At 39.8% G+C, this 107,260-nt stretch overlaps 2 protein-coding genes across 9 annotated transcripts; one reads left to right on the forward strand and one right to left on the reverse strand.

Annotated features, from left to right (window-relative positions):
* Positions 1 to 5,863: 5,863 nt before the first annotated feature.
* Positions 5,864 to 77,934, forward strand: LOC108046407 (homeobox protein cut). 4 transcript variants are annotated; one of them, XM_044461257.1, is made up of 9 exons: positions 5,864 to 6,305; positions 31,446 to 31,481; positions 44,900 to 46,072; positions 60,662 to 61,158; positions 62,282 to 62,460; positions 63,696 to 65,192; positions 73,061 to 73,502; positions 73,574 to 74,023; positions 74,074 to 77,934. In XM_044461257.1, the coding sequence occupies exons 1-9, from the start codon at positions 6,183 to 6,185 to the stop codon at positions 76,874 to 76,876; spliced, it is 7,200 nt and encodes a 2,399-aa protein (XP_044317192.1). In that variant the 5' UTR covers positions 5,864 to 6,182; the 3' UTR covers positions 76,877 to 77,934. The 4 variants fall into 4 exon arrangements, with proteins under 4 accessions (XP_044317192.1, XP_044317193.1, XP_044317194.1 ...); XM_044461258.1 differs by lacking the exon at positions 31,446 to 31,481 and having other exon boundaries at positions 64,242 to 65,192; XM_044461259.1 differs by lacking the exon at positions 31,446 to 31,481 and having other exon boundaries at positions 62,285 to 62,460; positions 64,242 to 65,192.
* A 4,817-nt stretch (positions 77,935 to 82,751) lies between these two features.
* LOC108046408 lies at positions 82,752 to 105,699 on the reverse strand. 5 transcript variants are annotated; one of them, XM_044460890.1, is made up of 6 exons: positions 105,561 to 105,699; positions 87,754 to 89,259; positions 87,168 to 87,683; positions 86,226 to 87,104; positions 85,949 to 86,164; positions 82,752 to 85,683 (listed from the first exon to the last, which is right to left on the reverse strand). In XM_044460890.1, the coding sequence occupies exons 2-6, from the start codon at positions 89,256 to 89,258 to the stop codon at positions 85,047 to 85,049; spliced, it is 3,753 nt and encodes a 1,250-aa protein (XP_044316825.1). In that variant the 5' UTR covers position 89,259; positions 105,561 to 105,699; the 3' UTR covers positions 82,752 to 85,046. The 5 variants fall into 5 exon arrangements, with proteins under 5 accessions (XP_044316825.1, XP_016981555.1, XP_016981553.1 ...); XM_017126066.2 differs by having other exon boundaries at positions 105,557 to 105,699; XM_017126064.2 differs by lacking the exon at positions 105,561 to 105,699 and adding an exon at positions 96,218 to 96,410.
* Between the last annotated feature and the right edge of the window lie 1,561 nt (positions 105,700 to 107,260).

Consider the following 107,260-nt stretch of genomic DNA (forward strand, 5'->3'; position numbering starts at 1 on the left):
TACTTAAATCAAAACAACGAAATTAAATCGGATCCAAAACTAAAGAAAAACACTTGTATAAAAATGAATTGATTTACTTGTTGCCCAATTTAATCTAAAAAATAAAAATTGAAAAATAAAAGAAAACTGCTCAAAAATGAATAGATCCATTTGTTGCCCAAGAAACCCGAAAAAAGTCAAAACAAATCAAATCAATTTGCGACGCTCACACGCACACACACTCACACACTCGCACATGTCGAATCAGCCAACCAAAAACAACGCTAATATGACACTTTAACAGTTAGGCCAACACACACACACTCACACACACGCACAACTAATAATAAAAAATCATAATTTCAATCAGCGACAACAACAATAAATGCTAGAGAGGGAGAGAGAGAGCATCGGCACCTGCATATCGCTCACCCACTTGCACTCATGCACTCGCATTGACGCAGTCGGCAGCGCAGTCGACGCAAAAAGAAATAAAATAAAAACAAAAAAAGTAAAGCAAGAACATATCACTCAAAAGTCAAGGGAAGAGAGAGCGCTTGCGCGCATCGAAAGAGAGTGAGTAAATGAGTGAGTAAGTGAGTCGAAGAGAAAGTGAGTGAGTCGCAGTGGTGGAGCGAGTGAGAGGGGGCCAAGAGTGGGACCGAGTGCGAGCGAGAGGGCAAAAAGTAAACTTGAAAGCCGAAGAAAAATCAAAGCCAAAAAAAGCTGTTCGAAAAAAGTAGCAAAAAATAAAAAGAAACATAAAGAAGAGACATTCAATGGCGTTTGGTGCGAGCGAGAGCGAGAGTGAGAGAGCTGTCTCTGTTGTTGTTTCTCTCTCCCTTTCTATCTTTACCTTCCTTCTTTACTATTACTATTATCACCTTTAAATATTGATAGTTTAACATAAAAAATTAAATATTTTTTTAATAACTACTATTGATACATTTTTATTTTAATATTTGTATATCCTGGATCTATTCATAATAAGTCGGATTTAATCCTATATTTTAGTATTTCATTTGATTATTATATCTTATTCTTATATTTGTTTATATGATTTAGCGGTGTTCCGTTTTAAATTATTTGTTTAAATAACCTTAAACTCATTTTAATTTTTCAAAATTTTGTAATTAAAAATGTTGTACAGTAGTTTTTCGGCCAAGAGTTTTACGTTTTCGTCCTTAATATTCATATAGTTTTCTTTAATTGTTTATGTCTGTTAATGTTTACTCTATATAATTATATATATTCGTTAAATATACATTCCTTACTAAAGATGTATTTAATACAAATTTAACGCAGCAGTTTATTATATAAAATACAGACTTTAGTTTATTTTTATAAAATTTTCATCGTTTACCTTTAACATTACTGAATGACACTTTTGTTTTATATTTTAGGTATTAACGTTTTTCTTATAATAAATACCAATACGCAATACAAAATGTAATGAAAGTTAAATACATAATTAAATTTTAAAATAATTTTACATTCTTCATATTTTCTTAAAAAATCGTTTCTTTATTTTCTATACTGCCTAAATTTAATTGTTGGAAATTTAGTTAGATAGGTATTATCTTAATTGGTATATTTATTTGTTACATGACATTCTTTAGCACATGGTTTCTTACCAATTTCATAACAACACCAACAAATATACATACAAGTTGATGTCTTCAAGTTTTTGTGAGAGCAACAGATATTGGATGCTCCTCTGTCGCTGCGCAGGTAGCAGCGACGTCGGCGCCTGCAGAGGCAGCACACACACACACTCACATGTGTGCTGTCCATTGACGTTCGTCGTCGTTTTTTTTTCTGCTTTGCTTTTTGCTCGCCAATCAAATGGGGCGGGGCTTAAATCGTTTGCTTCGCTTTTTTCTTCTGTTTTTTTGTCTGTCTTTTGCCCTCTGCTGCTGCCTCTGTCGACGTCGCTGCCGCTTCTGCTTCGACTTTTTATGTGACACTTGTCTGTGTGTGTGTGTGCGATTTGGTTTTGGTTTTTATTATGCGAATTATCGAAAATTGAGAGCGCCTGTCAACTGAGTGCTTTTTGAGCTTTTTGAGACCCCGCTCTCAGTGGAGGGTTAATCAAGCGATCGAGGGTTAAGCACTACTGATTTAATTCGAACTAACTTTTTCTTTCAACCAGTTATAAATAAAATATAGCCTTTTATAATTTAAATCAGTTTGAATCAATTAACACATTACATTAAACTAATATGTACCTATGTATTTGTAATGGTTTTCTAATTTGGAATAAATCTGTTCTGTTGACTAATTTTGAATTACATATTTTTGACAACTAATTAAGAAGCTTTTTGGAAATTAAAAAAATAAAAAAAAAAACCCTTTATTCTGGGAATTTTCTAAAGGCTTACCTTAACTATTATTATTTGATTGTTTTGTTGTCAAATCATATTTTTTTAGAAAATAGCTTTATTAAAAATAGTTAAGCTTATACTAAATATATGAAAACTATATTGTGACAAATCAAGAGATTCTTTAGCTATTTTTTTATATGGATTTTAATTAACAATAACAATAGACAACCAATCAATATTCAAAATTGGCTAGTTGATGCATATTTTAATTTAAATGTAAAGCAATAATATTAACGCAACGATATCAACAGACTTCTTATACATTTTTAGAACTACTGACGTTACCAAGCCATCAAAAGTATTGCTTAATAAATCCAATAAATCCAATCCAATAAATCCAATTACGGAAGTAATTACAAAATATAACGGAACTAGAAAAAAACGAACAGGTAAGGAATCAAACGCTTTCCAGCTGTTAAATAAATTGGAATTCTTCATACAAATATTATCGGCTCAACAAGTTCGAAAAACGTTTCGAAAACGAGTCCGAACCCCTTGCAACTGCGACTCAAACGAGAGAGTGAGTGAGTGAACAACTTGAGAGTTTTTAGATTGAGTGGTTTTTTTTGGACTTAGCTGATTTTAATCTAGTTGGAATTTGGCTGGTCGGCGAACACACTTGTTTTTTTAGAGGGATTTTCAGGGTCTTTAGATGAATTTGATTTTATTTATTTCTTTGATTTTAGGGAAGAAATATATGTTTTGAAATTGTAATTCATATTAAGAGAACCTACTACTTTTATATGATGATTCATTTGCGAATAGCTAAATAAAATATAATTTACCATATAACAAGGGGATTAGTTTATTTCTTTTTATTCAACTTACAATATATTTTTTTTTTTAATTATTAACTATTTGAAAAATTTAAGGTCAGTAATCTTTTTGGGACTGTTTAAATTTTGCAATAAATGTCTTTACTTAGTATGCTATTTTTATATTACTGTAAACTAAAAGTAAAGCGTTTTTTAAACCAACTAATTATTGAATTTGGTTTGTCATTAAAAATAGAAATAATATTCTATTACAATGCAAAAATCCTAAATTGTTGACCTTATTTTGGATTATATATTAAATACGATAATTTTAATTTATATATATTTTTACAAATACGTATTGGTTATCCCCATAATATGTGGCTAAAAGACCCATACCTTCGAGGAAAAAAAACAAGAGCAATAAAATAAAAGGAATAGTTTTTTTTTTATTTTTCGACGCCGACGGCGGAACCGAGCATCGTTTTTTGTCTTCGTGTAGGTGGCGCTGCCCTTTCTCTCGGCTCTCCCGTTATTTGCCAGCCGACGACAAAGTCCCCGAGCAAATCCAAGCCCCCAATACTCCCCGTACACCCCATTTCACCCCCTCTTCCTCCACCACACTCCCAGATTTCCTGCGATTTTCCTCTCAGACTGCAGCAACGCATCTGCGACTGCGACTTGGGTTCTCAGACTCAGTTTAGGTGTAAGCCATAACCCCTTGGAAATCAGCCGCCCCCACCCCCTCCCCTACATAAAACATGGGTTAAGAGGAAAAATAGGGGCGGGGAGGGTGGGGGGGCGTCTGCATTGCACTTGGCGCTTCGATACAATTTGAACTTTTCTTTATGCGAAAATCCCGCAACGGGACAGCGAAATTCCAGGGGAGTGCGGAAAAAACAAAGTAACGGGGGCTGGAAGGGGGCTACACGCCCATTTAATTTTCCATGGATTTTGAAGAGCCACCAGCGGCAGTCATGGGACTAAAGTTGGGATTACAATTTAAGGTGCATCATAGAAAACCAAACCCTTACTTTAACCAAAGGTTTTTTCAGAACCTCTTAATTAAAGTCTTCTGATCGTTATTCCTGTTAATGTAACCTTTGTCAATAATTATATTAATTTAATTTATTTATATTACGACTTAAGATTATTCTTCAAAAAATTTACCAATCTACTTTAACGAAGCTTTTATTTGATTCCTAACAAGTTTTTTTTTTATAGGGCTTACCTTTTTAAACTTAAAAATTTAATTAACGCATTTTTAATTTACAAATAAATTCTCGTCCTTTGGGCTTGCTTAACATTTTTAAACTGCATTTGGGTCTTTTGAAATTACCAACAAGTTTTGATTTAATTCTTAAGGTGTTTTCTTTGCCCTTTACTATTTGAAACACATTGAAGAAATGTTTAAAAAAATCCTTGACAATTTCCGAAATCCCAACACAGACTTAATAATAATTTGAGGTAAGACCCACGACCCCCCTCCCCACACCACAAGGAAAAAATATTATAAGTTTCGAAAAATCCCTCTGCCGGCGTCGCAGTCTCTGTTGCACTCAATCCTGCGCTCAATAAACAGCAACAACAAAAAGGCGGGAGAGAAGAGAGCACCGCCCGACTCCGACTCGTTCGTTTCCAATAAGAAAAGCCGTGTGCGAGCGGGAGAGCACGAGCCAAAAGTGTCTGTGAATGAATGAATTTCAATATATGCAACTGACATGCGGCGGCGCAGAAAAATGCTCAAAAATAAGAGTAAAAAAAAGAGGAGACCCCAGGTCCCCCCACCACAAAAAAAAGTGAGAAAATCAAAAAGCTATTGAAAGAAATCAAAAAAGCAGTGGTAGTAGGGAAAATTGAGTGAGATTCCACGGAGAGCGAGAGAGAGAGCGTGAGAGAGAGAGAACGCGCTCCTATTCGAAAGTGTGTGCGTGTGTAGCGCCTCTGCACGCAGCGACTGCACTGCCGGCGCTCGCCGCGGCAGAGGGTTGTCGGCGCTTCGTTAACGTTCGATTTGGATTTGTTCAGTCATCAACAGCATTCGTGACTGGCAACGTCGCTTCGTTCGTCCCGTCGCCGAAAGAAATCGAGAATTTCAGAAGATATTTTTTGGATTCTACTTCTGCCCCACCAAGCGGAGCTTCTTCTTCTTCGCCGCGGCGCGGGTGTGTGTGCGTGTGTGCCCCTCTCTCTCTTGTCTGTGTGCGTGTGTGTGTGTGCAGAAGAATCCCCCCACCCCCACTCCCACAGCAACAACAACAAAAAAGTTAACAAAAATTATTAAGTAAATCAAAGAATGTATATCGCTTGCCAAGAAGAAGAAACGTAAAGATCATAAACAAAAACACACACAACAACAACCAAACAAAAAAGAAGGACTAACGAACGAAAAACTGTTTATTATTTTTTTCAAGTGTATTTTTTGTTCGCCAAAAAATATGTGCGCGTGTATGAGTGTCAAGTGTAAACAACAGCAACAACAGCAACCGCAACAACAGCAACAACAACGACAGCAAACATGTGCAAAATAAGCCACAGCCAAAAAGCAACAACATCATCATAATAATAATAATAATAATGGCTTGAAAATATCACACACACAACAACAACAACAACGACAGGCAACAACAACCAAAACAACAACAACAACAAACCCTCACCATTCAACAAATACAACTACAACAATCCCCCCACACAACATCAAACAAAACCCCCCCAAAAAATTAAAATATAAAAATTCATTTTTTCGGAACTAAAGTGAAAGAAAAGAAAAATAAAAAAACATACCCATAATAATAATAACATAACACACATAAATTGGCTTATTTATGAATTTTTTTGGGCACGTAACAAAAACATAATACTTAAGGTGTAAATGTGATGACTAAAAAACAAACAAACCAATATAATTAACAACTAACTAACAAAGATATCGAAACGAAACAAAAGAGCAGAACAAATAATGCCAGGCCTTATTAGCCCCAAATTGGTAGAACCAAAAAACTGATCGAAATCGAAAAGAAACAAACTGAGAATCATTGAATTAACCCAAGAAAGCCCACGAATGCAGCCAACATTGCCACAAGCCGCTGGGACAGCCGATATGGATCTGACGGCTGTTCAATCAATCAACGATTGGTTTTTCAAAAAGGAGCAAATTTATTTATTGGCACAATTTTGGCAACAGGTAAGAAATGTTTTCAGAAATTCGCGAAATGTGTTGTAAAGTTTGGTATTTCAAAAGAAGCAGAAGCAGTCATTAGTTTATCTCCAACTCACCAAGGGAATTTCACATTAAAAAAAATAAAATAGACTTTCAACTAAAATAGGTAGCATTTCACCTGTAATAAGTGCCTATCAAAATCGGTTTGAGTTCTTAAAAATAATCAAATAGATATTTACATAAACTTAAAACAAAACAAAAGTGATGCATCTGTTATTTAAGTCAACATTATTATTGGCTCAATAATTTCATTTTAATTGCATTAAATAAATAATCCCAACAATTTAAAAAGCTAAAATTACACCTGTGTAAGTGGTTCAGGAATTGGTTCTTATAACATTATCTGTCGTCGTAATTTGTGAATTTGTTATGAATGAAATAAATTTGATTCAAAAATATGTTGACACCACACCTGATGCGAAGTTGAATATAAAATTGCTAAAGTGTAAACATTTTCAAAACAAATTCTTTGCATATTTCGACATAAATAATCTCTGGTATTTCATGAACCAAAAGGGGTTATATGAATAAAAATAAATATGATTCGATAATTTATAAAATGAAAAATGATTCACAACATATTTTGTGCAATTCAAGTGAAAAGTTTAAAGTGAAATTTTAATGAATGAAATTAATTGATTAATTTACAATTAAAATTTTAAAAGTAACATGACTTAAATGGAAGGCAGAACTTTTGGGTAGTAAAAAAAAGCATTTGTTATATTCCACCTTACATTTAGTTTATAAAACCAGAAGACTATAAATCGTATTTGTTCTCGATTGAAAAGCAAAACTCATTTGAAAATAAAACAAGGCAAATTTCATTCACAATTATTTTTGTTGATAAAATGTGAATCGTTTGCGAGTTCTATCACATTCGATGCATTGGCCTGAAACTCCCACAGCTGACAACAATAACCCTAGACCGCCCAACCGCCCACGTTAACCCCCTGATGCCCCCATACATTCGCCCCGCCAACTGCTTAACTTAACTTAAGTTAACTAATTGAGTTTGCGTGTCTAAGGCAAATGTGTTTTTATTGTTGCTGCCCCGTTATTGTTGTCTAATTTCTTGTTGTAAATTTATTTATTTTTTCTGCTATTATTGATTTCTGAAAAATTTGTTTACACAAAACAAAAAGGAAAAATGCAAAGTGCAACAAGCAAATAATAAGTGAACAATTTATTGCTTGAATAACTTATTTATTTATTTCTTAGTTTTTTGTTGCTACGGCTTTTTGTATTTTTTCCATCGCTGCTGCGATCCGGTGAACCAAAAAGTTAAAGCCAGACAAGATCGGCCAGACAGGAGATAATGCAGTCGGTTTGGGGGGCGTGGAAAATCGGGGGGCGGGGGCCAGACGACGCTGAGAATTTTCCTGGCCAAATGCCAGGCTCCGAACAAATAAGGCGGCAAAATAACATTAGAAGCGAGGGGAAGAGGAACTGCCAGACCAGACATGGAAGTATCAACTCATATATATTTTTGAATATTTCTATATATAAAAATACTCTCTATATGATTTTGGCAAGTTAATTATGTTGCGTCGACAGCCGGGGAATTTTTAATTGGAGTTTCTTCTTCGATTGATCCTGAAAAGCCAGAGAGACGGACATAAAGAAAAAAACAACAGACAGACAGACAGGCAGGCCGGAAAAGTTCCCGGAAAATCTAGTCATTTGCCGTCGGCGAATGGCGTTTTTCCACTCTACAAATATTTTCCTACAAGATGTGGCGATGCAAACTGCAATCAATAAAACTTAAATAAGCAAAACCAAAAGCTATCCTATCGACTTTTTCCCGAGAACCACAACAAAGACAAAATGCAGAGAAGCCGCAAAACTCGTTAGGATTGTCTAGATTGTCAGAGGCGTACGCAGGATTTTATCAATGGAAAGGGGTTTTGGGATCTCAAAGAGAACAGGTTTTTGGGGAAACTTAACGGAAACTTATATTATTTATTTGTATATGAAAAATATGCTTTTCTTTGTGTTCCTATTTAATATTGATATTATTTGGTAAATAAAGGTCCTAAATTACCACCAAAAACCGATTTCCATACGCCTCTGTCTGGGGTTCTTTTTTTTGCCCAGTTCTTAACGATCATTTGATGGCTTTCAAAAGCTTCGAGACTCCCAAAACTTTTTAGACCCCTTCGACCGATGATCGATTGTAATCAATGAATCAATATTTGAAAGGTTTCGTCATGCCTTTTGCAAGCGCTAAACAAAATTATAACTCGATCCATTAATACCATTTCTTTGCGGAAAAAAGAGGTTATTCAACATATTTTAATTTGTTTACCAAAAATAGAAGTTTATTAAGTAAATTAAACAAACCGCAGACAGCCGTCTACAGCTGTCCAAATGAGTTGATGAAATACTTTTATAGTATTCCTTATTTATTTATTTACATTTCAAGAACAGCACGCGAAAAAATTGACACAAATCGAAATCGAAAAGGCAACAATAAAAATGTGCTTGATTAACACAAAGTTTTGTCATTAAATATATAGAACGAACGGTGGCACCGAAAAAAAACGATCACAAAAAAATCAAAAACAAGAGCAAGAACAGAACAAGAAGCAGAACCAAAGAAGAATCAGAAGTTAAAAAGAGCAAAATTAATTTCCGTAATGCAATCTATAAACTTGACCCATTAACATCGAACAGATTTTTTTTTTGCTTTTGGTTTTTTTTTTTTTTGAGCTTCTACAATTACCGAAATCCGAAAAACCGTAAAACCGAAAACTAGACGAAAGATGAGGTTTTTTGTCATTGATTTGTGCTGATCCAAACTGGAAAAATGAAAATGGAAAGACAACAAAACCGAACTAATTGCCAAATGCATTTGCTGACTTAAAAAAAAAAATCAACAAAATTAAAATGAAAAGATGAGAGAAAATCGAGTTGGGGTTCCGTTTTAATCGAATTGAAACCGGTTTATAGGGTAGTCACCACCACCATCAGCACCATCACAGATGCAGATACGGATACGAATAATATACCGGGGACGACGAGCATTGATAGTTTATAAAGTTTAATTTTCAAAGATGGCGTCTCGATGCCTCCGGTCGAAGGCATTTGCATTTGCATATGCCGAAAATGAGCAGCCAAGGGTTGTCGTTGTCCTCTAAGCCCTTGGAAACACACCAGAGATACAAATGCCAAATTCCATATAGCAGATACAGTACACAGCTACGGATAGAGATACAGATACAGATCGGATCGATGGACCGAGCGGCGTGTGTCGTATAATTTTTAGCGTTTTAAGTGCAATTTACTCGCTCTCTGGCACAGAAGCCAGCTAATGAGTCAGAGACCACGGGAAAAAAGGGGTTATACCGAGAATCACAGACCGAATTCAACCACCCACACACAGCGCACAAACACACAGACAATCATATGTCGGAATATGGCATACGAAAATATTTCAGTCAGTTCAATCGTTCGATCGCTGGAAAGATATGTTAATATAATTAAATTAATTTGTCAGCACGGAAATTAAAACAGAAGCGGCGGCGGCAGCAGCAAAAACAGACACAGAAACCGAAATAACCATCCATTTCGTATCTATAACAACGCGACGAACGGATCGAATCGAATCGAAATGAAACGAAACGAGACGAATCGCATCGCATCGCACCGAAATGAAAATCGAACAATTAAAAGCTTGTGGGTGGAGATGGCGATCCGATCTGAACCCGAGAACTCGAACTCGATCTGAACTACCAAACTACACCACACCACGCAACTAATAATGTGAAATAAAAAATCATTTGGAAATTATTATTAAAAATTGAGTTCATGAACTATGTGTGTCTTCGTGTCTGTCTGTGTGCTTGATCAATTTTTATTATGATTATTTGCTGTTTCCCTCTCTTTCCGGTTTATGGCATTAATTATGAATAGCCATTGAAGCTAATTGAAGCCGGCCGAGTGGAGTGTCCTCAAGTAACTTGGGAACTAGCCATCAAACGCACTTCAAATTTCCCATGTGATATGTTTAGGCAGTAATTAGCTGATTTTCAATCGAATGAAGCATCCATCTATGCAGTGACCTCAAGTAACTCAGCTTGTAGTCATCTTAATCAATTAAAATTTCACATAACACTAAAGTGTGCTTTAACAAGTATGTGGGTATTGTGTGTGTGGATTTTTTAATAACTATCCACAAATTAGTCTCAAGAAACTCAGCTTGAGTTTATCAAATCAAATTGAAATTTCACTTATTGCCTTTAAATGGGGAAGTTGGAATTATAGAATGTTATTGGGGCGTTTTTAAGTCATTCGTCTGTAAAATAGCATTTATAACTCAGCAAGCAGTCTACTAATTAGCGTGAAACCTACTTGGGAACCCATGTAACCCAGCTTTCAGTCATAAAATCAATATCATTTTGGTCTTAAACAACACACAATTAATAGTAGTATGTAGTTTATAGTGACACGTCTTTCAACCACCCTCGTGTAACTTCGGTTGCAGCTATTAAATCAACCTGAAACTTCAGGAATTTGTAGTAAACACCGAAATTAGTACCCATAAATAGTGTCCAGCAATAGTGTCTCTCAACTAACCTCATGTAACTCGACTTGAGGCCATCAAATCAAACTGAAACTTCACACTTGCAACGGGGGGAAACTCTGGGGGAAAGATCCAGCCAAATCGCCACACGGCAAACAGAAAACAGCAAACAGCGACACTAATTGAGCATAAATATCATAAATGCTAAATGCGCTTTGCGTGGTGTGCATCAATTGTCATTGCATCATTAATTCCGCATCTAGACGAACCGTCTCACAAAAGCTGGCGATGCCAAAAATGAAGAAGCGGCAGCGGAAAAGAAAAGATTCGACGGCTTTTGTGTACAACTTAATAACAACTAATTGTCTTTTTATATGCATATATACACGGCAGTGGAGGGACACACATAGGAAAGCCGGCCCGAAAAGATTGTGGATCGGGGAAAGGGGTATTCGGTATATAGTATACGGTACAGGATGGCAAACCTGTCTTGGAAATCTCTTTGTTTTTTGTTTTTTAGTGTGTGCGCAGTCGCGCTGATGCGTCTTTCATCTTTCAGTTGTCAGTAATTTGTGCAGCTCAATATATCAGTCGATATCTTATGAGTTTTTAATTTCAGGTTTCTCATGCGTCGTCTCTCTGTGTTTTGTGTCTCTCCATCAATTTGATTTCCTACACTCAGAGTTTTTCTTTTTCTCGCTTGAAAAGGACAAATCGTTAAAGCGAAAGAGGCGAAAAAACATACAGTAAAATCAAAAAGAAAAAGAGCCCACTGATGTTGTAGGATATTGAATAAAATATCATTTTGTGCACGCCCCTTTTCCGAGAGGAAAACGTAGAGGAAGGAGTAGTAGTATCCAGCTCTACAGAACCAAACGAACGATCCCAACGACCGAACGAACGAACTGATGATGATGAGTTTTGAGCTTCTCCTCTCGGGATTCCCGTGGTATTGGCAACATTTTGTGTGATCGATACGCTGAATGCAAAAAAAAAAAAATAAAAAATAAGGAAAACAAGAATAAAAGTCTGGACGAGTCCCCTCAAAAGTTCGTTTCTTGAGTAATGACCAACGCCCGAGGAGTGCACATTAAAAAGGAATCATCATTATTGGCAGGGGGAATCAAGGATTTTATTGGCGCGGCTCTTCCATTAAGTCACAAACATCTCTTGATCTTTTTTGTTTTTTTTTTTTTTGTTGTTTTCTTTTATTATAATTCTTTTTTTGTACCGAATTTTTGCACACATTTTTACAGCGTTGTCCTCGTGGCGTTTTTCAGATGTTTTTACAATTTTTTATTGATGCCTTAATTAAGTTGTTGGTTTTGCGCGCCTAACACGCCCACGCCAGACCAGAACCCCCCTTCTCCCCCTCCCCCGCCCCTGCTCATTGCTCCGACGCCCCTGCAATATATGTGCATTTTGCCGTCTGCCTCGCTCTTTTTATTATTTTTGGCACGACATGAAAATTAGTTTAGAATTTAATTCGCTTTGACTTTTGAGTGCTTGTTACCATTTGCAATCCATTCCTCCAACCACCCCCCCTTTCCCCCCTTACTGCTCTTTCGCCGCCTCTGTTTTCTATGTGCACAAAGCTGTTTTATGTTTAATTTGATGTTATTGAAATATTTGATGTGGCATAACTTTGGGGCTGTTTACCTTAGGCCCCTCTGCCAGAATCAAGCCAAGTCAACATAGAGCGAATATTTCTTTTTCATCGGAATCGACAGACGCTCGATTGAGCTTTATAGTTGCACAAATAACGCCAGCTTGGCGAAATGTTTATATAATTAATTATGTGAAATTTCCCCCAAAGATTCCATATCGTTTTGCGGTCTTAGCACTGCGCCATGATTTTCGCAGTAAGTGTAAAAGTGTGTGTTGTTTGTGTGTGAGATTGCTGATTGTTTTCATAGGGAATAAGCCTTGAAATTTCCTGAAGAGATTGCCGGAATTTTCGGGTGCTCGTTGCGATAAGATTCAGGGTTGTTTCTATTTAAAGCCTACACGGAAACTAAAGGTTTACGCATGTGCTTTTTCCGTTTGTTTCTAGTTAATTTTTTATCAAGCACCGTCAAGCTGCGAAAGTCAATGACATATTTCAAAGCTGTACGATAAGGTTACAGCTAAAATAAAATAACATTTCACAGAGATTCGTAATGATTTTAAATTATTTACTTATCAATAGGGCTACTCTTAGTAAAAATTCTCTTTGGATTCCACACAAATTCTCTATGGTTAACCTAATTGAATTAGTTTCCTTGGCTGTACCACACATTCTGCTTGATCACTTGGCCTGCGTTGTTGTTCTTCCATGGAGATGGCGTGTGATTTGGGTGATACCCCTGCGATTGCCAGGACATAATCCCACGGGGAGAACTCGTTTGCAGCCCGGATCTTGTCATCGTTCGATTAATTCCCGTCGAGAAGCGTCTTGGCAGGACTTCCCCTCCACATCGTCATCTGCTGTTTGACCCTTTCACATGGGTGGTTGCTCTTTTCCTCCCGAAGAATGAAGAAGGGTTGCTCGCGGTGGTCCTGGGGTTGGATTGGCTTCGGTTTATTCCAACCGGGCCTGGGCCAGTTTGTCAATTGTCGGGCCTGTTTCGCTATAATTTATCAGTTGGTATGCAAATGAGTTTGATTTATTCAATGAGCTGAGCACAATTCCAATTTTTAAATTCGAGAGAAGCGGCACCAAAAAAAAAAATCAAACGAAATTATATATTCCTCTTGTTTTTTTTAGTCTTTTTTTTTATGGACAGCTGGGATTAAATTCTTGATTTTTTTTTTTTATATTTTTTTTTGCCTTTTTTTGCATTTTTTCTAGCTATGCTTGCAGCATGCCACAAAATGTTGCGCCTCATTGCAAGGCAACAGACGGAAAAAAAAGAGAAAAAACGAAAATATATATAAGTATCTGCGGCATATGCGGCAAGAATATATCGGGGGTTGGTTAAGAAGGGGGATCCCGCGTAAAATAAAAACACATTTATGCGTTTTATCTCAGAGCCTGCGAGTGAGTTTGTGCCCCACTCAATCATAAAGCATTGGCAGGCGTAAATCAAATCAAGTAGCAACGGTTGCAGATGTAGCTGCTGCATGTTGCACGCACACCAGCAACACACAGACAATGATTAAGTAGGCAAAATACTCACTCTTCCCTCTGCTCCGATTCTTCAGAGTCTCCGGTACTCCGATTCTCCGATTCTCCGATTCTCCGGATCTCCTCCAGTCTTCAGTCTTTAGTCTTTCACTTTTCGGGCGGTGTTACCCCTTTGCCGGGTTTATTTTGTTTCATTTTTGTTTTTATGTTTTTAATTATTGCCACCGTACGGTGGCTGACAAAAGTCTGTGGCCAAACAGTGACAAACAATGCGCACATGTTGGGGCTTCCCTATATTTAGATTCCGTTTTCCCGCTTTTGTTTGCCACCATATAACTTGATTTCCCTATTGATCACACGATTTTTTACAGCGCCTTCTTCTTGTGTGAGTGCCTGGCCAACAGAAACCATATCGTTTTCATCTTTCGCTTGAAATGCAACTTCAACGATTGATAGAACTGAAGAACTTTGGTGGCACAATGAAATAACTCAAGAGTTCGATTTACAGATCTCCGGATTTCGATATGGGTTCCCATTCTATAGGAGCATAGGGACATGGGGGTACACGAAGTGAACGCCTACATGCAAGTCGGGAAAATTCTCCCATCGAGCCAGCGATTCGCTTTTCACACAACACTACTGTCTGAAGCTTCTGCTGCCCAAGACCAAGACCCCTTGTCATCCAGATAGATTTCTGCTTCTGCTGACGAGGCTTTTTCAAGATCCCTCTCATTGTGCGATCATCTTCGGTTGTTGTGCCCAAATAATGCTTAAACATATGAATTATTATATAGATCAGCTGCAAATGTACAGCGACAATGAGGAGACAGCACTGGAAAAAACAATTCATTTAAATGGGTTTAGTGCCAAGTTATTTAATTACCACCTAACTTGCAATGTTATTTTTCATTATTCCCTTATGTTTCAAAACTATTTTATTATATTAGGTTTTTAAGTCAAACGTTTGTATCTAACTTTTTATTTCATGCCACTTCCCTTTTACATAAATCGACTTATCTTTTAATAGAGGAATGTCAAAATGATCTCCTATTTAAGTGATGTTTTTCCCAGTGTTTCTGCAGAGACAGCTACTTGAGATATTTGTTGGTGCTTGTGTTTTACTAAATACTTTGTCTGTTTAGATGTACACACACACACACACAACTGGCAGCCAACGATCAATGTGATCAATCGCGCTTCAATTTTTCTTCTTTTGAAAGAAGAAAGAGATTTGGTTTGCTGCTGCTGTTTTTTTTTTTGTCAGCGGAAATCTTTTGTGCCACTCTATATTTACTGTGTGCCGTGGCCTCAAGTGGCTGCTTGTTGTTGTATTATTAGCTAGTATGGTTTTTTATATTTCGGTTCTTTTTTTTTTTGTTTCTTCTTCATTTTTGTTTGGTGGATATAGGGGGTGTCGGTCTCCAACAAGTGGCAGTTGAACGGTTGCTAAGTAGCTCAGATAATGGCATAGCGTAATGCCCTCCATTCCCCTCCAAAAAAACAAAAAAAAAAGCATATAGACAACACAACACCCCCGCCCTCGAATAATTGAGTGTCAATTATACACACACACACACACACACACACACATCCACGGGGCTCTTGAGTTTTGGTGTTACTCGATGTCAGCTGTTGAAAATATTAGAAAAATTATGGACGTAAATATTATGCATTTCATTGATGGTTTTTTTTGTTTTTTTTTGCTCTTTGGGGAGAATATATGGGGGTGTGGAAAAACAGTTTTTTAATGTGCGGGGGAAAAAAAACATCTTCATTTATTAATTTATGGGGTCTGCAGGCCCGGGGAAAATATGTGTGGAAATTCGGGGAAAATTGAAAGAGGCGTGCAGCTTCTCCTTTTTTGTTTTTTTTTGGCAAATTGATGATCTCAGTTGATTTTTGTGCATCTGCAGCACAACTCTACGGTTCTCGAAATTCTCGCAAGAACAAGGAAACACAATTTCCATACATATAGACATGCATAAAATCAAATTGCACTTGTTGGCAGCCATCGTCACTGGGGAAGAGGCTAATAAAAAATTTTCGCTGCTGCCATATCGAACGACATAAAAACTGATCGACAACGACAAATATAACTCGGTGTGGCGGTGGCTTCGTTTTGTTTTCAGTTTTTTATACCCGCCATTATGTAGGGTATATTGTTTTTTTTGAGATCTTAAATAAAACTGCTGGATCTCAGGATCTTTTTAGGCTAGGGTATCCAAAGGTCAATACTGCATTAATGGGGTCATTATATACCTGCATACCAAAAATTGTGGTAATCTAACAAAATATATGGCTGCTATAGTATGTTTATTTGTGAGACCAAGCTAAGTTGTCGCCTTTTGGGTATGCAACATATCTAGTGAAAAGTTAGAGAGTATTTGTTAGTCGGTGCCCTAGGTTAACCTAACGTTCCTTTTGGCTTTTTTGGGAGGCATGAACAAATAATGCCCAGAGAACCGATGGCACTGGTTGCCTTTTCTGGGATCGGAATCAGAATCGGGACTGCGACTGCGACTGTGACTGGGCCTGTGACTGTGGGGCCTGGTGTTGTTGTAAATTTTAATGATCTGTCATTTCGATTTATTTTATTTTCAACCGAAAACCCCGAAAGAGACAGAAACAGATACGGCGAACGGCCAACAGAGAGACAAAAGCGAACTGACTGACTGATCGGACGGCGATCGTAGAGCGCACGTCAGCTGCATATTAAATTAAAAGGTATTATATTGTACTAAATATATATATATATATATATATATGTTTATATGTTTGTATATATCTCTCGTGCGCTCTTCCTCTTTGTTGTTCATGTGACATGACGAACTGATCTGCTCCGGTCTCGACTCGACTTCGATAAAAATATCCACACATCGATAGAATTTGAATTTGAATTTGACTTTTCTGTGTTCAGCTGAGTTTCGGTTTCAGTTCTTTTTTTTTTCAGGGCCCCCCTCGCCACCCGATTTCGTCCCTTCCCCCAATTTGGCATAGTTTTCGTGGCCCATTGTTGGGGCACTAATTCTTGCCGCCGTATATTTGATTCGATGGGAACTAGAGCGCATTGCATGCTTTGTTCTGGTGCCTCTTCTAGTTCACATGTCGCTACGTTATAATTTTGTTGTATATTTTCCTTTTAATTTATTTGTTTTTTTGATTTCACAATATTTCGATCTGGCCAGGCCAATAAATTCTCAACGAGAATATACGAATAATAAGTTTACTGGGCTTTTAGAAACAAAAAACCGAAAATTTATTGAAAATTCGAGAGGCAAGAAAAAAAAAAAAAACAAAACAAAACAAAGAAAAGCAAAGTTTGTCATAAAATTTTATAACTTTTCCCGCCGCACTACATATAGATATAGTATATCTATATGCTAAAGTCTAGGATATCAGTTGTGACAATTTATGGTGATTGCCAATACTTTTGCGTGTGTGGGCGATGGTCCATTGTTATGTTTCGGGGATTAGTTTGCCACTGTTAATTTGTTAAAATTTATTTCAAATAGTTCTGTGTCTTTCTTGTGGCGTTTTCTTTCCCAGTTTTATGGGATGGGGGCTTTATGGTGTGCGTCCATGATAGTTTTGCTCATTTGGCTGGCGATATCGGGGCATCATAAATATTTAAGAGGTCATAAAAGCGAGGGCAGGACCATGCCCCCTCCTCATAATTGGCAAGCACTGATAAGCACATATATTCCCTTTAATTATGATATAATGTTTTGGGCCAAAAGTTTTCCCTTCGCTTAATTGCCAAACATTTTTGGCATCCGAAGAGTGGGGGGGTTTGAGGGTTTTCTGGTGGATTTCTATTGAATTGCTCTAGTGTTTTGTGTGTTTTCTTTTTTTTTTCGCCGTTCGAGTAAACCGTTTATGAAGTCATAATTTCTGTCATATCATGCTCTTGGCCCAGATCGGTGGCTTATGATAAGCCCTGCTTCAATAAAACCAACGAAAACAACGAGGGTCAACTGATGAATCTTAAGTGGCCTGTGCCGAAGGGCTCGAGTGTTTAATTTGATTTCGGCCGAATCAATGTCGGCGGCTCTGTTTGCTTAGGTTTAGTTTTTGGTACTAGTTTGGCCAGTGTTGCAGCCCCTTTTGGATGCTAGTGCAGTGTGGCCAAGTGCTGCAGACTCGCTTTAATGCCAGTGTGGCCAGCCTTTAGTGTCATTAACCTCCATTCAGCTGCACACACACACTTACACACACCCAGACAACTAGTGGGTTTTAGAGAGCATTAACTGCTTTGGCTTGTGTTTCGGTGCCAGCCAAAAACTATGCCAAAAACTTTCAAGGACACATGCAATGCACGCAGCAACAACACCAGAAACAACAACAAAGCAATGGGTGGTTGGGCGGTGGTGTGGCTAGAATCATGCGTTTGCGGCATTTTCGAGACGCGCACATGCAGCCACCCATCCACCCCTCTCACTCTCACTCCCACTCACAAACTCTCTGTCTGTCTCTTTCTGTCGCCACCGCAAAACGTGCGTAATTAAAAGTGTTTCAGTGTGCGTAAGTGCCGATGTCTGTGTGTGTATGTTTACAGTTAACATTTCGCATTCACTAAAGCCTTTAAGCAAGAAGTCGCAAAATATATGCAACTTCAAATGATTTCAAGTTGGTTTACTCATCAGTGTGACCAGCTGTAAATATATGATTGTGTAGCTAAGAGTGACCAGCTGTATATGAGAATCAAGGTTTTCCTTAACTATTTTAAATAAAACAGATAAGATAAGATAAAAACCAAAAGTCTCTCTATATCTTAAATTATTTAATGTCCCACCTAGAAACTTGAATTACAGAACCAGCTCGGGCTGGCTTAAACTGTTGCTCGCTTTAAAGTTGTCTCAGCCTTTTAGACATAGGCTCAACAGCTCTCGCACACACATATATAGTCCTGGCATATTGAAGCTCAAGGACGTGGTCTAAGTTTAAGACAGCACAAAAAAAGAAGCAGCACACAAATACACACTCTTACAAACAAACAACAACACTAATACAAAGCCAAAAGTGCCTTGTCTTTCTCTGGCTTTCATTCCTCCCCCCACACACTACTATACTCCCTACTTGCTACCCCCTTTTTTAGACCACGTCTTCGTCTTTTTGCTCGGCTCTTTTTGCTACTAATTTTGCTACTTTGCCTGCCAGCTGAAGAAAGAGAAGGGGCTAGCCGGAGCGAAAGAGAGAGGGGCTAGGCGTTTAATTTACTTCAGGGCGCCTTACACTAGGCAAGGTTTTTTTCGAAGGGAATTTCAGAAGGAGTGTGGGGGGGGGAGGTGTAGTTCTAGTAGTAGGACTCCCCGGTTTTTCCTTTAAATTTAATTTCTTTTGCTAGTTTTTCGCCGGGCCAGCTGACGACGTCGTTGTCGGCTTGCTTAGAATTTTCGTTATTGTTTTGTTGTCTGAGGTTAGTTTTCACTGCCGACGTCGTCGTCGTCGCCGTCGTCGTCGTCATCATCATCATCGTTGCCTCTTGGCACATTTTCCGTCTTTTCCCGTCTGCCATTCTGGCTCTGTGTGTGTGCCAGCGAGTGTTTGTGCCTTTTACTGTTGGCTTTAATTAGAACATTTCACTCTTTTTGGGGTGGCAACAGTTGGGCGGCTTTAAGCCAAAAACTCCACTTAAGGCCCCATTTAATCGCATTGAAATTGAAGCCAAAGTCGCAGCGGGCTAACAGACTAACAGACTGACAGACATGACACACAAAAAATATACATCCACAATTGACTGGTTATATCAAATAACCGACGTTCTACCCCAATAAATCAAATTATTTTATGTTAAACAGATCTGCATATATGTCTTTTGAAATATCACTTCATTTATTTCATAAGTTTTAAGAACTGACACCATTCACAGTTTTTCTAATTGTCTTGTTTTTTCTTATTTTATTTTAAGGTATGTGTACATTGACGAGTCATCGAAGTGAACCCAAAATCCCGCATATATTTGCTTAGTTTTAAACTAACAATAAGTAAGTACGCATTTTTCATGGGAAAAACGGCAGGAAATGAATCAGTGATAAGGAAACAACTGATTACGTGTGGTTTATCCTAAGAATTGGGTTTGATTTTTTAAGTTTCATAAATTTGAAATAACTATTATCAAAAAACGGAAGCTGACTAACAGATTAAAAAATTCGGTGTTGTCAAGCATGCTTTATTTTAGATTAGTTCGTGGGTCGACAGAAGTCGACACTTTTTTATGACACCCAGGACAGGGATCTCCCCCAAGTTATTGTTTTGGTTGCACTTATCGCACATCTGTTGGACATAACACTTCCCGGCTCCTTGGTTCCCATCTTCACATCTCCATATCCCACATTCCCCTCCTTCATCCAGAGATCCCGGGCGCATCTCATTGAATTCGTCGCACATCCCGCACAGACACTATATACTATATATGATATATGGGCAGATCGGAGGAGCATGAGCACACCTTTTACGGCTAGAGGGAGACCCCGAAAATGAGGTCTGTAATTCCTTGAGGAAGCCAAAAATAGACAGCCAAGCGCAGCCTTTAATTGGGAGGAAGTCATTGAATCACATATTTCATTGTTGGAGAAACATAAGTCCGCATTTTGATTTATATGCACGCCCGCGCATTTAATGCTCATCTTATTTTCATTTTTTTTTTTTGTGTGTTTTTTTTGTGCACTACTCTTGCGAGTTAATGTTCGATCGCCACGACTTCATCTGAATAGAGGTTCTGTTCTGTTCAGTTCAGACTTATGCAAATCCCAACTCAAACCGAACCGAACTGAACTGGAGAAATCAAATTAAAGGCGGGCGAAACGCATCATTGTCAGATGCACTCCCGCTCCCTTATGGCATTCAATTTTAATTTGAATTTCCGTTGAGCATAAAAAGTCGGGAACTCTGAAACTCAGAAACTGTGGAGCTGTACGGATCCATAGAGGAAGAAGGCAAAATCAGGAGAGGGTCGGTCTGCCGGTCGGTCTGCCGCCGCCTAATAAATCTATAAAGTGGCAAACGCAAGTACACGCATTATTACTTTGATTTTTTATGATGAAGACAGGAAGCAGCCGACCCACACTCTCACGAGATGTGTGTGGATATGGAGTAGAACAATAAAATGTTGGCCCCGCTTCTGTTTCGACTTTTGTTTCACTGCTGATTGCCTTTGATTTTCGGGCTATTTATGCTTCTGAGCTCAGCTTGGCTTTGCTTTGCTTTGCTTTGCTTTCAATTTATTTCGGAGCGACTTCCGTTTGTTCTACATTGACATGCCAAAGTCGGCGGACCCGCTCAGTGCCATCGTGCCAGTAGTCAGTAGTCAGTCCATCCCATCCCATCCAGTCGTCAAATCGAATTCAATTAAGTGTCTTTCCGCCGCCAACGTCCGGCGTTGGATCTCATATCTGAGATACGGACTCGGCCGGTAGTCGAACTGATTTACCAGTTAAACGCAACACTTTTTCTGCTCGCTGTCCGGGCAATTGATCATACTAATGATTATTATCTGGCCGCCGGACGAGACAATCCCAATCCCATTCCATCATTCCATCATTCCCCATTCCCCAATCCGAAATGAAAAAAACCGAAACCGAATCCAAACCAAAACCGAACTGAGTCTGATAATTGAAGTCAACTTAGCCGAGCTTAGGCTCATTGTAAGATTGTTTAACTACCGGATGTTTTAAGCTGCGCGATCGCCATAAATGTGGCTTCGCTTCTGTTGCTTATTTCTGTTTTATTTTTTTGTGGGTTGGCATGTCTGGATTTCTTTGATTTGTATACATGTTTGGTTTTCCAATCAAAGCTTTAATCGTGCAAAGTTTGATCATTATTGCCCGAGCAGAAGTCAAGTTACTTGGGTTAGTTTGGCCTAGGGGCTTTCCTATTCCGGAAATATGTAGGTGGGTTTTGTTTTAAATGAGATAGGTTTAAAGTGAACCGATCAATGAGCTGAATAGGATTTGCTGATAATAAGCTTTTTGCATGCTGTTTTTTATTTTTTGGTATTTGTTGATTTAACTATTATTAGCTTTATTCGGACATTGTTTAATGTGTTGAGCTCTCATTAGAATGCATTTGAAAGTGGTTTGGTTTGGTTTCAACATATGTTTTTTTCAATTTAACCCAAGCTTCAATCAGTCTAAGTTTGTTATCATTAGCTCTCATAGAATCCTAGTAAAATGGTTTAGTTTTCTACCGAGTGACAATAGAGGGCTTAGCAGAGGATAAAATAACTCATAAAATCAGTTGCAATGGGAAACTTCGCATGCCTACAACTCCAAGCTGTCGGAACTCGAAAGATTCTCAGTTATTATTGATGGACCAGGCGGGGGCTTAAGCCTAAGTCAAGTCTCAGCTTCATAGCCACTCAAGTAACCGAGTTACGTGAGGTTACTCCAAACGGGCAGGGGGAATCGGGGTGTGGGGCCAGGAAGTGGGATGAAGATAGGGATAGGGAGCATAAAAATCATCAAATAGCGCTGGCAGAGGGCAATTTATTGCCATGTACACGACCAAAGCTATTCAGAAAAGTGCTCCAGCCATTCTAGATTGTATATAGCATGCACACAAATATCTATAGCCATATATATGCATGGCTATGTATGGATTGCTGGCCATGTATATATATAGAAAATGGCAAAAATCCTGCGCGCGCTCGAAAAGAAATAAATTCCCTTATTTTCTTTTTTTTTTTTATTTCTTATATGCCGCGATTGCTTCTTCTTCTCCAACTTCGTTTTTCTTTCATTTTTCCTCGTTCTTCTTTTTATTTTTTTTTTTTTGTATATATATTTTCCTCCCGATTTTCATTTCTGCTAACGCGCGCAATCAAGAACAGGAGCCACACACACACACACATAGAGTGAGAAAGAGAGCGAGTCGAACTCCTAGGACCTCCCAAAGACCCCATAGCTCCTACCCAATTTCCTCCCATTTTTCCTGTCTTTTCTTTCGCTTCGAGTTTCTCTTTATTTTATTTCATTTAATTTTTTTCCTCATTCTGCTGCCCTGCTCCAGCTCTCGTTGCTCTTCTTTTTCCACATATCGGGAAATATCCTTGAATCGGAATGTACGGCTCCTCCTCCAGTCACAACCCCCTATATCCACCACATCCAACACCTCCCCCCCCAAAAAAGCTGGCAATCATCCCTACCGAACAAAAATCTATACACGTCAGAAAGAAAGAAAGAAAACGAAACCCGAAAGTGAAGATGAAATGAAATAAAGCAGCAGCAGCAGCCAAAAGAGGGGGTGGTACATTGGGTTGGGTGATATGGGGGGTGGTTCTGTTCGGTCTGGAGGTGGAACAAAAAAAAAGTATAAAAAAAATGTAGGGAGCGCATAAAAATTGGCAGCAGTTTGGGGCAGACAGCATCGCAGACAAGTAAACTTTTTTACGCCCCCCAACCACCCACACACACACACACACAGACACACACACAGCAATCGCACTAACACACAGACAGGGAAAGAGACAGCAGCGAACTGTGGGCTAAAGCTGAAGCCATCGTCTCGGCCAAAACGACAAATGTGAAAGGACATTGTCGTCGTCGTCGTCGTAGTCGTCGTCATCATCATCGTTTGTGTAGTCCTCGGCAGGACCCTGTGCTTCCTCTTCCCTCCGTATCCTCCTTCTTCCTTTTCCCCAACTCGTTATTACGACGAGTACGAAGGACGACGCCTGCACTGGGTATCCTCTTCTCTCTTCTCCGGCCGTCCATGTCCATGTCCGTTCTGTTCAGTTCTGAGTTCTGAGTGCGTCGACACTGACTCCCCGAAAGACCCTACCCCATGGAACTCCCATCCTTTTGGGTAATCCCTCTCCCCCTCACCCCCTTCCCACCAACCTGAAGACCTTGCGGGTATCCCTCTGCAGTCTGGGGATGGGTCGCTCAGTACAACGCCTTCTTTTTGTATTGGCAGACTTCGTTTATGGCCATGGGGATAAAAGAGGGATTTGTCTCTTGTGCGTGTGTGTGGGTAAGAACACTCTTGGGCAATCGGAAACCAATCGGAATCGGTAATCGGAAATCTTGGGAGGAAACGAAAACCTTTTCAAAACTGCGACCATACAAGTTGAGTGCAAATGCATCAAATGGGAAAAAGCTTAAGCACGAGTCTCTATAACTTTGCTACCTCAGACAAAACCGAAATATTTACACGATCGGATTGTTTTATATATTTATTAACTTCAAAAGTAAACGAAATAGATAGTTAAGTTCTCAGAATTTAGGACCTTCAACCTGATACATAAAAAGCATTCTGATGGGTCCTTCAACTGAAAAAGTTGAGTGTATTTGCCCCAACTCCACACAGGGATGTCCTATAACAACAACAGCAACAAATCGACACCCAACTTACAACAACAAGTGGTGAATATATATATTTATATATATATATATGTACCTATATGTACCATATATGTAGCCAGCTATAAACGACAAACGAAGCGAGTCCCTTCTCATTTTTTACTTGTCCTTGTACGTGTGTGTGTGTGAGTGTGTGTGTGCTGGGAGGGATCTATGTACGAGGCCAGCCCCTTTAAGCCCCCCCTAACCTCCCCAAACCCCCACCACTGACTTCCCGTTTTCGTACGTTTCGTTTCGATTCGTTTTACTCGGTATTTATCGACCAATGATATTGGAAATATGTCAGAGATGCGCACAAGGAGCCGGCACTTGCTGCGCTTGGACCTCATGATTTTTGTGTGAAGTGGGGCGTTAGTGGGGGGAGGAGGTGTTAGTGGTGCAGTAAGGGCAGGCGTACACTATTTGTGGTTTTTTGGTACATATATCGCTTCGAATTGAATTTAATATGCTTATACACCTTAATCATTTTTCCAAATGGCTCTCCTTCATTCATATTTTTTCCAAGTGTGGCTGTGGCTTTAGTCTGCACTCTTCTTTTTTAATGTGACTGCAGTTTGTTTTTACCGTTATAATTCACCTGTCTGTAAGATCATCCCTCTGACAGCTCTTGTCGTTTACCGTTTTATTTTCTTTGTGTGCCATTTTGATTGGAAAATCGTACGCAATTGGAAATTTTTGCCATTGGCCAAGAGTTCAATACACACACACACACACAAGCGGGCAGCGCTGCCTCTGCCGACGTCGCTGCCTGGGGTTGGATGTTATGGAAAATCAATCAGTGAAAAAAAGAAATAAACAAAAAAACTCACGAGAGTGCGAAGAGAGCGCTCTCTCTCTCCCTCTCTGTCTCTCTGAAATGCAGTCAAGAAACTGCAGGCAACAACAATTATTTATTTAGTTTTTTGCTTGATTTTTTTCAAGAGAGTGTGAGTGAGAGAGAGCACTCAAAAAAAGGCTCAATACGCTGCGAGTCATTGAGTGAAACTGCCACAGCGCCTGCTCGTGTGAGGGAGAGGGAGGGTACACAGAGAGAGAGTGAGAGGGAGAGAGAACGAGAGCAGTTGCAGCTGATAAGACACACACACACACACACATACACGTACCGTTCAATGTGTGTTCGATAACCCAGAGCAAATGAATGAAAGAGCAAAAGCAGTGGCGTTGGCCGTGGACAAAGGGGCGGTGGGTCGGCCGGTGCATTTGAGTCCGTTTTCGAGAGGGGTCTTTCTCTCTCCCTCTCTCTCTCACTCTCGCTCTCACGTGTGTGAGTGTGCGGACATCGACTGCGTCGCCGTCATCATGAACATCATATATAGATAGATTTTTAACAAACCTGATTGGACGTTATTGACTGGCGCACACACACACAAGCGCACGCCCGATGATTCGTTCGCTCTGGCTGACTGGTTTCGAAATCCACACACATGCATGTGCTTGTTTTGTGTCAGCAATCGACAGGCGGCGAACCAAAAAAAAAGGTGGAGGGGCCAATGGTAGAGCGGTTCGAGTGGTTCGATACCACATTACCCGATTCCCACCCGATTCGTACCCGATTCCGATCGCATGCCTGCCCTCTGACTCACGATCGATATCAGGTTTATGTGCCATTTACTATATTCGCGAATCGCGATAAGCAGACCCCCCATGTGAATCATTATTTTTTTTGAATTTATTCTTGCCCTGGACCAAAGCGTTTGGGACTCTTAGCTCTTGGGGCTCCGATAATAAACAGGCTTATCACAACCTTGACTAAGGCAATTCGGTTGTATTTCCCAAATATACAAGATTAAGGAATATTTCATATCCAGCTTGCCATTTATTTGGTGTATATTGACTGTGAGTAAGTGGTGCTTTAGAAATACGTTAGTCGACTGCCAAATTTATATGCAGATTAAAGATTATTTGAGTTTTATAAATCTGACGGAAACTTGGGGTATAAATCTGAGCTTTGATAATATATTATTCAGCAGCCAAATAAATGGATTATACATTAAGTTGATTTTATAATTCCGCAAGAAGCTGGGTTACTTGTTAATGTTAAATCTAGGTAAACCTATAACTAAAAATAGGTGATTTAATATTGATAATTCGGTGTTAATATTTATGAGTGATTTGCATTTAAAATAATAGTTTCTCGAGGCTAACAAATGTTTATTACTGCATTGATGAATGCTCGACTTAAGAAATCAACTAAAACCAAAGATACTTAAAGTTTTAGCAACGAAGGTGTTTATATCTTTCCTTTGGTCCATGTACAGGGTTGTACTTATCAAATACTTAACTTGGGCGCACCACATTACGTTTAAAAGACATTTGAAAATATCAACTTAATGAGAAGAATAGTTCGTTGGGGTTTTAATAGGACTAAACCGCCCAATGGGCGCATTTCTTTGCTCTCCCGAAATTCGGCACTAAATACCCCCAGTGAGGCCCTGCCAAAGTTTCATCTGCCCGGCTCGAGCAGAAATCGAGTTACTTGGGGTCAACTGCTATGGGAATATATCAGCCCAGCTACCCATGCTACCCCATGCACCCCTGCCACCCCTATGTACTGCCTATATGTGTGCTTGTGCGGTGAAAACCAATCACAAGTGGGGCCCGAAAGGCGTTGCCGATATGTATTGAAAGCAATCCATATATATACGGTGGGTATCTCTCTCTGTGTGTGTTTATGTGCGAAAGGTTAACAGCTTTTCGTTGTCGCTGGCTGCGCTGCCAACTGCGCTGCCCTTTTTTTCCGTTCTTTCTTTCGCTCCCTACACACACACACACAAAGCCAGTCGTGCGTTTCTGGATTCGTCCAATCGAATTCAATTGACGCACAAATTTTTATGTGCGGAAAAAAAGGAAAGCGAGGGAGAAAAAAAAAGGAGAGGAAAATGTTGTGCTCCTTCTCAGTCGCCCAGTCACCCTCCCCTAGCTGCCAATACACGACATCCATCCAATCACCCAAAAACCAACCCCCCTGACAAAATTCTACACCCACTTTTCCCCCCACTACACCCCATATAACCGAACCGAACCGAAACTGAAACCAATCCAATTTGATATTGCCCGTATGGGTTCCCTTCTTTTTTTTTCGTACCCCCCTCCTTGGCGAAAGGCCCTCTCTTGCTGAGCACTCGCTCTGTCCCTTTCTATCTTGGCACCCGAACTCGAAAACCGAAGCTTTAGCGTCCAAAAAAAAAAGGAAAATAATATAACAAGAACGGAAAAATGAGTGGAAAAAAAGCAACACACAAAAAACCAATGAACGGGGGACCGGGGGACTTACTGCCAGACAGCCATAAAACAGAAGGAAGAAGCAGTATGGGTATAAAAACAAAAAAAAAATAAAAAAAAATTTACAAGGCGGCACTTTCACTCGACTCAATGCCGAACATCGTTGAATCCTTAAAGCTGCCCAAAGAAATATTGTCAACCATGGCCCACCCAAAAAAAGGAGAGAGTACCAAAGCGATAGAGAGAGAGCGAGCGAACGAGTGAAATTTCTATTTTAGGGTGGTTCGGTAAAAAAAAAACAAAATATATAAAAAAAAAAAACCGAAACGTAACCGAGAAAAAGGAGCGAAATACATACGAACATCGATTTCGATTGGGAAGCCATCAACAGCTAAGTCCCTGAAAATGGGAGGCTGCCACCCAGTATTACCACCCAGTACGCTTTTTCGAGAGGAGCTTCGTACGCTTCGTTTTTCGGTTCGTGCTCGTTTTCCTGTCGATGGCGATGTCGCTCTCTCTGAGCGCCCTTTAAGCTTCGTTTTTTTCTTTTTCTTTATTATTAGTATTTTTTTTTTATTCCAACCCCCTATCACTCCTACTACCAGAGGGGTTTTTCTTCCTTTTTTTTGTCGTGTCGTGCGTTTTGGGGCATTGAATTGGGGTGGAGATTGGGTTTGGGGGTTTGGGTTGACAAGTTCCCAAGTTCCAAAGGCGCCCAACCAGCGTTGAGGGGGGTGTACGTCAATATATATTATATACATGTGTAGGGAGCCAAAGGAAAAAAGACCAAAGGGGATAAAGACGGAAAAAAAATAGAAGAGGAGAAGAAGCAGAAATGTAATCAAGTGCACACACACAGACACAGCATGGCATAGCATGTGTGCGCTGGTGTTAGTGTTGGTGGAGGAACCCTTGTTGTGAGTGGAAAAAATAGTAGCATGCTTTTAGGTGCTAAGCAGCGCACTCAACGAGCGGTACGAAGAAAACCAGGTGTAAAAGAAAGGGGGGTTGGGAGGATGCCGTCGTCGTGTGCGTGTGTTATTTATGTCATTATTGAATATGCGTTCGAGGCGCAGCCAACCCAAATCCAGCCCGCTTAGACATGTATCTTATGGATACAACAGCATCGGCTTATGTACTCAGGACACTGTAGCACACACACACACGCTAAAACACACTCACGTGTATCCTTATGGCATGCGTTTTTATGCTTATTCGATTTTATTCGAGTGCTGGCAACTACAGATACAGCTACAGATAGAGATACACACACACACACACACGCGACAGAGACGGATACAAATACAGATACAGATACATTCGTTGGAGCATCAGGATTTGCTGGATACTGAGGCTTCCTTCCACCTCCATTTCGTCCTCCCCCCCTCCACCATTTTCTCCATTTCCATTCGCATTTCCACTGCCATTCGAGCTTCAGCTGGCTCCGATTTCTTTTCACTTGGCAGATTTTTCTTCTTTTGCTTTCCCATTTCTCGTTTCCTTCATTTCTTTTCGTTTCGATATTTTCTTTTTTTTTTTTTTTTTTTGCCACTTGTGCTCCGCCCCATTTTATTGTAGGGATTTCGCTTGATACACATAGATATATAGATGGGCAACGTACATATATCAGTATGCTCGTTTATATATTCCCCCCGATTGTGTGTATAGATAGGAGCGATATATAGCATTTTTTTTTGTTCCTTTTCTGTGGCTGTATTTCATGGTATGTCATTTCATTTCGGACTTTCATTTATTTTTTATCGTTTCAATAGTTGGACACATCGTGGTATTCTGCCCAAGATGAAAAGATATCCCATTGGTCGCATTTTAACATCTAGATTTCTCTGGAAACCCTATATGTTTTCGACCTCCAGGCGATCAGTCCGAAGAGCCTCCAGACGTCAAGAGCAAATAATCCAAGTAGCTCAAGGTTTCCAGTTTTCACACTTAACTAACCAACTGACGCCATTGCCTAATCGTATGGGACCGCCGTCACCGTCACCTCGCATATTATATATATCTGCGCGTATATCTGGCCGATTTCTTACAAATCACTATATGATGGCGTATAGCCCTACCATAAATCTTTCAACATGTTTAGCCAACAACTAAACAATTTATGACGATTGTCTCCGCCATGCGGGTGAATTTCTCTGGAAGTAAGTGTGTGTGTGTGTGGGTATATGGCCGCCGATTAACTGATATCTCGACTATATCTATGGCTATATCTCGTGCTCGTCAGCCAGATATGACTGCCACTTCTTGAATTGCCTTTGGGGGGCTTATCTAGCTGGCACCCTCGTCTCATTCCATTCTCTTCATTTTGTTGTAATTTGTTTTTATTTATACACCTATTTGTTTGTCCACTAAGCAGGCGAGGAGATATATACTATATATGCGTGGTATATATATGTGCGTGTTTTATATAGCCATATATATCAGGGGCAGATAACGTAGATCTTATCTGTATGTCGGTGTATATGGGGCGGTACAGTACCCCTGTATCTGTACCTTCGGCCAATAGACAGCGCTCCACTTGACTGACTTGATTACGTCTCTATATAAATATGGCAGCTATATGTCTGGATATCTTAACCACACATTCGACTCTAACTTTATCTGCTCCTATATATATATATATATATGTATATATATGAATCTCTGCCTCTCGGTATCTTTAGCAATACTTAAACATTGCTACACGAAATGTATGGCCTTTATAACACCTGATCCCCTGTTCCTCTGCTCGGCCACAAATAAAATTGATAAAAAAGGCAACAGGAATTTAATTTTATAATTATGATGATGATGATGTATTTGTTTAGAAATTGTTGCTCTTCTTTAGCTTTACTAATGCCACCACACACACACATTCATACAAATCCAAATACAAAGGCAGGCAGCTTCAGTAGCTGCCTTGTGATTATTTTATTTCGTTCTGCTCGTTCTTTTTTTTTTTTTTTGGGAGCTTTAGATTTGATTTTATTTCGTCGTTTATCACAAAATGCTGCGGCCATTGCGTGTGTGGATAAATACACACACAGGCACATGTGTATTTATATGGATTTGATTATATATATATATATATATATAACTGTGGGTATTTGTTTGTATGTCTCGGTGGGCTCAAGTTTTTTCGCGCTCAGAATAATTTGTCCAGTGAATTATCTACATCAGTTGTTAATTGCTATTTGACGCGTTATATCGGCTACCGACGTATTCCGACCGACTTGGCTCTGGCTCCGAAATATTCCCAACCGACTTTAGTGATCCTACCAACGGTGTTTTGATTAGTGATATTGATTGGAATTTGTGAACTTCGATTTCCGTGTTGATTTTCTATTGATTGGATTAGTGAGTATGGATTTTACAGATACGTTTCTCTGGTTTTTTCTGGCTATCTGATCTTGTGTATATGAATTTGAAGGGAGATCTAAAAAACAAATTGATCTTACATATCGATTGACTTATGGCAGTTTTTTCCGAAATTCCAAGTGATTCACTTTTTTTATACTAGCTATTTAGAAGAAGATATCTTTGTAGATATTATAAGACAATATTACCTAACCTTGATCAGAAGTTGATACAATATATATATCGTTTGCATTCTAGAGTGCAGTATTTCTGTGAGTAACATTTTAAAATGATTAATCACTAATTAAACACTTTTTATGGCAATTTAATCAACGATCATTAAGCATTTCAAAAATGATCTAAAATTTAATTACCTAAAGGAAATAAGTCATTAATTTTTGGGTTGATAAAAAATATACAAATATTCTGATGATGAGTGTTAATATCTTTTGATTTGTAAATACCCTATAAATATTAGCATTAACTTTTGATAATTATTTTTTGTACCCTACTAATAATTACTTTGTTTCTTCTCATTGCAGGTAATATTCCCACTTCATTGCTCTCATTCTGAATTCGTAAGTTTTTGGGCCAGACACTGTGCTCCACTTAAGGTGGTGAGCAACTAATGATGTTTGTCGCGACTGGCATTATAATGATAACTACACACACACATGCGATAGGGGGTCCTGTTTTCAGATTTCTCTTTCTCTGTATTTTTTTCTGAATATTTTGTTGTTGTTTTTTTTTTTTTTTTGCGCTTTTTGTTTGGCCCGAGTGTGTGTGTGTGTGTGTTTGTTGCCTTCGAGCCGCATTTCATTCATTTGCGTTTCATTCATGTCGTTGCCGTTGCTGTTTTCCGCTGTCCTCTCCATCCTCCTGCAACAAAATATGTCAAAACTTGTCTCGTCTGTCTGCCATTAGCAGCAGCAACAACGCGGCAACAACAGCAACAGCACGGCAGCAACATCGGCAGACACACCAGCAACATCTCGCCCACACAAAGTGGGCGCAACGGCAACATCATCATGCTCATTACGGGATGATCATCAATTTGCGGACCCGTTTTTGGGCTTTAGGGTTTTTTTTTCTCTTCTTTTCAAGGTAAAGTGGATGGGGGGTTACTTCACCTTAAATGTAATTTATGTTGCCAGTTCACAATAGACTGATCCTTGGGACCGAAAGAGTTAGCACACGACTTGATTGCAGCTACTGTGCATGAAATGGTTCATTCACTAAAAAGAAATAATAAGAAGAAAAAAAATGTCGAGATCCCGCAGACCCCCGAAGACCCCCTTTATTGAACGCCCCCAGTGTCGCCTTCATTATATGCAAATTTCAATTATTTGCACAAATCAGACGCTCAAGATCTGCCAGATTCAGCCACGACCAGGCATTATTATCAATCCCCCGCAAAAAAAAAGGCTAAAGCTAAAGCTAAAACCGAAAGAAGAGAGCGAAAAATATTGTTCAATTTCGTTCTTCGTTTCTTTATTTTTTTTTATCGGAGCAAACAGGAAGAGCCATAATATAATTTATTGTATTAATGCTGTCCCGCATAACGTCAGCATCATCATCATCATCATCAGAGTTCGTTCAATGGGCAGCATTTCATTGATACCCTTCTTATATTATATATGTGCCCTGCTCTCTTGTATTATTATTAATTTAAACATAAACATGGATTTCCTGTTTGCCCTTGTCGATATGCAAAAACCAAAGAGACGTATAAAAAAAAAAAAAAAAAAAAAATTGCCTCAACTTTTGAGCGATTCTTTGTTGGGCTTTTTGTTTTTTCGGCATACAAAAATGCTTTCGATCGAATTTCACATTTTGTCTGGAGGAAATTAAATTAAGCGTTCGCCCCGTTTCGTTTCGGTTTTTGTCGTATTTTTTCTTTGTTGGAAAGAAGATCATCATTAAGCATTCATCCCATTGAATGCGTGGGAGCATTCGATTTTAATTTTGATTTTGATTTCGCATTGAAGGTCATGCCACGCGGCGTCTGCTCAACCTTTGAGGAATTGATAAAATTATTGAAGAAGGGGAAAGAATTATAAGTAAAACTGCAGTTCAAAGAATGTCAGTTTCAAGGGAAATAGATAGGAATAGTAGAGAGGTCTCTTTCAGGAACGTATTACTTTATCTACTTATTTGTTGAACTGCTTAGGAAATTGGAAATAATTTGATGAGCAACAGGAGCTCATTATGTATAACCTTTTATGATCAACAGCTGGAATTCACAACCATTTAGTATTATTAATTAGCAGGTGTAAATTAACTAATAAAAAGATGATCATTAAAGGTATCTTCAGAGCCCTATAAATATTAAAAGCTTTAGTTTACTGTTCCTATGAACCTTTGCTTGACATTGAAAAGTCATAGGCCTCGTGAGTTTCCCCAAAAAGCAACGAACTCGGAATTCTCCCGCCCCCCTTTTTGCGAAAATTCGCGCAACCTGCGCATGTTGTTGACATTGTGTGTGTGTGTGTGTGTGTATGGGGATGGGGGTGTGAAAAGTGGGTGGGGGGTGACATCTCCCAGTGGCCACTGCAATTGACACAATTTCGCAGGGAGACAAGGCCGGCAGTCGGCTGGCATTGACCAAAAGGCACTCGCATTCGCAGTCCAGTACAGCACGTGGCCAGTCTGCTAGTGTATGGGTTAATATCTTTGCCTGTGTGTGTGTGTGTGATGTGCAAATGATACACTCACACACACAGTCACCGCAGCATACACATGCAATTGATTTGTACTTTGGGGTCAGAAGCATACCAAACATGCCAACGCAAAATGTCGAGCAACAGTTTGCCATCTACCCCTCTCTTTCTAGAGCCCATCTACCCCTCTCTATCGCTCACTTTGGACTCCAACCCACCAGCCCCCTCGAATGTTGTGCGTAAAAACCGCAACATTTGCAGACTCTGAAACCACCCACCTATATATCCCTTTCCCCGATTCTCCATATCGCCCGTGTTGTATGCCTTTTTCCTTTGTTTATCCGCGAATTTTTTCGAGGGCTTTTTTTTCAAGTAGCTTTAAGTCAGCTAAACAGCCTCAGAACCAGGTCAAAACTAAGTCCCATGGATTGGGAGCAAACTAAAAAGATATAGAATGATGTTTAAGAGGGGGATAAGGGATAACCTAATGAGATCTAGAGGGATTTGAATATTAATTAAATAGAAATAACATTGTTGCACTTAAGTCATAACTTTAAAATATCTCGTACGGAATCCAATTCGATGCGTTATTTTATCCTCGCTTTATTCTGCTCTGTCTGCTCTTGTTCTTCTTGTCAATTAGTGAAAATCGAATTAATATTGTAATACTTTAATGAAATAATGCATGCATCATGCCAGACAGAGCAGGCAAAGAGATAGAGAGAAGGCGACAGTTATTTATGCGGAACGACAAGATGAATCTGAATATGCGAAATGTCTCTCCATCGCTCTATCTCTATCTATCTTTATCTCTGTCCCTCACTCCCCGTCTATACCCTTCTCGTTCTCTGTCTGCCGCATAATAAGCGCAAAAAAGCCCAAAAACTAAAGTTGATAAAAATAAACGAGAGCCACACATCACAGACGTGAAAATACAGACGGTGAAGCAGGAGCATCAACGGTAGGAGAGTAGATAGGGACATTAGGGGGGCATAAAAAGGAGTGCGATGTCTCGTCTCTTTCTGCCTTTTGTCGCCCCGTCTCTTTCGGCAAGCCTTTGTGCAACTTTGTCAATTGTTAGGGCGGTGACACTTGAATTCTGCGGAGGTTGGGGGATTTTTCAAAGAGCGTGGGGGGGGGGCTAAATGGCAAGGTGTGGAATGCGTGTATGACAAGAATTGATATAAAATATGCTAATTGCTGGCTAGAGACGGAAGAACTGTCACACTGAATGAAATCTAGGTGCTAAAAGAGTTAAAGTCATTTGTTTGAGATCATAGGTAGGAAAGAAAATCTATATAACTTACTATCATTTTGATATTTAAATATAAATAGATTGGCTAATTAAGAACTGTGCCACTTTACTATGCTGAAAAAGCCACATACCATTAGGTTGATTAGAAACAAATGTTTAAATGCATAATTAGCATTCCGTTGACTTCATTAATTGGTAAACCTTCGCAATCATTATCTAACTTCAGAATACCTCAGCTCATTGAACTGCATGGCCTTGCATTAACTCATCATGTCAACTGAATGACATTTCTTTACAAATACTTGACTTCATTCCTATTTATCCAATTAAAATCGCCCATTAAAATAGCCATGTTAACTCTCTCCACTTTTTTAAGCTTGCAACAAAGTAGCATAATGTCTCTTTGTTTTTTGTTTCGTTTGCCCTCTTTTGTTTCCCCAACATAGAAAACAATTGCAATGTCTTTCTGAGATGGGGACCCATTCGCCATTTATGTGAATTATTGGCAAAAATGCATAACGGCAAACAATTGAAAATGCAATCAAGTGTTGGCCAAAATGCCTCATCAGTCTGCTGCAGCTACTGCTGTCTCTTTTCCTTTACCCCCCCCCCCATCTCTCTTACTCTTTCACTCGCTTTTTGCCAACATTTGCATGCCCCAACAACTACAGCAACAACAACAACGTTGCCAATTAATCAAGAAATTCTTAAATAATTATTTGCCTATTTTTATAGAAGAGTCGAGGGATATGAAGACACAAATGCATATAAATATATATATATGCGTGTGTATATCTCAACCGATATGAGGAATATGGAAGGGAAGGAAGGGGGGAGGGGGGTTGAAAGGGGTAGGGTGATGGCAGAGGTGGAGGGGGGGCGGTACTGCATTATAGACAGCCGCTCTGGCTGACTGAGTGACTGGCACGACGACATCGTCTGTTGGAGTGTAAATTTGTTGTTGCCCCCCGACTCTCGGATACAAAGTATATAGTATTTTGATATACATATACAGCCGCAGATATAGATGCACAGTTCAAAAATATTCCTAGTCTTAAAGATAGTTTTTACCTTTTTTTTTTAATGATAGGGAAATTGCTTTATTTTAAAATATTACTTGTATTAACAAATGCTTGTTGATCATAAATTGTTTTAAATTAATAATAAAAGAAGGAATATTAAAACTTGATCTCTTGAATATCCAGACTATGGCTTCAATTTCTTTTCAGTGTATGTATATGCATATGAATATTTGTGTCTGTTCATTTGCCTGATATTATATGGGAGAAGCATGCACTTTTCGATTTTCATTTCTGTGATTTGTGTTCTCTCGCTTGCTCACTGGTTCATTGTTGTTGTAAAAATAAGTTGCCCGCCAGCCAGACCGCACCTCCCCCCTCCCCCCACCCATACACACACACACACAGGCACACACACTTTAACCCCCCAACACCCCTTAACCCCTATAGTGCTCCCTTTTCCGATACGTTCCTCCGGCCATACAAACAAATTTCTATGAAGCATTGCAGTTAGATGAGCCGTTTAGTGACAGTCAAGTCGTTGAGGGGGGTAAAAAAGAGACAGGGGGTCGGTGGGGGGTTAAGGGGGCTTCAGCCAGTGCGAATCAGTGGCATGCATTTTTATGCAGATATATAAACATATACATATATATATATATATCGAGTGTTGGCTGGCCGAGTGCATTGCCATCGCCATTTGCGGGTCGACTAATAATAATAAATATTTTTGCAGAAATTAATTAACAGCGACAGTAGCAACAACAATGGCCAACAAAGTGTTAAAAGAAGTCTGAGATATATTGAGTGCAATATGAATGTGTGGACTGAGATTATCTTCTCAGTATTCTTCTGAGTCAGAGAGTTGCAGTTTATTTGCATACATAAAACAGTTTGAACAACTGATTTTAACTTTGAGGGAAACTAAATTAAAGGGAAGAAATCTTTAAGAATATACTGAAAATCGAACTTATAAATTACTTACCCCAAAGTAACCCAAAAAAAAACACCAAAATCGGGAAAACAAAGCTTTCCTTTTGCAAAGTAGGAGACTACTTGGGCAATTACTCAAATTCAAATTAAGTGGCATGGCCCACACACACACACACACACACACTCACACATATTATTTTCCAGCCCCAAAAAGGGAAACCTCCCTTAGAAACCCCCCTTCCCTTGGAAAATTCCGAAATGCCGCAACTTGTCTCGTTTTGTAAATAACAAATCAGGCATTTATAAATGATGTGAGCATAAAATTTTGGCGCCACTACACCACCACCCAAAAGTTCACCCTTAACCCACCCGAAAAAACGGCCCAACTCACAGAAATTTAACCCACTAAGCTCCGCTGGCAGCACTTGAAACAAAAGCAACTCTTTGGCAGCTGACACGCGCTGTTGTTTCACTTTGCCAGCAACAAAACTGTCGCCCCCTCTTGATTTTCCCCCCATATCACCCCCCATCCCCCTCCTTGTCGATTTTCCAAAGGACATCGTCTTGGTTCGTTCGTCGTCGTCTCCTTCATACGTCTCTAATAAGACATGATTGTAATTAATTAAATTAATTCGTTTCGGTTTTAATACACGAAATGTTTTTCGATTTTGCCAGGACAGCAGAAGCAACCCCATTTTCCACCCACCTCCTTAAAACCCGACTTTTCCCGCGCGCACAAAAGGATTGCCAAATGAAAGCGAAAGATTTCTGATTTACGTTCTCAAATATTTGTTTGTCACACACTCTTCAGGCTAAGCCGGCGAAAAAGGTGAGGGAGTTGGGTTGAGTTGAGGTCCTTACTTCACTCTATAGGCCACCTTCCCCCGAAAAATCCCCAAACTATAAAATGTTGTCGATTTTGATTAGGCAAACTTGACAGGCAACTTTTGGGCTTCGCTCCATCGTCGTCGACGTCGTGGCTTTTCATTAAAAATGCCAACTGAGTTTTGTCTTCGGGGTTGCTTTAGTAGCACAATTTTAACCAACCTCCGACCGGTTGCCTTGGTTTTTCGAGAGATGAAGCAACTCGGCATAATGAATTGACATTGATTGGAAATTTTGATTGAAAAAGGGTCTAGTCCTTTTTGTGGTGCGACGAGGAGCGCAAAAAGCAGATACTTGCCTACAAGCGCAAATAATAAATTGCTTCATTTTCGGTTTAATTAAGAGATTTTTCGCCAGAGCCTCTTACAGCACCCACAAAGAATTATTGATTCTCGTCGGGGGTGGGGCCTTAAACATTAATACGTTCATTTATATTAATGCTTTGGTCTGGTTAAGGCCAGAAAGGATTCACATAATATTTAATTAGGCATTCACATTCACATTCATATTCACATACTTTGCGCACAACTGTACATGTCCCCGGCAAACTGAAACCATTAATTTCGTTTAGATTTTAAAATGTCAAATTTAAGGTAATGGACAACCCTTCGGCTTTCCTTTTTTTTATCCCCACTGAAAGCATTCTGAGGCCCGCATAAAAATGTCAAAAATTACAAGGGCTTGGGGGGATTTCTAATCATTATTTGTATGGCCTGACCGAATACATCCCCCAAACCCCTTTTAACCCACACAATGCCCACATATGAGTTATATTTATTTGTATTTGTCTGGGCCCGTTTTCTGCCTTGACTTGACCATCCCCAAACCCCTCGCATTGTGCTATTTGGTCAGTGTAATGCTTAATTATTTACTTAGCAAAAAAATAAAAATACATACAGTGAAAATCCTGACCGAAAAAGGCCTACCGAAAAAATAGAATGGGTTGGGGCAGACAGAACAATGGGTTCACCCAAAAAAGGGTCATCTAACACAAACACATGTGTGTGTTTCTGTATGTCCAGCGTTCATTTTTGATGTACGATTGGTCCTGTTTTTATGGAATGGGAATTTTTGGGCCATACAAAAAAAAGGTATGCATACGTTATGTAATAATAAGGATAAGCCAAAAAATTATTATTACTTTTGGTCACTCAATGTGGGGGCAGTGGAGATTGGCGTTGGCAGATGGGAGGTGAAATTCCGAAAGGGTTGTTAGAAAACGGGGGGATTTGTAAAGCCTCTCGTTAATCACCAAATGGCAGCCGAACTTAGCCGCTTTTCTGTATGAGCAAGGGCATTAACATTTTTTGTCTAATGAAGGTAGCTCTAAGCAGGGGATTTTGGAAAATACACCTGAGCTTTGATCCCCGGAATAATGAAACTAGAATAAACGTAGCTCCAAACTAAATATGTTTAAGGTTTTCTAAAACTAGCTTGGCTTGAAAGTAAATATCCTTGACTATATAAAGTATTTTTCATCAATTGATCATCTTTAGATTCCAAACAAATTCTCCATTTGTAATTCTCCATTTGTAATTTCCCTTTTTCACTCTTCTTCGAACCCTTTTATTTTCCCATTCCTGTGAGCTTTTGGCAATTAGAAATCCTCTAATTTGATGCCCACTCACACACATTCGCAGATGTTCGGGTATTATGAATACTGTAACTGTATCCTTTGAGCGGGGCACACACACACACACGCACGCTCTTCTTTGACACTTTTTGGAATGGTGAAAAAATCGGAGGAACTTGAAGTCCTCCGAACTCTTTTCCGCTGTCATGTAACGCATTAAAAATCGAAAAACCCCCCGTAAAGTCTCGTCTTCTTCTTGCTTTGGCGCACGCATTAATCCTTTTTTCCAGCATCTTTTCACACACACACACACGCACAAAACAGACACATATGCAGGGCACGCGTGTATATAATCCTTTTTTACAGAGAGCCCCAACCCCTATATCACGCCCCATCATCCACCAGATCCCCTCCCCTCCCCTGACTTTTCTCATCTTCGTCAGCAGCTTCGCATATCAAAGCTAATTTATATTTTGTATAGCATACATTTGGGCGTGCACGCAGTTTTCAGTTACCAACAACAAAACCCCCCCTACCCTACAACAATAAACAAAAAAATGAAATAAAATAAAAACAGCAACCCCTTCTCAATGCCTTTTGCCTGATTTTTGATAAGTAAATAGAAAATGTTATAAATTTACATACGTATGTGTGCGGGGTTGCTTTCACTGTCTGTCTGTGTGTGTGTGTGTGTGTGGAGCAATAAAAAAGAAACAGAATTTTAAATTAGAAAATATTAGTTAGCCAAAAGAGAAGGCACACAAGAGCCTCAAATCTCTAACGGTATCTCAACGAATGTACAGTTATGTATTTGCATATACTGGCTCTCTCTTCTTCTTCTTGTCTTCTCCTTGTTTTGTATGTGTGTGTGTGTGTGTTTTTTATTTGTGTGCAGACAGGATCCCCATATCATCGCCCCCTCTCTTTCAGCATCAATACATCATTTTCGTCTTTTCTCTTTCACTTTGTGTGTGTGTGTGTGTATGTGTGCGAGTGGTTATTCCTCTGTGTGTGTGTGTGTTGATTTTATGCCACTCTTTTCATTTTTTTGGTTTTTTGTTGCAGTTTTATTTATTTTTTTTCGAGGTGGGGTTTGAACTCTTTCCTTCTGTGTGTGTGTTTTGGGTATTTTTTGTTTAATATTTAAATAAATAATTAGCAAAAAGGGATATATATGGACATGTGTGTGTGTGTGTGTTTCCCACACCCCCAAAAACCGCCTCTGTGTGCGTTGCTAATGATGTTTGAAATTGTAAAGCAAATGCAAAGGCATGCCCCGAATCTGAAGAATATTATGGGGGAATCCAGTTTGGGGGCATTCAGCTGGAGTTCCTCGAGTATTTAGTCGAAAAGCAGCCCGAGCAATTAATGGATAACAGTTGAGCTGCTTAAATGCAAGGATTATTAAATTGGAGCTGGGACGAAGGAGGATTTTTTTTGGGGATTCAAAGAGTTCAGATTTGTATACAGCGAAGGAATAAAAATTAGCTTGAACTAAACAACTTTTTTAAAGTCTTATATTGAGTAGTATAACATTTAAAACTACGATTATTGATGTGTATTTTTCATATTTCCACCATTTCGATTTCTCGAATCATCTGTCACACTCATTTGCCTATCATGTGTGTGCCCCATTTATGCTGTCGTATTTATACATACCCTATATTCATTTATAGATATATATCCTTATTTTAGCATTTGTGGCTGTCAAAGCGTAAGCTTAACCTCCATTTTCTATTTTTTTTCTTGACCCCCCTCCCTTTGTCAGCGCCTAATGTCAGGCTACAATAATTTTTCGCTCTCATTACACAGACACACATATGTATCTATTTTTAACCCCTTGTAGCCAGCCATCTTCTACTTTTTCTAGAGCTTTATCTTTGGCTTGTGCTGTTTAATGTGTGTGTAATTGTGAAAAACGCTTTGGGTTCGTCGTCGTCTTCTTTTTTTTTATGGGGATTGGGGGCATAGCCTTTTCCCCATGACAGCCTGTCATGTCATGTAGGCGTTTAAGTGGTAGTCATGGGTTAAGGGAGAATCTTTTGAGAGTCCTTCGACTTTCGCAGCTAACTAGAATGTTAGAAAATACAGGCTTCAAAGGAGTAACGGCGTGTGCCACCTCTAACCTCCACCCCCCCCTCTCCATCATTTGTTGTTGCATTGATTTGCTTTGATTTATTGTCCAAAAACCGCACAATGCAGCCTCGCGTGTTAACCCTTTCCCAACTCTTCTGGACAACAACAGGGGGTTGATATGTGCCCCCTCTGGAAAATCAGAAAACCAGAATAAGAACAAGATGAAGGCACTCGAGCTTAAGTTGAAGCACAATTCATAACATTGCCTTCGTACTAATTACAAAAAGTGCTCGCAACCCAGCCTCCCTTGAAAAAGTGCCGTGCGGGGAATGGTGAATGTTGAAATTCAGTAAAATCCAGTGAAATCCAGAGGTCCCGAAGTCCTGACAGCAGCTGCTACTGCTCCTTGCCAAAGAGAGTGAAGAATTCCCCGTTCGCGGGTCTTGAGGCAAGCTCACTTCAGACAAACAGCTTGAGACAATGCCGCATGCTGCAACTTCAGAGGGTGTGGAGAAAATGGGAGGCAGCGGGGGGAGTGGGGTTTTTGGCGAATGAGTTGACATGTGCCAAGCACACGACAATTGCGAGCAAACAACTCAAACACACACACGACACGGGTACGAAAGAAAAAAAATCCCAAAAGAATACAATATAAATAAAATACAGAATCAGAATCAGAAACAGAAACAGGCGCTCGAAATGGAATAAGGACTTTCAAGTTGGACTTGCCAATAGTTGATACAATTGCAGTCTGAGAACGAAACAAATGAGCCATAGAATTGGCAGTTTCATGGGGAAAAACAAAAGATATTAATTTGAAAATATATTGAATTCAATCCTATAGAATTGCCTGAAAAATCTGCAATAGCTTGTGTGATATATATTTTATTAATGCCATCCATAACCATTCCCAATTTGAATTCTAGTATGAATGGAATTTTAACAGACCTTTGGACAAGGGACTAACATTTCACTTAACATTTTTGGTTCGCGCGCAAGAGGTTTTACCCGTTTTCGTGTACGTTTTGATATATATATATACTTTTTTTTTTTGGAAAAATCTCCTTTGAAGTGGCAACCGGCAAAATATTAAATGAAACCCAAAAATAAAAGGGGAGCCGGGGCTGCGCTAAAAGGGTGCTCAATACGGAAATACGAAAAGCCTTGCCTTACCATAAGCTGACCACACACACGGGCCAAAAGGACGAGGCTGAGGACGAGGGGCCATTGAAGTGGGCAGAGCCCCCAAAAACAGAAAAAAAAAACAAAACGAAACCCTCTCCAACTTGCAAAAAAAAAAAAACAAAAAAATAAAAACCAAAAAAATGCCCGGCAAAGCCACCCGCATTTTAGTTAATTAACTCATTTGGTTGGCAACTGCTGCTAAGCCGAACTCGAAATGGGCCAGAATCGTTGGCCTGCCTGGCATTAATTGATTTGCCCAGGGATGCTGACGTTCCAAGAAACTATTTTCACGAGGTGGAAAAACTGGACACCAACAGGTGCTGGCTTTCCCACGGGGATTGCGTTTCAGTGATCGATTTTGGTCCTCTGGTCTGGTCGGTCCAGCAAAAAGTCAGCGAAAGAAATGGAAATGGAAATGGCAATGGAAGCCGGGAATCAAAATGAAAATGAAAACGGAAAAGTATCCCTCTGCCTCTTGGCCATTATGAAAACAATTTTCAAGCTTAAGCAGCTCACGGGAAACGGCAGCCGAGGTCTTAAAACAGAGCAACCACTGAACCACCGAGAGAGAGCCACCCAAACCACCCAGACCGCCCAACCACCCACTTTCCAGCTGTCTGCCTGTGTGTCTGGCATTCGAAAAGGATGTCGGACGCAAAGGACGAAGGACAAAACTGCAGCTCTCTTCCCAGGAGCGCCCAACCACTTGTCTGTTGTTTGTACTTAAGAGCTTTTAAATATCATAAATATATATCTATGAGGAGAGTGGACCCACAACAACCCCCCTCCCCCATCGTAATGAGGATGATGATGTTGACAAATATGCCTGGCAGGGCAAGAAAAATGATTTGCTTTTTGCTTTTCCCAGGCATACTGTCATTAAGCGTACTGAAAATCATCGAATGTCGAACACCGTGGGTTGAGTCACAGCTATTAGGGGAAGTTTTGCACACAGAGGAAGAGATTCTACACATATTCATACCCTTGATTCTAACAAATTGTATGATTATTGCCAGAAAACGTAGTTTTTAGATATTTTCCCAAGTGATTATGTGCCTTGGCAACTTTAATCATACTTGAATTGCTTTAATATCGAATCCACAACCTATCTAGCGCCATTTGCCCATTTCTACACTCTGTGTAACGACTTCCTGCTTAACTTTATTCGAAAATCGGAGAAGGGCCAAAGGAATCAGGGACCTTCATCGATATGAAGTAGAACTTGGCCAAGAACCGGGCAAAGGCTTAAAACTCACACCAATGGTATAGTAGTTTTTGGTTTGCCCATCGACTAATTTCCAAAGTTCTTTATTGCCTGCAACGCCCACTGAAGTCCTGCTTTTTTTGCTAGCTTCCGGTATTTATACAAATAAAATTGCACAAAAACCCGAATCCGAATCCGAACCGAACCAACAAGTACAAATCAACGGAAAATCGAAGCAAAAGTCATTGCCATTTGCTGCTTGGGCTTAGGCAAAACGGAATGGAAGCCTTAAAACTTGGGGGAAATCCTGATTCTGGTCTGGGTCCCAGACTAATTTGCCAAAAAAGTTTGCACCGCATATTTTTGTAACCTTCTTCTTCGGCAGTTCTCTGCTATATATATTTTTTTTATTTTGTTTTTAGCCCAATGGCTTCTGTTTTGTTGTTTTAATTTCTCATTTGGCATTTGAATCCGGAGAAGAGACGAACCCAAAACACCCACCCATCGAAGGTCAGGTCACTAATAGCAGGGAAAATTTTCAAGTTGGGCTTATCGATACCAACGATAAACTATAAATTTGTTGGTCCTGGCTCTAGATCCTTGCCGTTGTTGTTGTTGCTGGGTTTTTTGGTTGCTAATGCAGACGGAAATACCCCGGAATGTTTTTTAAGCCTTCCGTCTGACTCCTTTTGGCCTATTTGGTTTGTGTGTTTGCGAGTGTTTTGCTGCTCTGGTGCTTTGGCATTTTCGGGGCCGACAAAAGTTTTTGCAACGTATTAATTTGGCTAAATTTAACCCGTAATGACTTTAAAAGTAAAATTAATGAGGGTCGATAGTTGGCTGAGGCTGATGGGAAATGAGAGGAAGGCGGGGCGGTGTAAACTTTTTGCTTTTTGTTCGTGCCAAAAGCAACATATGTGCCTGACACTGCTGCTTAGCTTCTAAAGGGGTGATGGTTCTTTGAGGTCTCATGGAAAATATATCAAAATCAGTTTGTGTGATTAGATGTATAAAATAATTAAATTAAACTTATTAATTTGATGGTAAAAAGTAAATATATATGGGCAAAGCAAACATTCTCAGTGTACGTAGTGGTCTCGAAACTAAACAAATGGCAAAAAACTAATGAGAACTCTTAAATTATTTATTTTGATACAAATTTAAATCCATAATTAATAATTTTATTTGAAAAATTTCTATATATTGCAGCGCGCCACTCTGGCCGAGAAGGAAGTGAACACACTCAAAGAGCAGCTATCCACCGGCAATCCCGAGAGCAACCTCAGCAGCGACAACAGCGACACAGCAGCAGCGGCAGCAGTTGTTGCAGGTGCAACAGCAACCAACGACAGCGAGGAGGAGCAGCAGCAACAGCAGGCGGGTATCGGCGGCATATTGGAGAGCGACAGCGACAAGCTGCTGAACAGCTCCATTGTTGCAGCGGCCATAACGCTGCAGCAGCAGAACGGCAGCAATCTGCTGGCGAACACAAATACGCCGTCGCCCTCGCCGCCGTTGCTCAGCGCCGAGCAGCAGCAGCAGTTGCAGAGCGGTTTGCAACAGAGCGGCGGTGTCGGTGGTGTCGGCGCCTGCCTCAACCCGAAGCTCTTCTTCAACCACGCCCAGCAGATGATGATGATGGAGGCGGCAGCTGCGGCAGCAGCGGCGGCATTGCAACAACAGCAGCAACAGCAATCGCCGTTGCATTCGCCGGCGAACGAAGTTGCAATAGCCACAGAACAGCCAGAAGTTGCAGTTGCAGCAGCAGCAGCAGCAGCAGCAGCTCCAGTTGCCACTAGCAACATCAAGAGCGGCAGCAACAGCAGCAGCATCAATCACACCGGCAACAATAGCAGTCAGCAGGACGAGGAGGAACTGGACGAGGATGAGGAGGACGAGGAGGAGGACGAGGACGAGGACGATGAGGAGGAGAATGCCTCGATGCAATCGAACGCTGATGATATGGAGCTGGATGCACCGCAAGAAACCAGAACTGAGCCGAGTGCAACAACCCAACAGCAGCAGCAGCAGCAGCAGGATACAGATCTTGAGGAGCCCAAGGATGCGGGGGAGGCTAGTTTAAATGTTAGCAATAATCATACAACCGATAGCAATAATAGTTGTAGTCGAAAGAACAACAATGGCGGCAATGAGAGTGAGCAACATGTGGCCAATTCGGCTGAGGACGATGATTGCGCCAACAACAACACAAATACCAGCAATAACAACAACACCACCAGCAACACAGCCACCAGCAACACCAACAACAATAACAACAACAACAACAACAGCAGCAGCGGCAACAGCGAGAAGCGCAAGAAGAAGAACAATAACAACAACAATGGCCAGCCTGCTGTTTTATTAGCTGCCAAAGATAAAGAGGTAAGTTTCTGCTAACCGGAAGTTAAGAGTTACAAAGAAAATGTTAACCTAGGTTATCCTAGTAAATTTCAACTATTAGATCGACGGGATATAAGCTGTTAAGTTGCCACTTATCTAGACTGTCAAAGTTAGATGCTTTAATATCTGAAAGTATATTAAACATAGTTTAACCAGAGGTTAGGTTGTGATAGGGATTGCTTATATCATGGTGTTAAATCAAAGTCCTTCTGTTAAATAGTACTCACAAGATAGCTTGGAAATTCAAATTGATTTTAGACTTGAATAAGACTACTTCAAATGTTAATATACATTTAACTACGGATCAGCCTAAAAGTTAACCAGTTGTTTAAAGCTCTTCGCAAATAGGCTTTAAGTTAAAGTGGCGTTTTGAACCCTGTTGTTAGCCCAAGTACCATGGATTAAGCACAACCCCATGAACATCAAACTGCTACTGTCTGCCCAGGGAAAAATAAAACCAAACTTTAAGTGACTTTTTAATTTAATAAACTGTAGCGGACTAAGGTCGAATATCCTTGAAATAAGCAACCCACCCACCGACAGACAATTACCCAGCGCAATGAAATGTAAAACCGTTAAGATTAGACAAACGTCGCCACCCACACCGGAATTTCGGAATGTGCGAGTGTGTTTTGGGGCAAAAGGATGCCATCGGTTGCCAAAAGGAGTGAAAGAAGCGTAAAAAAGTAGCAGGATAGCCAAGGAGAGGAATTTCAACCGCAGACGACGACGCACGACTGACCGACCGCCGCCAACCCAAACCAGTACGCACAATTGAGAAAACACTTGCACAAATAAACAAAACCCCACCCCCCGGCCCGCTTTTCCACCCACTCTCGGCCACTTTTCTTGTAATTTTCTAGCCAAACAAAAAAAATGTTGCCCGAGTACGGCGAAACCGAGACCGGGAAAAAATAGAAAACAAAAATTCCAAAAAAAAAGAAGTAAAATACAAGGCAAACAAATGAGCTGCGGGACTTTTGACTTCTTCTTTACACGCCCAAGAACAAGAAGAAGCGGCAAAAAGGGACAAACAGGCAAAAAATAAGCGAAAAAAAACATACAGCCAGGGATTTGAGCCTTTTTCCCTGGGACAGGAAAATCAACCCAACATCAAGCCAAGGGAAAAAGTTAGAAGGAAACTTTTGCGGCAAGCAAAATGAGGGTGGGGGGGGTGGTTTGGTGTTCCAAGGACAAGGACTAAAAACAGGGGGTGTAAAGTGATATCATTAAAATATTGACAAGACAATTTTTACGCCTACAAATTTGTTGAATGCCTTTGTTTACACAGCACCAGATGAAAAGGGATGGGAAGGAAATTAGGGAGATAGTATACCATTGGATTTTAAGTGGGTTTGCAATGGAAAATATACAATATATATAGTAGATTCAAGTTCAGAAACAGTATTTTCTAAATTGAAATAACGTTTTATAAGTCCAAAGAAATCCCCCAGAAACCAGCAAGATAAAAACCTACCAATTTCCCTAATGCAAAAATAAGAAATAATCTTCCCTGGTTTGCATTCTTTCTTTACGTAACACACACCGCATTGAATGATTGCTTATCCAAAAAAAAAAAAAAAAAAAAAAAAAACAACCCGTGGAAAGCTTTGACTTGAAGTGTTTCGTTGTGGCTTTTTGTGCTGATTTGAAGATGTGCACACGGGAGTGTGGAGCATTGCATTTTAGCATCAATCATTATCATTTGCCATTAAGTGCAACGGCAGCAGCTTCTTTTCCATTAGCAACCCCTAGGTGGTACTGAAAAGAAAGGAGAGCAAAAAAAAAGTGGGAAAAGAAGCGCATTTCTTTAATGTTTTATCACTTCACTTGGCCAGACACCAAGCCACCCAACCACCCATCCACTGCCTTAGGTTGGATTTTCACAGGGGGGGTTCGGTTTTGGGAATCAGTGGGGTTTTTGGGGATAAAATAGAAGCAAGGCATTCAATTTATTTCTTGTGAATAAATGTGTTTCCAAAAACAAATGATTGCTTGCCCCCTTTCGGCACCACTGTCCTTCTCCACAACCCCCCTTTTGCGCGACTTTGGCTTTTAGCCCGCGTTTTCCCTGCGTTTTGTGCGCGTTTTCTTATTTGAAATCCATTAAAAGCTATTTTGGCCGACTGTTGGTGGGCCCAAGCTCATTAGTTTGATTACTGGCGCCCGGGCGACACCTCACCACCCCCCACCCTCTCAAAAAACCCCCCATTCGATGCAACACCCACCACCACCCCCCCCAAACCGTCGACCATGCACAGCTGTGATAAATGCACTCGACTGACAACTAAATCACTTATGAACGCTGCTGTGTGCGTAGATTCAGATTTATCTGTTACACATGTTCATAAATATGCGACAATATTTTTTTGTCCTCGAAGCGGCAGCCAAAGATGATCGACAGGAATATAAACGGAGAGGCCCTGGGATATATCTACAGTTGTGGCCAAAATATTGGTGGTGTTTTTGGAAAGGAATATTGAAATCTAGGGGAATTTTTTTAAAAACACTCGATGGAAATATCTGATTTGTTAGTTAAGTTTGTAAAAAATAAGAAATACGTATTATTCTTTTTTCACTACCACCATATTATGTTAAGCACAGCTGTCTGTGGCGCGAATTTTTGCACAGAAAACATGTTAAATGGAATTGCAACAGTTGTTTGTTGTTAGAGTCGGAGTGCAGCAGCTCCTCGTTTTGCTGTGCGTTTGTTTTGGCTATGAGGCATGTGTTTATTTTTTCGCAGAAGTGCATTTTTATAGACAAAGTGCTTTGGGCCGCGTCTCGCTTCCAAAAATAAAACGCAACAAAAAATAATCAAAAAAACAAAAAGAGGAGAAATATTAAACGCTTCTTGACAGGGCAAACAAATGAACAACAAATTAGCAGCAAGTCAGCCAGGGCAGCTTCCGCTTATATTTTGTTTTGTTACTAATACTAATCACATATTATTTTCAAACACAAACGACACGTTCGGTGGCACTTTGTTTAAAACATTTTTTTTATCACACGCGGCAAACAAAAACAAACAGCATATGCGGAAAAAACCAGCGGAATACAAGAAATGTATTTATTAAATAACAAATTCAACCGCATCTGTATGTCGCGATTTCGCTTTTTTTTATCTGCCTCTACAAAAAATGTGTACATATATATATATATATATATTTATAGAATTTCTTTATCGAAGTATTTCAGCATATTTATTTTATGCACAACAAAAACAATGACGGAAAAAAATGCCAAGCCCCAAAACGAAATCAATTTTTTATGGACTTTGTTTTGCGGCTAGATTTAGCTGTTTATCCTAACACTAGGGAGTTGAAAAAAAAATATAACAAAAATATATCTGATTAGGAGTGAAAAAAAGCCACAAAAATTTCTGGAGTGGCCCATTAATAGGAAGTCATTGATAAGTCTGTGGTTTCATTCTCCCAGCATTTGATTAGCTTTAAATAAATATTTATGAAAAATATAAAAAGTGTTTACATTATATATTATAGAAATAATTATATTTGAGTTGTAAAAACAAGCAAATAAATTATTTTAATACCAAGAAATACCTAGAACTATTTCCAAAAAATATGACTGATAAGAAAATACCGATTACCGAGCACCCAATTTTCAGTCCCGCATCTCGTCAACAGCAATCCATTGACCAGCATAAAACCGACAGCTCGGGCCAGAGATAGATAATCGGTTTAGAAATAATAGAAATAATCATAATTTTTCATGCACAAAATTCGATTTGTGCTTATCATCGCGTGACTGCGATCCCCATTTAATTCGATCCCACGATGGGCACCCAAAAATTATTATTATAACTCTCGCATTGACTGATGGCTTTCTCGCCTAATTGGCATTGGAGTAGATGTTTTGCACCCATATATGCCGATATATACCAATTTGCTTGGCCAGACCGTCTGCGTCAGAGTAAAAAACCCCGAAAGGGTTGGCCGCGAACTCATATATTGTACGTGCCACAGTTTGGCTGACAGACCCAAATATTTGGATACACGCTCCAGGCCAAAGACAATGATAGTGTTATTTTTAAATGCGAATCGAGCGGAAAATCCATCAAATGTCTAACGCAAATGGTCTAAAATTAAACCCAGCCGTCAAATTTAGCATGCCATAAAAGCAGATCAACTGTTTAAACAACTCATCGATTCGATCCCCAAAATAATATTTGTCAACTCTCGCTCATTTCTCTCCTTCTATCTCTCTTTTTCTAATCAAACAACATTTTTGAATAGCTAATCTTTGATTCAAGGCAAGAGCTCAATTATTTTAGATTTATTAATTTGATTCTCATTAGGTTTATTTGTTGTTTTTTGCACTTGTCAAATGTTCGAAATTGAAACGAAGCAAAACCAAATTATTGGCGATTATTCGAATTTAGTATGAGTTATTATGCCAATCGAAGCTAAAGTTTGACTACAATATTTTCGGTGCGCTCCACAAAATAATGAAACGGGTGAGGGTTGAAATATACTCGAATGTATATATGTATATATATACAATTTACGTATCGGATTAGTGGCTTAGTTATTGAAATGGTCTCTCCACTTGTCATTAGTCTCAATTCGAACACAAAAACGAACGAACTGAAATGTACAAAAAGACATACGGCGAATAATAAATAATAATAATGCAAATACAAATACAAGCCGCACAATTGCAATTATTCAATTCAAATCAATCAGCACACGAATACCATGGCACATGGATTTTACTGGAGACATTGAGCTTAGTTTAGGACTACTACTCTGCCTGCAATGATTGCTGCTGAATGTTGGATGTTGCTGCTGTGTGTTGCTGTTGCTGCTGCTGCTGCTGTTGCTGCTGCTGCTGCTGCTGTTGTGCTTATCGTGACTGTTGTTGCCTTTTGTATTTGCTGATTAAAGTGAAAAACAGTCATTATCGTGTACAGTGGCTTAGGCAGAAAGGGGTTCTTGACAAATCAATTTAGCATTAGTTGTAGTTTAAAAACATGTTTTTGTATTCATATCCCTAAATTAGCAATTTCTTAATTTGTAAGACATAGCTAATTACCCTATATTAAAAAAAATATTAATGATAGCTGAAGAAAACAAAGCTATCTTATCAGTAGTTGACTATATTCATAGCATCCTTCAGTTAAATTCCAAAAAAAAGAAATAGAAAATGTATATTTCACTTAAAAATCATGCATAAATCCCCTGGGGGATGCGACCTAAGACCCCCTTTTTGTGCGCCCCTGGTCCACACACTGGCACACACCCACCCTCTGGCTTTTTCGACCAATTGCGGATAAATTCAATTTATTTATCGCATATGGATTCTGATCGGCGAGTGCCTGAGCAGTCCGGCCATATAGATAGTGCCTCTCTATCTGGACCCCCCTCTCTCTCTCTCGCTCTCTCTCTCTCGCTCCCTCTCTTTCGCACATTGACTGATTGCTGTGTGTAGATGTGTGTTGATTTGTAATGTGTGTACTTAGTATAGTTTTGTGCTGGGTAAATGTGTGATTTTGATTTTTTTAAATTGATTATTTCCTTATTTTCGTTCGCCGGGCTTTTGTTGTTGCGTGAGCTAGTTCAGTTCAATTTGGAATTTAAAAAAATTATTGTTGATGTTGCTGTTGCTGTTGCATCAGCATTAGCATCATTGTTGGATTTTGAACTTTCCCGCGCCTCATTAAAGGGAAAATCGCTTTTACCCGTTTGCCACTTCATAAATATAGAAAAACATGCACACGGCTCTATCTAATTGGAGGCCATTAAAACGGTGACAAGTCGAAAATGCAATTGGCCAAAAAGAAAAACCGAACTGCCCGTAATTTATGGCCAACAAATAATCGCCGAAGAAGGTGGGTGCTATGTGTGGCTATGTGGCCAAATGAAAAATCTGCCGAGTCTTGGCCCAAAGTCTTGTAGCCATTAATTTTTTTTTTTGGGGGGGGGGGGCTGCTGGGCAAAAGTCTCTGGCAATTTCTGGCAATCTGCAAAATAGTCAATTTCGATTCCACATCGCACCTCTGGGGCCTCCAAGTCAATTACAGGCATGAACGGAAATTTAGCATTTCAATTAGCACAAGACGACACTCCTTCTCCTGTCGATAAATCAAATTCCATTTCTTTTTATTAATTTACCATTAAATTGAGTTTGCAGCAGCAACATGTTGCCGGTGTGCTTATCCCACGGCAAATGGCCAACCCGGCAATTAATTAACTTTGCATTTGAATTTATTATCTTAAAGATAGTGGCAAAAAAGCGTTTGCAATACAGAACTACAGATATATTCGCAGTCATGGCTAAAGTTGCTGTTGCTGCTGCTGTTTTCTGCCTGATGTTGCTGATGTGTTTGATTAGCCTCAAGTTGGCGTTTTTGTTTGCCAACCTTCGGCGATGTGTGTACGTGTGACAGTCCAAAACGATTATTATGATAGATAGCCAAGTACAAAAAACAAGACCAAGAATTTCTTGCAATTGCCAAGATGAAACGGTAGTAATACACTTTTTGCGCGATTGAATATCTGGCACACACAAAAAAGAACTTTAAATAATTTCAGACAAAGAAGCATTTCAAATATGTGGCACTGACAAATTATATATAAATCTTCTATTTTATGTGCTGAAAAAAAAAGCCAGCAATTAACTAGACAATTGATTTCGAATTAAAAACACCCCGATGATGAAATGCCATAAAAAAAAAACGTGAAATATGTCATTATAGCGCCTGCTGCTCTGCATTTAAGTTTCGGGGCCATCAAACGCAGGTCCATTCCCACCCAACGAAATTCGAACAATTAAAAAAGGCTAAGCATAAAAATCGTTCAATTTGGGGCGGTAAATGCCTGGGCTTTAATTAGTTTGCTATGCTGTCGCTTCAATTTTGATGCAAGTTAAGCGCGACATCGTCGCCGGGCCCAACTCCAATCCCCAATCTTCATAGCCATTGCCATCTCATCTGAACTCATCTCATCTCATCTCATCTCGTCTCCGTTTTCGTCGTCGTCATCATCCGCATCCGAGAAATCTCCAACTCAACGCAAATTAAGCGTCGTCAAAATAATTGCCGTGGCTCGGTCAAAATGCGACCGCAGACCCAGACGCACAGTGGGCGTTGTGGGGTTAATTTTAAATTAGTAACACTTGGCTTATATTTTTTCCGCCTTCCAATTATAGTATCAAGTATGCATTTTGGTTTCTGTTTCATATATTAAAGGTATTTATTATTAATTTTTTGGACTTGTTGATATTTGTTGATTGAAAAGGGATTACCATTTTGTTTCATTAATACAATAACATTAAAATAAAATATCATCAATAAGATATTGCAGTTCTTTTCATACCTGTATAATTTTGTTGAAGTATTTTCTAGATTTTCATATATGAACCCACCGTTTTCTATGCAAAAAAAAACCAACCAATTTCACTACCATTTCCTTTGCCCCACCTCGGGCAATTAAAATAAGCTGGCCATATCTATTTTTCCCGACTTCTTTTTCGGTGCTTTTTATGCATTTCCAGTGGCATCTAACCCCCATCTCTGCCGTCTAATAGGAATGAAATTGTCATCAAACGAAGATTGAGTTTAGAAGGAGACGCAGGCGAGTTAATCGATGCACAGACAGCGATGAGGGGCTGAAATTCAATTAGAAGTTGACGCTGATGTTCAAATCAAATTAGTGTCCCGTCATAGTACCGCCCCCTTTTGCCCTGCCACGCCTTGAAAAAAAAATATCCATCGCCGATTTCTTTGGATCGAAATAAATTTCGTATTTGCTTAGCGGCTTTTTTGATTTCATCGATATTTTCTTTTTATTTACCCGCACTTATTTGCCCAACTTGCAGCTGTCGGCAGAGTGACTTTAACCTTTAGGCACCCGCCCCCGCCTCCGCCTCTGCCCCTTTTAACCCCTTAAGTAGCTTTGTGTGTTGCAGTTGCAGACACCTGCTTAACCCCCTATTTTTCATATTTCACTCGAAACAAAAAGCTGGCAAAAAGGACAACTGCAAGCGGAAGGAAGTTGAAACCATTAGAAACTGACAAACCCCCCGTTTGGAATTTTGATACCCATCCGTTCATATTTTCTGATATACATATCCATTGAGGGCTAACACAAAAAAAATAACCGAAAGAGTAAAAAAAAAAATACAAATAAAAGGCACACATACGGAAAACAATGACAGGGACCAGGAGCAGCAGGATCATCAGACAGGATGGAGAGGACTTTCGGTTCGAGCCTTACGACTGTTTGCTCGAGAGATGTTGATTGGCATTCGAGGGTTAAGCGGCAGTGGGGTAATGGAGGTGGGGGGGAGGGGGTTTCCTCCATGCGGGCAGGACCAAAAACAGGACCAAAAAACCAGGACCAAGAGATGAGCAATGTGCCGTGCTCATAAATTATTGTCTAGACTATGATTTTAACGTTTTTTGATTATGAAAGACCACTCAAACACCCCACCGCCTTTCATAAAGAAAGAAAAAAAGCCATATATAAAATAAAATGTTGCTGGCATACACAATTTTTTTTTTTTTTTTGATTTTTTTTCCTTTTTTTTTTTTTTTTTGCGTGTGCAGATATCATATCAATAAGCAAAAGGATTAGACATGTGACTGGGCCCCAAATAACCCATGGACCACCACATCTCATGTCGAGTGCTTATCGACAAAAAATATATAAAAACTGATTTCCGTTTTTTTCGGCAATGTGAATAAAAGTCAAGGGGTTTTTTTTTATTTTGGCCTGTGCCAGGCAGACAATTATTAAGCAAAAGTTTAACGAATTAGAAACAAAAGTGCGAGCTGAGTGTGGGTTGAAGGTGGGCAGCTTTGATTAAAAATATACACATGTACGGGGCTGGGGGGTTAAGGCAAGCAGCTCGCCCACTCAAGGGTTAAATACAGGCAAGGGGCAAAAATCCCTTTTCCATTTCCCCACGCACAAAATGGCAGACAATAAAATCGAAACATAAATCGAAAATTGTAAAATTCTAATAAGAAAATGTGCGCGGCAAAGAAGATATTACCCCCTCCCTTCTCTTGTTTAGAATGATAAAAGGAGTGGGGGGAAGGGGGAAACAGGGGGTCCTGGGAATTGTAAAGCTGTCAAATTTTAATTACAAAACTTTATAATCCAAAAAATACAACAACATCAAGGAGGAAGAAAGGCGAAAGACGAACGAGTTGCGAATTGCGTGCCCCCAAGGGGGAGCTTCAAAACCCCCCTCCCCCGCCCACGAAAAACCCCCTTCGAATCAATTCAATAACTCTGCCGCTGTGTGCGTGTGTGCGTAAATAAGCGAATGAACGAATGACTGACTGACTGAATGAATGACTATTTGACTGACTAACTGACAGCCCCCCTCCCCCCCTTTTCAGCCACCAATCGCACGTTTTCGTGCCAACTTCAACTTGCAAAATGTTTGATTTATGCCTTTGAATTGTTGTAAATTGCCAGGGCCCCCCTCAACCCCTTCTCCCCGGTCGTAGACCCCCTTCTGAAATTTTCCAAACCCAACCCCGCCTCTTAAACGCCCCCCGGCAATTGACAAATAATGCAAAAATTCTGGGGAAATTACCTGCGATTTGAGGTCTTTAAGTTGATGAATTGTCTGTCAGTGGGAATGAATGAATAAGTGAATGAATTAGGCGATTGAGCGAGTGAATAAGGGCGTGCAATCAAAATATTCAATTGAACTGTTTGTTTGCATGTAAATATTTTTGCGAATTTCCGTATGTCACTATTGTGTGTCAATTTTTGATATTCTATTTTAGTTATTGTAAGGCCATCCTTTAAATTTCTTAATAAAGCAATAATGCTGTAATAGGATTTGAGGTGCAACCTAAGAATTTGCCATAACATTTAAGCTTGGACAAGAAGACAAAACCGAAAGTACCCTCATAAATAACATAAACTCAGAAATCTTCCAGATGAATCATTTTTCGATGGGATAAAGTTGAGGGAGGCTGGGTGGTAAAAAAAAAGGGGGAGACTTTCTGTAGGGACTTTCCCATATGTGACCTCTTTCGGGGTCTTTGTTTCTGCTTTATATTTTTGTTTGCTTTTCTCCGCTTTTATTTTTTGTTCTGTTTTCGCATCTTTTCTTTTATTATTTTTGCTTCGTTTCTGTTTGCGCTCTCGCTCGTCATATTCTTTGTTATCTTTTGTTGCAAATTGCCAACTTGGGCATTGCCAGTTGCAAAAATGCAACATCCACAGCGATACAAACGAACAAAAGCCTTGGCGTCAAAGCTCTGGGGTGCACTTGGCAGACTTTAAAGCTCCCTTCCCCCCCCGGAAAATGCCCCCTTTTTTATCACTCGAAGGCCCCGTACCGCCCCGCACCGCCCCCCATCCCACAGCCCCCCTGGAAACATCGCGAGCTACTCCTTTGCCAACACTTGAAACAATCAAAAATCAATGACAAGCTGCACGGCAAAGGACGCACACTGAGAGAAATAGTCTGAGAACACTGTAAAGGATTTAAGCAGCCAATTACGTTTTTCGTATCAGTAAAAACCATTTTTGGTTTTAGTAAAATATAGCGTTCAAGCAAATAAGTCAATTAAACATATTAACTCAATTTTTTATTGCTCATATAACTCCCAAAATTAATGATACAAATCACGGTTTTTTTTCTTTAAGTAAAAGTATATTTTTTGGAGAATATAACAATTTTCCTCAGTGCAGCACATAAAATTCAGCAAGAAGCGGCTGAAAAAAAACCAGTTGACGACATTGAGACGAAGCTTCTTCCCCGGCTGTTGCCTTTTACTCATTTGTCTTTTGGCTTTTTGGAAATTAACAACAGAGTCAACCCCCAGCCAGCCTCCCACAGCCAAACCCCCCGTACCCCCCACCCCCGGCCACCTGAATGATGTTGCTGCTGGCAAAAGTTACCCCTTTTTTATATGCGCTATCTCTATCCATCACTCCAGCCCGCTTCTGCCAGTCATATATATATTTTAAAATTTTTATGCCCGAATGAATTTTAATTCCTTTGACGGTTTTTGCCTTTGCCATTGGCAGCTGACGGCCTAAAAGTCTAAAATAAAAATAAAAAAACGCAAAACAGAAGAGAATTATTTTATAAGCAAGCCCTGAAGAGCTTTGTGTGCGTGTGTGTGTGTGTGTGTGTGTCTTTGATTGCTTATTGTTAATTTGTATTTGTAGATTGGTGTCCCTGTGTGTGTGAGATGCTGCTGCTCGCTGATTAAACCCTTTTTTTACACCCCCACCACCACCCACTCCCTGCTGAAAACCCTTGCCTCATGTGGAATATACATATTTATATATATATATAAATATATATGTGTGTATAGAGACAGACTGAGGCATAACCTTAATTCCTTTTGGCATTTTATGCTTCCTTCTTCTGCACAGAGAAAATAATTGTTGATTTGCATTGTGAGCTTACAATTGTTTTGAGATCATCAGTTACAAATCGAATTTCATTTGCTGGAATTTCTTGAAATTTAATTATATTTTTCTTAATTCCATGTTTTAAGGATTTGTTTGTTTTCCAATAAAATAATTAATGCATATTCTTACAACTTCATTAATAAGTAAATACTTAGTTTCCCTATTATTATTTTTAATACTTTAAGCTTAAATATTTTTCATTGTGTAGGCGAAACTCCTGCTGCCAATTGTGCGACGATTCTCGTCTTTTGCCTTCGAGTGTTTGTTATTGTTGTTTCAGATCCCAGCCTCCTGAAAAACCCCCACCCACCCATATATGTATATATTGACTGCTTTTGTCAATTGTTATGCAAAAGGGTAAAACGAATTGCGGGGGGGAATGGGCACTTTTCGGCTGCTTGGCAATTTTGTTAATTACAAATCGTTTGCTTTTCGCTCGCTGCTAATGTTCCACATTCCCATTCTATCATTTTTTTGGGCAAAATTATTACCCAAACTAAGGAAAAGTAATCCTGGGTAACAACTCTCCTGTCCAGTCTTTTGTCCAGCATTCAGTCGTTTTGTGAGTGGGGGCCGGGAAAAATGTAAATTTTCATAATTTCACAGTCAATACAGGAGGCAAAACCAACACAGTGCCCTGCCACGACCCCCTCCAAAGTATTTGTTATAGTTTGTTTGATTGCTGTTAGAAGCTACACATAGAATAGAACCCCCAACTTTTGCAGCCTCATCAACCACAGAAGAGTTGCAGAAAGTTTGTGTTCTGCTCAAGGGTTGAAAATGATTTCTGATGTCTGTGGGCTGCTGGAAATCCAAAAAGTTGATTTATCGTTTTAATATTTCTTTCGCCTTTTGGCTTTTTGAAAATTTTGTGTGGAAATACAAAAATCGAAATGACAGTTTCGCCCCCTTCATTTTTCGACTTTCATTTGCATACACTTGGCTGTTGCCAAACTTCATTGTCATATATGTTTGCTAATTAAGTTTTTATATATATATTATACCTTTAAATACATTTGCAAAGTACATATTGAATGTAGATCCTGCGGTACAGTTGGCACATGTGTGACTACTCATCTGCAGGACGACGAATGTAAGATGGAGAAAATCCATTCGAGTGTGTTTCCCCCGCGACTTTCGCTAATTACGTTTATTTAAGAAAGCTGAAAAATTTCATTTGCCAAAGGAAAGGGGCCATGTGTACATGATGTAGATGTAGAGCTTCGCTTGTCTGCCAAGCAGTTGGCAATTAGAAGAGCCACCCCTCAATACCGCTGGCTTACCGCACCCATAAGATTTTTATGCAATTAATTTGAGTCGTTTGTCGTCTTGTCATGTCTCTCCTTTCGAAAGGGTGGCTCTTCCAGTGGGTCCTGTATTCCGTATCCCGTATGCTAATGAAAAATCGAACACGCATGGCAACATTTTCATACTACATACTAGATACTACCCCACGATAAAACCCAAACCCTTTCACATGTCCTGGGTCCTTTGATTGATAATAGAATTAACCGGCTGGCGGCTGTTTTGCATTTTTCGGCATGCCACATGGCAATACACGCATGTTGTTGATGCTTTTTTAATGCCAATTATGTGCTACGGTTCTGGCCCATTGTTTATGGCCAATAATCATCAGCCTCGTCGTCGGCCCATCCACAAATATTGATAAAATAGACACATGAAGTGGGGACTCCGTGCTGTGGTGTTCCCATGTTGATGAAATTATTGTTTATGCCCATGTTCGACACAAATCACGCAATGACACGCAAATTCGTAGTTAGAATTATGTTGATTCCTCAACTTATTTATTTGCATATGGGCTTGGGCTTACTTGTAACCCATGAAAACCGCTCGATATTGGTAGTTTTCTTTTGGTTTTGAGTTACAATTCCCGCAAAACATCGAAGTTTATATGGAAAATTATAGGGTTTATTGGCTAGTCTATTTTAATAGGATCTTAGGGTGTTCATTTTTTTTGGCTTATTTAAATACTGTACAAACTGGGCTCTTATTATTAGTAAGTGTGTCGATATATATATAATTTTGGTATACAGGTAAAGTTTTTCGCTTTTGGCCGCTGGCAGATGCGTCAATTAAAAACCGCGCCATAAAATTAATTTTAATCACATAATAACAAATACACACACACACACACAGACACGCACTTATTGGGGGAGGGACACGCCCACCTGGCTGTCATTAAAAAATTTCGTTGCATACCACACGGCGCTGTCGAAAAACTTTATCTTGTCAACTTTCGCCAAGAAACGGGGATCAGGAAAAAGGAGAGGGGGTTTTTTACATACATAGAGGGGGGAAGGGGGGGGATGCAAGAAAATTAAGAGAAGAAAGAAGGGGTGTGTGTGTGTGTTCCCTCAACGCACTTAAGAAAAATTCCCTTGTCAAATTTGCCAATTATCATATTTTCATCAAACAAACAAAGTTCCAAACAAAGCCCACATCGGCAAAGCGGGGGTGGCAGTTCGCTGGGCTGGGGCTTCACTGTACCTGGCGGCATTTGGCGGTCGGGTGGTTTGTTTTGAGGAACGTGTCCCACCACCATCACCGCCATCACCACCTCCACCACCCACAAAACCAGCATCAGCATCAGTCGCTGGCAATCACCGCCGAGCGACATTGACGTCGTTGTTAATTTTATTAAAAATTATTTTATAACTCTCGAGAACTTTTCACACACATACTGGCACACGAACACATGTGAGGAAGTTGTGAATTTTCCCAGAAGGTAAATGGGAAAACACGAGACAACACCAATCGATGGGAAATGGCAATAACATTAGATAAGGGCTTAGATGTGTAGAGCTACAGAAATGTTCGTATAATTACAAGAAACATATAAACTGGATTTTGGAGTGCAAACAGATACACAAGGAAAACTGAGCTCAAATGTTAATATTTTAAGAGCAACATATTAAAAAAAAGAAACAAAAAATTATAAAAAGTATAAGTATACAAATTCTTGTGAGTCGTTTAACTTGACTTCTTGATGTTTAGTAACTTGATCAACCTTGACCTTTAATACTCTTGCCTGAATGGCCAAGAGACTAATAAGCTTATTTATTACTGAGCAGCTCCATTTAATTTGTATGGAATTCCAATTTGCTAACTAATTCCCCCTTTTATTTGTTTCCTTCAGATTAAAGCACTTCTGGACGAGCTGCAGCGCTTGAGGGCACTGGAGCAGACGCATTTGGTGCAAATCCAGCGATTGGAGGAGCATCTGGAGGTCAAGCGGCAGCACATAATGCGATTGGAGGCGCGTCTGGACAAGCAGCAGATCAATGAGGCACTGGCCGAGGCCACCGCCTTGGCGGCCGCTGCTGCCACCAACAACAACAACAACAGCCAGAGCAGCGACAACAACAAGAAGCTGAGCACCGCCACCGCACCGCTGGAAGCCTCCTCATCGATTGGCGATCTGGCAGAGGCCACAAAGGCCACCGTTCCGGCGGAGGACGAGGACGAGGACGAGGATCAGGCCATGCTGGTGGACTCCGAGGAGGCGGAGGAGAAGCCAGAGGAGCCGCATCACGAGGAGGACGACGAGGAGGAGGAGGAGGAGGCCGAGGATCGGGAGGCGGTCAATGCCACCACCACCGACAGCAACGAGCTCAAAATCAAAAAGGAACAGCAGTAAGTACATTGTATAAGATAATATATAATAATATATTTACATAATATAATATATTAAAAAGGATATCTAGTTCAAAGGATATCCTTCAAGATTCCCACAAAATCAATTTTGTTTTCTTGATCATATCAGTAAAAACATTTCATACAAATTTGCAAATATACTGTAACCCAACTGATTTTAAATTTAACAAGAAAGGAAAGCTAACTTCGGGCGGAGCCGAAGTTTATATACCCTTGCAGAATACTCTGTAAATTATATTCTCCAAAATTATTCATATGATGCATTCTTAATACTCATAAAAATCCCAACTTCCTAACTTTAAAAACACCAAAGTTATGGCATTTCCAATCGTTCAGTTATATGGCAGCTATAGGATATAGTCGGCCGATCCTTATGAAATTTGGTAGGTCGGATTGATTGGCCAAATATAAAACCCATAGAAAATCCCAACTTCCTAACTTTACAAACACCAAAGTTATGGCATTTCCGATCAATCAGTTATATGGCAGCTATAGGATATAGTCGGCCGATCCTTATGAAATTTGGTATGTCGGATTCATTGGCCAAATATAAAACCCATAGAAAATCCCAACTTCCTAACTTAACAAACAGCAGAGTTATGGCATTTCCGATCAATCAGTTATATGGCAGCTATAGGATATAGTCGGCCGATCCCGGCCGTTCCGACTTATATACTGCGTGCAAAGGAAAGAAGGGTGTGTGCAAAGTTTCAATTCGATATCTTTAAAACTGAGAGACTAGTTCGCGTAGAAACAGACAGACGGACAGACAGACGGACAGACGGACAGACGGACAGACGGACAGACGGACAGACGGACAGACGGACAGACGGACAGACGGACAGACGGACAGACGGACAGACGGACAGACGGACAGACGGACATGGCTATATCAACTCAGGAGGTGATCCTGATCAAGAATATATATACTTTATAGGGTCGGAGATGTCTCCTTCACTGCGTTGCACACTTTTGACCAAAATTATAATACCCTCTGCAAGGGTATAAATATATATATAGAATACTTTTTCTTCTATCTCTTAAAACTATATTCATTTAATTTATAAATGGTATTCATGTTACGTATTTATTGGCTTTTCAGCAGTCCGCTGGATCTGAATGTGCTCAGTCCGCAATCGGCCATCGCCGCAGCAGCTGCAGCCGCCGCTGCCGCCGCCTGCGCCAACGACCCCAACAAATTCCAGGCGCTGCTCATCGAGCGGACCAAAGCTCTGGCCGCCGAGGCGCTCAAGAATGGCGCCAGTGATGCCATCAGCGAAGGTGAGTCCCGAGTTCGCGTATCAGCTATCAGCAGGGATGTTTTTTTTATGTTTTAGCAGGGTGTATCGATTTGTAAAGATTTGGACAGGAATAAAATACAATAAACTATAGAAAATGCATTAGGTAGTCACTTGAAGGCAATATAAATATCTGTCTTTTTTTTGTCTAAATTTTTTTCATTTTAATTTCTTTTCTAAAATCAAAAAAAAATATGCCTAATCGTTTGATTTAGAGAATTTCTAATAGAAAAAGTAATAAAAAAAAAAACGAAGAGAAAAATTGTACAATATTGCAGAGGTATAGAAATCGATCCACCCTAGTCAGTACTGTACTTCCGGTTTGTCTTGCTGCTGTTTGCCCCTCCTCCTCCTCTCTTCTTCCTTCCTTCATCCTGCCTCCTCCGCCTATCCGATATTTCTTGGTTTTATCAATCGCTTTGATTTGGAACCGACGACGACTACGCTGTATTTCTTTTCTTTTTTTATATTTTTTTATGGTTTATTTGACCGCTTATCGCCGGCGTAGGATAAACCTTCAGAGGAGAAGAATAAGCTGAGAAATATGTGGGCGGGTAGAGGAGGGGGGAGGGGTGGTTGGACGGACGCAAGAAGGGAAGGGGATTCAATGGAGCAGACGGCGCCAGATTTTATGGGCCAAAAAGGCAAACAGCTCTCCTTTCTTTTTTTTTTTTTTTATTTTAACTGGCCTTTTATTTCCACCTCTGACAAAATATTTGCATCGGGCGAATGTGAGCGTTCGATGTTATTGTTACTGTTGTTGTTGTTTTTTTTTATACCAATATTATCGTTGTTGTTGTTGTTGATGTTGCTGTTGTGTACTGCATGTTTATCGATAGCAGAACGACACACTCCATCACTCTTTATCGCAATTTTCAATCATAAATCGTTTTTATATACCATACAATATATAATTATATATTTATATAACATATATATATATACTCCAACACACCAGAGATTCTTTGTTATTTTGTTGCACTAAATTGGCGAAAATATAAAAAATACGATCTAAAAATAAAAATATTGATATTGATTGAGAAAAAACAAAGAACCGGCTAAAGACAAGTTTTGATTCATTTTTGGCGTTTTGTTCCATGGATGTTGTTGACCAAATACAAAATATCGAAAACAAAAACAAACAAAAAAACAAAATTATGATCTTGCTTTAAAAAGCAGCAACAACAAATAGCCCAATTTGTTTGTTGTTATCCCCAGAAATCAACCGAAATGCAGATGATGATGAAGATGAAGTAGTGTCGCCAGCAGCAACTGCTGCAACACTGGCAACATCTGCAACACATGCAGTAGCAACATCAGCCACATCAAGTGATAAGCTGCCAAACGAAACGGAAGCGAAAGCTGGCACCGAAATGGCGCCCAAACAGGAAGTCGAAGATGAGGATGACGATGAGGTGATCCTGCCGGAGCAACTGGTCAACGATTATTGGCGACGAGGTTTCGAATCGGGGAATGCAAATAGCACCAGCAGCACCGCAATGCCAGGGAGCAAAACGCCAACAATTTATCAAAATCTTAGGGCCGAGCAGCAGGCAGCACAATTGCTGCCGCCACCGCCACCTCCACCACCGCCACCACTCCCGCAGCAACAACAGCAATCACAACAGCAGCAACATCTACACTTTCCACAGCAACAACAACAACAACAACAGCAGCAGCAGCAACATGGACCCTCGTCCACAGCACTGCTTAGTCAACTGGTTAACTCAACATTTTCCAACTCTTCCAACTCTTCCCGCCTAGATGCCCACCACCACCACCAACACCAACAGCAGCAGCAGCAGCACCTTCACCAGCAACACCACCAGCAACAGCAACACCACCAGCAACATCTCCATCAGCAACACCACCACCATCTGCAGCAGAACAGCGGCAGCAACAGCAGCAATCCAGCGGCCAACGACAGTTTGAACCACCACCATGGACACCATCTGCACGGGCACGGCCTGCTGCATCCTTCGGCGGCGCACCACCTGCACCACCAGGCGGCGACCGAGTCCGGTTCGAATTCGAGCACACCGACAACGGGCGTGGGTGCTGGCAACAATCCGAGCAACAATGGATCGTCGAACAGCAGCAGCAACACGGCCAACAGCACCACCGCCCAATTGGCCGCCAGTTTGGCCAGCACCCTCAACGGCGGCAAGTCGCTGCTGCAGGAGGACAGCAATGGACTGGCCGCCGCCGCCATGGCCGCTCATGCCCAGCATGCGGCGGCCTTGGGACCGGGCTTTCTGCCCGGCCTGCCGGCCTTTCAATTTGCCGCCGCCCAAGTGGCCGCCGGTGGCGATGGACGGGGTCACTATCGGTTTGCCGACTCGGAACTGCAGTTGCCGCCGGGTGCCTCGATGGCCGGGCGGCTGGGTGAATCGCTGATACCCAAGGGGGATCCCATGGAGGCCAAGCTGCAGGAGATGCTGCGCTACAACATGGACAAGTACGCCAACCAGGCACTGGACACCCTGCACATCTCGCGTCGCGTAAGGGAACTGCTGTCGGTGCACAACATTGGCCAGCGGCTGTTCGCCAAGTACATCCTGGGCCTGTCCCAGGGCACCGTCTCCGAGCTGCTGAGCAAACCCAAGCCTTGGGACAAGCTGACGGAGAAGGGACGCGACAGCTATCGCAAAATGCACGCCTGGGCCTGCGACGACAATGCCGTCATGCTCCTCAAGTCGCTGATACCCAAGAAAGGTGAGTGGACTAGCCAGTAAGCAGATGTAGTGGGGGTTAAGTGGGTTGGACAGGTTTCGCGATATTAGGCCCGTGCACCGAAGAAGTTTAGCAAGTCGAACACTACTCCAAATAGTCAGAGGATCCAATAAGTCGATAAAAGTAATGATACCCAAATTAAACAAGGTTTAATGATGACTACAACATTTTGTTGGTTTAATTGAACGATTACATTGTGTTCTTTTAAAAAAAAGACTTCTTAAAGTTTGGGAGAAAAGTAATAAGTAATTATTTATTTATCAATATTAGTTTATCCCCATTTTCTGTGTCCTCCGTTTTTAAACATTACTTTGTAGAACAACTTATCAGTTCGTTGAACTAGTTTCAAACCAAGCCAAAACCCGATGCAAGCCTTTAGGCCATAAACGATTGAAGAGAATCCTTCAACTCGAACTTCAAACGATGTCCTCGCTGTTCCCCTTTCTCTTTTTGATTTTCTCTTCGTTTTTTTTTTTTTTTTTTATTTTCTGCGGCTTTTGGCGTTTTTCATTTCGTTTGGCCGGCGGCCAAAACATTAAATTGTGAAATTTTAATTATTTTTGATTTTTGCGTATAATCAACGTGCCAACAGCAGCCACACAGCAGCAATAGCAGCGACAAACTTGACGACGCCATTTTCCGGGGGGTAGAGAGGGGGTGCGGCCGCCGGGGGGAGGGGGAGGGTGCCTCGTGGGGGGGTGGTGGGGGGTGGACCAAAGAGAGACATTTGCGGTGCAGTTGGAGCGGCCATTTGCCTGTCGCCATAAATTTCGGCAAATTCGCACATTAGGCGTGAAAATGAACAGGAATTCGTTTCATTTTGTCTCGTTTTTTTTTTTTTTTGCTTTTCAATTTTCATTTTTCGTTTTGTTTTTTTTTTTTTGCTTAGTTTAGTTTTAGTTTTTCATTCACGGTAGATCTTGAGACATGCATTTAATGGGTTCATCTATGGGTACACAATTATCCGTACACTCCTCATTTCCACCACAATCATTGGAATTTATTCAAAATTGTTAATTAGTTTTTATAGAAGGGGTCTATTTTGTAGTACTATTTAAGCCCCCCGCTGAAGTGCGCCCCTGCTCTTGTTATCTAGTTGTCTTGGTTTCCCGCTCCCTTATTGATTAGTCATCAATTTTATGGCCGGAAAACTTTCCGGCGGCGGGAAAAGCGAAAATATGTCAATGCAAAAGTATGTTTAAAGTGCCAGCACGCATTCGTAGCCCCCTTCCCCCTCTTTTTTTTTCACCGACGCCCCTGCCGCAAAGTTAATCAAATGTGTGTGAGTGTGCGTGTGTGTGTGTTGGTCTAAGTGCATGCAAATGTTGACAATTAATTTATGACGATTACTCATGGCAGCTAAACTAACTGTGACTGTTTATAGAGAGGAGTTGCTAATGGCAGGGGCGTTGGGAGTGGGGGCTAAAGTTTACTTCTGGGGGGGGGGGGAGGTGGTGTCGACCAAAGGCTAAAGTGCAACAGAGGTTATCCATCTTTTTTTGAACTACCTTTGCTAATTATAAGCAAATATGTAGTTGGGCCAGAAGATGTCAATTAGGGACTTAAACAAAAAGGATACAAATTTTCAAATGATTCCAATATTTGTATTTGGTAAATAATTTTTTCATTTCGATCAGTATGCAATTTTCCCTAGCTTTGATACCGATTTTGTTTCAAGTGCACTTGCACCCTTCTTCTAAGCACCCCCCCAACCCCCCCTACCCCCCTTGCGCTGCACGCCCCTGTCAACTCTGTTGGTTAACAATACTTTGAAGTCATTGTGGCAAAAGTTAACCCAGGATGCGCGTCAATGAATTTTGAATTGTAATTGTTTAAAGCGCGTTATGAACGAAACGGTTAAAACGGAATGGGGTGGAGTGGGTGGATGGGTGGAAAAAAAAAGGGGGCGGAGGCAGGTGGTTCGACGAGACGACTGCCGTGACAATTGGTCTGTGAAAGGCTTGAAACAAAATACAACAGAAAAAATCATAAAAAAAAAAAAATATCACAACAAAAAATAAGCATACATATAGCGAACAACGTGAAGTTGAATTAAATGTAAACAACAACCAGCGATGACGACAACAACAACAACAATAACAACAACAATAACAATAATAACAGCAACATCAGCAACAACAACAAATCGCAACTGCAACTGACTTCAACGAGGCATGCAAAACGTTGACGTGCCGAGCGTTTGAAGTCGTCTTTGTGGCTGGCCAAAAAGAGGGTGGTGCACCGGGTGGTTCTGTGGGTGGTGGGTGGTGGGTGGTAGTGGTGGTGCACCACTATGGGGTAAGGATAGCACAACACCACTGGCTTGACGCAAAAGTTTTTGCGTTTTGGGTTTGTTTTCCCTATTTCTTTGCCTGCTGCTATTTGATTTTCTTTTTCTGTTTCTTTTTTTTTTTGTAACGACAATTGTTGCTTTTTAAACTGCTGGGGGTAACGAGTTCAAAACAGGGCAATATCGATAAAAGGTTAGAGGAATAGATTAGTATTTTAGGGTTATTATGACTGGCTTATTGAACACTTAATAGTATGATTTGATTACTGCATATTCACAACTCCCTTGCAAACTTAAAAGAGTTTCAAAAATATGTTATTATATTTTGTTTAAGGTAACGTGTTCTAGATTTAGTTTCTTTTTTAAAAATAACAGCAATCTTATCTCAATAAGTTTGATTTTTTATGGGGCTCTCAAGTCCTTTCCCCTATTTTTTTTGTACTCACCCCCTCTCTCGCTTGAGCAAAGTTTGCTCAAAACACAAACGCACAAAAAACTGTTGACAGGACTTTTGCAGAATGCTGAAACGAAAAAAAATACCAGGGAAATAGGAAAGAACAGGGGGAGCTAAGTGCTCAATTGAAACTCGTTTAGCATGCTGCTCAAAGCCAAGGCAAATACAGCGCAAAAAAAAGGAAATTACGCGGCGTATACGTAATGACAAAAGCGGAGAATGGAGTTTGTGGTGTGGGGGGAGGAGTTTTGAAAAGAAGGAGGAAAACGGAGCCATTATAGCAGCTAATAATACTAGCATATTAACACATAATTTTCAGCAGACACTGCCGTGTTGTCGTCTATTTGCTTTTAGCCAGGCCAACTCGGGCCAGGCCAAAAAAAAAAGAGTGTCGCACTCGCACTCGTGCCTAAGAATAGAACCAAAAACACAACGCACACGGGATTCGACAAAACAAAAGCATTCCAAACGCCAGAAGATGCGGCTGAATAAAAACAAAAAGAAGAAAGGCAGACTGCCACACATTTATTTGCGGCCGCTTCACAAATTATTTGTCACAAGCCATAAAGCGGACTAAAAGTGTGTGTGCTGTTGTTGTGTTTGGTTGCTGCCACACGAGGAAAATAAAAGAAATACTGCGAGATATTGCTCTGACTAAGTGACCAACGGGGCGTATCAATTCCTTTGCCTCTACGCGATTTTCGGCCCCATCTCTTGATTGTATTTCATTTTATTAGATTTTATTTATACACATTAGGCACAGGTACAGTGCTAGGGATGTGCATGTATCGTTCAACAATAATATTATTGATAGTTTATTATTTAAATTAAAAATAGAAAGGATATAGCACAAGCAGATATCTGTTCCATATGATAGTTAAACGAAATCCTGATACTTAAATCTTGAACTCAAAAGTTCACTTGTGACCTAAGTATCAAAAACAAAGATATCGAAAAAATCGAAACTTATCGATCCGATATTTATGTATCGATCCTTCGGGTGACATCCCTAATACACCAACACTCAGGCGTGCAGCCATTAAAATATTGTTCATTGAGTGGCTTCGCAGAAGTGTGGCGACTTATTGCGGTAACCAAAACAGACAGATGAGGTGGTTTTCCTTTTTATTTTCTTGGGTGGTGGAGGTTTGACTGCGTGGGCCGGCCAAACAATACGCATAAATTAGCATAAAGCTCGGTCAACAATTTTCATAAATCTGACGATCGCCAGCAGCAGCTAAAATTTATTTTATTTTGAATTTCTTTGATATCTTTGTGATGAACGAAATGAGGCAATCAGGAATGAAAGAGCCCCGGCCGAAGAGTAATGGCCTCCGATCAGGGAGTGCTAATAATTTGATGAGGACTAACCGAAAAATACTGTAATAAAAACAAAAATTAAATAAAATACAAAAATAAGCAGACAAAATGGGAAACTTTTTCGAGCCACACACAAATACACACAGACACACACGGCAAATTAATGTTGCACATGTCGTGTTCGTGCTTGATTTTTGTGCTTTTTATTTTGCATATAAGGCAGCTAATTACTTTGTAATGAACTTTGACAACAGTAGCGAAGGAAGGAGACGAGCAGCAGAGTGGTCTGAAAAAGGTGGAAGAACAAAGCGAAATCATGACGAAAACAAATTAAAATGCAAGACAAAGTTGCTGCACGTTCCCCACTCCATGCAATTCCTGGCTTGGCTGCTGGTTTTGTCTCCGTCTCTGTCTCTGACGCTGTCTCTGACTCTGTCTCTTTCCCCCCCACCAACCCACCATCTCTTTCACACCCCCCATGGCCGTCTCTTTCTCTCATATTTTCTGCTTAATTGCAAGACAAACAATGAGTGCGAAGGTACGAGTGGGAATGGGTTAAATGCCAGTGAAACGTTTTTTGATAACAGGTGACGACTCTGCAGTGCAGGAACATAACCCCCCTCCCCATCCCCCTCCCCTTCTATTTCGTATACCCCCCCTTTTTCGTCCTGTCGAAACTCTTCAATTCACCATGCTACGTTTACTTCCTGCTCAGCTAGAAGAAGAAGCCTCCAATTTCGTTTCCAATTCCATTTGAAGCTACACTCCTTTTCCACCCACTTGGCCTTGTCTTCTTTTTTTTTTTTTAATTGACACTTTTGCTAATACACAGGAACAACAACAAATGGATAGCTGACAAAATGGGAGTAGAATGGGTGGTGGGAAGGGGGGTTACAAAAAAGGGGGCCCAAAGGAGTCACCGAGTCGGGGAAAAGGAAAAACAAATGACTGGCATTTTAATTAGAAAATTTTTCTTGCAATTAATGCAAATTGCGTGCGTGTGCCAATTTCAATGTGCCGTTCAATTCCCTCCTCCCATATATTTCTTTTTTATTTTTGCGCCCTCGTAGACATATGTATATATAAATATATAACCCTTTCAAATCGACGCGACATGTTGAAGTATGATTACATATTTGTGTGCTGGCAAATATTTATTGTATTAGAATAAAAAACAAACGAATCAACCCCAAGGCCCCAAGACCTTCTGGAGCTGAAGCAGCCACTGTCTGGGTTCTTCGTCCTCTGATTTGTAATAAAAGGCAAATATTCATCAAGCAAATTGCCAGAAATGGTAGGGAGGGGGTGGGGGGGGAGAGAGATGGGATAGATTGTCATATAAAAATATACGATATAGATATGCATATACATATATATTTTTTGGTATGTGCTAGACAAATATGATAGCTCATATCTGGTGCGGATATTTCCCCCTGTCCGATTGCCGGTCCGAAATCCCTTTGAATGACAATTTGGTCAACATGTTCCTCTCTAATAAATTACAAAACAAAAAAATCCAAACAGCATCTGGGTATTTGGAATGGGTGGTGTGGGTCGTTACACAACATACAACACACAACGGAAAAAATAATGTAAATCGCAGACAAAAAAGTGGCCAACGGTAACGACAAATATATATCCATATCTACCGACCCAACTACCGACCAGCCCCGCTATCTATATCTATATATATATATATAGTAAAAAGTTGAATGATGGCCATAAAGGATGGCAGCGAAAGTTGGGCCAAAAAACTGCGGGCAACTTTGGGGGGAAGAAGTCCTTTGCAAAGTAGAATGGTTGGAGGGACGACAGCTTTGTCTGCTCAGCAAATGAAATGCGCCACGTGAGACTCTTGAATTTGTTGCTGAAATATTAAAATATGGAAATTGGGTAAACAAAAAGTTTGCAGTTCATTAACAGGAATTTCCTTTGCCTAACTAAACTCTCAAATACAAAATGTCGCAGTCCCAAGACATCATGAATAGCAACCAATTTCCCAATTACTCTATCGGTTACATACGGACCACGGCTTTAAAGTGCTCTGCGCCCAGCCACTTACCCAATCCAATCCAATTCAATCCGATCCAATCCCCTCCAGCTCGCCACAATCATTCACTAAGACCGCTTAAGCTGTCTGTGTCTGACCAACTCCACACCATCCATCGCTTTGTTCGATCCCATCTCTGGTCCGCCTGGGTCATTCCAGGTGTCATCAATGTCATCTTCGACTTTATAACACAAAAACACTTTGTAATCCCCAAATGAAGCGACGACAAGGAGTCAGCATAAGGAACAAAAAAAGAGAATCATTTTTCCAATTTTTATGTCATGACAACGAGTGGTGGAGATGTGGAGGATCTATTGTAGTTGGCCATTTTATCGCCTTTATCCATCTACTCTGGGGAGTCCAACTCCACATGGGCACCCACACTATCCACCTATTTTTTGGAAATCTCTCGCTTCAATGGCTGTCGTCCAGGATGTTGGAGGAAATGGTGGGAAGGGGGAGAGAGGAAAGGGGAAAGAGGAAACGTTGCCCGGTGCTTGGACATTTGTCATTCATGTGTTGATTTCCGTTTCCGCTTGCGTCCGATTCTTGCAGTTTTATTTGCGGCCAAGTGTTTGCTCCTTTGGGCATCGATTATGCTTGGCAATTGTAAAGCGATTTTCAGTTATTTCATTTCGCTACCCATTCCCCCGCCTTTCGCCGCATTGCGTTCCATTCCGCTGAACGTGTGCGGCTGATTGATGTTTTTGCTGTGGCAGCCACAAAAACATGCCGCAGGACATCACACAGGAAATTCAATGGTCCCTGCTCGGGCGCCATGTCAAATGGGTGTGGGTGTGGCCCATGTGTGGGTGGCTCTAACCACTTGTGTGATTATTTTGCAATTTACCACTCGATTCTCTGTCACGAGAAGCAAAAAGCCAAAAAGCAAAACGCTCCTCCATTTCGTTTTCAATTGAATTTCAGCAAAACAATTTTCAGTTTTTCCATTTTTTTTTTTGCGATTTTTACGTTTCGTTCTTTTTTTTTTCTTTTTTGCATTTCCCCCGACCTCTCTCAATTGCAATTGAATTCATTCATTTATTCATTTCGTTTCGTTTCGTTTATTCAACTCCTGGACGCTCGCTTCGATGAGCATTTTCCCAGGGTTTGGGGACTGGCGCGTGCCAAATTAGCGCAACGCTTTGCCATCGAACAACTATTTGAGGTCCAGAGAGAGTTGGATGGGAAAACTCTGGGTTGGGTGGGTCAAAAAAAAAAAAAAAAAAAAAAAAAACAAAAAAAAACGAAGTAAACACGAATATTTTTTTATACACCATTCATGTCATGCCGTTTGTGTTGTTGGACTGCTTATAATTGAGCAGCCCCTGCCCTACGGGGCCATTCGAAATTTCTGTCAGTGCATTGGATGGGCGGTTAGGCGGTCTGGCGGCAAGAGGCGTGGCACTTTGGTGGACACTTGGCGGGGCCCTTTCAACTGCAGCGCCGCTTTATGGCCGCAAATTCGCTTTGGCTTTTTGAACGCTTTATGGCTTAATTGGTTTCGGTCTGGTTTGGGTTCCAGTATCCAGTATCCAGTAACCAGTAACCAGTATCCAGAATCTAGAGACCAGGTTCATGTCCATCTCCATGTCCTGCCAATGGTGCGAGCGGACGAAACGAACCCCCTATAAATGAGTTGGGTTTTGGCATAAAGTTTACAGCATTTAATGGGCTTTACGATCACCAGGCCTCCTACTAATCTGGACTACCCATCCATCGCTCTTCCCTTGCAGACTCTGGCCTGCCGCAGTACGCGGGTCGCGGAGCCGGCGGCGCTGGCGGCGATGACTCCATGTCGGAGGACCGCATTGCCCACATCCTCAGCGAGGCCTCCTCGCTGATGAAGCAGAGCAGCGTGGCGCAGCAGCATCGGGAGCACCAGGAGCGCCGCGGCCACGAGGACTCGCACAGCAACGAGGACAGCAAGTCGCCGCCGCAGAGCTGCACCTCGCCGTTCTTCAAGGTGGAGCAGCAGCTGAAGCAGCACCAGCACCACAATCCCGACCAGGCCGCCGCCGCCGGCCTACAGCGTGAGCGGGAGCGGGACCGGGAGCACCGGGAGCGGGAGCGGGAGCAGCAGCAGCGGCTGCGGCACGAGGACCTGGCCCAGGACAAGATGGCCCGTCTCTACCAGGAGCTCATCGCCCGCACTCCGCGCGAGACGGCCTTTCCAAAGTGAGTGTTACTCTGGCACACCAATGCCCATTCCTTCAGTCACATAACTAACCCGCCTGTCCCCCAAACAGCTTCCTCTTCTCACCCTCGCTCTTCGGAGGAGCAGCCGGAATGCCGGGAGCGGCCAGCAACGCCTTTCCCGCCATGGCCGATGAGAACATGCGGCACGTCTTCGAGCGGGAGTTCGCCAAGCTGCAGCAGCACCAGCAGCAACAGGCGGCCCAGGCCCAGTTCCCCAACTTCTCCAGCCTGATGGCCCTGCAGCAGCAGGTGCTGAACGGTGCCCAGGACCTCTCGCTGGCCGCCGCCGCCGCCAAGGACATCAAGCTGAACGGCCAGCGATCCTCGCTGGAGCACAGTGCCGGCAGCAGCAGTTGCTCGAAGGATGGCGAGCGGGACGAGGCGTATCCGAGTTCGCTGCATGGTCGCAAGTCCGAGGGCGGCGGCACACCCGCCCCACCAGCTCCCCCCTCAGCGGGCCAGTCGGTCGGTGGCGGAGGTGTAGGAGCAACGGGACCAGTGCCCGGAGCAGGAGCACCCTCGAGCGGAGGAGGAGGTGGAGGTGGGGGAGGGGGGGGGCCAGCGGGAACTCGGCGGCGCCCAGTCCGCTGAGCAACTCCATCCTGCCGCCGGCACTGAGCAGCCAGGGTGAGGAGTTCGCGGCCACCGCGAGTCCGCTGCAGCGGATGGCCTCCATCACCAACTCGCTGATCACCCAGCCGCCGGTGACGCCGCACCACAGCACACCGCAGCGACCCACCAAGGCGGTCCTGCCGCCGATCACCCAGCAGCAGTTCGACATGTTCAACAACCTGAACACCGAGGACATTGTGCGGCGCGTGAAGGAGGCCCTCTCGCAGTACTCCATCTCGCAGCGTCTGTTCGGCGAGTCCGTGCTGGGCCTGTCCCAGGGATCCGTCTCCGACCTGCTGGCCCGGCCCAAGCCCTGGCACATGCTCACCCAGAAGGGACGCGAGCCCTTCATCCGCATGAAGATGTTCCTGGAGGATGAGAATGCGGTGCACAAGCTGGTGGCCAGCCAGTACAAGATCGCGCCCGAGAAGCTGATGCGGACGGGCAGCTACAGCGGCAGTCCGCAGATGCCCCAAGGATTGGCCAGCAAGATGCAGGCCGCCTCGCTGCCCATGCAGAAGATGATGAGCGAACTGAAGCTGCAGGAGCCGGCGCAGGCGCAGCACCTGATGCAGCAGATGCAGGCGGCGGCCATGTCGGCGGCGATGCAGCAGCAGCAGCAGCAGGTGGCCCAGGCGCAGCAGCAGGCGCAGCAAGCGCAGCAGGCGCAACAGCATCTGCAGCAGCAGGCGCAGCAGCACTTGGCGCAGCAGCAGGCACAGCAGCATCTGGCGCAGCAGCAGCAGCATCCCCATCAGCAGCATCATCAGGCTGCGGCAGCGGCTGCCGCACTGCATCACCAGAGCATGCTCCTCACCTCGCCCGGCCTGCCGCCCCAGCATGCCATCAGCCTGCCCCCGTCGGCGGGCGGCGTCCAGCCGGGCGGTCCCGGCGGACCGGGCAACTCGAGTGCCTCCAACAGCGAGAAGAAGCCGATGCTGATGCCAGTCCATGGCACAAACGCCATGCGCAGTCTGCACCAGCACATGTCGCCCACCGTGTACGAGATGGCCGCGCTGACCCAGGACCTGGACACCCACGACATCACCACCAAGATCAAGGAGGCCCTGCTGGCCAACAACATTGGCCAGAAGATATTCGGCGAGGCCGTGCTGGGCCTGTCCCAGGGATCGGTGTCCGAGCTGCTCAGCAAGCCGAAGCCCTGGCACATGCTCTCCATCAAGGGCAGGGAGCCCTTCATCCGGATGCAGCTGTGGCTGAGCGATGCCAACAACGTGGAGCGACTGCAGCTGCTCAAGAACGAGCGGCGGGAGGCCAGCAAGCGGCGCAGGAGCACGGGCCCCAATCAGCAGGACAACAGCAGCGACACCTCCAGCAACGACACCAACGACTTCTACACCAGCAGTCCGGGTCCCGGATCCGTGGGATCGGGCGTGGGCGGGGCACCGCCGAGCAAAAAGCAGCGCGTCCTCTTCTCCGAGGAGCAGAAGGAGGCCCTGCGGCTGGCCTTCGCCCTCGATCCGTATCCCAATGTGGGCACCATTGAGTTTCTGGCCAACGAACTGGGCCTGGCCACGCGGACGATCACCAACTGGTTCCACAACCATCGCATGCGCTTGAAGCAACAGGTGCCACACGGTCCCGCCGGCCAGGACAATCCGATTCCGAGTCGCGAGAGCACCAGTGCCACGCCCTTCGATCCCGTCCAGTTCCGCATCCTGCTGCAGCAGCGCCTGGTCGAGCTGCACAAGGAGCGGATGGGCTTGGGCGGCGCCCCCATTCCCTATCCGCCGTACTTTGCCGCCGCCGCCCTGCTCGGACGCAGTCTGGCGGGGATTCCCGGCGCAGCGGCTGCGGCTGGAGCAGCTGCAGCAGCCGCAGCAGTCGGCGCCTCTGGCGGCGATGAGCTGCAGGCCCTCAACCAGGCCTTCAAGGAGCAGATGAGCGGCCTGGACCTGTCGATGCCCACGCTGAAGCGGGAGCGCAGCGACGACTACCAGGACGACCTCGAGCTGGATGGCGGCGGCGGCCATCCGCTGAGCGACAACGAGTCGCTGGAGGGTCAGGAGCCGGAGGACAAGACCACCACCGACTACGAGAAGGCGCTGCACAAGTCCGCCCTCGCCGCCGCCGCCGCCTACATGTCCAATGCGGTGCGCAGCTCGCGCCGCAAGCCCGCCGCCCCCCAGTGGGTGAATCCCGCCGGGGCGGTGACCAATCCCAGTGCCGTCGTCGCCGCCGTCGCAGCGGCGGCAGCGGCAGCGGCGGACAGCGAGCGGATCATCAACGGGGTGTGCGTGATGCAGGCCTCCGAGTATGGACGCGACGATCCCGATAAGCCATCCGCCACGGATGCCGGCGGCGATTCCGACCATGAGCATGCCCAGCTGGAGATCGACCAGCGCTTCATGGAGCCCGAGGTGCACATCAAGCAGGAGGACGACGACGACGATGTGGAGCAACTGGGTGGCCTGGCCAATCTTGTGGACAACAACGAGGACTCCACGGCCAGCGATCAGAAGCTCAAGGTCGTCAACGAGGAGAAGCTGCGCATGGTGCGAGTGCGGCGACTGAGCAGCACTGGCGGCGGATCCGCCGAGGAGATGCCCGCCCCACTGGCCCCACCACCACCCCCTCCCAGCGGGGAGGCCACCACCGGCAGCAGCAGCACCAACAGCAGCAGCAGCAACATCAGCAGCAGCAACAGCAACAGCAGCAACACCACACCGGCAGTAACCACCGCATCTGGTGCAACCACGGCAGCCGGTTGGAATTACTAGAGGAACTATATAAGAATTCAGTGCAATGTAGAGAGAAGCGTTTACTTGTGATTAAGTTTGAATATTTAAACGGTGTGTGAGGACCCAGGAGACATGCATACATGCATCTATATATGCATATATATATAGCACTTAGGCCCTAGAAAACTCTATTTTTTTTTTTGTTTTTTTTTTTCATTAAACATTAACTACTAAATATAGGCGTTAGTTGTAGCCGGTAAGGTAGCCTTAGGTTGAGCAGTTGTAATAGATGTAGCTAAAAGTTTAGAGACGCTATGCGATTACGATGGTGGAGAGCAGCGCAAAAGTATTAATGAAAAGTAAACCCCATTTAAGACCCCCGGCTTGCCGAAGAACTTTAACCAAAACGTCGAGATCCAATTGATAGTGAAAGATTTGATCTTGCAAAGATGTTCGATTTCGATTTCGATTTTTCGATTTGTTTCTACTTGAAGACTGTAAGCAAAGGCGGTAGGATTGATAACTACACACGTAATTCTATTCTATATATACATATTTTTTTTTTGAGAAACTATTATATGATTATTAGCAGTTTAGCTGGTTAAGTGTAAATAAATGAATGAATAAATAAATGATGATCACGTAGATGACGATGATAGTGTACATAGATTTCTCGCGAGGCATGATCTTGCTGACGTTCTTCCTAAAAATCCAACCTTCTACCACCCTCAGCAACCGACTTGTTTAACTATCTTTTGATCTCAAGCAAAAAACAAAAAAACAAAAACAAAGCAAAACGAAATGAAGTGAAATGAAATGAAATGAAATGAAATGAAACAAAACGAAACAGATATTGAAAGGGAATTGTGGAAGGCGTGGAGTGAATATCCAAAGTAAAAGATAGTTAAAGGCCAAGCAGAAGTGCAGCGAGCATAAAGTTTTCCCCTATTTTGTTGCCCAAAATAAAGTAATATGACGATGAGGAATAGAAGGCGAATCGAGAAAAATATATAACAATAAACTTTGTAAATTCTGAATTTACATAAAAATCACACACACACCCACAAACACAAACAAAAAACACACACACAAATTGAGTAATTCATAATTATAGCAAAAATAAACATGCAAAATGCACTAAATTATTTATAATCTAATTATTCTATACATAATTATATATAATTATACATATGCATATGAAGCGAAAAATGGAAAATTTATCAACTTAGCCTAACGGTAATTTAAATTTGCATTAAACCCTAGCATAAATAACAACAATTTTTTTCTGTGAATCTAAAATATTGAAAGATGAAAATAAAAAAAAAAAACACAAACCGCATATCGTACTAAAGAAATTACACAAAAGAAAAACGTAAAAAAAACAAAACCCTAATCTAAGACAGCCAATTTTTTTTTGCCTAGATCTTAAGTTTACAACGTAATCGTAATATTAAATAAATTACAAAATAAACAAACAAAAAAATATAACAAAAAAAAATGAATCTGTTTTCCTATACGAACAAGAGACAACAACACAGAAAACCAAGAAGAGCAAAAAACAAATTTTAAGAAATATTTAACCTTTTTTTTCCTAGGCTAAATGTTTAAGCTAAACAAAAAACAGAATTCTCAAAACCAAAAAAAAAAGCTAAATAAATTAAAACTACACGAAAACCATTTTTGCATAGGCCCAAAATTTGCCGCGTTATTATTATTATTATTACATACATATATATGAGAAGAGAAATAAAGAGTAAAAAATTACCAACATATACCAAACACATTTCAAAAAACCTAAAACAAAATACAATTTGCGTCTTCAAGCGAAATTTATACAAGAAACGAAACTCAAAACAAAAAAAAAAAACAACTAAAAATATTTTTAAAAAATATGCAAACAATTTTTGCCCGCTGTCAGCGAAATTTGTTACGATCTTCTTTAAATTATAATTTGTTCTATTTTCCTCCTGTTTGCGTTTAAGTTATCGAGTTTAATACTTTGCATTTTCATACGCTTTAGCTAAAGAATAAATTACATCTATATGAATATGAGATAAACAAGTAATAAATAAATATATATAAAATATATACAAAATATGGATAACGAAAGTTGAGCTAAGACAAAACCGACACGTTGAAATGGTTCGCAACTTTTAGTTTTAATTATTTCTTAAATACAATTTTTTTGTCTTCGTATTTTTATTATTATTATTGTAATTATAATATAAATCTATATATATATATATATTAAAAGAAGGAAAGAAAGCGAAAACACAAGCGACAACATACCAATAATACATGAACATGAACGAAACTTTATCAAATAAAAATGTTTTCTTAAACGAAAAAAAAAACCCATCGAGATCCTTTTTTATTTTCCAACAACAACCAAAAAAGAAACACCAAAAATCGCAGAAAATGCCGCTGAGGAACGAAAGTACTCGCAATCTCTTGTAATCCCCAGATAACCCCATAAACCTTAACCCCCGAAACCCACCCTCACGGAAAACACAGACACAAAAACACACTGAAATTGTATAGCATACTTTTGGGAGCGCCAAGAAGTCGGAATACCCCTCGCCGACCCATCCGATATAAGCCCATTACAGACCTAGTTATATATGCATGATCAGCATTTTTATAAATACCATACATAGTTGTATTTATTAACAATATGCGGTGCTAGTCAAGTAAAGTAAATCGTACAGGCGCTGACCCACATTATATAAGGGAAGCGGTAATTTTTTGGATAGATCCGTACTGCTCCAAAACATACGTAATTAATTTTAAACAAAGCTATTAAACGGATACGGAAATAAATTAAAATCAAAAGAGTTGAGCTGTAAATACGATATATATGAAATTATCCTTCCAATTCAAAAACACAACAAACAAACACGCGCCACTTTTTATACCAATGATTGATTGATTGATTGTTTTTTTTAGACATAGATATACCGATATCTATATGAATATGAATGAATTTAAGCCCATGGTGATATACGCACACAATTCCACACACACACACACACACACTCTCCAGTTTTGAGACTTTGCCAATAATGTCATAAATCCCTTCCCTTCTTTTTCACCCACTAAATATTAGCTGTACATAAGAAAGTAAGACCGAAACTTAGTGGAAATCCAAAAAATATATCGAAGAGTTCAGATCAGATAGTAATAACGCGAAAACAAAAACCAGACCATATCAATATTATGTTTAAAGCATAAGGAATAATAAGTCGAAAGGATATACCAGCAAGTTATTTTAGCAGATTCAAACGAAAATAAAAAGCGAACAATTAGCATGACTTGAAATAACCTAACTTAACATAGTGTTAACCAGCAGATATATATTATACACACACATAATTACGTATATAAAAGTATATGCATTCAGAACTGTTGAATGGTAATGAGAAAACATGAACCAGAACAAGAACCGTAGTTAACACACAAAAGCAGTCGATATTGAACCGATACCAAGCCGAATCCCTAAGTTTTCAACCGACAATGATCTTGATAAGAGCCAGCTCCGTTTTTCAGTTTGAAATCCGCCCAAAAATGATATGAAAAATGAAAAACCAGAACAGAATGCAAAAGAAAACGAAGCGAGAAGAGTAACAAAAGTTAAGAAGATTCTTAAGCAAATTAGCAAAATGTGCCCAAAAAACAATTAAAAAACAAAAAAGCAGCAAAAATATCAAAAATATACATATAAACAAAAGTAAATACAAAAACCAAAAAACCATTTATAGTTATATTTATATTATAAATATATATTAAACTTAAGCACATACAATTTTTGGCAACCTCGGAATCATTTTCTAAGATCTAAGCAAAAGCAACATGAAAATTAACCGGAATAAACTCAAAAGAAAAACAAAAGAAAAACAAAAGAAAAACAAAAGCAAAGACATTTTTTTGTAGCATTTCTTGTATAAATGCACACGAGCATAAAATTAACAACAAACCAAAATGAATTAAAGGTAATGAATATTTTTTTTAATTAAGCTAAACTGTAATTGTGTTTTTGATTTGAGCTCATTGAAATGTATTTTCACCAACGATTTGCAAAGAAAATAAAAATCAAGTCGAATAAAGGGAAATCAAATGAAAACGGAAACGTAAACAGCCACAAAAACAATTATCAAAATAAAGGAGAGACATTTGAGATGTCGCTGAAATGAGAAACACGAAATAATGCGAATATAAATAATAATAATAATAATATGATTAATAAACTAGTTTATATAGCATGTAAAACTGAACAGAAAAATCAAATTCAATAAAGACGAATCTACTGTATTCCAATACAATACAATAAATTTATCATTTTGGGAAAGGCTTTTTGGGTGAAAAAACCATGGAACGAATTTAAAATTTAAAAACTTACTCGTTTAAAATTGGGTCCACTTCAATTCATCATTAACGGTTTACTTTTTTAACCCCAAAAAGTTCATTACTACAAAACTATTTCCAACCGTACAGGGGGCGCTTTAGAAGTTTAGTTTTAAAACGACAGATGTCGCCCCTTACAACGGAGTAAAATTGTGTGTAGAATGTATTTGAATTGTATGTAAAAGAAAATGTGAAAGTTTAGAAATGAACCGACCCAGATTTCAAATCAAGATTTAAATCTAGACTAGAATTTTCGGGAAAATATTTGCAAATTTTATAACGTATCCGACATGACATTTCAACATGCGACCAAGAGTTCATCATAAGTTTTTTTTGGAAGCCTTTCTGCTAACCCACTTGTAAACGCTACTCCCTTAAAATATGAAAAAACAAACGCACACTCTTTTTGCTCGATATCAACAGATGGGTGGAGAGTAATTTATTTATTGTATGTCATACACAATTCGCTTATACACAAAGATACAGGCCCAAAGATCAGTCCCTAATCTGTTTCGCACTTGGTTTGTTCGTCTGGTTCCGTGTTTTTTTTTTATAAATTAGCAACAAACTAAAATAAAAAGTTGTACCTTTTATATGCATACATATTTTTACATCCGTTTCTTGGTTTTTTCTTTGGGTTTTACATCGTCCAAAAAGTAGAAAAATGTTATGTCTAAAAAAATACAGGGTAACATTTTCTTCCTAACCATTTTGTTTGTCTTTGCTTCCATACATATATATAAATATAATTTATGTTAGATTTGCTTAAATTTTGCTTGTTATTTTTTAAGAGTTCATATACTAATTAATTTATTTTATTTTTGTATATTTTGTATTTAATGTTTTTGGTACAGAGGTTTTAGAGACATAAAAACAGGCGCTAGTTGAAACCTTGGAGGGCAAACAGATTGATATTGATCATCCTATTCATCAGAGAGATATACATATATGTTTTGTGTGGGCAAATATATCTCATTCTCTTCGGTTTTTTGTCGAGATGTTTTGGATACCCTGTAGTCTGTACATTGTGTGTAGGTGAGTGTCTTATCTTCGTTTTTGATTTTTTTTATTGAGGCTAAAGCAAGGCGGGGCTTAAAGATCGAGTTCATCTAGCTTCAAGCTAACACTTCAACAAACAAATCTATGAAAATTGGCAACAGTGCGGCATTTAATCAAAGCTCTACTCTGGTTTTTCCCCAGGGTTTTTCTTTTTTATCAGCATCAGGGGAGAAGGCAGGCACTTACTATAGGTCAACAGAATCCGATCTCTCTATGTAAACTCTATATTTATTTATGTACAACTATAAGCTATATTCACATTGCTGTCAACTTATTAACATAACAATGCCTAACAAAAAAAAGGAAGCCATTCGTTTTTTTTTATAATAATCAACAGAAATCAAACCAAATAAAAACACAAGCTATACAATTGAAAACTATTATTTTGTTTCGGAAAATACTCCAAAAAACGTTTTCCAACAAAATCAACGACCGAAATAAAACACATATAAAATAAAGAAAATATTTCACATTTTGATTGGTGTGTATTTGGTACGCAAAAAAAGTTGTATAATCAATTATATATATACCAGCATGAATATATATACGGTAATAATAATAATAATAATGCGATATAATAATTAAAATAGAAGAAAAAACACATTAACAAAACTGGTTAGCTCATCGGTTGTTTTTTTTTGTTGGGGATATAGGATATAGGTAATAGGAGTTGTGGGATCGGGAAGATAGTTTTCCACCTTCTCTCGGCTAAAGCTTAAGGTTGTATAACAATATTTGTCGTATATGTACTTTGCTATTGCTGTGTGTAAGTTATATATATATTACTCGTAGCTACATAGAATTTGTTTAAACTTAAGCGACAACGACAACAACACGGGCGGCGATTGTCTTTCACTGTGTGTCGTGCGAAGAGGGGGGTTATAAAGGGGCTTTAGGGATTTTTTTGTAGGACCTTAAGTTAAAGCTAGGTATACAATTATTTTGTTGTTCTCGCTTCTGTTATTTTAGTCACATTTCTTTCCCCAAAACATGCTTCAAGGCAATATTCTTACGTAATTAAACTAAAAAACAAAAAAAAAAACCATAATCGTAATAATAAGTTTTTGAGGAAACACAATATTTTTAACATTTTTCCTTTTTTTTTGTTTGTAACAACTAGCAAATTGGTTTCTCTTTGACATCAACATTTATTTTAGTTTCGTAATTGTTAATTTAATGCGATCTTTGCTCTTGCGTTTTTGCTTTTTGCTAAAAAGGTACATGAAGTGTATACACTTAGGGCGTTCTTTGTCAAGTTCTTCCTTTGCTTATTTAAATGGTAATAAGTATTTCTTGGTTTCCACAATATGCCTATGTAAAGATGTGTAAGCATAATTTCAACAGCTTTTCTTTTTCCATTCTGTATATACACTTGGGGCGGGGATATTGGAGGAGGTTCATTCAACTAAAATCGGCTAGCTTACGGTTTGATTCTCATTAACAAATGTTTAGCATTTCAACTACGTAACCATATAAATGAAGCTTACAAATAGGATTTTCGTTTTCTCCCTGGCTTACAAACTAAATATCTTTGATTTAACATTTGCTTGAGTGTCGTGTGGGGGTCGTGGGGCGGGGAAAAAGGGTTGGGACCTTAGATATATAGATATAGAATATATATGTACTCATGCATCCGTATAACAAAGCAGTTCAAACAATTCAACAGATCTCTCTTTTGTTTTTAGCTAAGGACTCAATGTATAAGGCGCTAAATGTGTGTTCCTTTTGTGGGTTCTTGCTTGGCTCATCTTAAGTTTCTCTATATAACTCTTTTCTATGTGTATACATATTTGTAAATCGTTTTGTTTTTAGATCATGTAAGTAGGGTGTTTTGCTTCTTATAAGTGTAGAAAAAACATTTTTTGCGGCACAAAACCGAAAAAAAAAAGAATTTATCTTAATTCTGGTTGCTCTTTGTACAAACGTTCCGTTTGCTTTCTTGCTTTTTTCCTTTTTCTTGCGCTTTTTACAATTTTTTTTTCGTTATTTCGTTTTTATTTTCTTAGATTTCCTTACTTAGCTCAATTTGTTGGTGTTTTTTCTTTTTTGTTTTATTTTCTTTTGGTATAAACCTTGTCACTGATACGCTGGAAAAGTTTACTTTGTTTGTGTCCCTCATTTCGCGAGTTAAAATGAATAATTTAGATTTCTGTATGTATTAAAAGCTAACAACGAATATGGGGTCTTAAAAAACCAGACACTTTTCCATTATAATTCTAGTTTTCTTATCTGGTTGCCATTAAAAGTATTCTCGTTTTGCGATTGAATTGTAAAATATTTGCACAAATTAAAATTACAAGCTAAAAAGGATCAGAATTGCACTTAAGGGCTAAGAGTTATATGAAATTGCAGCTAGGATGGCTAGTAAATCAAACATTAATATTTAATCAAGTATAATTTAAATGGCCAACAATCGATTGCGAAAAAGTAAAGTCAAAAAAACATTTAGGGCTAAATTTATAGTAATAAAAAAAAAATAGTCAAAAATTTGTATAACAAACACGGGGCAAGGGTAAAAACACACAAAAATAAATTGGTAAAAGTTAGAGCAAAAAAACAAAAAAGAAAAAATGGCTTTCTTTCTCAGCCCTTTTAAGATTATGAATTTTAGTCTAAATGCTCTGTGATTTGAACAATTTTTGCTTTAGAAAGAGACAACAATAGGTCGCAGGGGCGGGTAGGGGTCGTGGTAGGGAGGCATTTTTTTATGGCTGTATTAGGTCCATTTGCCGCCAGCCTGCCGCCATATTCACCGCATCCAGGCGGACTTTCGCTTGATCTTGGTGCGTAATGCTCGCAGCGGTTTCACCTTATTTTTACTTGCAGCAGCCACCATTGCAGCACTCAAATGCTGTGGCAACATGCCCGCTGCCACGCCCACAGAACCGACACCGCCTACACCAGGCAGGCAGTGATTGTTCAGTCCACCCAGATACAAACTGGCAGTATGCCCAGCCGGCGAGGAGTAGAGGTCCTGGTGCATCTGCTGCTGTTGCTGTTGGGCGAGTGCCACGTTGGCAGCTGCACTGCTCAATAGAGCCATTTTGCTGCCACTGCCATTGGTGTAGACCGCTTGATTGCTGCCAAATTGCTGCTGGAGGTGTTGCTGATGTTGCTGCTGCTGAAGATGTTGTTGCTGATGTTGTTGATGCTGCTGCTGGTGCTGCTGCTCCCGGTGTTGCTGCAGGTGCTCCTCCTCCAAACTGTGGCTCGAGGCTCGCTTGTGCGGGGATCCATGACTGCTGCCACTGCTGCCGTTGCTGTGATAATGGGTGGTGGCCACCGAACCGCACTCTACAATCGAGGAGCGGGAAAGCGAGAGCAGGGCGTCCACACCATCGCGATGCCTCTGCCGATCGGCCATCTCCTCGGGCGTGATGTTGTGACTGGTAAAAATATAACAAAAAAAACACATCAGTTAGACACTTGTTATATATTCCATTAAACAAACATATTCAATTTATACACTGCTTATCATATTTTAATGTGGTCAATAAAACCCAAAAGTGTTTTTGTTTTTCAAAAGTATATCTGCTACTTAGGTTTAGTTCAATTGAGATCAGATCATAATTTTAGAATGTAAAATATTATTAATAACAAACAGCTGTATATTTCAAATGGCTGTCGTCATTAACGTAGTCTAAAACTCACTTCTCCTCACTGCTATCGTAGGCAGCATCCGAGCTGGCGCAATTGCTATCGGATCCAGCTCCTTGGTTATTCTGGGCCTGAACCACCGCTTGTGCTACGCTGGCCAGGACATTTCCATTGGTCAGGGGCGTGGAGGAACCACTGTCCGCATTGCTGTTGCCGCCCGCCGAATAGGTGTGATCCTCGCTCGGAGAACTCGTAATCACCGGGGCACTTCTGTGAAAAAAAAACCAAAGGTTAGCACTTTGTTACCCTTGATATCATCCGAATAATTTACCCATTCTGGTAGGGCTCACTGAAGGCCTTTGGTCCGTGTTTGAGGAAGAGCATCGCCGCCGCCGCATGTACGTCGTCCATGCTATCCGCACCGCAATCGCGAGCCAATCGTTCGAAATTAATGCCATCAGAAGCTCCATTAGTGGCGGAACCAACACCTACAACTCCTCCGCTGCCAGATCCAGATCCAGCTCCATTCAACCCCACATAGTTGTATTTGCTGCCATTGTTATTATTATTGTTGTGATAGTCCCCGGACAAATCATCATCGAGGGGATCTTGCAGCAGAGGCTGTCCGGCTGAATCCTCGCGTATGTTCCGGAAGGCCTTGGACAGATTGGGGAAGAGCTTGGGATCGAAGCGGGCATGACTGCCACTGCCACCGCCGCCGGGACTATGCGGCCTGGCTGCGTTGGTAGCCTGACTAGCACCGTTGGCCAACACCAGACCATTGCTTTTTGTGGGCGTGGACAGAGCCACCGCGGCAGCTGGAACTCCTCCTGCTCCCGATGCCACTGGCTGAATTGAGGGAACTGCACCGCCATCCAGGCTATCGTAACCGGATCCACCACTAGGACTTTTGAGCGAGGGACTGATCTTATCCACTGCAGAGTTGGGAAAGAAGGGCGATCGGTTTAACGCCTGGATGAGATTCTGGCGCTGCTGTGGCTCCACACGCCACAACGATCCCTTGCCCATATTAGGCGCCTTCTCCACCTTGACGAAGCTCTTGTTTAGCGACAGATTGTGACGCACGCTATTCTTCCAGCCATTGGGCGCCGTCTTAAAGTACGGAAAGTGCTGCACAATCCACGCATAGATTTCTTTCACGGGCAGTGCCTTCTCATTCGAACCCTCAATGGCCATAAAGATCAAGGAACTGCAAAAGTTAAGCACATTTAAAATGAGGTTCAATGGTCTTGCTTATAATCTATATAGTTACCTAAAGCTATATGGCGGCTTATTATTAGTATGCACTAGCGGATCATATGGCACGTTATTGGGATGCTTTTGCTTTTGTGGCGTGTTTGAACCTGCTAGGCCGCCATTCACATTGCTGTTGCTACTGCCATAACCATTGGTTCCGTTTTTGGCTACCGAATATTGGGGCGTGCTTGTATGCATCCGTGAGCTGACCACCAGATCGAACTCCTTTAACGAGTCCTCGTTGTCGTAGCTGTTGTAACTATTGGGGCTGCGCAGGTTAACTCCTCCTCCTCCTCCGGATCCTGCCGGACCTCCTCCAGATCCTGTTGGACCTCCTCCAAGGGTTCCAATGTGCACCTGACTCGTGGGCGTCATATTTGGCGGCGGCGGGGAAACGGATAACTGCAGACTGCGCGGCTGTAAAGCTGTTGTGGTCGTGCCCGCTGCAGTGGTGCTGGTGGTGTAGTACGTTCCAGGCAACAGGGCTGCTCCAGGCGGCGTCTCAGGTGAGGCAACATGGGCTGGCGTAGAACTGAAAGAGAAAGCGGAAGATTGGGTTAGTTTTTTTGGATCCCTAAAAGATTTTACGCCAAACCACTCACATGATATGCGGCGTGCTGGCTACGTGGTTAACAAAGCTATAGCCCGGCGGCAGGGATCCGGCGCTGATCAAAGTCGTGGTTGTCACCATTGCCGGTGGCTCCTGACCATGGAGTATCACTTGGCTGCTGGGCGTGCTGCTGCTGCTAGCCGCCGATGTGGCATAGTTTACTGCCTCGAAGACAGTGCTAAAACTGCTGGCCTTGGGTACTGGGCTGTTGCCCCCATTTACAGCCGCTGTCGAGGATCCTGAACCGGATACGGAACCCGAATTGCAGGCCGAACTGGAGCTGCTTATCGAGGAATTGTTAGAGGAGGCCGGCGAACTAACCACCGTCACCGTTGAGCCCACATGACTGCTATGATCCATCTGGACGTGCATCTTCTCGCGCAAATATTTTTTGTGCGGATGGTGGGAGGTGGTGTTGCTGCTGCTGCTGGTGGTTGGCGAGCACAGCGCCTGGTTGGCTGCCTTGTAAATGGCTGCCCCACCACCGGTTCCTCCTGCACTTCCTGTGCTCCCATTGCTGGTCACATAGATTTGATGTTGCTGCTGCTGTTTGGCGGGCGATAGTAAGGGTTGGTTGGCTGCACTGCTCACCACCACTGGCATGTAACCATGACCCACCATCGTGGTTCTCGTTGACGTAGGCAAATAGGCCGCCTGCTGCTGCTGTTGCTGTTGCTGTTGCTGCTGTTGCTGCTGTTGATTGGCTTTACTAGCTTTGTACTCCACCACCGTGGTGGTGCCGCTGGCTCCTTTGTGCACCGTGGTGGTGCTATATACAGCTGCTGACCCGCTGGCTGCTCCTATTGCCGCTTCCTGTTCACTGGACTCACTCAGATTAGTGGGCAACTCTTCGATCAAGTCGCTGACTATGCACAGATTGCCATTGGTAGCGCCTGCTCCAGCAGCCGTCTTGATGGCCACCGCTGCACCACGTTTTCCCGCCTGTCCTGCAGTTGTTGTCACAATGCCCTTGATCAGGTTGCTATCGTTTAACCAGGACAGCGAACGCAACTCCCCATCGTCGTCGGTGGTTCGCACATTGACCAACGTCTCCCCGGAGGCACCCATTTCCAGTGGCTCGGCGGCAAGGAGTACTATATTGCCACCTGTGGCTCCAACGGGTCCGGAACTACCCGTGGCCGTCGTGGTTGCAGAACTATCGTACGCCGTAAAACCACCATTATGTTGCAGAAATACATATTTTGAGGCACTGGCCGGCATATTGCTATTGCTTGTGGATACAACTGGTGGTATTACAGGAGATGCTGCTGCTGCTGCTGCTGCAGATGATGATGTTGCTGTGGTGCTAGTGGTGCTGTTGCTACTGCTGTTGGCGGGTGGTGGTGCAATGGTGCGGTATCCATGGGCGGCAGCCACTGTCGCCGCTGCCACCACAGAAGTGGGCGTGGAGGCCACCGCTGCGCCGGATTGCAGATGGCCACGCAGTTGGCTCAAATCGCGGGCGGTCAGCAACTGTGTGGGATTATCTGTGGACATGCTGCAATAGAAAAAACCAAGATGGTTAATAATATAATATAATATTATAAATATAATTTATAATTTAGCGTTTGTATTTGATAATTCTTTTGTATTTAATTTTTATGATTAATCGAACAAAAATTATAACTAGTTACATCATCAGCCAAGTGTTACAGCCAAAAGACTTAGCCTTTTATTCTGAGTCAGAAACTTAAATTACCCTTGTTAACTTAAGCTTAACCAATCTAAAAACTTCGTCAATATAGTCTAATCTGATTTGATCAGCCATAGGCTTACATCACAGTCATATTTGATATGGTAATAACTATTGCGTCAGGAAAAGAATAGATTGTGATATTGAGATCATGACCTGTTGTTGTGGAATCAATTGCTCCCAGAATTTAAAGAATGCTAATCTCGAACATTATTAATTATTTAAATTTCCGAATATTGTCTCATCATTAGGTATGAAATTCTTTAGAAAAAAATTGGTGATCTGACAGTTTCGAGCCAAGTCTGTATTTTTAGCCAAGCTTGACGATGATCTAATGATCGAATGACTCTATATGATCAATTTGCTGCACTTTGTTTGGTCATCAAATTGGCAATTCGTGAGTTTTGTGACTAGGCGTAAACCGCATAAATATTTAGCGGTTCATGTTTTATTGCTGTTGAACGTCCTTCGCCGTTTTTATTGCATACTTTACGGGGTTTTTTCCCCAGGGCACCCCCTTTATAATGCTTTTCCTCAGTTTTACGCAATCGAAGACATATTTTTGTGGTGTTTTTTCTGTTGTTATTTCTAATTTACGCGTGTTTGCTTTTGTGGCTTTTTTATGACGCCAACATCGCTGGCACTTCACCTGTTCTCTTTCTCAAATATTCAATCTTTCTCTCTCTGCTTAGCCCTCTCTCTTTCTACATTTCTGTGGGAATTATCTTATCAGTGTTTCTTTGTGCGGGTGTATTTCATTTATAGTTTCTCACTTTAGCTATTTTCTTTAACTAACAATAGAGTATTGGGTTCTCAATGATTTCACTTTAATTAAATCGAGAGTCCAAAGATCAATGATCTATACCCAATTTAATGCAAAGTAATCAATAAAATCAGTATGTAAGATTCATATCGGTTTAATATTAATAATCGATAACCAACATTTCAGTTTAAAATTTTATGAAGATCAAGAATACTCAATAGCCGAATAAAATAATAACTAATTGATTTAATTTTCTTTAAAGATAAATTATCGATTTTCAAATCAATATTTAAAAAATTATATTCATTTGTTTAGTTATTAATAATATTCGAAAAAACGCGGATTCAAATGTTTGAGATGGCAAGGATCGATGATCGATTGATAACCAAAGTAATCGGGTAATGCCTTCATCATTTATTAAACCCATTCAGTCATCAAGTCATCAAATGTCATTACATCAAAGGCAATTTACTTAAATATTCATTTTTCCCGAGGGACAACATATATTTGTCGTTGAGCCCGCGAATCGAAATAGCGAAAGAGAGGGCTAAACGGAGAGGGGACACGAACGGTGAAAGGGGTGGGGCAGCCAACAAAGTGTATTATTATTTATTGATTTTCATTTGAGGCAGGGACAACAAGAAAAACTACGGAAACTAACGAAAAGTCAACAATGGTAAATGTCCAAGAAGCACACTTACTTTTACTAGCTAATACAGTGCGACTGCCATAACAGAGACATTTGAAATTATAAACATTAAAAATTTCAAAGACTTATGTAAAGGAAATAATTAATAGAAATAATAATAATACATTTGCCCCAGGTGAATTATAAAACATTTTAAGTAGGGTAGTTTTTGGATTTTCTCAAAATGTATTGCTTAAAGATTTCGATAAAACGTCGAATAATTGTAGTATTTAATTTTATAAAAAACTTGGAAGGGTACTGCGCATTTATCACTCATACGCACAGTTGAATTTGATTTAAAAAAAAGCATTTCAATGCATTTTAAGGAAACAAAAATTTTAAAATTAAATTCCTCGAATAAACAACAGACTGTATATTCCTTTTCTTCTTCTTGTGGTAACCTATCTTATTATTACCCATTGTTTAGCATGTGCAAAAAAAGTATAGCAAAAAAAGAGACAGAGAGAAAGAGAGTGGGGATGGAAAGCGAACGAGAGAGGGAGAAAAGTACGCGCCACAACAAAGCCGTAACCGTAAATGCGAAAAACACAACAAACGCGAGGAGAACGAAACGCACGAGCAACAAGAACAATAAATAAATAAAAAAGCTCCGCTGACCTCCAATGCCGACTGAGCTGCCGATGTCGACGTCATTACACTGACCGTCTTTATAATTACGCAGAAAAATATTTATTTATTTAAGTTTAATAATATGACAATCATTTGGGATCAAATAGATCATTGATAGTTTTTATGTTTTAGTAACATTTTTCATTTTGTCATTTTTTTTACATTTAAATAAACCATTAAATTGTGCATTCTGGCATAAACATTATTTTTTTGTGTACAGTCTGGAATTCGTTTGTTATAGTAGCAACAACGACGCAATTTTTGTTTTCTTTTTTTCGAAAGTCTACTCGTTGTCTTGGCAACTTTTTATTGTGTTTTTTTTTGTTGTATTTTCTCAGCAACAACAAAATAATAACAAATCGCGTACGAATATTTTATTTTGCAGCGTCGCAAGAGAGCGTCTACAAAAACAGACAGAGAGAAACAAACAACGTGTTTGAGATAAGAGGAAGACTGATAGGGGGAATGGTGGGAGGGGGTGGGTTAGTGCGTTGCCTTTGACATAATTAATTAGCAAAAATGGCCGCATGGCGACAACAACAATCGGAGCGAAGCAACAGCAATTTTTGACAATCCAACACTGGAAAAACTCTCCATCGAAAAATGCCGATACATAGCTCTCTCTTCCTTTCTCTCTCCGGCTCTCTTCTTCAGCAGCTCTCAGTCGGAATTTGTTTATCTTGTTCTCCAAAGAGAGGCAGAAAGAGAGAGTGAGAGAGAGCCACGCATTTGTTTTTGAGCCGCTATTTCGGTTTGTTATTACAGTGGGTCTTTCCTAACACGTAACATTTTCCACATAAGTTTTGTTTTGAAAATGTTAAATTTTTTATTTTAATTTTGTTAATAAAATTATTTTTATTATTCGACACTTTATATTAAAATTGACACTATTTAGAAACCAATTGTACTTTTAAAACTAATCAATACTAGAATTTTGGTTTTCAACCTTTCTCCTATTGTTGGGTGTACTACATTCAAAATATGTTGGTTAAAAATTTTAAATTGTTATCATTAAAGTTGAGACTCAAACCACCGCTCTCTTTAGAGCGTGCACTGCAAACGTTTCGAGATTAGTTTTGTGTTCTAGAAACGTCAACGTCAAAATTGCTCTCTGGCTTTTTAGCTTTTTGACTATGACCTGCGGACCTTTCTCCAGCATGGAGCTGCTTTAAATGTCAACCAAAACCCCCAAACACCCACCCACCCAAAAGGAAGGGAACAAGAGCGCAGGAGAGAGTGCAAGTCTTGCATTTGGGTCTTTTCTTCTGCGAGCCAATTAACAGGCGAAAACAAAATAAAAAACCAGTGGTAACTGTACCTGAGCAAAATGTTTGCTAAAAAACAAAAGCCAAATAAAAAAGAATAGAAAAAGTAGAAAAGCAGCCACGCTAATGAAACGCCATGAAACTACTGGGGAGAACATGATGATGATGATGGTGACGGAGGATGAATCATCCAGATATATGATATATACTAAAGTGTGCACAAATGCGGCACACGGATGCTTATGAGCGTGTCAAAAAATAATCGTAAGGGAGCCACTTTAGCAGCAAATAAAACCACCGACTAGCAAGTGGAGTTAAATCATTAAAAATGGTGGTCACAACATTTTACTACCCTTTAAATTGAACGAACGAAAAAATGATAAATAGTCTTTCGCAAACAAAATTATGCTTGCATGACACCAAACAGTCAAATAATATAACATATTTATTACATATGGGATTTATTTAATAAAGTTTGTTTGCATCAAAGATTTGAACTGTGTAAAAAGTTTCCTAAAACATACATTTAAAAGTAAAATGCAGGTGTCTGCATAATTTACTACTATTTACAACTACCTTATCTTCCCCTAAGAACCGACTTATCATCAGTAAACATCAACCCTTTTTCCACTTAATTTTTCTTCCCCACTTTTTCCACTATATATACCTATACATACATACATTAAATTGTTTACCTAGACTTCCCACCAGAGCCCCGCATACCCCTTGATACCCTCGGATACGGTGGAAAAAAATAAAAACTCGTGGAGTAATCAGCGTGCGACTGGTTCAATAATAATACACACAAACAAACTAATAATTGACAGCCAGCATGTTTTGTTTTTCTTACTGTTGTTGTGAAAATTGTCGCCCAATTGAAATGCCAGTGGGGAAAATGAGGAAAAATCTATGGAAAAATGTTAAATGAGTTGCTTCCTCTTTTAATAAAAGTAAAAAGAGCGTGAGACGAACAAAATATGGAAATATTAAACTACAAATAAATAAATGACTATGAGAGAATGAGCCGGTATTTCTCCCATTCAAAAAAATGGTTGAGTAAAATGTAATTGTAATACCTTTAATTACAACGCTTTGTTTGTGTTTACTTATTCTTGTATTGTGTTTTGAGTAAAATAAAATATACAATAAACAATAGGCAAAAATATTGCAACAGCTTTCAAAACATTTCACGTAACAAAGAGAGAGAAACAGAAAAAGCTTTTGCATACTTCCGGCCATCAACAAGATAGCATTAGGAAGAAAAAAGCTTAACCAAAATTGTTTGTAATAAAAGCGAAAAAAAATTGCGTAAAAGAAAAACAGCAGCAGCATTTTTTGAGAGAACCTTTCCTTCCTCTCTTTTTCTTTGTTTTAATCGCCCTCTCTTTCGCATTTGATGAAATATAAACAAAAATTGTCTGAAATTCATACAAGTAAAGAAGAACAAAGGTGAAACAGAGATGAATTTTTGAAAATATTAAATCTGTGAAAATGTTTATTATTGATTATTGCGAATTTGACTTTCGAGTTTTAGAATTTTCAAGAAACATATGTGATAAGTTGTCATATGATGTGACTCTTTAAATTCACATAATTTCGAAGTTTGTTTTTTTCAATGTTTTTTTCGATCTTATTTTTTCTTTAAATCAGAATTTTAACATTTCTTTTATTTTAAGTAATTTTTTGTTATTGTAAAACTCAGTGTGTCCCTACAATTTTTTTGTTTCAGATATTTTGGATATTTTAAATTTACTTTTATCATCTACATATATCACAATATACTTCAGAATTAGAATTTGCTTGATAGACGAAGGCAATAACAAAAAAGAAAGGAATAAGAAAATAAGAAATGCGATGGCGACAACCACGCGGCGTATACGTAATGCTTGACGTTGTGGCCGCCATGTCGGTGTTTCTGCGCTAGTTTGCGTGAGTTTTTTAATGTGTGTGCGTGTCTGTGTAGCAGTTCTCTCTCCTTCCCTCTCTCTTTTGCTCTTTGCCTTGCACATTACGTATACGCCTGGGTCAAATCATGGAAAAGAATAATAAAACACCGCCAACAGGGCGTATGAGTTATAAAAACTAAGAAATCAAAAATATAATTCTCTGAAAAAACAGTAAGCAATTTTGAATTGAATTATACAAAAAAGGGTGAACAAAAACCCGCCAAAATTGTTTTTTATGATGTTTAGAAAATTATAATAAAAAAAAAAAAAAAAATGATGGGTTGCTTTTTAAAAATCAAAAGTAAATATAAAATTCCCTATTGGGTTTAAAACAAAAGCCAAAAATAATCTAAATTCATCAAGAGTCTGGCTCGCTCTCTAAATATAAGCAAAATATAAAAATGATTGAAGAACAATTTATATTTGGTTTAAACTATTTACCGAAAAAGAGGCAATCAACTATGTTTTGGGGAAAAAAAGTGGAACAATAAAACCGAGTGCTTGGCATAAATATAAATAAAAACCCAACAAATCTATACAAGTTTGGTTAAGTTTTCTATATATACACTTTAGTTGTATTTGTACTATTTTTTTTGTTTTTGTATACACTGAAAAACGCAACAAGGCCGCTAGAAAAACGCTTTTGGCGTTTATAATTGCTGTTGATCGCTTTTGTTGTTGTCGATTTATTGTTAGTTTTATTGTTAGCTTTTTCGCGTCGTTTACGAAAAAACAAATGTCATTGCACGTGTGTGTGCGAGAAAGCGTAAAATAGAGAAAGAGTGGCATAGGATGAGAGGATGAGAGAATGATTTTATTTAGTGTGTCACCTTTTTTTGACTTCTCTTTTGAACAAAAAAAATTGATTGAAAATAAATTACTCATGAATATTATTTTATTATCATTTTTAAGCAAGTGCAGTAGTAGGTATTTCCTATATCATGTATAATTTTTATACAGTTTAAATAGTGGTTTTTTAAGAGCTTTCACTGTAGAAAAGCAGTTAGAACTGCTTTACACGCAAAAGAGAGACCAAAAGAGAGCACCAAAGAGAAAGAGAAAAGTAAACCAAAAATTCAACGTGGTTTTTCTTAGCTTTTTTTAGTTGTTATTTTTATACATTTAGTGGCTAAGTTTAAGGCATGATTATGAAATCGGAGAATGTATACAAAAAATGGACATTACGCAAATCAAACAAATATTTTAAAAAGGGAAAAGCTGAAAAATGCCAAGTGTATATTTAATTGAGAAAACCCAATTTAAAATTCAAATTGTAATCTGCGGTTCTTCGTCTCTTTCTCTCTCTGTCTCCCTTGCTCTTTCTCTCTTCATATGCCATTTGTATTACTTATTATTATTTTTGTTTTACTCACACACAAACACCAACACACACTTTGTTATTTTTTGTATGGCCCGCTTTTAATTATTTTGTTTTCTTTTATTTATCTTTATTTTGTGTTGATTCACATACCTCCATACAAGGCGTTCTCGAAGCTTTATCGTCGTTTTATTGGCACGCAAAAAAATACAAGTTTTAGCAATTTTTAAGGCTTTTTCATGTAATTTTGTTATTTTTAAATTTTGTTTTTGAAACTTGTATATGATTTTTCGAAAGGTTTTTTACAAGATTTTCTCGTTAATCTCGAACCGTAAAGCACGCGAGCAGGCAAACGAATGAAGCGAAGCGGCGGCAACAGCAATTGAAAAACCGACCCCCACTAACACACACGCCCCAGCATACACACACCACTACTCCCACCCCACACACACACACTCTCTCGCTGGCGAAAATCACACAAAGTTTTCATTGTGTGCGGGAGCGAGAGAGAGCCGGCAAAGCGAAAAAATAATAAATAAAAATAAATAAAAGCCAAAGCAAAGTCAAAGCGTCGTAAACAAGCTTGTGAGTTGGTACAGTACAAAATCTTAAAATTACGAAATAAAAAAAATTTTTTTTTAAATTTATATAAAATGATAATAATTTTTTTGATTATATATATTATGGTCCCCAAATATTTCTATGATATACATAAGCTAAACAAAATATATATTTTCCTATCAATGACTGCCTCTTTCGTAAACACACATATAAATATTAGTTTTAACTTTATTGAGAAATATGTTATCACTTAAGACGTTTGTCTTTAGTCGGTTTTGTTATATAGTTCATCCTTTTCGAGTGCCCACTGTATACCACTCTATATCTTTGTATGAGTGTTGTGCGTTCGCGCATGACATTGCCATTTATTTAAGTGAGCAGAAACAAATACAAATACAAAAATAAAGCGAAATAAAACTATAAAGTTTGACAACAAAAACAAATGCTTCAAATTTTGTAGACCATGGAGGCCAGCTAGCTACCTTTCTCTCTCTTTCTGCAGCCCTTTTGGCTTTTCCCGTCCTCTCTTTTCTACCCTTTTGTGCGCTCTCTTCTCGTCCTTAAAATAAACAACTTTTGGCAAGGATATCGAGGCAACAACAAAAGGCAAAGACAAAAACAAAAATAAGGCACAACAAACAGCTGTTTGGGCTAGGCTTAAAGAATTACTCTTACCCACTCTCGCTCTTCTAACTCCAATTGACAAAAGGCTCTTCAAACCGCTCTTTCCCCCTCTCTTAAGAGAGCCAAGTGACTCACAAGTATTTTTATTACAATCAAATCCTCTAAATATTTAAAAATAAACAAACAGGCAACAGCAAGTTATGCTTAACAAAATACGTCATTGTGTTTGCTGAAAGAGCTCAATTATTAAATTAAAAAAAAAATGTTAAATACTTGAGACTTACATTTTTTTCATATAACACTAAAAGTTACAGGGTTTTTCAAACGTATAAATATTTAATTAACAAAATAGGCACACAAATACTTGAATCATAGAAACTAAATAATATATAAAAATGAAACAATTTGTTTTAAAAATTTGAAAAGTAAAATAAATAAAAAATATCCTCCTTTGCTGTAGAACAAAAACTAATCAAGATCCAAATTTAATGAATTAAAAGGTTCACTACCACGAATTCGATTACCTAAATGTCAATGAATAAGCAAAACTACGTCATAATTTGTAAAGTCTTTAAAAGAATCACTTCAAACATTTGTTTATTTGGCTAATAACAAAAATTAGCTGTGATTTTTGATTAAATGCATAATTAAATTAATTAAAATTACGCCAACATTTTTCCGCTTGCCAAAAAAATATATGGCGACACGTGCGACAAAAAAAAAGGTTGAAGGGAGGGGGAGGAGGTTGAGAAGAGAGCCAAAGAGTAGAGCGATAGAGCAGGAAATACAAGAAGACAAAACACAAACGCACACACACTAAAAAAAATTTGCGATCTCAAATATTTTCAATACAAACAGAATATCGAATTGGGTTGCATTCGAGACACAGAAAATAATAAGAATTAGAATACATTTCGTATGAATTATATTTATTTTTTATTTTTATTATTTATACGTTTTTGTTTTTATAGTTGTTCTTTATCGATGTTTTGTATTTTGAAAGTTCTTAGATGATCTAAAATGTTGTTTGCCCTTTAAATACTGTAAAAACAACCTTTTCGAGTTTATATTTAGTCTCCTTTATTGTTTCAAGAAAATCTTCCCTCAGTGCATTCATTTTGTTTGAGTCGTTTTTAGTTTTATATTTGTTGTTGTTTGGTGTTGCTGTTTAGCCATATTTAATTTTAGCAATAGCAGCGGAAAATTGAACAACGACGGCATTGTCGTTGCGGCCGCTTATGTATCTCATCCTATATTTGTTGAAAATAAAAATAAATTTTATACAACTTTTTCCCCATTCCACGGCTCACGCACAACAACGAAATTGAATGTGAAAACGCCAAAAAAATAAAAAGAGAAAATCACAGAGAGAGTGTTTCTCGAAGAGCATAAGACGTAGAAAAAAAGAGCGTATGCAAGTAAAAATGAAGTTTGCCGGCTTTTTGGGCACGCCGAAAAAAAGTGGAAAAGAAACCAAAGGAATGGAAAGAAGAAGACAGACGGTGAAAACTGCAGTAGGAGAGACAACAAAAGAAAGAACTAAATATAAAATGTATGCATGTAAGGCAAGTATTTATATGTACATAAATATATCTACACCTACCTATGTACAAATATGCACACAGTTGCGGTTAAAAAAGTAGTAGCCCATAAAAGTATTACCAAAAAAAATAAGGGGGTACTTTATTTGCTATTAATTATTATTCATGATCTAAATAACTTCATCATATTAAATTTAAAAACCTTCTACAATCTCATAACGTTTAGATCCCATTCTTATTGCAGAATCCAAAAATTTTATCTTGAAATAATAATAAATAATGTATTAAAGACTTTAGAGTTTCTTGGTATATTTGTAAGTATTTTACAAAATCTGTTATAATCATTTTTAAAAACTACCGGTTTTAATCAGTCAAAAATCAAAACATTGTTATTTTGCTAGGTGTCACTAATTTCAAAGGCAATAATTCGAGTAAAATGGTATGGTATAGAATTATATACTTGTACCCCATGTGCCTACATGCCCATGTAGCTAAGTATTTATGTATTTATGCAGGCATGTTGCTAGTACATTTTGTTTGCTGTTTTTGTCGCTTTGGCATTTAAGTCTTTTCGCTGTTGCCAGGCCAAATTACAGCCCCCGATAATCCCCACAAACACAGACAAAAAAACACCTCGATCATCTGAGACAACGAACGACGACTCTACCTTTCTAACTGACAATTTTGGTTTTATTCTCTTCGGTTTTACTCGATTTCGTTTGGTCGCCTGAAAATTTCAATTTCAATTGATTTCGTCGTCGTTCAACCAAAATAAACCCATCATGTGTTCTTTTTGGCTTTTTCTCGTGCACATCTGCATTTCACCATCTCGTGTGTTTAGTTGATTTTATTTTTGCTCTTCTTATTTTTTTATATTTGCTCTAAGCAATTACACAAGGCGTCGCCTGTGCAAGAACAACAAATTGGGTCAACCGCAATTAATACAACTAAATATAGCATAAGCGCACATTTCCCTCGCGAAAATAAAAAAAAGGAAAACAATATGTGCATACAACAAAAGCAGGGGGAAAAAATAATAATGAATAATGAGTGTTGACAGAGCAGAAGTTGTTTACCCTTTTGTGGGCAGCAAGCAAAAATGCTCTGAAAAATAAAACTAAAAAACCAGAAAAAACGCTGATAACAGTGAGAGCAATCTGCGTCGGTGGCGTATACGTGATGTGGCTAAATAAGGGACAAAAAAAACCGTGATGGATGGGGAGTTATAAACAATTTCGGATTGCTCTCCACTGAAAACCGCAATTGCATTCAAAAAAACCCAACCAAAGTGTCACCCCATCGATATTTAAAAATGTATCATAACAAACAGCTGAAAATTGATCGAAAGACACTTTTTCAAGCATCCACTGCACTTTTTTATTCTTGCCGTTGAATTTCGTCAAAGGATTTTATTTAAGATATTATCATATATAAATCTAATAAAATAAATAGATAATATAGAAGTATATTTTTATTATGCCCTTATTTTCATTGTACATACATATAAAATATACATAATCCAGTTTTTGAATTATTTGAAGATTAGTTTCCTTACGATATTTAAAAGTTTTCTACACTACTTCGGACGGAGCCGAAGTTGAAATACCCTTGCAGAATATTGTGTAAATTATATTCTCCAAAATTATTCATATGATGCATTCTTAACACTCATAAAAACCCCAACTTCCTAACTTTACCAAAGTTATGGCATTTCCAATCGTTAAGTTATATGGCAGCTATAGGATATAGTCGGCCGATCCTTATGAAATTTGGTAGTTCGGATTGATTGGCTTAAAATAAATACCCATAGAAAATCCCAACTTCCTAACTTTACAAACACCAAAGTTATGGCATTTCCGATCGTTCAGTTATATGGCAGCTATATGATATAGTCGTCCCATCCCGGCCGTTCCGACTTATATACTGCGAAGTTTCAATTCGATATCTTTAAAACTGAGAGACTAGTTCGCGTAGAAACAGACAGACGGACAGTCGGACATGGTTATATCAACTCAGGAGGTGATCCTGATCAAAAATATGGAGGAGATGTCTCCTTCACTGCGTTGCACACTTTTGACCAAAATTATAATACCCTCTGCAAGGGTATAATAAAGCTGTGACATTATCTACAAGTTTTCATTACGTATCAAACACGAGTACTCGCCACCGAGAGCCCACTGTACTCAGACAGTGCGTGCTGGCAGATGGTTAGCAATGGAATGAAAACTTTCGACAAACACTGTGCTCGTTCGCCTTGTTTTGTTTGTTTGGCACACTCGTACAGTGGGCATCAGACACAGTGGGTTGCCCTTCAATCAACCAACTAAAACCAATTGACACAGACTCGGGACGTTAAACGTTTCCCACTAATTAGCACATTCGTATATGCCGAGAGCAGGAAAATACAATAAAAAATTATATAGAGAACTAAGCCACGTTATTTTTCGTTAAACATTTAGTTAAATAGATGAATTGATAATTGATGGAAATAGGAGCGAGTCGAATGGCGTTACGTATTCGAACTGTTGGCTAACGATTATCGTTTTTACTTCTTACTTTTTGGAATAATTTGCACACTGCATTTGATCAACATTGAATGAAAAACGAATATGTGAACATGTGCTAACAGCTGGGAAAACATTCCGAGAGTGGGAAACAGGTGTACTCTAAACAATTACAAATGGAAAATATATATGCTCCCTTGAATTGAAAATGTTTTCATTTTATATGAGTGGCCGACAAGGGAAATGACCAAAACTAATGATGAGTCTTAACTTTGTAGTTGGCATAATCTGGAATTATTCATCTTAACTAGTTAGTAATAGTTTTTTTACGAATAGAATTTTTATCAAAAACAATCGCATCTTTAAGAAAGAATTTGTGTTAGAAGTTTTATTTTCTATTTAACTGTAGTTAAATGAATAAAGTTTATAAAATGTTAGTCATTTAAAAAAAGAATTAATATTAATATATTATATAATTTTCCACCTATAGACACTTAATTTCACTCTAAGAGTTAAATAAATACTGTTGCATTTTGAATACATTTGTTGTTTCTACAGTTTGACTTGTTTTAATAATGTTTAATTGTTAAGCAATTTATCTCCTCCAAGTTATATTTTTGAGATAATACAATTAAAGTTTCCTTTTAAATGATTTACCATCTGATATTTCTCAAAATTGCTTCTGCTCTACTATGTATTTCCGCTGCATCTATTTTAATTGTAATTGCAATTCGATTTCCCATTCTAATTTTGATGCAGATGCGTCGCTCTATTTTCTTCACCTTAACTGTTGTATAACAACCAACAAAGTGTTCGTCCCCTGTTGCTACTTTTAAGTATTTTTTATTTTGTTTGCATTTTGCGCACTATTGCCGCCGTTTAGTTGTTGTTTTTATAGTCGCTATATCTTATCGCGCTAACAACTTTGTTGTGAGTGTGTTGGCACAGCTCTTGTTGCACATGTGTGCGTTTTAGTTGAACACCAACACACACCATTTGTACATACATAATTATTTTCATTTTTTATGTAATCAACAAACAAAAAAGCAACGTCTCAGCCTCAGTTCGCCTGCCTTTTGCCTTCTATGCTGAGGTTCTCAAAAATAAAAGCACACACACGCCTATACAGCAGCAGTCAGGTGAATAGCTCTCAAAAAACTGAAACACCAAAATAATAAGTAATTGGAAATATCCAATTAGCCCGATCAAACATATACTAGAATTGAACTCAAACTCTTGTAAACTTCCATAATTCTACTTTTAATGTCCATCGCATTTTACATTTATTGAAGATTATATTGTACGACCCAAAAAACATTGTAACGGAGTAAAAACAATTTTCAAGTTCTTTAAAGGGTTTTTACTTTTATAGAAATGCAAAGATGAAACAATATTCCCTTTTTGTGTTTATCAATCATTTTTAAAACTTTTTTTAATATTTCGCTATATTAAGTAGAAAGAAAAAGACACTCAAGGGAAAAGTGAAGACAGAGGCTACATCAGCAGCACGAGTTTTGGGATTTCGTTGTTGCTTTTTAGGTGGTGCGAGTCTTGCGTGCCGACGCCAACCACCCAAATCACTGCACACGCCCACAAAACCACCCACTTGCCGCCCCCGAAACGTCGGAAATGTTACGGCCGATATTCAATTAGTTTTTAATCCCGCCCAGCGTCAAGGAATTTCAATTTCCAATTGCTTTTTAAGTCGGAAATTGCCGCCACACGCACACACGCAACCAAATAAAAAAAATAGTAGTAGTAAAAAAAAAAAAGACAATAAACAATACACACAACCCCAAGAGCTTTCAAAGTTTCAAGTATTCATTGGATTTTCTTGAATGCTCGTTGCATAATCGCCCTGCTAATTGCACAATGATTATGAACCTTAAACACAAAACTAAACTTAGTCGATAGCCCCACGTGATCTTCAAATCTGCATATTGATTTTCCGATTCTTTGGGCTTTTTTCGATGATACAGAATTTTACAAACTATAGAAGACAGTTAACTGTGGGGCAAAAATAACAAAACAACCAAAAAAAAAACAGGCAATGGCGAGGTCGCTTTATCAAACAACAACAACAAATTAGCGTCTCGGTCAGATAGAGAAAGGGAGCGAGAGAGACAGAGAGATAGAGAGAGAGTTAGAGGGAGAAAAAGAGAGCGAAGAGAAGCAACAAATCACACGATCGAAAACTCACACATGAAATATGCAAGAGCAATAACAACAACGACGCCAAAATAAAACCAGTAACAAATATTGCGAATCAAATACAAGGTACCCTGTAATAATAATATGTGTTGGGGATAACAACCCATCCAATTATAATCAAATTGAGTCCTATTTTAGTTGTCCTCATTAACATTTAATCGCTTTGTAATGTTTTACAATATTCTATTGCAATACGATAAATAAAATAAGTTGTCCAGTAAATAAGGAGTTGTCCAAATTTAAGATAAGTAATTACCCAGGTAAAATCATATCTCATTACAAATTCTTAAGAAAGTGATCTTTTTGTCAGAGATGTAATATATACATATGTATATGGACTTAGTACCTGATTATATAATAACTTTCTCTTTGTAATTAATCTTAAAAATCTAAGTTAAAAGAACATTTTGAAGGAAATGTGAAATATATATTTATGGATTAATGGGAGAAGAAACTTCAGCATATCTGCCTAATATTGCCTGATAAGTCATCGAGGACAGGGTATAATCAACGACAAAGCGTTGTCGATATTCTGCGCCTCGTTTCTCTAGCAGAAACAGGCGTCGCTGCTCCTAAATGTATTTTGTATTTTCTTGCTGACGCAGTGGCGACGAATACCCCTCCCCCCCGAACACCCCACCCCACACACACCATGCATGTGTGTGCATGTGCGTTAGTGTGTGGATGTAAGGGTAACAGGCCAACGCGAAACCGAGAAAAAGCGACAACAAACTAAAGTGGACTACAGTGGAAAGACTTGAAGTCGCAAAAAATTCACCTAATCATTAGTATTTCAAAGAACAAATTTTTAAAAGTTTTAATACTAAAACAGCAAGTTGGTTCAATTATAGAAAATCAACTGTTTTGTTTAAAGTTATTCTTAATATTTATATACCTTAGACTTCTACAAGTTTATTTATTGTAGATATTTTCCCATTAAAAACTTGTGTAATTTAGAGAAAATTCATTATAGTTGGGGTCCGACTCTAGGTGTAAGTCGTAAAGCGCAACATTCACTTTTCGGGGTAGAATAGGCGTAGGTAAAAAGGGTGTCAAACATTCGGCATGGGATTTGCATTAGAATCGAAGAGGGGAAAATAACCCAGATTTTGATTGATATTCGTTGTGTGGTGTGTGCTTATATAAAATGTCAACAGGTGGCAACGATTTCATATATTGAAATGATTGATCGAAATCGCGATCTTAAAGATACATATTGTTCTCAGTTTAGGTATTAAAAATAAATATTATTACAATTTTCTAAGGGTTGAAATAACCAAACAAAAATGTACCATAAATTGATCATTTTTAAAATATAGTTTTTTCCATTTTTTACCTTTACATTTTTAATATGGATCGTAAAAAAATATGTTCAATATTAAGATCTTATCAATTGTTTCTTTGCACACACTATTTTAAAATATTGTGTCTAACTAAAAATCGGACTTTTGATTATTGTGTTTTACATGCGGGTTTCCCCGCCCCTTTTCTTTTTCAAGTCGTGTACGCCCCTATCCTTTATTTTCCAGGGATCATTGATAATTTCGCTGGCTTCCAAATTCAATTTTTCCCGTTTTCCAAGCGGGGGGCGTAAAAGAAAAGAAAATAACAGAAGCAGCAACAACAACATAGCGGGGGACACAGATACACGCACATTTGGTGACAGACACACATATAGGCATTCGATTGGCAGCACTAAAAATGTCTTCAATATTTGTTGTTGTTTTACCACGTTGTTTAAGCTTTTTTGTTGTTGTGTTCGTTTTGTTTTGCCATGTTTTTTATTTGTATTGTTGTTGCTGCTTTCCCTGTTATTCTCCTGTTATTTATTTGGCACTCACTGTTTTTGTTGTTGCGCGCTCTCTCTTTTCTTTTCTTTTTTACTTTTTTACTCTTTCTCTCTGTTTCGCTTTGTGTTTTATTTTTGCGGGCGGCACTTGCAAAAAACGTATTTTTTTGGTTTTGTTTCTTTATCTTGTTTTTGTATTAATTATCACATATATTAATTAAAAACACAAGTACACTTGTAAAAAAAAAAAGGTTAGGCATACCTACTCAATTATTTTTGGTTCATCAACGGCGACGTTCTGTTTGTTTTGCTTTTTGTGGTGCTTTGTTTTTATTACAGTTTATTGTTTAAGGAATTTTATTTTTGTTTTCTGTTAATATATTTAATATGTTTTCATTTACGTCCACTGCTCTGAAAGGCAAAAAAATGAATGCGGCAAAATGCGAGAACGTCAGCCAGAAAAGGCAGCGCAGGCGGCGTAGGCAGCGCAGTCAGCTGTGGCAGAACAATAATAAAAAGCGTTTAAAAAGAACTGAAATACTCTGAAAATACCAAAAACTCTAGTTTTGCTATATTCGAGTTGTCGATTTAATATTAGCTCAACCAAATAATTAATTGAAATGTCAGCGATTTGTTGATTTTGATTTGTTTTTGAAACAGAGCAAAAAAAACAGAAGAACACATGGCAGCTCAAGTGAGAGAGCAAAGAGTGAGTAAGAGAGCCAAAGAGAATAATAAGCGCGTGGCAAACACATGGTTTTTGTTGTTGCCAAAACGTAGAAGTAGCAGAAGAAGCAGCGCTTACAGTTACCTTGCGTTGTTGTTCTTGCACAGTGGAACGAAATGTCACCTTGGGTTTTGCGTGTTAATAAATAAATAAATAAATTCGATATCAAAAACTAAGCCTGTGAAATCACCCACAATTGCTTTTTATTTTGTTCTTTATCTTAAAATTACTCAAAATATTAAATTTTGGGTTGTATGTACATTTTTAATAGAAATTGGAAAATAATTTTATGATGAAGTCCTGTCTTAATTAAATCTTAATTACAACTAAAGTAAAAATCATTGAAATAAATAAATTTGGCTATATATAATATGACTACGTGTTCAAAACTCAAACATACAATATATTGCTATTGGCTTAAAATAAATGATCAAGTAACCAACAAGTCATATATTATTTATTTTTCAGCTTATTTTTGTGTTAATAGTAAAGATAAAACCTAATTACCCCATTCGGTTAGGTAACCAAAATACAAAGAGCTCTTTTGGACCCACTGTGCGCTGGTGTTTATTATCGGCAAAAGGTATTCATCACATTTACATAAATGTTACACACTGTATAAAGCTGCGACTGTGTGGGTGAACATGTGTCACACGCAGCGAAAAAGTCAATCATACGCATACAATCTCATTTTTCCTTCACTCTCTGACTTTGTTGTTATTATTAATGTTTTTGTTGTTGTTTTTATTGGTACCGCAACACCCGCGCGTAAATAACAAAAACAGCCTGCATCGGCATTTATTAAGAGAGAGAGCGAGAGATGCCGTTATTGTTTTTACGTTGAGTGGCTTGTATTTAATATCGCTCTAGTTTTTGTCACTTATTTCACTCTCTTATTTTGTGGTGTGGTCTATTAATGAAACTAAATTGTAATGCGAACGTGTTAATTTAAGAACAAGAACGCAAGGGAGAGCGAGAAGAAACAAACAAAGCAAAGAAAAGAAAGTCAGAAATACGATAAGCAACAAAAAAGGAGCAAGTTCTTATCGTTTGTCACTCAATTACACATCAGTTTTATGATTGTCCCAAAGAGAAAAGAGAGAGAGAGAGAGCGCTCACGTAACTCCAATAGGAATTGTTTGCTCAGTTTTTCCGGCCGGTTTTTCGCCTCCAACAAACCGATTTTTCCAACAACGTGGCTTTGGCCAAAAATACGCGAATGAGCGAGCGAGATAAGGA

Source organism: Drosophila rhopaloa, unplaced genomic scaffold (assembly GCF_018152115.1).
Source record: "Drosophila rhopaloa isolate 14029-0021.01 unplaced genomic scaffold, ASM1815211v1 contig_3, whole genome shotgun sequence".
Lineage (NCBI taxonomy): Eukaryota > Metazoa > Arthropoda > Insecta > Diptera > Drosophilidae > Drosophila > Drosophila rhopaloa.

What these genes read in the sequence shown, in the direction of transcription:
- LOC108046407 (XM_044461257.1), top strand. Translation starts at nt 6,183, where the DNA reads ATGCAGCCAACATTGCCACAAGCCGCTGGGACAGCCGATATGGATCTG. An exon ending in TGGCACAATTTTGGCAACAG is followed by an intron (nt 6,306 to 31,445) that starts GTAAGAAATGTT and finishes TTCTCATTGCAG; the next exon opens with GTAATATTCCCACTTCATTG. An exon ending in CGCGAGACGGCCTTTCCAAA is followed by an intron (nt 73,503 to 73,573) that starts GTGAGTGTTACT and finishes TCCCCCAAACAG; the next exon opens with CTTCCTCTTCTCACCCTCGC.
- LOC108046408 (XM_044460890.1), bottom strand. Translation starts at nt 89,258, where the DNA reads ATGTCCACAGATAATCCCACACAGTTGCTGACCGCCCGCGATTTGAGC. An exon ending in GCCAGCACGCCGCATATCAT is followed by an intron (nt 87,684 to 87,753) that starts GTGAGTGGTTTG and finishes TTTCTCTTTCAG; the next exon opens with TTCTACGCCAGCCCATGTTG. An exon ending in AAGCCGCCATATAGCTTTAG is followed by an intron (nt 87,105 to 87,167) that starts GTAACTATATAG and finishes TAACTTTTGCAG; the next exon opens with TTCCTTGATCTTTATGGCCA.